Source organism: Pholcus phalangioides, unplaced genomic scaffold, assembly GCF_987345545.1.
Source record: "Pholcus phalangioides strain wild (caught in Gottingen) unplaced genomic scaffold, Ppha-v1.0 ptg000017l_1, whole genome shotgun sequence".
NCBI classification, from domain to species: Eukaryota; Metazoa; Arthropoda; class Arachnida; order Araneae; family Pholcidae; genus Pholcus; species Pholcus phalangioides.
Genome location: NW_028301610.1, coordinates 45,171,576 through 45,315,754, shown reverse-complemented (window position 1 = coordinate 45,315,754; position 144,179 = coordinate 45,171,576). Strand labels below are relative to the sequence as shown.

The following is a 144,179-nucleotide window of genomic DNA, read 5'->3' as shown; positions in this document are numbered from 1 at the left end:
ATTTCGAGTGTAGAGTAATCGGAATTTGCCATATACAATGAATCCCGCTTATAACGTTTTTCAAAAAACCATCATGTAAAAACGTTTAAAATGCTTTAATCTGGAAATCTCGATGAGTGTTAGAAATGGTTGGGTGTACACGAAAATGAGTCATTCCAAGCGGGAAAACGTTCTAACAGGGAGCGTTATGAGCGGGATTTTCTGTATAAGTGCAGAGAATGTATAAATTATAAAATTCGTAGAACTTCTTGTGAATTTACTCTCTCGTACATATTATTTTAATAAAAGATTCTGCGTGTATATATATATCGTAAATTCAGTTTAGCCGACGTATTGCTCGAAGGCCTTTAAATTTGAGGAATTTCCTTTAAATGAAAAATAAATAAATATATTTTCTTAGAGCAATATACAATATAGAAAAAAGAGAAAGAGAGAGATATTTCTTTGAGGAATTCCAAATATAACGACCAATTTCAAGGACAGCGTCCACCGAAAGAGAAAAAAATGCTTTGTGCGTTATTGAGCGGCGGTGATTCGAAAAGGAGTTGAAGCCGAACCAAATGCTTCTTTCAGCCGTTGGAATCCCTCAATTTCGTCGGGACGTTGAAAACGTTCTCTCTTATAACACTGCATTTATTTTATTTTTTTTTCAAGCAATTTATTTTTTACTGCTTTTCGACCATCTTCCAATTTCGTTTCCAATTTCTTTTTTCTCTTTTTTCCTTCTTTATTTTTATATATTACACACAACATCATTTATTGTGTGAGCGCTATATTGCTTTGAATTTTTGGAATGTCTTGGCGATTTTTATGATCATCTCTGTACTTGTCGTAATAATGCTCCGACGTATAAACATGCAGATTGCGGAACGAGAAAATGATTTATAGAAGAGATATATAATTCTCCCCCCCCCCCGCTCCAGGTTTTATAGAGTTTCACGCATAATAGAAGATAAAATATGTATTATAATTTTTATAATACATTATTTATTGAAATTCTTGTGTATTAAAATATTTGTTTATACGGAAAACTTGACAATTAAAAAAAAATATACGGACTTCTAACAGAATCAATATGATTTAATGATGTAATGATACGGTTTTGAAAATGCAGTTTTTGTAAATTTTTTAAGAGTTTACTTCGATTTGAAATTTAATAACACGTTTTCGATCTTTTTTGGTAAATGTGTAGTTAATTTAAAAACTCCCGGTGTCACAATTTTGGTAGGCCTACTGACTGAATCCTGGCATGGAGAAGCACTTGATATAGCTTTTATATATAATGTCTTGGTGTAACAATATGAACCCTTATTGTACCTGAAATGACTGAAGCCAGAATATAACAAATTATGGACTTCGCAAATGTGGTGTTTGAAATTTTATTTTGCGAAAATTTTTATTTTCCTGTTAAATATAATGAGATTAATGCATAATATAGATAAGAAATATGCTTGAAAGCATATAATGACGATTTTATAAAACTTTACTCACTTAGGCCGGGATTGCACTATAAAAGTTTCATAAAAGTTCATTTATAAAACTTCAAAAATTTAACCAATAAAGTTATCGGTTACATTCGGGCAAATGCAACCGATTACTTTATTGGTTACATTTTCAAGTTTTATAAATGAACTTTCATGAAACTTTTATAGTGTAATCCCGGCCTTAGAAAAGAAGCTTTTATACACTTGAAAATATGAATAGCTCGTTAGCTTACTTAATGTTACAAACTCACGTATGAAATTATATGAAATTTTTGTTATTGTTTGATGGCTATTATTGTTTTCGGTAAAAAAATTATTCCATCAATCTAAATGTGATTGCGTTGCAACACGCCCACATAAATCAATTTTTTTTCTATCATCTTATCGGTGATTCCATCGGCGTTTACGTTGCATTTTCTTGGAGTTATGCTCTGCATCAATATTTGAAGGCCTGCATATAGAATTTGCGACTACGTGCGGAACGTGAAAAAACTGGGAATAGGTTACTTCTTGAAATCTATAAAAGTCGAAAAATTATTATTATAGGGCTACCCATATCTAGGAAAAAAATCGTGAACCTAAAATTTGAACTTCAATAACGGTAAACTTTTTTTGAAGGATACATTTTTTGAATGTAGTGAAACCTCGATATAACAAAACTCTGTGGACCAAGAAAAATGCATCGTTATGGAGGAATTATCGTTACATCGAGAGATGGGAACTTGACATTAGACTGTAGACATTTCCGAATAAGTTTTGAAACAAATATAGTTATGGAGAGATTTATCGTTAGGTCGGTATATCCAAGATCGTTGTAGTGAAGTTTTGCTGTATTTTGAAGGGATAACTGATACATTGCGTACGTAAAAATTCTTTACAGACTTACTCAAAGCCTAAATATTATTTTTGCTTTATCAGTTTAAAAAACTAAAGTTCAATGGAGTTAAAAAATTCACATTTATTTTACACAAAAGATTTACTTTCCATCCTGACAAAAAACAACGTTTAAAATACCAATAAAACAGCATGAGTATTGCATAAAAAGTTAGTTAAGTATCCTATTAAAATTTTGATTTTCGTTAAATATACACAAAATGTAATCAAGTATAACCAATACTATAGAATAATGTAAATGACCAAAATCATAAAAATTACACAAATCTCAATAAAAAAATGAATTTAGCAGAATCACTATAAAAAATGCAAACATTTTGAAGAATGGCTTGGGGTTGTATGTGTAGTATGCACACCCTTCTTGTTTTTCAAATCGTATCATGGTAATTTCCTTGATGTTTGGTGCTGATAATTCAATGGCGATGATATTTCAGAAACATCTGTTTTATTTATACATTTGGTTTCCATTTCCCCGAAGAAACTAGAAAAAACAAATATAATTTTATTAGATTGAATGCAATAGATAAATATATTAATAATCATCAACATATGATTGATTAGATATAATAGTAGTAGCCAATAGTGAGTATTTAACCAGAATTATTCCAGGCCCAAATTCATTTTTTTCGATTCAGTTCCAAATTCATTCTTTTGACAATTCTAAGTTGTGGTGTCATAAGGAATTTTTCCCTAACAGGGTTGTTAATAAATGGAATAGCTTACTCCCGGCGGTAGTAAATTCTAAATTGACGTGTTTAAAAAGAAATACGATATACATGTTGGGGTAAATCGAGAAGCTATCCATACTTAGAATAAGACAACCATAAGTATTTTTTATAGGCTACTTTTCATTTTTGAAATATATGACATCCATATTTGTGTTGTGGCCCTATATTTGTATTTGTAATAAACGAATTCTCATCGCATAGGCTACTTATAACGGCTATTAGAATGATGTGCCACCTTCTCGTCTAGATCTAGAAACATTGTTTGTCCCACACCTGTGTTCCTTATTCTTCGACCAAGAAAAAAAGTTGTTCCTTACCTACGATATTACCGACCTCTTCCAGATTTTGCTTACATGCAAATTCTTTGCCGAGCAAAGAAATGAATTCTTAAAAAACTTGATTGACCGTGGATCAGACAGAAGTAACTTTTCTCTCATTCTTAACTCTCCCACGTATGAAATGAAGTCTGTGTGTGTGTGGTGTAATAGTCTATTTAAATACATAAAATACATCCCAAAAATTAGACATTTTATTGACCTTATCGATTAAACTGGCTGTTTTCTAGGCCAACAATCTCTGGATCGAATAATTTATGTACTATATTCACGGTTCATGTTCCCACATAAAATTATCCATATACTGTTTGTATCTAACAGTACAAATCGGCAGTTTGATTTGAGTTTTTGAATATACGAATTTTTAATTACTAATTACTGGTATGGTGTGTAGAGAATATTATAATAGGCTACTGCGTTATGTCTGGAATCACGATGAACAAAAGTATTTTTCTTAACATTATTACATAATAGTTTTTGATTGTTCCAAAGCTGAGAATTTTTCCCCCGCTTAGTAGGACTAATTTTCGTGGACTCGACTCTGTCTCATTGAGATTCCCCATTCAAATTGAGGTTTATCCATTCATTTTCCCGCTTACAACGTTTTCTAACGTGGGATCTACTAAATTTCCTTTTTGTGCATTCACACAATATTCTGAAGGCAAAAAAATGTGTCAATGCATCCCATTCTTCCCATAGCTAAGAGGTTGGTGCTCACTTCACGTGATCCTGGTATTTTATGGAAAGTTTACCATTCTTCCGTCAGAGGGCAGTACGTTATAGGGTTGATACTTTGCCTTCCTGATGTATGCCCCACATTTATTCAATAAGTCCGCCATACAATAAGGAACAGCAGACTGCTATTGCAACTATGCATAATCGTTGAAAACGCCTATCCATCGTTTTCGCTCCTCCCACAGAGAGTCATGGCCTCCGTTGATTGGCCATTTTTTCGGCATGAGCTATCGAATGTTAATATATGTGGAAAAGGCGGAGCTTTATCTCGCCGCTAGATAGCAGCACCTACATAGAAACTACATATTATTTTTGAACTAGTTTGTTATGGGAGTGTATTTTGCAATTTTTAAATCAATCTAATTGAGGTCTAATTTTTGAAGGAAATTTGGGCCTTTGCACTAGATAGATCAATAATTTTCAAAATCCGCAATGATGAAAAAAATCATACTTCGTAATTTTAATCGAAAACAATTTTTTTCCAGCAACAAAATACGTTTTTCAGACTTGGTTTTATCGGGTTACTATTAACGACATCAATACCAATATTCAAAAATAAATTTGAAGCTGTAATTTGCAATTAAAATTTTGCATTGCTGTGAAAACACTTTTTTTTTCATGAGAAATGCTGTAATAAATTTTCGAAATTTCTCTAAGTATGTGTTCGCTATTCATATGAACAGCGTGATTAAAAAATATGTATCTACCGTGTATTGAAAAATTAAGAAAATTTTTTGTGTTTTTCATTAATATTATGTTGATGAAAATTCGTATAATAATGTTTTATTCCCATGATCAGATTATAATTTTTGCTCTATTATTATGCGAATGACACTAATGATAGAAACCGATTTTCTTAAAAAACTAATTTTAATTACTCATTTAGTAGAACCATATTGAAATTTTCTTTGAGCGCTAATATGAAAAAATAGCACTATTTTATTTATTTTTCTTTGTAAATATATTTTCTCATGGTAATATTTCACGGTATTTTTCAAATAAATATTGTTTCTCCCTCAAACTGCATTTTCCACTTGCAGATACTTGTGCTGCCATCTATATGTTACAAACATAACCATAATCCAACTTGGTGGGAAGTTGATCTTTTTATACTGTCAGTGCCAATATTTTGATAGCACTGAAGAAAAACTTGTTTGTGATGCATGAAATATTATAAATTAACAATTTTTTTATGTATTATAACAATACGACATTATCTACGTTACGATTGAAGTTGCGTATGGTTTCGCTCGAAAAATTTCTCAAAAATATTACGAATTTTTCTTGGTCTAAAATTTCTTTTTATAATATATTTTTTACGATACTTATACGAAAACCTAGAAAAATGGACATAAAAATTTTCTTTTTATTCTCATTGATATGTGAATTTATTGGTTCATAACTTTCTACTTTGATAGATAAATTTATAGCTAAAAATTTAATAAATTCATTTCAGCTGCTTTCAGCATTTTATTCTCTCTAACATACTGTGTTCTATCTGCACGTTTTTTTAGCAATAAATATAAACCAGTTATGATGCTAATAATGTATGATCACTAATAATCTTTCAAAAATAAAATATGCATCATTTATAACGTCACATTTCACCGAATTGGAAAATTAACGAAGCATTTATTATTATTATTATTGAAAAACATATTTATTCATAGAAAATATGTTTTATAATATAAGTTGACATGCAGATGGATGTGAGCACCTGTACATACAAAAATGCAAAGCAAATCATATTTTACGAAATAAGTTTTTCTTATTCGAAAATTTTGAGAATTTTCTTCAATTTTATGAATTCTATAATTCGCAGAAATGTTAATGTACAATGTGCGAAGTCTGCGCACCTCACAAGCCGATAGTCTCATTCTCGGCCAGTTCGTGAATTGGCTAATGTTCGAAATCTGGCAAAAATATGTCGAGACTTAATGCAATTTCCTTAACATTTGTACAGTAGTAGGATTAATAGAAGGGTTCGGCTAGTATGAAACTATTCCGCTAGAGGGCGTATTCGTACCGTTGTTATTCAAGTGGAAATCAAGGTATACAATATATCCATAGTTCGATTCCCTGATCTCTCAGCAACCGCTACATTATTCTCGCCATGCTGTTGAAACAGACATATGCGTACCAATTTATAATACACTTGTACCAACCATTGTAGCTTTTGGGCAAGGACACACGTGAGGACTCATAAAAATAAGACATGAATATTAAAAAAAAAAAAAAAAGGAATACACACAATCAATAAAATGAAGCATGCGTGTATACATTTAGTGAGAATATTTCACGCTTTTAAGGCTTGAAAGGCTAAATTTCACGGTTGTATTTATGGTTTCCACTTTTGCATATCCCTTAAGAAATCAACCGAAGTGCACCCTTAAAAAGAACAGCCAATTTTCGTTGATGGATTCGCCTTCCTACCTGCAATATCGAAAAATGCAGCATTCCTCCGATCCTTTTTACGGAATATGCCGCTGTCTTACGATCATACAGTTGCGGCAACAACTCGTGAATTTCACTTTAGTGCCGATATTTTTCGATATTTTCATATATCCGCGTCCTTAGAGGAAAATTTCGTACCTTTTAAAACATTCCATCGCATCTTTTTTCTCTTTCTTTTTTTTTTCCTCTCCTTTATATGTCTAGCATTTTTTTTTTAAGTTGGATGGATTTTCTTTTTTGCATGAGCGCCAATGTCACGTATTTTCCAAAATACGTTGCAGAGATAGCCCTTTTTTTTACAGCTTATGCATTTTGAGAGTATCTCGTTCTATATCTCAACGGCTTTTCTGGGTATTTGGTTTCTTACTCGATAGGAACCGGTTTTAAAAGGCGAGAGATAATGTGGCATTCTTTTCTACCTACAGAGTCCGGCATTTTTGGTCCAGTTATATCGAAAAAAAACAACATTTCTCAAAAAGCAAATGAATTCACTGATTAGATTCGTTTCAAGAAGGCCAGAGAAAGTTCAAACGCATAAAAAGCTCTTTATAAAAAAAAATAGCGCATTGAGATTAAATTTTCGCTGTTTTCACTTAATTTATAGCCCCACAGACTGACTTTGAATGGTGAAACTAGATAAATTTCTCGAAAATTCTCTTCAAGAGAAGCTTTCTAACTAATGTACGAGAAGTCTTTATCGTTGATTCATAGCGTATCATTGAAATTATATGGTTTTAGGTAACGTCTTCTCTAGATTTGAGACACTACTCGTCTTTTCGCTTTATTACGAAACACAATTCTCACACAAACACGGAGAAACTTTTGAGGGGAAATTTACCTTAAATTTACCTTCATGAGGAATCCCCTGATTTTTAGGGCTTAAAATTTGGAAAAAAAATTGAAATTGTTGAAATAAGGCAATTACAAGCTACAAATCAGCATCATTGTTGATTTGATGTAGATAATATTTAATACAATGATTATAGAAATTCACTTTCATCCGCTCCAGCAGGAATTACTTTATTAATTTATTCACAAATACTGAAGAATGTTAGTCTACGAATTCTGTTGTAATTCTTGACGTTCAAAACAGTTTTTTGAACTCATTTGGCATGTCCAGATCAGGATTACATATGAACATAACATTTGATCATGAATGAATAATTATTTTATTCTGATATGACATTTTTTGGCTTATACGACGCATGAACGTAATCGACTCAAATCCAACATATTTGTGAAGTAAAACACAAGTTCCACATAATTTTTCTATTTTTTGTATCATATAAACAGATAATTAGTGTGAAAACTGCTTGATAAATTCTCAAAAGTTTTCCCTCTAAAAATGTTGCTTCAAAAAGTTTCTTTAACAGTGAAATGCAATATAATTAGTAGTGCATTTGAATGTACAGTCGACGCTCGTTAAAACGATCTTCATAGTTCAAAGGAAAACTGACGTTATATTGGATTTTCGTTGTATCAATAATTTATTAATGATACAACGAATGAAATTTAGCTTCTCAAGAAAATTTTGTATTTGGACGAAATAAAAAGTTATAGGTAGGCTTACTGCTTATTTTGTCATATTGCGACGAAAATGTATCAGATTTGAAAATTATAATAAAAAAATATTGAATTAAAGTTCAAAAGTGTAATAAGTTAAACTCAGTTGAGGACGAATTTAGTTAATTGCTTTGTAAAAAATGATCGAACAGAGCTGAATTCGGACGTTGTAATGGATTGAATGGTATTTTCGGGTCGTTGCATTGGATTGAAAACAACATGACATGAATAGGAAAAAATATAATCCCTGTAACGCAGAGTCCTTATAACGAGGGTGACTGTATTCAGAGACGCCGACATAAAGAAAACATTAGGAGGACTTAAAAAGTTGTTAGTCATCCCGTATATACGGGACTTGAGCGCGTACGCAGGAGAGGCAGGATGCATTGCATTGTTTATCAGAAATTATTGGAGGGGGGGGGGGCTCAAATGGCTTCAGTCCCTAGGTACCGACGTCTATGACTGTATTAGGATAATGTAAATATCGTGGAATTTGTGTTTTCTGTGAAACAAAAATTAACTAATAGGCTAAGGGCAGTATTCACCGACATGGTTTAAACTATAGTCACAATTTTTTGATAAGAGATCGACACGGATTGGTTAAATTCAGGTTTTTAACCAATCTATGTTGATCTCTTATCCAAAAATTATGACTACAGTTTAAACCATGTCGGTGAATACGGCCCTAAAGCAGCGGTTCTTAACCGGTGCTCGAGGAAAATAAAAAAAAATCAGTAAATTTGCAAAATATAAATCAGTAGGCCTACGGGGCTCCGCCATAGAAATTATGTATCAAAAAGGGTCCCACGAGTAAAAAAATGTTGAAAATCGTTGGTACAGTACAGTGGCAAGGCTTGTTTCTTGCATCAGCAAACGGGACACATGCCCAGAGCCCACAAATTTTAACGCTAGCCCCCCAAATTAGCAACCTTTTGTATTTTAGGCACAGTCCCCACCTCTCTCTCTGCGTACACTTCTTCCTCAACAATATTTTTACTAGAGGCTCCGAAAATTCATATTTGCTCAAGGGCCCCGAACTTATGAGAAACATCCCCTGTACAGTGAATCCCGCTAATAACGTTTTTCAAAAAAAAAACTGTCATGAAAAAACATCGCAAGCGGGAAAACGCCTTAAACAGGAAATTTCAATGAGTAGGCCTATCAGGCTACTAAGAGTTGGGACCACGAAAATGAATCGTACTAAATGGGAACGTTATAAGCGTGATATACTGTATCCATCTGTCTTAAGCCGATGATTTTCATAGTAAAGTAGTTATCAAAAATATCAAAGAGAAAACGTGGTTTGAAAGGCCACCATGGAACTATAACATATAATCATGAAATTTTAATGTTTTTTCACAGAAAAATGGAAAAGAAAAAATCATTCTCAGTCATTTACACAAAAGTATCACCATTGAAGACTCCTTACAACGAAAATGTCACAACTCGAAACCACTTAAATTTAGTTTATAAGGCAGGTTACTCAGCTTGCATTAAACTGCGCTTATACGTTACTTAATTGCTTGTTTATTGCGGTATCAGTTAGGTTTATGGCAGCTAAAACGGCGAGGTGCTTCTAATAAAATAGTAGTAAACCCTTTTCCGCTCGAGTTGCACATTCTTCCTCTTTTTCCCTCGTTCTCCTTCTCCTCTTTCCCTCATTCCCGCACACACCAAATTTCACCTACTATTTCAGAGTTTTCTCTTTCCCGCATCCAAGATGGCGACCAGCATATTTTTTCATTCCTTTTTTTGCACTGAACGAAAAAAAAGAAATACAATAAAAATAATAAATAAATAAATAAATAAAAAGAAGCATGTCCAAGTGCTTGACCCTTTCCCACCACTTTCCCACCGCGCGTTCGAATGTTTATATACATATCCACGTTTGTGCCGCAGATTTACGGGTGCTGGAATTGCTGTGAAGTACCCGCAGCGTCTGTTTATTGTCTAGCGAGCTGTCAAAATCCCTGTTCCGAAGAAAATGGGCCGTTACGATGACGGGGCGCCATCTTGCCTACCGCCGACCTATCAGCGTTTGAGGATTCTCTGGCGGCAGCATAAATTTTAATTGCTTTAGGACGGCACAAATGGGAGTGAAGCCTCACAAATTATGTTCTTCATTTCCCCCCCATTTTTAAATATGCATTTTTCCCCTCCTTGTAACTAAAATGTAAAAAAAAGTAAAATGTTATTCGTTTCGATTTAGGATTTCTCATTCATCACTATAATTTTGATTGTTTTATAACATGATTATATTATAACCAGGATCCAATAAGCATCGTTACCAACCAGCCCGGATGTTGTTGACATTTGCATTTTTTTTGCATTTTTGCTATTTTTTCCTCTGTTAGGGCATTTTTTTTGGCATTTTCACGATACTTTTTCATTTTTTAGATTTTTTTTTTGACAATGGGAAAGATTGAAAAAATTATATAAATACTGATTTTGCATTGAGCGTCATCGAAAGAATATGCTTGAATGTCTTGGGGGAAATAAAAACAAATAAATTGCCCTCATATATGTATCACTATAATTTTAATTATTTAAGAACATGGTTATTGTAGCTAACTATATAATGGTGGTAATTATACTTAATAATAATTATATAATTATATGCAGTTGATATATTGGATGAAGAATGTACGGAATGTTGTGTGGTTATTAAAAAAAGAAATTTAAATGGTACCTGGTTAAGTATTTTATCGCAATTTCATGTCTCACTTTTTGTTTTCTTAATAAGATTTTCATAATCATTGAAGTCATCTAGTTATTGAAAAAATATATTCAAGAATTTAATAGGCCTAGTCATAGAAGTGTAAAAATTATCTAGTTATTGAAAAATTAATCATTATATTAATCAATGAACGCTTCAAGACCAATTATCATAAAAGCCTAGTGGTTATCTAGTTATTGAAGAATTATTCACGATTGGTAATAATTAGAGAAGACTAATAATTATCTACCTATGGAGGAATTAATCAAGAATGCAATAATTACGGAAGAGTCCTGTAGTTATCTAGTTATTTATAAATTGTTCAAGAATATGACAGTCATAGAAGCCTTAATAATCATCTATTATTGAACAATTAAGCATGGATTTAATAATCATAAAAGTCTAATTATTGAAAAATACCTAGCTACTGAAAAATGATTCAAGAATGCAATAATCATGGAAGCCCAATAATTATCCAGTATTTAAAAATTATTCAAGAATATCAACTGTAATTGCTTTAGGACGTCACAAATGAGAGTGAAGCCTCACAAATTATGTTCTTCATTTCCCCCTATTTTAAATTCATTAATTTTTTCCTTGTAACTAAAATATAAAAAAAAATGTTATTCGTTTCGATATAGGATCTCTCTCTCTCATCACTATAATTTTAATTATTTTAGAATATGATTATTATAACTAATTATAAAATGGGTGATAATTATACTTTTCATGATAGTTGTATAATTAGCTGCAGTTGCAATATTGGATGAAAACTGTATGGAATGGTGGTTACCAAAAAAAAAATTTTAAATGGTATCTTGTTAAATATTTTATCACAACTTCATGTTTATAATCATTGAAGTCATCTAGTTATTGAAAAAAAGTATTCAAGAATGTAGTAGGCCTAATCATATAGAAGTGTAAAAATTTATCAAGAATGTAATAATCAATAAACGTTTCAAGACTAATAATCATAGAAGCCTAGTAATTATATAGTTACTGACGAAATATTCAAGAACATAATAATCAAGAAGTCAAATAATTATCTAATTATTGAAGAATTGCTCACGAATGTAATTATCATAGAAGGCTGATAATTCTCTAATTATTGAAAAATTAATGAAAATGTAAAAATCACACACATATATATATATAATAATATTATATAGTTATTGAAGAACTATACTTAAGAATGAAGTGATCATAGAAGTCTAGTAGTTATCTAGTTATTGAACAATTAATCAAGAATGTAATAATCATAAAAGTCTAATTACTGAAAAGTAGGCTAACTAGCTACTGAAAAATGATTCAAGAGTGCAATAATCATGGAAGCCCAATAATTATTCGGTTATTAAAAAATTGTTCAAGAATGTGAACTCTAATTCTGTAATAGCTTTTTTTTTTTAGGACGGCACAAATGCGAATGAAGCCCCACAAATTATGTTCTGCATATATATATATATTTCCCCCTCTATTTTATAAAATTATAAAAATTCCTTCCTTTTTTTTCCGTATAACTAAATTTCTTAAAGAATAATGTCGTTCGTTTCAATATAGGATTTCTCTCTCATCACTACAATTTTGATTATTTTATAACATGATTATTATAACCAGGATCCAATTAGCACCATTACCAGCCAGCCCGGATGTTGTTGACATTTTAATTTTTCTGATATTTTTCCACTGTTAGGGTAATTTTTGTGAGTTTTGTGGCATTTTTTTGGCATTTTCATAATATCTTTTCACTTTCCAAATTTTTTGATAATGGAAAGGAATAAGAAAATTATATGAATACTGATTGTGTGTGTGTGTGTGTGTGTGCACATTGAGCACTTATGGAAACATGGGCTTGAGTTCCTTGGAAAATAAAATAAGAAATGTTTTTTGGTTGCCTGACCATAGGGCGTACACAGAATTTTCTCGTACAAATTTCTCGTAAAAAAAAAAATTTACGCACATGATTTTGATGCTGTCGAACGTTTTCTTTCGACATTCGAACATAACCGGCTTTTCAAGAGAACTGTTTCATTATTTTGATATAATTTTTTTTTTTCAATTTTTACGGCATTTTTTTTGAGCAATTTGATACAGTAATTTTTCAAAATTTTTTAGGCATCCGGGTCTTGATTATAACTAGCTATACACAGTCGATCCCGCCTATAATGTTCCCAGTGGAATTCTATCACTGTATTGTAGAATATGATTATTTTAAATAATTATATAATGAATTAGTTATCTGCTGAGTAATGTTCAATGAATGTGCAGGATTTTTGCTACGAAAAATGCATCTTGTTAATATCAAGAAATCATGTTAATAATCATGTTTTGCAATTTTGGTTTTGGAACAAGAGAAAGAATTTCGTAATCATAGATGTGTATCATCTACTTATTGAAAAGTTATTCAAGAATGTATTCAAGTCAAATAATTCTCTTATTGTTGAAAAATTATTCAAGAATGTAATAATCGCAGATGTCTAATAATTCTCTAGTTATTGAAAGATTATTGAAGAATGCAGTAGCCTAATAAAAGCTGGCTAAAAATGATCTAGTTATTAAAAAATTATTCATCATGCAAATCTAATAATTACCTGGTTATAAAAATATAATTCGAGAATGTAATAATCAAAGAAATCCAATAGTTATCAAGTTATCGAGGAATTCTGAATAATTTCGAGAGCTCTTGTAAAAGCCTATTAGTTATCTAGCTATTTAAAAATATTCAAGAATGGAAGGAATGAATGGAAGGAATGAATGGCAAGAATGAATGGCAAGAATCACGGAAGCTCAGTAACTATCGAGTTAATTAAAAATTATTCAAGAATCTGAACTTTAATTGCTTTAGTATGGGAGATATAGGAGTGAAGCCTCTCATCAATTATTTTCTTCATTTTCCCCATTATTATATAAATTTATAATCCCCATTATTATAAATTGATTAATTTTTTTACTTGTAACTAAATTGCAAGAAAATATTTTTCATTTAGATATATGGGATTTCTTTCCCGTCACTGGAATTAATCATTTCAGAACATGATTATTATAACCAATTACATAATTAAGTAATTATCTGATGTAGTAATATGTATTCGCTGGGTGAAGAACGTGTGAAATGTTCAACACTAAAGAAAATTAAACATTGAATCATGTTTTGACACTTTAGTTTTCGGAACAAGAATTTCATAATCACTGAAGTCATCTAGTTATTGAGAAATTATTCTGAAATGCAATAATTATAGAAGTCTAATAGCCTACTTATCGAGTTGTTGAAAAGTTATTCATCATGGAGGTCTGATAATTATCTGGGAAATGAAAAAATATTCAAGAATGTAATAATCGTAGATGCCTATTAGTTATATAGTTATTATAGTTATTTTTTGGAATTCTTGAAATGATGTTTAAAGCATTTGTAGAAGCCTAATAGTTGTCTAATTATTGAAAAATAAGTCAAAAATGTAAAAATCATGGAATATTATTACATATTATACAATACTTATATATTATATCATAGTGGTTATCTAAATGTTGAAGGAATATTCAATAATATAACAATCAGGGAAGCCCTATAATAATAATAATAATAACACTAACAATAATAATAATAATAATAATAATAATAATAATAATAATAATTCTTTTGATCATTACGTATTCCCAACAGATCTTTACGATCTCTCCAAGGAATTTGTTAGTCTTAGTAGACATCCATGCCCGAACCTGCTGAGTCAGAAGCTAGCTCCCTAACCACTGGATTGCCAGGCGACAAGTTCTAGCAATTAAAAAATTATTCAAGAATTTAACAATCATAGAAGCCTAACACTTATCCAATTATTGTAAAATTGTTCGAGAATGTAATATTCAAAAAACCCTAATAATTATTGTTATTATGCAAAAGTTGTTCAAGAATGTGACAATCAGGGCCAAATGATTATCTATTACTGAACAATTAATCTAGAATGCAATAATCATAAATGTATAATTATTGAAGGATATCTAGTTATTAAAAAATTATTCACAACAATGTGAACTGTAATTGCTTTAGGACGGCACAAATGGGAGTGAAGCCTCAAAACTAATGTATTCTTCGCCCCCCTCAATTTAAAGTCAGTTATTTTTCCCTATAGCTAAATTGTAAAAAAAAATATGTATATATATATATTTTTATTTATTTATTTATTTCCATACATTTATATACATTTATTTATTTTATATTTTTGTTTGCTTTTGCATGTACTACCACCTCTTAAGGTTTTTCCCATCTTTTTGAATCTCCCTGTATATATATAATTCATTTCAATATAGGATTTCTCTCTTATGACTGAAATTTTAATTACTGTATTTCAGTATATGGCTATTAAAAATAATTATATGATAAATTAATTATCTGCAGTAGTTATATTCACCGGATGAAGAATGTGTAGAATGTTTCCTACTAAAAAGAAATTGAAAATGATATATTTTTTTTGTTGAATAATTTTATCATGTTTTGCATTTTTGTTTTCAAAATAAGAATGTAATAGTCATAGAAGCCTAATAATTATCTAGTTATTGAAAAATTATTTATCATAGAAGTCTAATAACTATCTAGTTATTAAAAATCATTCAAGAATGTACTAATTGTGGAAGTATAATAATTACCTAGTTATTAAAAAATTATTCAAGAATGCAATAATGATAGAAATCTTATAATTATTAAAAATAGTTATTTATTTAGTCATTAAATAATATTTAAAAATTTAATAATTGTGATAATCATTGAAGTTGAAAAATTATCTAATTGTGGAAAAATTACTAACAAATGTGTAGTAATGATAGAAGTCTAATAATTATCAATTTATCGAAAAATTACTCAAGAATGCATTAATCAAGAACGTAGCCAAAGTATAATCTAGAATAATAATTATAAAAAAATTATTAATTCCTCCTTTATATATTTTTGTTGCCTACTAAATAATTTTAATGCTCTTATCTTACCTGTTTGATAGACCTACCCTTAATTTTTATATAATCTATCATTAAAGTTTCAATTAGGCTACTTCAACTATCTCATTATTATTGATTATAACTATTATGAACAATTACATCTAATAGTATTGTCTATTTCTTTCATTTCTTTCACAACACTAAATAAATAACGTGCTACCCTAAATTAATTAGAAAATAGAATCTAATTACATATTGACCTATAAACGATTTTCCGCCTTTTTGTTTTAAACAAGGATATGACGTTCGAATAATCAATTTTCTGAAATTGAATTTTGATTGAAATTGATTTTCTGAAAATCTAAAATTTTTTCACTGAAATTTCAATGAATTCAATTATGACTATTTTGAAACAGTTATATGATGAATGAATCATCTGCAGTAGGCCAACTCACTTCTTTTATACTCGCAAGAATATGTGGGAATACTGTCACATTAATGTTAAATTGATTATTACTTCACCAATTTTTGATGTTTTCCAGAAAAAAAATGGAATATAATTATTGAATTCCAATAATTATCTGTTATTAAAAATGAAGTTTAATTAGTCATATTTATGTATTTCTTAAATAAAAACTGAAGTAATTAATTTTCTTTGTAATTCTAATTTTTTTCAGGTTTATGAAAAAATTGTGATTTTAAATATTTTTTATAAATCGAGTGGAATAAATAATTTAGTGGCAATAAAATGGATTATCTCTTATTGGATTACCCATGGATTAGGACAAACCATGTGAGTAATTATTATTTTTTTTTGTATGTAATATTGTATAAAAATATATTTTTTTAATGATAGAAATGTCATTTTAAAATTGTCTCTCTCAATGAAAATTTATTTAACAAGGTCAGTTTTCTTAGTGTTTATGGCCAGTGAAAATTTTCCAATTTTTCAGTATGTGGTAAGCAAAGACATTATAAAAATGGGATTTTTAAATTTTAATTTTGCTTTATGAGGAATTTTTAGTGCGTAATTTTTTTTAGTATGTGGAGAAAAGGGATATTATAAAAAGGGGTAATTTCAGATTTTCATTTTTCGATTTATGAGGTATTTTCAGTGAGTATTTTTCAATTTTTTGGTGTGTGGAAAGCAACGATATCATAAAAATGGGAATTTTAAATTTTATATCTTGGGATTTATCAAGAATTTTCAGTAAGCAATTTTCAATGTTTTTAGTAGGGTATGTGGAAAAAAAGGATATTATAGAAATGGGATTTTTAAATTTTAATTTTACGATTTATGAGGAGTTTTCGGTGAGAATTTTTTTTCAATTTTTTAGTATGTTTGAAGCAAGAATGTTTTTTTGCGATTTAAGAGTAATTTTAAGTAAACATTTTGCAATTTTGATATTTCGAAAGCGAGGAAATTATATAAAAATTAGATTTTTAAATTTTTGATTTATGAAGAATTTTCACATAGAAGACTATTCTTTTTTCTGACTCACTCAAAAATTATGAATCACGTTCCATATTAGTCACTGGATATTTATGGTCTATCTATCGTGAGTTCCAATTATAGATCATCAATAATATCTTGATAGGTGCTGCCCTCTTTATCGAATAAAAAAAGAGGAGGAGGAAATATATATATATATATATATATATATATAAAAGGGAAAAAGAGGACAATAAAATCCCTTTTTTTTTCAGAAAAACATTCCTAGAAGATAAGTGTTTCGGTATCCGTTGTACGAGAGCAGAATAAAATCGATCGATAGAATATTCGGAAAAGTATCACATTGCTTTTGTTGCATTTCGATATTATGTATGAAAGGCACGTGTAAAAATAACTTTTCACTGCGCAATAACATTGTTTTACCAAACTTTTATCAAACAAATGGTGTTTTACTGTAAGTTATGCAATCATACAATTCAGATTTTCAAACGAAGCTCTGCAACAAATGCAGTTGACGTAAATGGCAATAATACTGGCTATGTATGATTTTTTTCTGTTATTGATTATGATCAATAATTAAAAATTTTTCTGAATTTATAAGAATTACGGACATTAATTTGTTTAAATCAATTACGAAAATTACAGAGGCTCTGCAACAGCCGCGTTACGTGATTATGAGCTGCGCAAAACCGGTTTTGGAGAGGTGGTTACTCAAAATCGACCATTGAAATAGCTCGCTCTGTTCTAGCCGCACGTCAAAACCGGTATTTCCGAGGGTGGAAGCTGCGTAGCATTGCGGGTGTGAATCCGGCTTGACGTTTCAGCTTACGGTCAACCTATGATGGTTATGAGACTTTTCCACGGAACCCATAGAAAATGAAAAACTGAATATTTCTGTAGTATGGATATTCATTTTATTGCACCAGGAAAATTCCATAGCTTTTGATACTGTGGAATTGCAAAATGGCTCCCGTGAAGCCCTTAGGGTTCGGCTGGACACAAGCTGGAAACTTTGTCGTTCAATGTGAAGTCAGCGTGTTGTCTAATGCAGGGATTTCCTAACCTTTTACGTTCGTGGTTCCTTTGGTAACGAGATTAGAATTTTCAATACACTCGTATGCAAAATTAAGACAATTAGCACATTATGTGGAATTTCTGAAAAACTAATGGAAAGATTTTAATGAAATTTGGTACGAATACACAGTTATGACAGAGAAAGAGATGTACTATACAAAAGTCATAGTACGCACGCATGATTGTCAGCAAAGCTCATTATTGCAGGAATGTCCAGAATCCATGTTGCGAGATCGAATCGAAAATGAGTCTAATATGGGGTGTAGTCCCCTCTCACAGTCAGACAGGTCGCACAGCGCGACGGCATAATGGACACGAGGCAGGTGAGGAGTCCCTGAGGCAATCGGTCCCATTCCTGCAGCAACGCAGTTTTCAGCTCCGGTATGGTTCTCAGAGGGGGATGGTGAGGTGCAATGCATTCACCGTGTTTGGGATGCCCTCCTAAGAGCGTCCCAGACATGTTCTGTAGGGTTTAGGTCAGGAGATTTCGCTGGCCAATCCATACGCTGAATATTCTCACTTTACAGATAATCGTTGACCAGGCGAGCCCGATGTGGACGAGTGTTGTCGTCCATGAACAGGAACCGAGGGCCAACTGAACCCCTGAAAAGTCAAACATAGGGCTCCAAGATCTCCTCTCTATACCTCCGAGCAGTCAGGGACCCTCTGTGAAACACATGGAGAGATGTGCGGCCGTCCAACATGATGCCTGCCCATAGCATGACACTTCCAATACCATAGTGGTCCATTTCCCTGATGTGGGAGGGATGGTATCGAGTCTCAGGCTCTCTCCAGATGAAGGTACGTCGAGAATCAGTGTTCAGGCTGAATCTCGACTCATCTATAAAGAGAACGGTGCTCCACTGAAGTCTAGTCCAGGGCTGATGTTGTCCGAACCATGCTAAACGCGCTGTCTTGTGTTGTGTGCTGCAGTGAGCGGGGCGCAAACAACGGGTCTTCTGGCATAAAGTCCTCTCTTATGAAACCTTCGGGCAACAGTAAACCGTGAAACTCGACTTCCAGTGGCAGCATGCAGCTCGCGTGAGAGCTGTGATGCTGTAGCATTCCTGTGGAGCCTTGGTGAAAGTGCCAAATAACGATCCTCATTGGTCATCGTGGCTCTTCGACGACCTTGTCCAGGTCTTCTCGATATGGATCCAGTGTCCTGAAACTGTTTCCACAAATTGCAGACGACACTGGGCGAGTTCGAGTAGCTACGAGTTCTGTAGCAACCTGCACTTGTGATTGCGCTGCCTTCAATCTACCGATGATTCTCCATCTCATTTCGTCATCCATACGTTTGTGGCCACTCATTTTACCTGACAGTTTATAAAATTTACCCAACTCTTGCGAAAAACACAGCAAATGTCGCTGAGGAGTACAAGTATACGAATCGCGGAAAACGCCTCGTGCGCTTATCACATCCTCGTGGTCACAGCTCCGCCAACACGCACGTGTACGCTTACGTATTCGACACTGAATGAATGAACGCCAGGGTCTCCGCCACCAGACTTATCCCGAGTCTGGAACAAAGTGAGTGCACCTAACAGTCTGAGTGTGTAGCTAGTGTTGTGTATGATATTTCAGTGCTGCCATCTATACTTCAAATTGTGAGTGAAGTGTAATGAATGAATATTTGTAACGTTGTAGGTCTGTTGCTCTCTGTGGCGAGACTTTTTAACGGGGAGATCGGCTCGCCTTGAAGTTGGGAACCACAGAAAACCAACTTCAGCCGACCACTACTGTGGCGCCGGTGGGGTTCGAACCCGGATCCTCGCATCGCGAGTCCGTCACCATGACCACTCAACCACCACAGCGGCCGTATTCGACACTGAATATTTGCATACTTCTTCGGACCTACCTTTGGTTTAGTAGTTTTTGTGAAAATAGACACAATGTGCAAATTCTCTTAATTTTGCAAACGAGTATATCTCGCGGCACTCCGGTCTTATCTCCAAGATTTTCAGTGGCACCCTGAAATAACGTGGCACACTGTTCCGGAATCCTAATTTTCACATATACCACCGAGAACTTTAAACTCCGTTTATGTGGGATTAGTGTTGTATTTTTATTTCATTCAATCATTTTTATTGGACCATGGTAATTTTCTGTGCTCGACCGGTGCCAGCAGTGTATAGCCGATTCCGAACGGGAACGTTCTACAATTTTTTTCCTTCATGTCTCTAGCCTAGGGGTTGGTGCATTAACCATTCATAAGGGGAAGGGGTGAATACTTCCTGTGGGTGGTAGCAAGGTGTCTTTACAGTCATCTTGGCATCATTTTTCTTGTACTACTTTCTTTGTTTCAAACCGAGCACAACTCAGGTCTACCCTATCGCCATGGTAAATTTACTACCTAGTGAGTTGTGCCGGAAGTGTGTGTGTACCTAACAGTCTGAGTGCATATATCTGATTTTTCAGTGCTGCCATCTATATTTCAGAAGTGAAGTGTAAATATTTTCACCGTTTGTAGTCCTGTTGTTCTCTGTGGCGAGACTTTTTAACGGGGAGATCGGCTCACATTCACACCTCGAAGTTGGGATGGGTACAGTAAACATTCAAGCGCCATTTCCCAAGTTCTTTTTTCCCCCAAGAATGTTCACATTCATGTTTCTGACATAAGGGAGACGATATATACAAACGCTGAGAAGTCTTGAGCAGGTACTCCTAGAAACACAAGGGGGACTTGCATGGCGCAACTCTTGAAATGAGCGTACCTTATGAAATTCGTGAGAGACGAGCGTAGGCCTACTCCATGAAATGCATACAAAGCGAGAGCATATCCACGAATACGTGGAAGGCTTGAGAAAGTACCCCTAAAAATTCGAGAGTGACTCGAGTCAATGCCATCTATAGCTACAGGAGTTAAAGGAGTAGTTGTAGTTATAGCAGGTGTTACTTGAGTAGGTACTACTGTGGGGAAATGAGCAACTATGAGCAACTTTTTCAGCCACCTCGTTGGGCATTTTGTCTGTTGTGGCCTTTGTATTTGTATTGTATTTATAAATGTGCGTACTCATAAAATGCACAGGAAGTAGGCCCGTAGCCAGAAATTTCGTTCGGAGGGGGACCACTTGCATTTCGGGGGGGGGGGACCAAAGTGGATTTGGTAATTTTTTCCCCCTTTTTCAGGCATTTTCTCACATTTCGGGGGGATCAGAACACCAAGTCCCCCTCTCGCTATGGCCTTGATAGGAAGCTTGTGTGTATTCATAAAATGTCTAGGAAGCTTGAGCAACCCTTTGTATATTGTGCTATAACTAACGTTTTGCAATACAATAAAACCCCCTCTAAACGGTTACCCCTCTTTTACGGCCAAAAAAATATTTCCCGAGCCCATTGGAAGTATGCATTTCACCCCTCGGTCACCACTTCTTTACGGACGGATTTATTTGTCCCGCCGTTGTCCTCAAAAGAGGGGTTTTACTGTATTTGTTTCGCGTAGGCCTACCCCCCTCCTCCACTCCAAGAAAACGGTAGCACAGGTTGGAAACCAATGAGTTATTTTACCGTACTACACTCAGAAATGAATTATTTACCTCGTCTTATTTACCTTTCATACATTACTTTCGCCCATGTACATTCATACCACGAATCAAAATAGCTCTGAAATAAATGAAAACAGTTGTTATAACCTTTAATATTTTATCATGTAATGCAACTTGATCGATATCTCAATTATTGAATGGATATAACCCGATAAATCCGAGCCTGGATGATTTTGTTTTTGTGTGAATCGATTGTATTGCATGTAATATTGAGCGTTTGTTCAGCCACACGGAGAAATGTCTGAAAGGATTCAGAATTGGCGCGTATTATCAATAAATAATAGTAATACCATCTTTCGTAATCTCGTGCCTAATAGACGGTAACATCAAACCAATCAGATAACGATAAGCATCGCTGAGCTTCTGTAAGCTCATACTTGGAAAATAACAAGAGCTACCTTTGAGCTATCTTGCTATGTGTGATTCATATCCGAGATGTTTAAAGATTATATGTTGAATTCACTGTAGCATTCATGCATGTCACAATGTGAAGTGTCGTGATTGGACTGTGCAAAAAGAGAAATTACGTCGAGCTTTGTGATACTAATATTTATGGCGAATATGTAATTTTACACTCATGTGGTATATAATCGTGTTTCTCAACCTTTTTTCGCCCATGGCACCCTTTGGACAATATTTTGTTCCCGTGGCACCCCGTATAATGAAGGGCCTCCCCTACTCTTCATCCAAAAGCGAGACCCTTTCTACTTATCGAGTTGAATTTAGTCAAAACAAAATTTATAATAAACGAAAATGTTATAAATGCGATCGATTTTATTCGAGAATCGATTCATTTTTTATGGGCAGTGTATTATACAGGGTGCATAGCAAACAGGGTGTACGACATTTTACTGACGAACCGTTGATCCTAGAGGCATACTTCTAGTTAGAAAAAGTTTTCAAATAACGTGTAGTACTTAGATATGTCATTCATGTTGTAAGGGGTTGTATAGTTATTGAAATATAAAATTAAACACTTTATGCCGTCTCCGCTTGCCCAAAAGCACAATTAGAAAGTTGTTGCTCGGTCTCTCCTGATGTGTGCCAACTAACAAAACTCCACTGAGCATCTTTTTCCAGTCACCTCGTTGGGGATTTTGCCTTGTGGCATTTGTGTTTGTATTTCTGTTTGATCTTTGGAATCCTGGGCCAAGCACGGATCTAGAAGGTGGGTGATCATTCCTCTCAAGAGCCAAATTATATGGGAAAAATAGATCTGTGTGTAAAATACGGAATGATCCAACGAGAGATAGAACCTACACAATAAATCAAATCTCCAGACACATCATCCTGGGTCCACGCCTACCCTGGGCTAGAGTTTTGAGAGTTTCTTTCTTGTGGGGGTTTTATGCAGTTCCGCCTCAACATCATGGTCCAAAGTCAAAGTGATGTTCTTGGGGTCCCCCTACTCGGCTGGAAATAACAGCTTACATTCGAAAATCATGGTGTCAGATCTCATCACGCAAGGTCCAATATGAGGTACCGGGCTATGGCAGCAGCTCCTAGAGATAGAAGGCCTCTGCAGTCTGCTTGTAACGTGAATAAGTAGTTCATTTTCCCTCAGAATATTCAGGGAAAAAAATTCCTTGCTCGTGCCAGTATCATCGTTGTGAAGAAAAGAAATGATCGGGTTAAGAATTGGCGATTTCTATGCCCCACATCCAATCACTAATCGGTATTTGTGAGCCAATCAGGAAGATTCTACGCCAAAATAAGAAGAAACGAAATAGGATGCCGTGTTTCAAAATGTGGCAAACTTGCTAGGTAGTCTGAATGACGTTTATGGCAAACAGTGCAGAGGCCTTCTATCTCTAGGAGGTGCTGGCTATGGGCCCATGGGTTGAGATGGTCCTGGTTCTATAGACAGGTCTGATGGATTGTCAAAGTAGTCACATTTTTCGCAACATATTCCACTTGGAAGCTTTATTTCTTCACAGCTCTCTGTGGCTCCCCTTCACCACTTGTCGTATTTCCTTTTTCATTTGATTTTTACCTGTGACCCTTTTAGAATATCCTAGGTCCACTGGTATAATATTATCTCTAAAATACACCATCTATCCATACTTATATTGAAGACAAGACAACCATAATTTGTTATGGTTATAATTTCCTGAAAATTATAACCATTTTTAGTTTGTGCATGAAAAATGATTTTTTTGGGTTGGTAAAAGGTAAATTTGTATTTGACATCCATATTTTTATGGGCATTTTTTTAAGCCACCGCGTTGGGCAGTTTGCCTGTTGTGGACTTTGTATTTGTACGGAACAGAAAAATATATTCTACTTTGATACACAGTCAAACAAGGTTATAAAGACTTCGGTTATATCAAGTTTTAAGGGTTTTAATGCCTTTCAACGTGGTCAAAAAACTGGGCTGTAGTAGAGAGAACACACACACACAAGTCCGATTGTACATGACATGGCCTAGGTACATATGATATGTTTATCAACATAATATTTTACATGTATTTCCAATACCTATATTTTTGCAAACTTTTACAAACATTAAGAAAAAATATAATGATGAAAATAGCCTGACACACACACACACACACACATATATATATAAATTCAAAATAAAGAAAAATGTTCAGTTCATCAAATGAAGCAATCTTTAATTGAGTCAGTCAAATCAGTCTTTAATTCAAAATTAAAAAAATGAAATAATCTTTGAAATAGCCTACTTCATTTACAAAAAAAAATTTTGAATAATTTTAAAAAAAGTACTTGATTCATAAAAAAATTAAATAATTTAAAAACTAAATTTCTTTTATGTATAAAGTATTTATGAATGAATTTCGAATATTCAGCCCCCTCGTTGGACAGTTTGTCTGTTGTGGCTTTTGTGTTTGTATCTTGTCCCATTTGATGAACTGAAGTTTTTTCTGTATTTTTGATTAAATTTTTATTTGATTACAACATTCATTTTAAGTCTCGGCCAAACAATATTGTATAAATAAATAAATAAAATTTGTGTCATGATATTTTTTGATTCGCGCAAGGTGTTGGTATTGCATTTTTTTCCTCAATGTTTGAAAATTTGAAAAAAAAATATAAGTATTACAGATATTTGAAAAATTATGTGGCATAACATGTATAATCGAAGATATGTGTATTAAATTTGAAATAAATCAATGGCTAAATTATATATTTAATGGTATTTCTATTAAAGTACACTTTTTGAGGATTTTTGGCCATGTTAAAAGGTAAGAGGCCCCTGAATGAATGTCGCCTTGCCCCGTCATGGGATGATTACAAACAATTGGTACTTTTGCTGACAATTATTGTAACAATTTTTTTTGGCAGTAAATGGCGATGTCCCATGTTTAATGTATCAATTTCCAACATTTTTGTTTCCGATAAAATATGGTCACCCTGACCATAATTAAATTTCATTTCATGGATTTTATTTGACCGCATCTGATAAAATTTTTAATATTTAAAAGGTCTTGGAAAGACAACCTCGGCTCTAACGAAAACTTGGTTATAACGGCAAATATCTCGGAATCTTCTATGTCGTTACAAACGAGTTTGACCGTATTTCAAGAGTGTCATGGGTGAAAATCAAGTGGAAGGGGGAGCTATTACAGGTGGTTAAGAGTGGGTGGGTCTACATAAAGCTTTGAAAAAAATTCAGATGTAAAAAAATATAGCTTTTAGGTCGAATATATATATGGTGAGAAAAAGTATTATTATTTTTTTGAAATCCCCAGCAGTAGTAACCATAGAATCGGGGCCATCTTAAGCCCGTGGGTCTTATGTCCACAGGGGACCTACATGAGAAGATCTGGTATTATGATTTTAATGAGTAAATGTGTAAGCTGTTACTTCCAGCTGCATGGGGGCTCCAGAACGTCAGCCGGGGACCCATAATATTAGAATGTGTCCTGAGTAAAAATTCCACAAGAAGGAAACGCACTGAACTCTAGACAGGGGCCCGGAGATAAACTTTATCAATAAAATTTTTTGACTCTAAATTTACTCATAAAATATGAATTCAATAAACAGAAGGGAGTCTCGCTCCTGGACAAGACAGGGGGTGCACGAAATAAGAAATATATATGGTCTATGAGAGGGGGAATGGGATAAAAAATGTTAAAATATACACACGGGCTATACTGCATATTTTAGATACGCATTGTATATGTTACGGTTGGCGTACGCAAAGATTATAGTGTTATTTTGCAGGAAAAAACGTAACCCCCCCCCCCCCCGAAGAAAAAAAAAATTGAAACACCCCAAATTTTCTGCGTACGTCTATGGTTACGGTTATCTGGTAATCATCTTGGGAAGTTTGATAAATTTACCAATTTGATCGGTGAATATGCATAATACCCCCAAGCGTCATTGGTAAGTACTTGAAATTTATCGCATTTATCTGTGATTATGCATAATATGCTTGTATAATTAGTGAAATTGATGAATATGAAAAATTCCAAATGAGTCTAGTATGTGTGATGAATATAGTCCGACAACACCGATATACATAATGACAACAAATTTTACGATCGTACCCAGATATAATGATACAATACATGTGTGTGCATGAATTATCCTGTATAGTATATCATATAGTACAATTTATCATGCTTACCAACGACGCGACGCTTGGGTATTATGTATAATCACCGGTAAAAGTGGTAATTTTTTAGTACTTATTAAATTTACCAACCGCGCTTGGGTACAATGCATAATCATCAGTGAAAGTGATAAATTTATCAAACTTATCAAAATGCTCGGCGATTATTCATAATAACCGGTTATTATACTGAATTTATCACATTTACCGTAACATATACAAAAACGTTTTTTCTATCTGCAGATGACGTATTTGAATCGTAGTTCATAGCATTAGTTGTATTTCATAATCAGCAATCGGTTTTCATAGCAGTTCTTCTGTATAATTTCATATGTAGTTGAAATTTATTTTGGCTCGAAAATTTTGGGACTTCCAGACAGGGGCGGATCCGAAAGGGTGCAATCCAAACAGTGCATAAGAGCATCCTGGATCCCTTGGGCCAAGTGGTTTGTCTGAGGCCCTTCCTGGTAAATTTTTAGAAAATTTTAACTACATCTCATTTTTGCGAGGCCCCGGGCCATTCCCGGTAGGGCCCATGCGTTAAGGCGGCACTAGATCTGAGCGGGAGGGATCACTACCTTCGGGTTTTTTCCAATTTCTTCTGATGACGAAATTGTAGAATTATAAAAAAAATAACAATGTGCAACGTTGGTAGACTGCAGTGGTAATATTGTTATGATTTTTACAAAAATTGTACTAGTGGTCACATCTCTCGGTAGGAGTATGAAACGTTGTTTGTGTGAATTCTTTTGCAGTCCAGTAGATGGTATTTTTATCTCGCATCACATTTACTAATACTGAATAGAATGTCCTCCACACACATTGTTAGAGAACATTCTCACTGAATGATGGCTATAGCTGGCTATAATTTCTGCTGCTATAAATGGGGGTCCATGGCAGACACTAAGATTTCCGGGGTGTTCACGCCTAAAAGTATTTTGAAATCGCTGGTCAAAAACTCTCCTATATCTAATTTGATCCCGTAATTTTGCTCTTCCTGACTTTCCTTATAAACACATCCCGTTTTTCCTATGTTTACCGAAGCCTCTCTCTGTATACAGGTTGTTTATAAAGTTCCTGTACTCTGAATAGTTTTCTCAAAAACTACTCATCCGAACACAGCCAAATTTTCAAGATATGTTAATGAGACCATAGGAGAGAGATTTATGCAATAAAAAGAAAATTTCAATTTTTGATCAACAGGTGAAAAAGTGGCGTTTTTTATTGCATTTTACTTTTTCCCATTGTCCATGTAGCGTATATGCTAAGTTTCAATGGAATACGTCCACCAGAACAGGCGCTACATTGGTCTGAATAGTGTCTGTATACCTACGGACGCTACATTGTGGTCTCTGACCAGTGTCAGTATACTGAAACTACTCAGACCTCTGTTGCGTCCGTTCTGGTTGACGCATTCCATTGAAACTTGGTATATACGCTTTATGGGCCATGGAAAGAAGGAAAATGCAGTAAAAAAGCGCCACTTTTTCACCTGGTGATCAAAAATTGAAATATTTTTATTGCATATATCTCCCATGGTCTCATTAAGATATCCTGAAAATTTGGTTGTGTTCGGATGAGTAGTTTTTGAGAAAAGCTATTCCTGAGTATTTAATTTATACTCTTTACTGAAATCAGGAATGAAGATAATTTGTACACTTTAGAAATTATATTATAATACACATGAGATGATGTATAAATATAAATATTCACCACAGAGATATGTGCAATAGTCAACTTTTTCTTTGTAAATATATTTTAATTCATTACCAGCTTGCTGTAGCACTTTAATTTCCACCAAGAGCTAGCTGTTTATAAATCAATAATTGGCAACTTTTCTGACAATTGGCAACATTTTTGGTGATAATAGACTATGTCCCGTATTTATGATCCCATTTCTCGCGTTTTTCTAGATGAAATATCGCCATCTTAATCCATTTCCACCCAGTGTACACAGCGAGGATTTGGCTTTGTATAATATTTAAGCCTTGCAGCTAGATGTCGTATATTTTAGCATGTGTAAATGACAACCCTACTCAGAGATTGGCATCGAAAAAATTCTCGAGAAGCCGAATCTCTGGTTTAGAAATGAATTCTCTTGAATTTGGTATATTTTATTATCTCGTGGGTACTTTTGTTTTCCACCTTATATTATTGACATCACACATATTGTTATTTTCTTGCAAGTGATTCTTTTGTAACTGATTTATTTAGATTACAGTGTTTAATGTGAATAACTAACACAGTTCAATTTCGTTTCAATTTAACTTTTTTTTTCAAACATGTCGTCGTATTTTGCTGTCCTCAATTGAGGACACTTGTCGTCCAGTGTCATATTTTCTATTGATGTATTTAAAAAGTCTCTTGGAATATTTTTAATTGGTGTAATTTCAACAAAATATCCCAATATCGAAATGGAATTCGAAGCGCATCAAGTAGCCGGCATAAATGGATTAATTCAGTGGTTTTTCAACCAGTGGTCTAGATCCCCTTGGGGGTCCTTGGAGAGGTTTCAGGGGGTCCGTGAGCTTGTATGAGAAGACAATTAACTCATTTTTTTTACATTATTATATACTGAATATTATTCTCTAAAGGGGGTCTATGGCGTTCATCTTGTTGGCCCAAAGGATCCATGGAACACAAAAGGTTAAGTACCTCTGTAATGATAATGAAATTTCCACTTCATGTAAAGTATTTGATTTCTTCTGATTATATATTTTTTTTCATTTTTAAAATGTTTTGAAAAATGTTGACTTTTCGAGACTTTTTGTTGTAACGAAGAAATTTCACGGAATCTTTGGTGCCGTTATAACCGAGTTTGACTATAGTAATGAAGTATCAAAGAATAATGTTGAAAGACAATCCTATCCTCACATCTTTGAAGGCCCCGTTCCTGAAACTGACTCCATTTTTCGAATGGAAACCGTTGCTCCATATTTTTTCAAAAAAGATGGTCTGTGTGTTTGTTAGTTATATTGAATTTCTCTCTCGTTCCAACCAAACGCCGTGTGTATAGTCCATGAAAGTCTTCATATATCACGGATAGAGTCAGGTGAAAATTCCTGCAGAAATTTCCGTTTTGCAGGTGCATATTTCCGGATGAACTTGATGTGGCTATAAGATATCTTTGCCAATATACGAGCCCCCTAGCGGCCGCAAAAACCAACGAATTTGGATGAAATTCTTGATATAGGCGTTTCTCAAAGTATGTTCTCGAGCATGTGGAAAAAAACGAAACCCTAGCTCTCTTGTGATTACGAACACAACGAAAAAATTTCGAAAAATTCGAATGACAACACCCACTTTTTATGCATTGCAAAATGATCAGCGTATCAACAAAACATAAATGACGTTAAAACGCCACCTGTAGCACCATAAATGCAGTCACAAGAAGCAGACAAAGAAAGAAGATCTCACCAAGAGGTTGGTGCGCTAGACGCTCGGTCGGGGAATTTCTTCAAATCTGCGGATGTCCTCCGTGAGATCGAGCGTCTAGCGCACTGATCCCTTTGGCGAGGTCTTCTTTCTTTGTCTGTGCCAATTATGGTGCTACAGGTACTGTTCCAATGCCATTTATAAGTTTTCACTGCACCAATCACTCTGCAAAGTGGGTGTTGCCTTTTGAATTTTTCGAAATTTTGTTGCAACAATTGTAACCGTGTGAGAGGTAGTGTTTCGTTTCTCATCTCATCCTCTCGAGCTCTCTCTACCCTTATATATATAAACACCTACATCTCAAATTTAATTCGCATTCGTTGATTTTGCGGCTGCTAGGGCATCGTGTATCGGCAAAGTTATTTTATGACCAACTTGTAAATTGTGACGCCAGTCTAAAACAGAGGTCTTCGGCCTTTTTCTAGTCACGAGTACTGCCTGTACCTATCAGAAGAGCACCCTTACGGCGAGTTTAATATAGGAATGTATGAAATCAGGATGTCTCAATCCTTGAATGTTATTTGTACAAGGTGTTTAATTGGAAAGTTGATCAAGTGCCCGCGCGCACAAAATCGGTCACGAACATCGAGCACTTTGGGTGTTTCAGGGAGCACCGTGGTGCTCGCGAGCAACGGGTTGAAGATGCCTGGTCTATCTTCAATTTGCCTCCTGTAGGTCTCTTATCCATTTCATTTTTATCCCTGTCTTAACCCCTCCCCCCCCCTCCCCAGCGGTTATAAATGCGTGAAATCTGGGCACAAAGTAATGACAGATTTGTTCATACTTCTCCGATGATTTGGGGGGCTTTAAAATTTTGCCTCTGCTTGAACTAAATCGAATGAAGAACTACTTAAACTTGAGGTTCGCACTTGTTGTGCTATGTTCGTCATTGCATTTTTAGACTTCCAGTTTCTTTAAAAAATATATTTCTGTAAATATACGTGAAAAAGTTGTTATTTTTTCAATATTTGTTAATTCGAGATAAAGACGTAAAATTAGTGAGAATGTTCCTGAGATAATGGGTTAAAGTTGAAGTTTAAGCGTGTCGAACAATGAAAAATTAATTCCAGCTGACCGTACAATGGGTATCAAACTTTAAAGCGTGAGTGGAACCTAACAACAGAAATATACTCCATCACACATTAACCAATTTCTCTCTCCCTATGTAGAATGTAGATGGCAGCAACCGCTGAACGCTCAAGAGACAGACGCGCACAATTTAGTCAACTAAATAAAACCGAGCTCGTTTTCTCTCACCCATTATTTTATTTTTCTCGCACAAGTTTCATGAAAAGTGAACTTGTATTGTATTCACCACTTAATATATGATTAAATTTATCACTGTTCTTTAATTAAGACCAAATTACTATAAACATACATGCACCTCGTAAATTTCATAGGTGCTGCCATCTATCCTTTGAATGAGAAATCAACAAACTAGTGGATTTTTAAATGAGTGTAATTTTTACTAGCGCTATAGGCTGAGAATTAATTAAGATTCAAACTGGAAAATCGAAATTTTCAATCGATTCACTGTTTAATCGAATTCATAATTTGCATCAGTAACTGTGTAACATTTATTGATGCAACAAAAACTCTATTTTACTTATTTCCCAAATGTTAGTACAGTAAATATAAAAATGAAAACGAAAAGGTTTAAGAAGTTGAGTCTAATCACGGTAAACAATACAATAAGCTACACTATTTGTTGATTTCCTGGATTCTGTTTGCACACATTGCACCTGTTTACACATCTTGCTCTATTTTTGAGAAATAGTTAATTTAGGTAATTATCATGTAGTCAATTATGTTAATTAGTTACTTTTACTACTCGCTCGGTCATCGTTATTTATGTTTACTTACTACCCGTGTGTAAGTTTGTCTCAATGTTTATGCGCATAGAGACAAAGGAGGCACAAATTTTTCTTGCAATTTTCCCTTTTTTTTCCTGTCAATTTCTGACATTCTTTACATTTAATCTGCTTGTTTTTAAAAAAGTGATAATTTGTTGATAAAAAGTTATAGGCAGAAACATAATTTAAATGGCATAATCGGTTTGCAAATATATCAAGTAAATTGCCAAATTTTAGTAGAATTTTAACCGCACATTGTTCGGTTTTATTAATTCAACTAGAATTTTTATGGAATTGATAGATAATTCTGTAATTTATACAGTTCTTTACTGACAACAAATGGGTGATATATAGAATGTGCTCGTGAACGAACTGCCTTTTGCTTTCTGCTCGTTCATAGATTTCATGGCCAGATTCGCTTATTCCTAATTTAAACGCACGTTAGGAAGAGGGAAAGGCGAAGAGAAATAGAAGAGAAAAGAAGAAAGAAAAAAAAAAACAAATGGAAGAGTATAAAACAGTATAATAGATAAGTTGATAAGAATGTAGGTACGAAGTAGATTTCTCTTTGCACCCTCACCCTATCTGTTCTCTTTCACTCTTAAGAAAGATACATCATGTGTGGAAAAAAAAATCACTATCAGGGTATACAAAAAACCAAATAGAAAAACATTATAGTGAAGAAAGCTTCACAATGATGAGGAGAGAAGAAAGAAAACAGAGAGAACTTGTTTGAATTTATTCCCCTGGTATTTGGACGCAATATTACGTCCTTGATCGTAAAGTAATTAAAAAAGGTTGTCTCTGAACTAGATGCCAAAATAATTGTTGAGCTAAACAGTATTACAGTGAAACACATTTGCATTTATATGTCTTGCATTTATAGGAGACTTTGGACGCGGTTCATTCCTACACATTTTAATGTTGAAATATTTAATTTATGCGACGCATAGCGTCAATTATCCGACGTTTTATCACTTTGACTTGTACCAAATCTTCAAAAAACGTCACCATTTCTACCCATTAAATCTACGTATTTTTGTAGATTGTGAAAATATGTCATTGAAAAAGCTTTCCATGCATATTATCACAAAAAATCCATTAAAATTGAAAGGCGATTATTGACAGATAAGGAAATAAGCATTGAGAAAGCGTTTTATAGTACAGCACAATGCTTTGTTTTGACTAGCGAGCCTCAAGTCCGGTGTGTGGTGAAGTATCTACGTATGATAATTTTAGAATGAACTCTTACGCGGCAGTTCATTGCTCTTTCCTGAAAAATCAGCTGATGCGGTGCCCCCCCCCCCAAAAAAAAAACCGATTTAAATTGGGTTAAATGGGACAATATGTCTTTTTAGAATTATTTTTCCAGTTTCCACAGTGGTGGGTAGGAAAGTGCATTGAAAGCATTGGGTAGCACCGGTCTGTTAACACCAATCATTCACAGCATCGTTCAGAACTGTAAAAAAATGGATCAATGCATTATCGACTTTGCTTAGGCCGGGATTAAACTATAAAAGTTTTGTAAATGCGTTTTTTGATAAAACGTGAAAAATTCAACCAATAAAATCACTGGTTGCATTTGCTCGAATGCAACTGATGCGCCTATTGGTTGAATTTTTCAAACTTTATAAAATAACTTTTAGAAAACGTTTATAGTGTAATGTCGGCCTTAGATATAGAAATCAATCAGCAAAACAAACGTCGATACGAGTATTTTAAAGAAGTTTGAAAAATTACAGTTTTTCAATCTTGAAAGGATTGACTTAAGAGTATGCAAGAAAATTAAAAATGTGCAATTAAAACTTTTGAATTTTTCTGTATAATTTTCTTTGAAGCCTATGAATAGGTGTAATTTACAAGACGTTTCTGGTGCGCGATTTTTGCATTTATACGACGTTTTGACGCGGATTCTTGAACATCGTATAAACTGGGTTTAAATTTGATTATCTCATATCCCACATTTTATCAATTCCCATTTTAAGGCTCCTAATAAATAAATAAATATTTCCTAGGGCTGTCACTGGTTACACCAAAAATGTCTTACATTGGGTGATTGATAAAAATATTTTCTTTCCATTGAATAGTAAATATATTAAAAAATTTTTCTTAACCTATATTTGACCATCGTCCTATATGACCAATGGATATAACGCCACTACTATGTTTTTTCTTACCCGAGAAGCTTCAGAAATTCGATTAGCTGAAATACCACGATAATATCAACCACATAACGCTATCCTATAACCTAGGGGTTTCAACGTAAAACTTCTCACGAAACCCTTGATAAGTTATAAGGCTGTTCCGCGGAACCCTTGATGATAAATGAGGTTGTTCTTAAACAAATTTTTTGAACGTTTATCTAAAAAGAAGTGTGTCCCACTGCCGTCTCAACAGCATCATAGCTTGAGGGCAAAAGAGGGCTTGGACACCACTTCTTAATTTGCATATTTATTGTCATAAATCACTGTACCAGATCGTATCGTGGAAGCCCCCTACGTAACTGAGGTCCCCCGGACCATTCTGGGTGGGACTCATTTATCCAGATGGCCCTGGGTGTCCCGTAAAGTACACGTAAATTCTACAATTCATTCACTTCTTCTAGTGGAGTTTCTAGTGAGTAAATTCACTCACTTCTAGTGATGAAAAATTGCAAAGAAAACATAGTTTTTACAACATATAATTTTCTGATGAAACAAAAAATGACATTCATCAAATGACTTACATCAAAAAATGAACTTCTGGAGCTTTTGGTTTGAAAATTTGATGTGAAAAAATGTAATAATGTTTCCAAGTTGTTTAGTGGTCTGATTCTTTTTAAATGACATTATCTCGTTGAAATTCAAAATAAAAAACAGCTTTGCAAGTACCAGTAACAAGAATTTTTTTTGAAAGCTCTCCGATTTTTAAGGGTTCTGCAGAACACCAACTGGAAACCCATGTTATAACCTATTGTCACCGATAACCTATTGATAGCCATCCATAAATGAAAGCAGTAAATTGCAACACTCTGGTACATCTTCGTAAATTGCAATGCCCGCACGTACAAGGCTTCAAATTTTGAGCACTAAGAGACATCCAGGTGCTCTACAACAGTGTTTCTCAACTGCCGGGCCCTGGCATCAATGAAACCAGGCCATGAGTGGTTCACTGTTCGATTTTTACCCATTTATTTCACATTAACCATGTGTATGGGTGAGCCTTCCAATCACAAAAAATAGATATATCGGACCGCGATTTTCTAAAGGTTGAGAACCACTGCTCTACAACCATAGATACTCCCCCGCAACAGTGGTTCTCAAACTTCTGTCAACCGCGGCTCCCTTACTCAATTCATGGTTCGGCTACGGTTCCCAGGAATAGTTAGGTAGATATTTTCCAAATAAAATAACAACTTCAAAGCATGAATCGACACACAAATCATTATCTCCAGCTCGCCGCGACACCCCCGACAAAGGTTGGCGACGCCCCTAAGAGCCACGACGCACACTTTGAGAAACACTGCCCTACAAGGACAGAAAAGTTGACCTCATGACCATATAGCACCTTGAAAGTCGTACCACAAACACTTGAAGTGACCCTCAACCTGTTATTTAATAGGAAAAATATTTCTTCCGACCACTATATAGGCAGTTCTAATGTAATAAAACTTATTTCAATTTTTTTTTTTTACCCTCTATTTCCATGACTCCAACTACTAAAACTCTCCTATATTAAAAAAATAAATTCCTGATTGCCAGCATGAAAAAATAACGACCAGAAAACGACTCACAATTCGAAATTCCTATTATCACTTTTACGAGAACCATTATCGTGATAATTATCAACAATTACACGGGGAATATTTCTGATCTTAAAAAATATATATATATATAAAATAAAATAGTAAGGGGCCTCCTCCTTCGTATGAAATCCTGTGCCATCGCCAGTATAAAACTATGATAGCCATTTTTAATATTTCTAACGCTACCAAAAAGACGATAAACCGAGCTTAACACTGCCATAAAAATGTGAATGGCAAAAAAATATATATATAGTGGAATAATAATAATAATAAAAGTAGAAAAAAAGAGAATAACAACTATCACGGGGGACTTAAATTCCGGTTTTTGTAATTTTTTGTCTTGTTTTGCCTTTTTTTTTTTTTTAAGAGCAAAGAAAATGAACTGAAAAACACCTTTAAATCATTCGCATCATCTGACAATGTTCCGAAATTTGGTATTTCAGTTTTTTCTAATGAACAATATATATTGCTTCTTCTTACCACTTATTAGGCTTGTTTCATGGCTAGAAGTTTTCTTATACCTCATTTGAAGAAGAAAAGGAGGACTCCCTTTTCTTAGATCATTAACAATAATTTCTTGGAACTGATCGTTTTTCCACGTTTTTGCCGATGCGATTTTTATCCTAGATCGTCATGGACAGGCGAAAGTGCAATTAGAGATTTTTCCCGCTGTAATTTACGATTTTTTACGTCTTTTTCTTACGAAGTTTTGCTCGTAAATATCAAACTTCTCTCTTTTTTTCCTCTTTTTCTTACAGTTTTGTCCATATATTTATTTTCCGCACTCATTATTGTCATTTATTTTTAGCTCCAGTTTCTCTTTTACCAACGTAATAATTAGAGCTGGGAATAGATTAAAATTTTTAACTGGTTAATCAAATATTTTTAATCGATTAATCGACTAATTAACCGAATTTAACTCGATTATTTTTCGTAACTATATAATATTAATTGATGCTATAAAAATATGTTTTATTCATTTCACTCATCTATTCGCTAGATCAGCGTTTCTCAACCTTTCTGAACTAAAGGACCATTGGAATGTTTGAAACACTTTCACGGACCTCTTGTGTCCCGTATTACGGGACCTTTAATTATGGTTGTTCCGATTTTTCAATAATATTTATACAATAAATACTGAATTTTTAATATTTACTAAGGTTATTAATACAGACCGTTTTCATAATACATAAACTATATTATGACATTTATGAGAATAAATATTCATCTCACATATTTTTCAGATTCAGCGTTTTTCTCGCAATTTTGTTTTTCATTGGCGGCAGAGAAAAAAAACAACGTTTTCAAGTGCAATATTCGTTTAGATATTTGGATTCAAAAATCGGAGAAAAGTTGGGGGAAGACCACTATTAATGAGGGAAAGAAGCATTGTCCGTCAGCTTATGCTGTTCCTTCCCAACTTTTCTCCGAGATTTGTGAATTCAAATATCTCAGCGAATGTTGCACTTGGAAACGTGGAATTTTTTTGTTGGCTTCAGGAGAGACAAGGCAACAACTTTCTAATTCGTTGTTTTAGGAAAGGATGTCCATATAAAGCGTTAATTTCTTTAATTTATTTCTTCATGTATATGACCCCTCAAATAAATTACTTCATTTTAAGGAAATGCATGTCATTTGAAAATTTTTTGTAATTAAAAGTATACACCTCTCTAAAGTCAACTGTTGCAGAGATAGTCCTATGGACAAACAAATTGAATCACCCTGTATAGGAATAAATAAAAAAAAGGCTTCCCGCTCTTGAAGCAATTTAATATATTAACATATTTTGTCGAAAGCTGGAATTTCTTCACTTGGATCTCATCGTTTTTTTTTTAAAAATCGGTTATTTTAGGTTAGTCACTGATTTCGAAACCTCTTTCGATTATCAAGGAAACTGTTATTTTCCGGATATTATGCTGAGGTGAGCTCGGAAAGAAAATTCACCACGTCTCCGCCGGGACTCGAACCTAGGCCCTCTTGCATACCGGGCAAGCATGCCACCATCTACACCACTGGAGACACATGCTTGCCCGGTATGCAAGAGGGCCTGGGTTCGAGTCCCGGCGGAGACGTGATGACTTTTTCTTTCCGAGCTCACCTCAGCATAATATCCGGAAAATAACTGTTTCCTTGATATCTCTGGCTGAGAAAAAAGCCATCTATATCTCTCTAAACCGTCCCACCCGGGGGCCATTTCCTGAAGTTAAGAGAGGCTACTAATGCCTCTACTTCAGCGCCTCACGACACAGTGCGTGAAATTAGGAAGGCAGATTCATGTGTCTCCAGTGGTGTAGATGGTAGCATGCTTGTCCGGTATGCAAGAGGGCCTGGGTTCGAGTCCCGGCGGAGGCGTGATGACTTTTCTTTCCGAGCTCACCTCAGCATAATATCCGGAAAATAACTGTTTCCTTGATATCTCTGGCTGGGAAAAAAGCCATCTATATCTCTCTTTCGATTATGTTGTTACTTTTTCCATTGAAGCTACTCTCAAACGACCCTTGTGAAGAGAACTTCGAAAAATACCAAAATTACTGTTCATAGTAGAGACAATACATTTTGGTCTTGCTTTATATTTATTTCGCCATGCCGAAAAAGTTGATCAAAATATTAATTCAGAAATTTTCAAATATGGTCACATATCCTGTTATACAGTAGGCTATATAAATACATAAATCAAGATATTTAATCGGCATTTTTGACTGACGTTGTTGCATTTGAGCAATGCTTGGTTTAAAAAAAATTTTCAAATACTTTTCATTCAAATGTTTTTATGAAATGTGGATTATGAAGTGTGAATTTTTATGAAACATTTTTGGGAACTAAAAGGTCTAATGAGTGCCATAGTATTTTATAAAATTTGTGTGCAATGAAATGAGATCTTTTATGATTTTTCAAAAATGAAATTTTCAGAAATTTTATTCAGATTTTCTATCTGAAAATTTTTTTCCCTGAGCATGAACAGAAATAAATTTTTTAAAAATAGAAAAAAATAATTTTTCTCCAGTTTTTTTTGTGTTATAGTATGGCATTACACGAGGTTTCTCAAAATTATAATTATCAGTAATTTTGATTAAATTAATTCCTCATTAATAAGAAAATTAATAAATTTCATATTTACAGTAATTATGAAATTAATTAATTTCAAATTTACATTAATTACAAAGAAAACATGATAAATTTGACACACAATTTTTTGAAACTTCGAAAGTATATTATTTAAGTAACCAGTCATATATCAAAAAATTGTGCGTTTACGTCACGAATTGTAAGAGCAGTCAAAAATGGGTCAAATATAAATTTAGTTAAATTACAAACTTTTTATGAGTAAACCTTTAATTAATTAATTTAATGCATTTTTTTCAAAGTTAAAATTTAAAGTTAAGTTCAAAAATAAATTGTAAAAAATTTTTTAAAAATATTTTTAAAGATCAATTATAAATAAAAGTTCAAAAGTTACTCCGTGGTTCACCCCCCCATAAAAACGTATTGATTTTTTTTTACAAAAGCGGATGTGAATTGGTGTAATAGCTTATTTTAATTGAAAAAAAAACACATCAACACAGTAATTTCATTAATTAGACTGGATTTTTAATTAGATAAAGTGGTCAATTAAGGTTAAAATATAGTTTGCTTTGATTTTGATGCTATCAGCAAACAGATTAAAATCTTGCTTAGCGAAAAGTTGAATAGTTGCTTTCTTTTGAAATTCATTTTCCTTTAATTTATTGCGATTTTATGAAACACTGTACACGTAAAATTTCCATTTTCATTTGAACTCAAATTTTTTATGGCTCTCAAAAAATGACACCGCGAAGGAATCAACTCTTACAAGATAATTAATAATCGCACTTATATAGGCTTATTTGAAATAAGACTAATAGATACTCTTTCTAAAATACCAAAAGAATTAAGAAAAGAAATTGGTGTAATGGATTTTTTTCATCACTATGTTTTTGCCATGTATATTCAAATATATATACGGGACCTTGGGGTTAAAAACATGTTTAAATGATAATTTTACGTTTCTGTCTCCACAGGAAAAAATTTTTTTCAATGGGTCTTTATGAGAACGAATATTTAAAGCAATTTAGCATTTGTTGATTTGATTTTAGAAATTATATTGATCATCATATTTTAATTTTTTTACGTGTTATTGAGCATATAATTCTTCGTAAGCATCGGAATAGTGTTTTTAATGCTTTTTTATATGGAGGATTTTACGCCAAATGAGTGATAAAACCCCAAAAAGTGGAAGATGAATATTTCCGTAGTGTCCGCACGTCATCACCAATCGCTGTTGGCCAGCTTGAACGATTCATTCCAACATCTTTCGTATCATAACAAAAAAAAAAAATGTACATTTTCTTAAAAGAGGGAGACATGGCTGAGATGATGAAGATTGTTTGTTTATTGCCTTTATTATGTAGTTTTTTTTTCTCTCGAGAGGTGTTTTGGTTTTTCCTCGACATTTTCTCACCATCCACTCACTCTTCTCAATGCATGAATTGATTTCCATTGAATGTCCAAGCACCAGAGTTGCACACACAACAATGTACTCTCTCACACAAGGCAAGTTTCAGACAACAATAGCAGTATTTGCCCGACCCGGAACAGGTCTGTGGAATTATTGTTCACTCCCACTTTTAGTACCACCAGGGATAAATATGAAGTACCTACTCTTCACCATATATATGTCATAGAACTTTCTTTTTCACGAAAAAAAATTGGCTGAGGAATGTTATATTTTTCGATTACCATTTCCTGCTTCCTGAACTGATCTCTAACATAACCGATGAATTCATTGAAATACATTGATTCGTTGTTTGAATTCAGAATCAACTATAACTGACCTTGCTTGTTATAGAAGGTTGGGGGGAAAATGATATACGTAAATATGTTTAGGATGCATGGGAAATATAGTTATATATAGGTGTAATAAAATATTTGATATAATGCTTCTAGTAGCGACCTTGATAGAAATGATTACATGGTTCAAATGTCAAACAAGTTCACACTAGTAACAAGGATATATTTTATATTAGTAAATTTTATTATCATAGATATAATTTCATATTGAAATGAAAAAGTTTGTTTGTCTCAGGACGTTGAAATTTTTCGTGAGTGATAAATATTATAAGTAAAGGGATATCTGTATTGATGGAATTCTAAAAATAAATGTATTTTTAATCAATTTGTTTCGAAAAATTTTCTTTTCTACTAAATTTTAAAAAAATCTATTAATGTGAATGTAATTTTCAAAAATATGATTAATATTTCATCGAGAATCATTATTGTTGATTACACTGCTCAACAAAAGAAAAGAAAGTTTAGTGTTCTCAAGGAAGTTTCAACTGTTTTAATGTATATTTGGGCTGCTGATTTTTCAAAACTGGTGATACTTTTGCTGAATTGGCTCTAGTTTTCCAGAAATAATGCATATTCTCACTATTTCAATATAGTCGGAAGCCACTAATTTTATTTGTCGAATTTTCTATTTTTTTTCCTGTTTCATTCTATGCATTTATATCACCATCACACATCACTGGTCTATATATTTTGATATTAAGTTCGTTATTGAATTACATTTCGCACAGGTTCAGTGTGATTTTTATGATGCTTATGTATCACCATTGAAATTTAATTTTCACTTTATCTCAAGAACTGAATCTAATCTGACAAAACTAATGCCAGATTCGGATTCGGTGCCCCAAAAGTCACTGAAATATTCTCTGGGAGCAAAATAAGCGTTGAGCAGTGTTGTTGCTTTAAAAAATTTGATCATTAGTTATACATGAAATGAATAAATTCAATATGATTTAGCCATTTATCGATTAAGTTTTTGAAGGTCAATTAATAGAAAGACATTATTGGTTTTGAAGTTCATGATCCATTGCATTTTTTTGTATAGGTTACTGAATCGGCCTTTTAATTAATTTAAATTAGATTCATTCATGTATTTGAGAATTTAATTACCGTGGAAATCATAAAGTTGTTGAAAACTTATGAGAGAAATTGTTGTAGTAGTGACTTGTGTTGACGATTGTAGAATTAACTGGAAAATTATGATTTTTTTGGAATTGAGAAAATATTTCATTAGCTGATGATGACAGCGTCTATTTTTACGATGCATCAACTGTAGTTGTACAAAATTGTGTTCAGTAGGCTTACAGTTGTAGTTCTACTTACGTTACCCTGATTTACGTGATTTCGGAGTTCGCCATTTTCTGTGAAAAATTCTTGGTCCCTAAATTAAGCAAAATTCTTAAGCGTTGTGAGATTATAGCTGAGATGAGAAAAATATTTTAATTATATAACGTTATAATCAGAAAGGAATGTATTGTCCATTCAATCAGTAGGTTTATACCACATGTAGCCAAGCTGAACTAACTTTTTAGGTGCTAGAAGTAGAAACCAGGGAACCAGCGTAGGATTTCAACCTTGCTAGAAATTTTGGAAATCAATTTGAGCCTAATACTGTACATTTTGGTTAACAGCGATTTGTAGCAAGCAGCCCTTTGTTTCCACACTCTTTGGAAATTTTAGCAGTAATTATAGCAAATTGCATTTAAACCAATAAATTGTAATTTTTGGCAAAATTTAGTGACATCCCGTATTTAATATCGCAATTTCCTGCATTCTCTTCGATGGTGTATGGTGAACTTAAGTATGAAGGCATAATTTTATTTGAACCCGTATGGATATCACTAATATCAACTACAAAGGGTGAATAAATTTATCAAGTCTGCCGCGGACCATAGGTTGAGAAAAAATGGATTAAAGTGTTATCATGATGTTTTGGAGTAGTTTAAAAATTTAAATGACAATTTTTTAATAAAAGAAAGAAAAAAACCTGCTTTTTTTATTATACTTTTTTTTAAGAACGGTAGTGTTTTTCAGATGCCATAACATCTGATTTACATACTTCACAAATGCATTAAATACTGGTTGCAAAATTGCACCTCGATTTACGCGAATTCAACGTGCTTATTGTCGGTTTTTCCTATCGCGTAGCTTCGAGGTATTACTGTGTTAATTATTTCAATTACTGTATACGATAATGGTTTAGTTATTTAATCAATGCATATGAAAATAAGATGGAATAAAAAGTTTTTTTACTCGCATTTTTGTACATGCGGTTTGGAACGAGTTAGAAATTTTTTTAAATTATTGAATAGATCAAATTATTAAAAATATGCATTGTTGGTATACAAATGCTAGGTGAAATCCGTGTAAATTTGCGCAAAAATTTCTGCACCAAAAAGAATTCAAAGATTGCCTTGAAGATAGACTTACTCTAGACCAGTGGTTTTAAACTTAGGGCCATATGGCCCCCTGGTGGCCCTGGAATATTCTAAGGGGACCACGGGTGAAAATCAGATAGAAAGGGAGCCACGACAAGAGGTGAAGGGGGCCCACAACAGAGAGCTGTGAAGAAATAAACTTTTCAAGTGAAATATGGTGGGAAGAAATGTGATGTTCACAATTGAATCGGTTATTTCGAAAAGGGCTCAAATAGGTAAATTAGAATTTTTCAGAAGCCAAAAACTGAATACGGTCAAAGGTAATGAAGATAATAACATAATTTTTGATGGGATTATCTTGGACGTATTTTCTTATGCGTTTACCTAAAATTTATAATTTTACAAATTTTTCGGGGACCGAGATATAACCAAAAACATTTTTCCGAGATAGGTCCTTTTCGAAATGAACTGGTTGAAAAAATGGAAATAATGAATAAATAAATCGAGTAAAATTTTTTTATTTATAATAACAAACATTATTTTCATTGATAAACACACATTATTATTAGAAATATTTTTACAATTCAATTCAGCAGAGCTGTTCATACCACCAGTCACATCTTAACGGATGGGCCACGTGGATATGGTCCGTGGCCTTATTTCATAGGGGGCCCACATGATGAGGTCTGGTACTGTGATTTCCAGATGTAACTAACTGGAATGTTAACTAACTAAACTATGCAAGCTGCTACTTATACAGGATGTTCTGGGGTTTCAGAACATTTATTTGCTTGAGGTTCCATGATGTTGAGACGACCATGATTGAAACCTCCACGAGAAGGAAGCTTACTGAACTCAAATCCAGGGCAGGCGCGGATCCATGTCGATGTGTTGACGAGATAGTCCATTTATTGTATTGTTGAGTTGGATCGTCCCGTGTTTTACACAGACCTATTTTTCCCATATAATTCGGCTCTAGAGAGGATGATTTTCTTTATCCGTGTCTGGGGTCCAGAGTTACTGAGATGGATCTTATTAATTAAAATTTGTTTTTGTTCATTACAAATATATTTTTATGTTCAATTTAATAAGTAGAAAGGGTCTCGCTCTTGGATGAGAGTAAGGGGTCCTCGATACGACGAAAAGAAATATGGTCCATAGGGATCCATGGGCTGAAATACGTGGGAAACACACTGCTCTAGACCAGTAACTGAGGTAAATGAAGATAATACAGAAAAGAGAGGAAAATAAGTTTATTCAAAACTTCAAAAATAGTGTAAATTAAAACCATGAGAGAGAAAGAAATATAATATATCAATCAATAAAAATTTTATTAATATCCCAGTGATTTTTTTGAAATAAAAAATTCAATTTTCATATCTTTAGTTCACTGAATGGAAAAAATCTGACTCTTTTATTTTGAATTAAAAATTTCATTAATTCCTTTAAATTATTAAATGGATCAAGTTATCAGTCATTGCTCCTATAAATATATCGAAATAGTAGACGGTCTCTTTGAACCAAAATATTTTTTTTTTAAATAAAAATTTGACTTTTAATCTTTCAATGAATTTAATTGAAAGGTTAAAAAAACTCAATTGAAAATCTCATCAATTGGTAATTTTTTCAAAACAAAATTTCCGTTCCTTAAAATTCAAAACTTCCAATGCTTCTGTCCTATCAAAATTCCGAAAATTTTTTCTCAAATTGAAAAATTTAATTTTCATTCATTTAAATTCACTAAAGGAAAAAAAATGATTCAAATTTTAAATTTCGTTAATATCACAAATTTTTAAAATCAAACATAGTAAAATAAATCATCGAAATGAATTGATCATTCAAAATTTTTAATAAAAATAAAAATAATGATAATGAAAAAAAAATAATAACGATAATTAAAAAATATATATATATATATATATATTAATCAATTAAAAAATAAAATTAATGATCAGTTGAAATATGAAATTATAATGTAAATTTTAAAACTTTTTTATTCTATCGCCCCCTTCTTCAGAATTTTTCTCTCATCGTCCCCTAACTCAAGCCAACCCATAGGATCACATGTTATATAGCCCAGCGTTTCTCAACCTTTCTAAGCCCAAGGACAGTAAAATGTCTGAAACAATTCGACGGACCACTTGTATTCCATATTACGGGACATTCCGGTATTTTCAGTTGCGAGGAATTGCTTAATACATTTGTCCAGGTTATTCAACGATGCTATTTAAATTTGTAATGTTTACTAAAATCGTAAATAAATAGCGTTTTCATAATTATTATAATAACTATGGCTATAACTACACATATATTAATCGTACGTATATATATATCTGTCAGGTTCAACGTTTTTTTCCTCAATTTTTCAGTGATTTTAACTACAATAAGAGATTTTGCCGACTTATGACATCATTTTTGATCACAATTGTCTACGTCCCATATTTTACCGTATTTAAGATCCCAGTTACCTTTATTTTTCTTAGTGCAATATGGTCATCTATTTATCTGAATGCTTTTTTGTCAAATGCATTTTTCTTTACTGCGATTTGTAAGCACCGTTTATTTCCCCCACTTTTCACCCACACCCATTTTTGCAGTAATAAACATTTGTCATAAATTATATTTTTGTTTGCCCACAATCAATGATATCCCACCTTTAGGATCGTAATTTCCCGCATTTTCCTTGATGATGCATGGTGAACCTGAGTATGGAGGTACAATTTTTATTTGAACACATATGTGGATATCAGCAATATCAATTACAACAATTGAATAATATTTCATTCAGCTAGAATCGAATTATCCAGCCTGCGGACCACCTCTGGTCCTCGGACCATAGGTTGAGAAACGCTGTTATAGCCTATTCGTAGCTTCTATCGCCCCCTGGTCCACTCCACTGCCACCCCCCCCCCCAAGGGGCGATATTGACCAATTTGGGAAGCACTGATTTAAATGAAAAACAAGGGATTTCGAATTTTAATAATACCCTCTAATTTTTTTTTATGAATGTAATTATAATCAATTATAATGAATTATAATGAATTAATTATAAAATAATTAATATTTTTTTTAATCTTTGAAAATATGAAAAATTCAAGAAATGAGTAATGTATGATTTTTGATAGCGTTAATGTTGAATTATTTAATTTTTTGAAACAAAATTGTTTCCAATTGAATTTCAAATTATCAGTTTCGTTGAACTTTTTGTGGGGGGGGGAGGGGGTTGACAGAGCTCCAGCCGTGGGACCCGGGATGATTCTCATCATTTTTTTGTTTTTTCATACCATAAATTCACTATAAAGGGGCCAGTAAAAAGTCTGGTCTGGGGGCCCGCCATCCCAGCCTAGAGGCCCTGCTCCAGAATGTGGGGGCCATGGGGTGAATGAGACAGGGCACATATTCGGTTGGGGAGATTAACAGTTGGTGAGAAAATTTTGAAAAGAGGCAAAAATCAAATTAAAAAAAACTCATAAAAGTGACTAATTTACGAGGAATACACACTTACATCATATATCGTTAAAATAAATCACATTCAATAATTGACATTTTTAATAATAATATTTTTAAAAAAAGTATATTCTCAATATAATATTTTAGATCGAAATTCAATTTAAATTACTTTGAATGAAAAAAAAATTTAAATTTTAGCAATATATCGCTAATTTTTTGAATAAAAATATATTCTAAATTTTTAATTTCAAAAATATCTTCTAATTTTCTAAATGACAGTTTTAGAATTAGACAAAATATTCGAAAATATATTTCAAAAACAAGAAATAATGTGTGTTAAATAAATTTTTTAACCTTTTTTTATTTTTTTTAATCTTTAAAAATATGAAAAATCGGAAAAGAGTCAGTATGATTCATTGATAATGTTAATAATGGCTTTCAATTTCAAGTTGGTGGTTTTGTTGAATTTTTTGCCAATATAAAAATTCCCTAATATTTTTTAATATATATGTACAATAATAATTTTTAACACAAATTTTTAATAATTTTTTAAATATAAATTATTCATGATTTTTTAATATAAATTATTAATATTTTTTAATATAAATTATTAATATTTTTTAATATAAATTATTAATATTTTTAATATAAATTATTAATAATGTTTTTAAATCTTTACAAATATGAAAAATCGGAAATGAGTCTATATGATTTTTTGATAATGTTAATTATTGTTAAACTATTTGGTTTTTTATATTTCGAATTGACGGTTTCGCTGAATTTTTTCAAATATTAAAGTTTAATATTTTTAAATATGAAAATGTTTAATATTTTTTAATATAAATGTTAAATTTTTTTATTATAAATTTTTAATTTTTTAATATAAATTTTCAATTTTTTAATATAAATTTTTAATTTTCTAACATAAATTTTTAATTTTTTAATATAAGTTTTTAATTTTCTAACATAAATTTTTAATTTTTTTAAATATAAACGTTTAATGTTTTTTAATACATGCATGTTTAGTGATTTTTTTAATCTTTAAAAAATTAAAAATCGGAGAAATAAGTCATATGTATGATTTCTTGATAATATAAATGTTTGTAATTTTTTAAATATAAATGTTTGTAATTTTTTAAATATAAATGTTTGTAATTTTTTAAATATAAATGTTTGTAATTTTTTAAATATAAATGTTTGTAATTTTTTAAATATAAATGTTTGTAATTTTTTAAATATAAATGTTTGTAATTTTTTAAATATAAATGTTTGTAATTTTTTAAATATAAATGTTTGTAATTTTTTAAATATAAATGTTTGTAATTTTTTAAATATAAATGTTTGTAATTTTTTAAATATATAAATGTTTCATATTTTTTTCAAATATAAAATATTTAACAATTTTTTAATATAAATGTTTATTAATTTATTTTAATCTTTAAAAAACGAAAAATTCGAAAAAAAAGTCATTCATATGTATGATTTCTAGAAACAGAAATGTTTAATAATTTTTTAATGTTTAAAAATATGAAAAATCTTGAATGAGTCAGTAGGATTTCCCGATGATGTTAATTATTGTTTCAAATTGGCGGTTTCGCTGAATTTTTTTTCGAGGAGGGAAACCAGACAGGACACATGGTTGGAGGGGAGGCAAAGTTGAATATTTGGTGAGAAAACTTCGAAAAGAGGGAAAAAATGAAAAAAAAGAAAACACATAGAAGTGACTCTAAACTACGTGGAACACACACTCACACCAGGGCCCCCAAAAAGCTTCTTCTCTCTCTCACTCCTCTTCTTTCTCTATAGGGAGAAGTGAGAGAAAGAGAGAGAGAGAGTGGGGCAACCATACACGCCAAACTCGCGGCATTTGGAGCTTGCTAGCGGAAACGCAAAGTCATTGGACGCCTCGCAGCCACACGCTGGTAGCGTCCCTTGTTTATGCTGCACGCATTACAACGATTCCTTCAAGTTAAGTGTAAAAGTTAATACAACACAACGGGAGGACAACAACAACAACAAAATTATTATTAACAACTAGGTACAGCTGGAAATGTTCTGAGAAAATCAATGTCGATGGAGATCAAATATGTAGGCGGTGAGAATTCGGACCGCAGTTTGTAACCGAGATATTATTCATCGATATTATAGAATCATTATTAAAAAAATTGAGAGAGATATAGAAACAAAAAAAATGAGTTCGAACACGTTTATGGACAGTTTCCTGAATAGCAAGTACGCCAGTGACGCAGTATCCCCGGCCGCGGCATTACAAGGGTACAGCCATCAACATAGGATGTACCCTTATGGATCTCTGTCGCCTCAGTCGTCGGTCGCTGTATCCGGTACCTTGTACTACACGTCGAATGCGGCGGATCTGGCCAAGTCGTGCCGTTACAACTCGACGGGGGCTGGTAATGGCTTGGACATTTCTGGGTCGGGTTACGCGTTTAATCTACAGAACTGTGGAGTGGCCGGTCCGGGTTCGATGATGACCCCGGCTCAATTTCTCACGCACCCGGCCTCCGACTTAGCTTCGACATTGTCACCGTGCTCACAGCTTGGCTACAGGCAACTCGACCCTCTACCAGACGTTCCAAGGTATCCCTGGATGTCCATCGCCGGTAAGATGCTAATCTTTTTCACGTTTTCTTTTTGACTATGTATAGAAAATCTCGCTCTTTTCTTGCTCCTCCTGAATGTACTCTATTGTGAAGAAAAACCCAATTGTTCACGGACCCTGTCCAACGTAACAATACGCAAGGAATATGTCAATAGTAAGGGGGGTAGGAATTGACGCGAAGAGTTTCTACATAGGTGTTTATGATGCCTTTAGGCTCAGTTTCCCTCATCACTCTTTTCATTGGGGATCAATCCAGACTGAAAATTCACACCATACCTTAAGCATTACTTGAAAAGAATTTTTGTCCATCATAGAATTATTTTCCCTACATTTTCACATTGTTTAAAAAATATTTTGTCCTCATATTTTCACATTTTTAAAGAAATATTTTGTTCATCATTTCATAAATAATCTGTGAGAATACATTTATAGTCATTCTCACACTACAACCGATACTGATCTCTCAAATTATTGTATGCTATTATGTACATTATAAATTATCAAACTATTACAATTATAACAACAAAAATAAGATCTTATTAATTAAAGCAAATTGAAACCAATCTAACGAATTAATACATATAATTGAGATTTCAATTATTTTTTCCGAAATTTTCAATTCTATATTTTATAATGGATTAACGCTCTTACTGATGTTGGTAGGATTTCGTGTTGTATCAATTAATTTTAGTTATTCCCCTCACGTTAATTTATCTGCACGATAAAGAATATAAGATTATACAATTACAAAATCTGAAAATAATTCGTTATTTTAATCATCGCAAAATATTACATAATTTATGCTATAATTTTTTTCAAGGCTATTTAATCAGTTAATTTTTTTTTAAATTTTATTTGAACAGTTGATCAGTTTATTCAACATTAATTGTGTTGATCATACTATAATATTTACAGTTATCTCTTTTTGAAATGCTACAAATTCGTGAATAAATTTAGTAAAAAACTGAAAATATATGCCTATATAGCTTTTCATGTGAATAACATAAAATTATGATGTAGTTAAAAATTAATGAAAGTGAAGAAAAATATGTTAGAAGAAGCAAAGTTTATGAAGAATCAAGATTGAAGATTTAGACAAGACTGAAGAGAGAAATGAAGATAAGAAGATAATGAAGAAAGAAGATGTGAGAAGAAAAATACTGAGAAAATATATATTTTTTAAAAAATTTAACTTTTTGCGAGATTTTAACCACAATGAAACCAATTCCAAATTTACATAGTGAAATAACTATTAAACATTACTGATTTTTAATCTAATAATATCTATTAGAAAAAAAGTATTAATTAATAACTTACGATAAAAATATTTATACTATAAAAATCGAGTCATAATAATCATTTATTAATAGCAACAAATATATATATATAGACTTTCTAGGATTACTTAAAAATTTGAGTAATTTCAAATATATTTAAATTATCAGCAGATGAATGAATTTCCATCTTTAAGTTAGATTTATAAATACTTTACTTCAATTTTCTATGCTTCAATGTTCAATTATCCCATCATCAATACTAACAATTGCATGTTCAATAATGCACTAAATTATTATTAAAGATATCAGCACAATATTTTTTCAAAATTCTTAAAATTTATTACCAACGTTATTAATGATATAGGCTTACACACAAAATCCAGTAACAAATAGAACAGACATAGCATTTAATTGTGTGGTGTGAAAAATTATAAAACATATATATTTCTTAAAACTCTGATAATCCCTCATAGATTTTTATTATACCCAGAATGAGACCAACACATCAACACTTCAATCCACATTATAATTGCATCCAATCTCTATTTTTCCTTTAACAGTCGATTTGACGTACACCTGAAATAAAAATGGTGATTTCCTAATGCATGTAATAATCTAAATTCGGTATTTTTTAACGTTTTTATTGCTTTCTTTGGAGATTAAAATCACCCTTTGTTAGTATAAAATGATTCTGAGATGAACAAGGATACTTTCAACAGCTTCCAACAGTTTTATAGTTACAAATGCTTCCTTATGCTTAGATTTATGTGCGTTTTAGGGAAATATAGTAAACAATTTCGCTATTTTTATCAAAACCGATGCTTATCCTTTTGGGTTTTTAGACTTTTTCCACGTGATTCTTTACGTTCACATTTTCATTAAAATGTCAATTCATCATTAAATCATGCTCATGATTTTTAGTGAGCTCGGAATGAAAATTTCACTTATCATGAAGGCGACCTTGTAGTTCGAATGGGGTATAAAAATTTGAATTGAATCTACTTGGACCAAATATTACAAGATAAATTATTATCCGAAAATTATATAAATCAACGGAGCGCCTCCAAGAATTTGACAATTGTTAATGGGTTGTTGTAACAATTTCATGGACACAAGGAAAGCTATTCGGAGCGGCTAAGTGTTTATGATGAGGGAGAGATACTCTTAATGATTAGCTATCGCGGTTCCCTTTGGAGCGATCAACTTGGGGAACGAACTGATTTGCAAAAGGCCTCTATTTATGATGCCTCGCTTAGCTTTAAGCACTAAGGTATACAAAGTGCCTACTTACTTAGGATTATGCAAATCCTCCGTGTAGTTAATGGACTTTCAAAAGCCCGTATTTACAAGAGAAGGGTAGGCATTGAAGGAATCATCATTATTGGTATGATAATATAAAAAATTGTATTGGAAATAAGATAACAGGCCTGAGAAATGTACAATTTTTAGTTCCATCTATTAAGTTGATGTTAGTGCTTTATCATTGCGTGTGATCACGTCGAAACTCTTTGATGTTGTGTTAGTGGAGCCGTTGAGAATTTAATCATGATATATATTTGCGATAGCTCATAATCGTCACCATGATTTCGGTATCAAGATTATTCTCATTAATAATATTATTTGTGTTTTTCTTGAACGGAAATTAATTTCTTTTAGTGCATTTCTGCAAGGTAATGGTTTTTTTTTTTTATAAATTTTCCAATTGGGTATTTCTTCACTTTTTCAAACATGGTAATAGCATGCTCGATGAATGTCTTTAGTGAAATTTATCTCTAATAATTATATGCATGTGAAATAATTTTTTGTTGCATATCGCGGTCTTTAAGTTTATCTCTATCTCGTGTATAATAAGTCAACAGTTTTGATTTTAAAATCAATGTGTAAATAGGCTACAGATAATAGCATCAATAATCGAGTTTTTTTTCATGTATGCTTTAAAATATTTGGTAACAAGTATTAATAATAAGAAAATTTTATTTATGTATACATTTAATATTTTTGAATTTGAATTTTAGATAAACATTCAGTTAACGTAAATAATTTATCAAAAAAGAAACACGAGTAAAATTTCCCGTTTTTTCCCCTTACTAAAATATTCTTATGCATGTTCTCACTTTGTTGTTATTACTATTATTACTATTATTGAAATATATATATATTTTTTAAGTATCCTTCCCAATTGAAAAGACAGTTATTTGTGTAATGACAGAGAAAAAAAGAAAATATTCTCGGTGTTAAATGTTTTATATTTGTGATGGATACCATGTGTTTTGGATTTAATTCCCTATTTCTAGATTTAAGAAGCAAATTTTAATTAGCATAAAATTTTATGCAGGATGGACAGACTCTCTCCATGCCGGATACAGATCCTTAAGAAGTAGGTGCCTATCCACCTAATTATCATGATTTCTGTAATAATAGTAATAATGACATGATAATGTACAATACATAATTGTTTTTATACTAGCCATTGATTAAAGTTAGGAAGAGAGTTTTTAGGAAATGCTGCGTGTGGTTTTTCGGTTCGTATATCAATACAATGGAGATTTTCAAAGAACACCATAAGTATATACAACATATGCAGGATTCCCAAAGTTGATTTTAAAGTACCCAGTTTTATAATTACGAACAAATTCGATTATAATGACATCGGTTGTTACGACTACTCCCTTTTTAACGTAAATAAGCAGCGATCCCGACAAATAACTATAGACAGTTATATTAACAAACTTCGCTTTTAGCGTCAACGATGTGAAATGATCTCTTGGATATAATGACATATTTTTTAGCACTTCAATTTCAATTTTCTTCTACTTTTTTTTTCAAGAAACTTGGGATTAGAGCTGAAAACATTTCGGAAAAATATTAGACTTTCTCTGATAATAAAAACAGAATTCGTTTCATAATATTATCGATCATTGTTCAGTATCTATCCATTAGACATAGGAGCATTGTAAGAGTTCCTAGAAGCCATGGATCTTCATCGATTTCTTTACTATCTATAGAAAACTAAAACTACCGCTTCAGGAATCCTGAACTCTGTTCACTCAATGCAATGGTTATCCCTCCATGCTTTATCCTTTATTTGAAGGGACATATAGAATTCACTTCATAGCCTACTTTGAAAAATAGGCCTATGTCAAGAATAAAAAAAACTCATACTTGTTTTTAACATCGATCCCGATTTCAAATATGTTGTTTGAGTCTTTGTATACGACTTCTTTGTCCTGGGGATGGTACACGCTTTGTTCATGTAAGGGTAATGTTGACTATTTTATTATAGTTTTTGATTACGTATTTCCTATTAACATCCTAAAAATCTCAACCTCGGTTATAACGACAAAATTTCCCAGTCCCACACACAGTTGGTGTATTTCAAAAATTCCAGTGTGTATCGTAATCAGGACCGTCTTAACAGCACTATGAGCCCTCGGGCAAAGTAAAGTTCTGGACCCTACCTGATTGAAGTACCTGTCTATCAATTTTTATTCACAAAAATCTTGGTAATAAATCTCATTTCGATGAGGCCACTCTATGCAATTGGGGCTCTTGGGCCGTGCCTGGTTGCATTTTAAGACGGTCCTGGATAAGAATGAATACTTTAAACCAGGGGTTATCAAACTGTGCGCCGTGAAGTGATCACCCTGACAAAGATTTTTCGAAAATATTCTTTGTTACTGTTCCGGTGGAGCTCGCAGATAAGCATTGAATAGGAAACGGTCGCCGCGGGTGGAAAAAGTTTGAGAACCCCTATCTTAAATCATTTCTAACATCATGATCATAACTTGCGTACTGATATAAGCAATTCATACGTTAGATATTATATTAATTGCTATTTCAAATATAAAATATGTGCTGTAGACATTACCATCTAATTTATAGAAAAACTAATAAATGGGAGATAAATCGTGAATTTTTAGAATTCAGACTAACTTCACAATCGAATCATAATTCAAGCAATTTTCTGATGCATATATCAGCCAACAGATTCATTTATACAAATACAAATACAACGCCACAACAGGCAAAATGCCCAACGAGGTGGCTGAGAAAAAGATGCCCGTAACAAATATGGATGTCATATATTTAAAAAATACACAACCCAATTAAAAACTATAAACTAAACTAGTGAGACATACAGTATATTTTAGAATACCACATTTCTGTTTATAATTAATTAAGAAATGATGCGCATGAAAAATACAGACGAATGCATTGAGATTGCTGATTCAAAAAAAATCAGCCGTATAATAAACTGATTGTTGATAGTCGACATTCGATTTTGTGTCTGGAGTAGTCTTATTTTATTTATTCTGAATGATTATGCAAGTTGGTCAGTTTTATATTTTGATAATGGCTATTTTGTCGGTTTTCGATTCATTGACAGTCATATTATGTCCAAAGTCGTCATCTGAAATTTCATTATGAATAGAAATATATTCCATGTCTTGAATAATTTCTATGAAAAATTTCTCATAATTTCAACTTGCATACTAGTTTCAGAGACACATGGATTAAAAAAATTAAAATCTTGTCTTTATATGTATGATATTTTTCTCTTATGCCGTTCCGCTAATTCTATTTGTGCGTTCAAATGTTATTTTATATTGTCACTTTCAAAATTGGCTCTGAGAAATCAAATAACTTATCTATCTTTTTAAAAAATAAAAACAGCTATATCGTTTATAAATTGTGTGCTGAAGACATTTGCCGATAATACACGTTGCCCGTTTAATAATAGACCCTGTGTGCAGTTTAATTTACATAAAAATTCATAAATAACTGTGTGAAAGATATTTTTCTAACCGAGAGTCAATTCATAATCACAGCATTATTCAAGCAATATCCAGATTCATATACAAAATAATCAACAACATTTATCTAACAGATTTAGAATCTGAAGCCACAACTCAAATTGCGCAACAAGGTGGCTGGAAAAAGAACTAGAAAAAAGGCAAAAAATGTAGAATATTTCCAGAGGGGTATTTTAAAACGGCATCTTTTCATACATAATCGAGAAATTATACATATGAAGTACGATATAGGAGTGTATTGAGTCTGATTTAAAAAAAATCAACTGTATTTATATTTACATAATATAGCAATTTATTGATCATAATCGGCTTTCGAGTAGGCTATCTTACTTGAGTCTTGATGGTTATGCACAAGTTGGTCATTTTGTTACACTTTGATAATGGATTTTTGTCGGTGTTCGATTCATTGGCAGTCACATTATACATGTCGTAATATTTTTTTTCAGTGTAATCATCTGAAGTTTCATTATGAATATTCCATATCTTGAAGAATTTAAAACAATTCTCATAATCATAACTTGCATATTGGTTTGAGAGGCCGATTTTGGTCATGAATTGCGTGCCGAAGATATTTCTGATCATATTTTTTTCATAGAAAAATTCATGAACGTAAGGTAAAATGACATTTTTCAAACTGAGACTAAATTCATAATCACATCATTATTTAAGCAATATAAAGAGATTCATATACACAATAATTGATTCTAATAGATACTAATACAAAATCTGAAGCCACAACAGGCAAATTGTCGAAGAATGCGATTAAAAAAAAAGTATATTTCAGAGGAACAGGACCAGAAAACTAGGGGTGGGGGGGGGAACTGCCTCGTGTTGCAAAATTTAGAGGGTGGCAGTTTTATATAGGTGGGAACAAAGAACACCGTTATAAAATTTTCGAATTTCAAAGTTGTGGGGGCGACAAAATAATGTCCGTGCGGCTGAATCATGCCTTGCCCCGGGCGGGAAAAATCCTAGTTACGGCCTTGTTTAGGAATACTGCTGTATATATTCATTAATTTAGAAATGATACACATGAAGCAACATAGAGGCATATGTATTGAGTCTGATTTAAAAATAATCAGCTGGTCACATAATCGACATTCGATTTGTATGGAGTATTTTACTCGAGCCTAAATGGTTATGCAAGTTGGTAATTTTTCTACTTTGATAATGAACTTTTGTGGGTTTTCGATTCATTGTCAGCCACATTATAGAGAAATTATCACATTAATCGAGAGATGATGCGTGTATGAAGTAAGATATAATAAGACGGCCCTGGTTTGACGAAATTACTAATGCTCTTTTCAAAGTTATTTCGAGTGAAATAACGCAATTATGAGCAAAATATTTAATTGCTATATATATAAAAATGTTTACTTATACTTACGAGCTCGTAAGGTTAAAAAAAAGCCTGCACGTTTTTGAACAAGTCGAATCCGACAGTTATTATCGGGATGTACCATATAATGCGTTTATCTAATTTTACTCCGGTTTCTATGCTTTGCAAGTTAATCATTTTTCTACTTTGAATAATGGGTATTTTTGTCGGTTTCCGATCCGGTCGTAATAGTTTGTTTCACATACAAAGTCATCATCTGATATTTATTACATACACATTTTGAATATTTCCTAAAACATTTCTCATAATAACTTACTTGTTTGAGAGACCGCGATCTCGGTTATAAGTTGTGTGTGCTGCAGATACTGCTGATTATATTTCATAGGAAATCTCATAAATGTAAGATAAAATCAAAATATGTTTTAGAGAAATATTTAAAAATACTTTTTTGTATTGGGAGGGGGGGGGGTACAGGGGTGCATAGCTAACGACTCTCACCATAAATTACTGGCGAACCGCTGATCCAATAGGCATACTTCCAGTTGGAAAAAGTATCCAAATAACGTGTGAAACTCAGATACGTCCTTTATATTGCAGGGGTTTGTATAGTTATTAAAATAAAAAATAATAATAATAACTTTTTATACGGACACCCTGTCCTCAAAAACCGAATCATAAAGTTGATGCAATGTCTCTCCTGAGGCCAATAGAGCAAATTCCACGTTTCTAAGTGCACATTTGCAAAGATATTTGAATTCACAAACCGGAGAAAAGTTGGGAAAGAACAGCATGAATGAGGGAAAAAGAATTTTCCGTTAGTTTAATATATGATGTTTCCCCCCCCCCAACTTTTCTCCGAGTTTTGAATTCAATCATTTCGGCGAATGTCACACTTAGAAACGTGGAATTCTTTTTTGTTGACATCAAGAGAGACAGGGCAATAACATTCTAATTGAGTTTTTGAGCACAGGGTGTCCGTATAAAAAAAATTTAATTTTTTTCATTCATTTTAATAACTATACAGCCCCTTGCAATACGAATGACGTATCTGAGTTTCACACGTTATTTGGATACTTTTTTGAACTGGAAGTATGCCTCTAGGATCAACGAATCATGGTAATTTGCGATGCAAGCTGTTAGCTATGCACCCTGTATAATGGAGAAGTGATACACATGAATTAATGTAGAGGAATGTATTGATTGTCTGATTTAAAGAAAAAAAATCAGATTGATCATAATCGACATTAAATTTTGTGAAGTATTTTACTCGAGTCTAATTATGTGTGCATGGATCGATTATGCAAGTTAGTCATTTTCCAACTTTGATAATGGACTTTGTCAGTTTTCGATTCATTGTCAGTCACATTATAGATGTTTTAATATTTTGTTTCAAAATCGTTATCCTAAATTTCATTACGAATAAGAAAATATTTAACATCTTGAATAATTTCTAAAAAATTCTTGCATTTACTCTCGTAATTCCATACGCGACTTTTTTTTCTTTTAATGCTGTTCCGACAATTTTGTGTTTGTGCGTTGAAATGGAAACGTATATAGTGTCGACTTTTTTGAAATTGGTTCTGCCAAACTAAATAAATTATATACCTATCTAAAAAAAATTAAAATAGCTATATCGGTAATAAATTGTATACTGAATAGATTGTTGATACCTAATTAATAGAAAAATTCTCATAAATCAATGATCGTATTTTCCTAACTGAGAGTCCATTCATAACCACATCAACATTCAAGCAATATAAAGAGAGATTCTTATACTGTACAAAATAATTAATCACATCTAACAGATACAAATACAAAATCTGAAGCTACAACAGGTAAATTGAACAACAACGTGACTGGAAAAAAAATTAAGAAGAAAAGGCAAAGAATGTAGAATTTTTCAGAGGGGTATTTTTTAAAATATCATCTTTCAAATACAAATACAACACCACAACAGGCAAAATGCCCAACGAGGTGGCTGAGAAAAATTAGCCCATAACAAATATGGATGTCATATACTTCAAAATTACAGCAACCCTAATTAATAAAAAAACAATTACAAAAACTAGAAACAGTATATATACATGATAAAATATTATACAATACCCATAAAGAATACCTATGGCTGTCTTATCCTAAGTATGGATAGCTTCTCGATTCACCCCAACATATTTATCGTATTTCTTTTTAAACGTGTTTTCGTACATAATCGAGAAATGATACACATGAAGTAAGATATAGAAGGAATGTATTGAGTCTGATTTAAAAAAAAAAAAAAAGTCAGCTGAATGATCATAATCGGCATTCGACTTTTATGGAGTATTTTATTCGAGTCTTAATGATTATGCAAGTTGGTCATTTTTCTATTTTGATAATGGACTTTTGTCGGTTTTCGATTCATTGTCAGTCACATTATAGATGTCGTAATATTTTGTTTCAAAGTCATCATCTGAAATCGCGTTGTTTGAACAAACATAAAAGAACATCAAACAGCAGCTAAAAAATAAATAAATAAATAAAAAATAAAATAAATGGAAATGTGCACGAGGAAGTAACGCACGCTGCTTGAATGAATAAACCTCACACACACGAGCTATTTTTTTTACTTTATTTTTCTCCTCATTATATGTATGTATATATATATATTGCTAGCCTTGATCTTTTTTGGATTCTGATCACGATGCGACTAAAACCCCCGAAATGAAGTGAAATGATTTACAATGCAATAAAAAATTGTGTCTAATACCGCCTGAAGGATGTTCATTTCCTTAATACGCATTGTTTGAAATTTTCTATGAACTTGTTCGGAATACAATTTTCCTTATCAGCTACGACAGCGCCTACAAAACTTGCATAACAACAACTTGTTAGATTCATGCATGAAAAGGTAGTTTTCAATATCAATTGCCTTGTAGATGGTTTACTTGCAAATCCAAATTGGTCCGGACGTTCTAAAGAGAGTTTATTTCATTATATATCGCTATTTATTATTATTGTTAATAATTTGTATTTTTATCCATTTTTTTTTGTCTTGCGTTATATATAAATATCTGAATGATTAGCATTTTTTTTATTACGTTGGTGTAATGAATTCGTTGTTCGTGCTCTCGTATAATGGGTGGTTGGCTTGTGAGATAGTGTCTATGTTGCTTAATTCTTCAATTATGTGTTTTCCAATTATTTTGTGTGATCTAGTTTGAGTTGGAAAATATTTTTCTTATCTCTATCCGTTGAATGTGATGAAATTTGTTATTCTTTGTGAAATGTGCTGTTAGTTACAAGGACGAGTGGATATCCGGCTGTGCTAGATACGCCTTATCCGTCTTTTTCAAACACGAAAAATTACATTTTGCCTTTGTGTGGATGTAGCTTTCTGGTATCTGTAGCCGTTTGGATAGGTCTGGGTTCGAATTCCGGGAATGGAAGGGAAGAGTAACTATTCAGAGTCGGTTTTTAACTGGGATTATTTTCAGTATGCATCAGACGGCCCTGGTTTGACGAAATTACTAATGCTCTTTTCAAAGTTATTTCGAGTGAAATAACGCAATTATGAGCAAAATATTTAATTGCTATATATATAAAAATGTTTACTTATACTTACGAGCTCGTAAGGTTAAAAAAAAGCCTGCACGTTTTTGAACAAGTCGAATCCGACAGTTATTATCGGGATGTACCATATAATGCGTTTATCTTGCAAGTACAACCTCTTATTCTGCATTCTAATGTAGTTAACTGTGGCATGATAATTGGTTTTTTTACGAGCATTAATATTGTGGAGATAAGAAACATTAAAGACATCAACTATATTTTAAATGAAAAAGCTCTTTTTTCCAGATACGAGTAACTTCCACGAACGAACTTAACTCATAACTTGAGGTGTACCGCAGTATCATTTCAAAACAATATTTTCGGTTTTTTGCATTATTCAGTTATGAACTTACTACTTTGGGGTTGAGCTTTGCAATATATAATGAAAACCAGTATATCATCAATACATATACATACATTGGCGCACGCAAAGTGGGAGGGGGAGTTCTAACCCCCCTCAAGCCTAGATTAGTGTTATTTTGCCGGAAAAAACGTAAACCTCCCCCCTTGAGAAGAAAATTCTGCGTACGCCTATGTGTGTATATATATATATATATTATATATATAAGTATACTGATGAGACCTAATCGTATATTACATTATAGGCCTATAATGTAATATACAATTAGGTCATCAGTAATTCCGATCGAACAAATATTTTATAATTTCGGTTGATAAAATATAAGGAAGGAATCCAAAATTTTTATGCTCGCGGCACATTTGGAAAAGAGATTATGATTTCAGATATCTTATGGCAGCTTCGGTCTTGAAGCAGTTTGATGACATTATGAAATTCCACTATGCAGTAGGAATCAGTCTCAGATATTACAATACATGTACTTTCAATATACTTTAAGAAATTTTAAAGAAATTTTCAACACGTTTTTTTAGACATAATTTTTCTTTCACTGATTTACGCGTTAAAAATTTCTTTGAATTATTATATGAACCAGGGAAAGTTTCATATAATAATTTAGTTTCCTAAACGTTTCAGGTCAATCCTACGCTACAGTGTTAGGGAAGAAATGAAATATCAAGATGGGAATATTAATTTAATAATTTAAATATACATTATTAAAAAAGGCGAAAAATATGCATTGATGGCTATATCAATAAGTAAACATCATATAACGGTTTACTTCATTTTACCAAAAAATATGCAATCAAGAAATAATTTTCCATGTAAAGTAAATTGATTAAAATGCGATAGAATGGATAGAAAAAAATTACCAAAATAATAGAATTTCAATCATATTCGTATTCTATTTTTTTCGTAGGAAATATCAGGAATTTTAATAGTGTATCAGCCTATGTAAGAAATCTACACAATACAGATATTCCTATGAAGCAAATTAACATTAGTAATTAAGTTGAAAATAAATTTCATAATTATTTACAGTTTTAACTCACTAGAGCTATTCATAGTAAAACTTTTTTTACATAAGAAAACATATTCAATGTTTTATCGGCATAGATAGATACAATCTAACCAAATATTCACTATATTTTGCTTTTTAGTTTGAATATATTAAAACATGTTTTAATTATGGCATCGAAGTCCACGTCTATACAAATTCTTCCTATCTAATGCAATTCCTTAACTCAAGCCGGATCCTTTAGGGTTATTTTTTTTAATGCCCTCAAAGACAAGACGTTTGCGATGTTCTTTTAGTTTTAGCTGGCACCGCAGTATCGTATAAATTGCTTGTTGTTCAGTATGAGGACAACGTTATCCTTAAAAGTTTTTCTGTGTCTTAGATGCTCTCGAATAAAAGAAAAAGGGATAATATTGAGGCGCTAAATGGGACTGGCAATTCACGGCTAATTTAGTATACTGGCAAGGTAGGAGAAAAATACCAAAGTAGAAAATGTAGAGATGTTTATGAGCGTGACAGACTTTGTGAAGGTGCCAGCATTCTCTTTTTCCATTCCTTTTCTTTTTCAGCCTTATTATTATTATTATTACTATTTTTTTTATTCTTTTGACTGCTATGAGGCAGAGAGAAGTGAGGGTCTCGAGGGTGACGCCCCTCAGGTGCACAACATGAAGAACATGTTAAGAATCCTGTCAAGAGATAGAAAAGATGTGGCCTCTGTCTCTCTCTGAACTTTTCTTCTTTGGCTGTTCCTTTTACAAAATGTGTATCTCGGTTCATATCTAGTTATTTTTCAATATGATGTACTCGGTATTCGCAAAATGTATCGTTTGATTAAAGTTTTATTTCTCCTTATCGCTGGTGGACTAGGTAATTTGTTAGACAACATAATTCTAAATCAAGTCTATAGTCATAGATTCTTCTCTTTCCAAGAGGCCTAAATGAAATTATTAGACTGTTAGATGCACAAACTGGGAATGTGCTCTTTTCTGTGTTTTGTTCGTATTTTGTTGTATCACTATGTGGCTTACTCCAGTGTTTCTCAAAGTGTGCGTAGCGGCTCCTAGAGGTGTCATCAACCTTTGTTAGGGGTGTCGCGACGAGCTGTAAATATTGATGTGTGTTTGTGCCTTTATATGAATGTACAATATTTATACTCAACTATTCTGTGGACCATAAATAGGGCACAAGAGCCGTGAGTGACAAACGTTTGAGAACCACTGGCCTACTCGAATGCGCTAGAAAGACCGGACTACAATTAGAGCTGACTGAGAATGACTAAAAAGTAGCCTAATACGAGTATTCAGATTTTTTTAGCTCATCCAACAGTATAGGCCTACTATTTCGTGATTTTCAAATTGTATGCTATGCAATTGGTCAAAGAGGCCAAGAGAAAATTAATTACAGTGTGATATTTCCCAGCTAGCAGCTCGTGGCAATTAAAACTGCAAATGAAGTGTCTTAACATTGTGTTGGGTATTGAGGGTCTTGAGAATGATGCCCCTCGGGTGCACAACATGGAGAACACGTTAAGAATCCTGTCAAGAGAGGAAAAAGCTGTGGTCTTTCTTTGAATTTTTCTTCTGTCTCTGTTCTTTTTATCATATGTGTACCTCGGTTCATATCTAGTTATTTTTCAATATGATGTACTGGTGTTCGCAAAATGTATCGTTTGATTAAGGTTTTATTTCTCCTCATCGCTAGTAGACAAGGTAATTTGTATATATAAAGGGAACATATTTTTCTAAATCAATTCTATAGTCATAGATTCTTCTCTTTCCTAGAGGCCTAAATGAAGTTGTTAGATTTTTAGATCCGATCGGGAATGTGCTCTTTCTGTTTCTTGTTCGCATTCTGTTGCATCACGATATGTAGGCCTATTAAAATGCACCAAGAAAGCCAGTACTGCAATTTAAGCTGATTGAGAATGACTAAAAGGTACCCTAAGTACGAATATTCAAATTTTTTTACCTCACGAAATAGTACAGGCCTACTGTTTCGTGATTTCTAAATTGTATGCCGTGAAATCGGTCAGGAGTGCCAGTTAAAATTATATTAAAAGTTAATGATAGAGTAGTAATTCCCAGTGAGTGTCTCACGGCAATTAAAGCTGCCGGTGAAGTATCTCAAAATTGTGTTGCGTGCTACGAACGCAAAAATTATGGGAAACCTTCGTTAGTCAAAATTTTAGTACTGTAATTTTGAAATTTCTTTTTAGATCTGAGTTGAAATTGTTACATATTATATCGGATCATTATGGTGATCTTCATTACTGGTCAAACCAAATTTCACGATGTACCTACTCTATTATTTATTCATAAAAACCGACACGATTCGATGAAAATAAAATTCAAATTTGAAGACAAATTACATTAAAGGAATGCAGGCGTTTATGGTCGGAATCATTATTAAAAGTTTCCTGCCGTTAGCCAGAGAAAACATTTAGTCTATGCCAACATGTAAGGTACAGACCTTCAATGGTGACGGTACCTATAGCCCGAAAGATTTTTACTGACTAATTATATTGCTGCATAAACAAAGTGAGATAAATTGTCAGTGTTTTATGAGGGGTACGACTTGCACTGCGGCTGCTATGTATGAGTGGAGATGATATTATTATAAACACAGTGTCTCTCTTAATATTTTTCCATCTACGGCCCCTTTGGACCACATTTCTTTCTCGGGGCCCCCTTTCTCATCCTTGGCGCACCCAAGAGTGAGACGCTTTCTAATTAATAAATTCATTTTTTTCGGTGAAGAAAAATTTTAGTATCATGTTGGTGTCCGGGCTCTTGGGATAGAGTTCCGTGAATTTCCCTCCTGTCTTAATCCCATGCAGGGCATTCTCAACGTCATGGGCGAAGTGATGCTCTGAGGGATCCACGTACCTCATTTACATAATTTATCCCGAAAATTATAGCGCCAGATTTCATCAGGTAGACCCTCTATGGGCATGATGTGTTATTTGCCAAGTTTTGCTGAATTCTCTAAAATCAGTCACACTTTCCCCCATCATATTTGGCTTGAAAGCTTCATTTCTTCATATATGAAATTTTTTAAGGCTCTCTACGGCCTAATTCAGCTTTTTTCAACCTATGGTTCACGGCGGACAACAGATGGACCAATTGTTAGAATTAAAAGCTGACAGAGAGATTGCTGAATTTAACAGCTATTGCAAATCACAGTAAACAAAAATGTATTTCACTAAAAAAACCAGTTGATTACATTCCATCGAGGAAAAATACGAAAAACTGAGGTCTGGAATACTGCAAAATAAAGAACATCGTCAATTATAGCCAAAAATGTGGTCATAAGTCAACAAAATTGCTGAAAAATCACCAATGCTGAGGTAAATTGGTCTATGATGAATCAAATGTAGTTCTTAGAAAAAAAAAAGTTAAAATATGACAAATATGTGAATGGATATTTCTAGTCACAATTACCAATATATCATAACGTAGTTCATAAAATATGAAAATTACCTTCATTTACAATCTTATAGACGGATACCTTAATTTGTTATCTTTATACTATCTTTCTTGTCACTTTTCTATAAAATGGCACTGGAGCAAACTTTAATATTTTTCGATGGAAAGTGTCTCAAAACGGTGAAAACAATAATAAATTTTCGACAACCTTTGTCATTGTCTATGAAAAAGTCATTTTTATGTAAAATTTGAAGGAATTCGAATTCATGTAATATTTGAAACACGATCGCAAAATATTGTATGAACGAAATTGTTTGTTTTTTTCCACAGTAACTAGTAACTAATGCATACAGTTTTGTGGTACGAAAACTTAAAGGATTGTATGGTATGCTCATAAGTTACATCCAGATCTGTTGATGTACGTGTGAATTTTTTGAAAGTTCATTTGGCATATCGTGTATTTGGCACTGCAATTAGACAAATGCATATGATAAACCTTGGATTTTAATTCATAATCTTAATAATACAGTCGATCCCGCTTATAATATTCGTATTTACAACGTTTTCTCGCTTGGTACGCCTTATTTTCGTGATCCCGACTCTAACAAATTCTCATTAAGATTTCTCATTTAAGCACTTTCCCACTTACAACGTGTTTTAATGGCGATTTTTTTTCAAAAACGTTATAAGCGGGATCCACCGTATATGGCAGAGTATCTTTTTTTCTAGTATACATTTTTGTGATGATTATATATAATCAATAGATTTTTATAAATCCGACTTCAAACTCAAGTAAAATGTCAAAACAGTATTCTTTGTAAAACACGTTTGAAATTATTATTCATAGATTAATTGATACACATCGAAACACTAAATTAAGCATAACTTCGGTTCTAAGCGTCATATAAACAAAACAGAGCCTATTTTGGAATTGCAAGAAATGGGACTTCCATAAAAAATAAAATCATATATTTTTTTTTACAAAATGACGTTTTAAAACGTAATCGGGGACCTTAAAATGAGCTTTGTTCAAAAAACGTGGCAATTATATAAAAAGATTGATTCAACCAAAGATACAGAAAAGTCTTGTGAAATACTGCTAGTGATTGTAAAAGGTTGAGAAACTCTGGCCTAATTGACTACTGCAATGGTTCCCCTTGCACTTGATTCTCACCTGCTTCCCCCCCCCCCTCCCGAAGCCCAACTACCCAGGCTGAGAACCAACTGTTATAACAGATAGATTCACCCACCTTGAAAAAATATATATATCTTCAAAATTCAAGTGAATGGCAGAGTAGATATATCGCTGCTTACACTGCAGACCCCCGTAATTTTTACTTGTTCCTCCTTTTCCTTCACTTGTAAGCTTGATATAGGTGAATGAGAACGAGACTGGAGGAGAGTTGGTACCAAGGAGACTAAAATGATGTCAAACCGCCTTTGCCAGAACGATACTCAATGAAGAATGAGGTATCTCCCAGAGAATGAAGCCCCGCCATTTCTGTCGAGAGCTTTCGCTCCATTTATAAAGCTCGGAGATAAGAAACTTTATCGGCTTAAGGGTGCTCTTGGTACATTTGCCCGATCTCGCATATAATTCCTGAGACTAGGTTGAGGGGAATGGAAAGGGAGGTAGAAGGAGATAAAAAAAACAAGAATGTCTCTCTTTCTGACAGAATATATGAACTTGATTCTACAACGAGGGAGAGAAGAGACCTTCATAGGGCTACACAAACTAGATTCCATACAAAAAAATATACATTGGAACCTCGTTTATACGACGTCCAGGAGGCCGCTTCTAAACGTCGTATAAATGTATAAGTCGCACAACTGAGAATTCTTAAAAAATCCCCTCCTCCCAAAAGACATACAAAATATTATAAATTTGAATGTGTTCAATTGCAGCTCCAATTCTTACAAAGAACACCGTTATAAAATTATCGAATTTTAAAGTTGCGGGGACGGCAAAAATCCTAGTTATGACCAAGCACCAACCTCTCGGTGAGTATAAAACGGCAAAAATGACGAACGCTGCCGTTCGGAAACGGCAGAAAAATTGTAGCTCCCGGTCTAATACCCTCCCTCGCGTTCAGAAAATGATCGCGGTGCGACAAAGATTATCGAAATTGATCGAGCTTGGGAAAATTTCTCATCTTGCACGCTCATCCTTTTGGCGTGTCCACTCCAAATGGTCGCCAGCTCAATGGCTATTTTCATGTATGTCAGCAATCGTCCTATAATTTATGACTTTTGGGGTGACAATATGCAAGAACTGTTTCAACAATGCGTTTTCACTAACTAAAAAAAATTGCGCCCATTCTGATGGGTGTAAATGACGTTTTTTTTTTTAAATTTGGATCCGAGTCGAAGTGAAAAAGTTGAATAATTGAGGTTTTACGTCAAATAAATGAATTATTTTAGCAATAAAACCTATAGGAACCAATTGCGACCGTGCCCAACGTCGTATAAATGTGAAAGTCGTATAACTGATTGGCGTATAAACGCGGGTTCTACTGTTATTTTACTTGGTACTTTTTCACTCGTTATCCATTTTTTTTAAAGAATAATTGCTGTGTTGTAAACTGCAAACTCGCTTCTCAAAAGAAATACAATAACATTTTTTATGAGCTTTGACGCACATTTCACAAAGGCATTTACTGTTTTAGTCGCTTTAGTCACATTTTACTAACACAGAAAATTCATTCCCATCTCGAATTTCTGTGTGTAATCAGAAGACACATGTTTGGTAACGTGGAGTGATCCAAGTACAATGATATTGCATTGTTTCATTTCTAAAAAAAAACCATTTGTTTGTCAGGTCCTTGCGAAAGTTTAGAGGAATATTTTTCAAAATCGTTTCACGTAAGACCACTTTAATGTAAACCATTGACGTTCGTATAAACTATTATTCCCATAATATATGACTTTATATTATTATTTTTTCATTTAAGGAGTATGTTTATAGAGTAAAACAAAACTTATTATTTATGAGAACATGAAAATACAAAGGAAAAGAAATTAAATATTCTAGAAGATTGCGACTTATATTGTAGATTGTTTATAACGTTTTTGAGGTTTCTCAAAAACCCAAAGAAAAACATAGAATTGTGGTCATCACCTGGCTGCTCGATTTCTTGTGAAATGTATATGTTATGGTAAATGTGTGAAAAATCGGTTATTATGCATATTTAGCAATCGTCTCGGTATTTTTAATAAATTTATCACTTTTACCGGCGAATATGCATAATTCCCAAGCGTCGTTGGTAATTTGGTTAATACTTCAAATTTATCACCTTTATCTGTGATTACGCATAATACCCTAGTGCAATTGGTGCATTTGATAAATATGAAAACAATTCCAAATGAGTCTAGTATGTGTGATGACTGCAGTCAAACCCCGATATGATGATAAATTTTACGATCGTACCCAGATATAATGATACACACACAATACATGTATCCATTATCATGTATAGTATATCATATAGTACGATTTAGCATGTTTACCAACGACTCCTACCATGTATAATCGCCGGTAAAAGTAATAAATTTAGGGAAACTTATAAAACTTACCAATGCTTGGCGATTATGCATACTAACTGGTCATTAGGTATAAAAACCTTATCTATCACACTTACCGTAACATATACATGTATATATTTTATGAAACTCTAGCATTTTTTCATATCCAAAAAACATTTGTTTGCCATGTTCTAGCGGAAGTGTAGAGGCATATTTTTCAAAATACCTTCATGTAGAATTGCGGTACAAACAGATACTTTAATGTAAACCTTTAACGTTCGTATAAACTATTATTCCCATAATGTGACTTTGACCATAACGTTAAACCAATCCTATCAAATTGGAAAGATTCCAAAATGTAACTCTCCCGTCACTTTCTCAATTAGAAATAAAGATATCAGAAAGGATATTCATATCGAAACAATTACACATTATGTCAAAAACTTGTTAGAAAGTTTCACCAACCATTGAATGAATCAGAATTTCAACATTTGAGGGGAAATCGCTCCCCATATCCCTGTACACAAAGACTCAGATTTGTTAGACCTAAAAATTTTCTTATGGGCATTAGACCTGACATAAAAAGATTATAATGTGTAAATAATTCATATATTCATTTAAATATTATTCATAATTTCATCATATTAGCATAATACTAGTGTTTCACATGTGAATATTCATCATGATAATATTTCAGGTGGTGGAGTATATATATTTTCTAATCGATCATATCTCATTTTCACAATATTTACAACATTATTCATCTTGATCTTCACATGATATATCATCTTCGCTCTTCTTATTTTATGTAACTTGTGATAATATTATACCTGGTATAAGATTAATGGTTCTTCCTCACCGTCTAACTTGATTTTACTGGAACCATTGTATTTTTCCAGTCCAAAAGGGACCAGAAAATTTAAAGTATTTTCCATTATTCCTTATTAGGTCATTTGCTTAGCGTACTAATGTTTTCGAATCGGCATAGATATATAGATATCTGCCATTAAGGTTTCAAGCGTTATTATTATTTTTATTTGAGGATTGTGTGTGTTTATAGAGTAAAACAAAACTTATTATATCTATGAAAACATGAAAATAGGAAAGAAAAGAAGTCAAATGTGTGTTCTAGAAGATTACGGTCTTTATCGTAGAATGTTTATAACGTTTTTTAGAGGTTCCTCAAAGACCGAAAGGAAAACATGGAAATTGTGGTACAAACCGATGTCTTCGATGTTCTGTTTACATTCTGACCTCAACGTTTGAAGTGAACAGACGTATTTTTTTCCGCTGAGCAACTGAGAGTTAATATTTGGTATCCAACCCAAGTGGGATCCTTGGTCAGCATGATTAGTGATTAATGATTATATATTTTTCTTCTGAAGACGACACCCACTATCGCATTAGGAGTTTTGTATTTTCCGTATATTATTCGTTCCGCCTTACTCGATGGTGATTTGTTAGTATTCTTGGGCAAAGTTTATCTACTCTTCCATACGTTTAGAGGTATATTTTTCAAAATCGTTTCACGTAGAACGCTTTAATGTAAACCATTGACGTCCGTATAAACTATTATTCCCATAATGTGACTTTATATTATTATTATTTTATTTAAGGAGTATGTTTAAAGAGTAAAACAAAACTTATTATATCTGTGACAACATGAAAATAGGAAGGAAAATATGTTTAAATATTCTAGGAGATTACGTTTCATATTGTAGAATGTTTATAACGTTTTTGAGGTTTCCCAAAGACCGAAAGAAAAACATGGAAATTGTGGTACAAACAGTCATTTTCGTCGTCACCCGGCTGCTCGATTTCTTGCGAAATGTATATGTTTTATGAAACTCTAAGCCAATTATAATACGCGCAGCAACTATTCTTTTTTCGTAAATCTAGTGCGTACGCCCGCTGTGTAAACGGAAACATGTACTTTCAACCGGCGCTTACGAGCAAACAGGTGACAGTCTTGTTCGCATCATGATGAATTGACTATATCTGTATAATCTCACGATGTACTTGCTCTTCCAAGTAATGGCTAAGCAAGGTTTATTTTGCTATTTTTTTGTTCAAATACCAATTTGAGAAACTTTTCTTGTTTTTTGATGGTAAAACAAACACTTGGAACGACATGTTGATATTATGTCGGGAGCATTAGAGTCGACGCAGGCAAATACAAGTGAATAAACCGAGTTTTCTTATTCAAACGATGACGGGAGAATCCTATAAACGGATTTTAGTTTCGACTGATGGCTAAAGTAATTTATCGCTACCGAAAACAACATGAGTGACAGTTGGGTTACGGTTAGGAAAACTCACTTCAGGGCCTGAAGAGTTCCGTGAGAGAGTGCGATTCTTAAATCCAAACTGGCACATGGAAAAGCATCCTATAGAGAAGATTAGGCCTACCGTATGATTCGAGTCGTTTTTGAGATAATAATCTAGCCCAGTAGATCTCAACATGGGACCACATGGACCCCCTTCATGAACCTGGGGTATTCTGGAGGCCCACGGGTGAAAATCAGATGAAATGGGAGCCACGACAAGTGGTGAAGAGGGCCACAGAGAATTGTGAAGAAATAAAGCTTTGAAGTGAAATATGGTGGGGCAAATATGTGATCACTCTTTCAGAATCCGGCAGAGCTGTCCATAGAGCCACAACAGGGCCACCTTAACCCTTGGGCCAGGGCCGTAACTGGGATTTTTGCCGCCCGGACAAATTTAAAATTCGATAATTTTATAATGGTGTTCTTTGTTTCCACCTAAAATTTGACACCCCCTAAATTTTGACAACCGGGTCAGTTGCCCTCCTGCTCCTCTCTAGTTCCGGCCCTGCGTTGGGCCCATGTGGGCATGATCCGGGGAGTCATACCTATAGGGCATTGGAGTACGCAAAGGGGGAGGATGGGGTTCTAACCCCCCCCCCCCTCCCCCGAGCCGGGATTATAGTGCTATTTGCAGGAAAAATTTTTCAACAAAGTTTGTTTCATTCTATAATCTTTTTTATAAACTTTTTGTGATGCCACGTATGTTTCTGTACTTAAGAACCAATTTTTCCCGTATTTTTTTGAAGAAATATGTTGACCCTTAACGTGTTTTTTCGTGACATATAACTTTGTTTACCGTGATTCGTAGTGATCTAAAATTTTTGTCGAAATTTAGAATCCATAAAAAACAATTCCCCGTATTTAATTCTCGATCAAATATTGCTGCTACCTTAAGTAGATGAAGGCCTAATTTTTTCTTTAAACATATACGAATATATTACTCTATAGATTATTATTATAAGTTGCATACAATTGGATAATTTTTCATTCAATTAAAATAAAATTATTGTGCCTTCCTGCGGACCGCCTGTCCCAGCTTCACAGATCACCTCTGACTCGCGGACCATAGGTTTAGAAACACAGATCTAGTACAATTGGTGCTTCAAGTTTTAAGTTTTATTCGTACCTGAAAGTTAGTGTGTGTCATGAATTTTAAAATAAATTTTTATGTTAAAAAAAAATTTAAGTACTTTTTCATTCACATTTCACATCCCTACTACTCCAAAAGAAATCAAGTCACAGTAAAGTAAGCTATGGTATTAACAGTACTCAATATACTGTCCAAAACAGCGGTTAGCGGTTGACGTTCAAAACGCCAAGCTTTCGTGAATTGAATGCTCTCTATAGTATGTTTGAAATTCGCAAGTTGAATATTTGCATTCAAATTGAAGCATTTGCAGTGTTTTTTCAATACGGAATAGTCGCTAATCGAGACACTCTTAGCTCGAGTTACTGTAGAACGGGGCTACGTTGCACTGTTTTTGAGAATTTATTGGAAAAACTCATTATATATATATATATATATTAGAGTTAAGTTATTAAGACAATATTTTGGAACAATGTCGAAATAATTAAAATTTATTGTTACCACAATTGAGGGAAACTGATAGGAGATGGATTTTTTTTGTCTTCAATGGAAAAAATGATCAAAAAAATTCACAAAATTGCAACTCATCTCATTTAATACATGAAAAAAAAACCATCTAATATGGAAGAAATTTCGTATTATTTTGTTAACAAACAATAGACCCAAATAAGGTTATTAATGTTAATTGCTCGAGCCTAAAACAAAGTAAAAAAAAACTACTTTGGGGTCGCTTTACACCAGTGTTTCTCAACCTGGGGCCATATGGTCCCCCTGCGGTCCTGAGATACTTCGAGGGGGCCGCGGGTGAAAATCGAGTTGAAGGATAGTCATGACAGACTGCTAAGGGGGCCATAAGGAGCTGTGAAAAAAATCAGATGTAAAGAAATGGAGCTTCAAGTGAAATATGGAGGGGAAAAGTGTGACTTCTTTTTCAGAATGAAGCAGAGCTGCCCACCGAGCCAGGGCCGTCTCAACACATGCGCCCTAACGGACACAGCCGGGTCTTTGAGTGCGTAGGAGGGTCCCACGATAATGAGATTTGACACTATTTTTTTTTTTCGAGAATAAGTATGTAAATTTGTATGCAGGTAGGCTACTCCCAATCAAGGGGGGGGGAACTGATGCTGCTAGACCATGCATCTTAACAGATGGGTCCATCTAGGCATGGGCCCTGAGCCTCATGTCAATTGTGGGGCCCTAGATGAAGAGACCTGGTACCATGATGTAGAGAGTAAGTTTATACGCAAGCTACTGCTTCTCCAGCAAATTAAGGGGGCACCGGAACACCTTTTTTTGTCCGAGGGCCTAGGGTGTTTAGATGTTTAGACGACACTGCGTAGAACCCCCCCCCCCCTTACAAAAACCCTCACTGAATCGAATTACTCATGAAATTTTTCTTCAATACTAATTTGCTCAAAAAAAAAAATCAATTGGATAAGTAAGAAGGGTCTCGTCCCTTGATGAAGGGGGTAGGAAAGCTCTGAATAGGAGGGGGGCCCCGAGAAAATAATATGGTGTAAAGGGGGTGGGTCATGAGCGAAAAAAGGTTAAGTGTTTTATACGACTTTTCAGGGGATGCAAAGTAGCCCAAGAATGTATGCCAGCGCCTATGTTTTCAGCTATCGGATTGGACTTAGGAACGCTCTGGAAAGAAGCGCTAGTTAAAGGTCCAGTATGAACAAAGAACTGCAGTCGAATCCCTTTATAACGAACTTCAAGAGAACGTAGATATCTCTTCGTTTCTATGTAAACTTATCTGTGGGATTAGAAAAGTGTTCGTTAAAACGAGATTTTCACTATAACGGTATTCGTTAAAACGAGATTCGACTGTATTTGGGGTTGCTGGTACACCGTCTCTTGGTCCATATCAGTTTTTCTCTCTTGTTGTGTTGTACCTGAACACTGCAAGTCTGAATTTTAGGATGTAATAATAGTGCTGTAGATCAGATTAATCAATTATTATAATACAGTTGAATCTCGTTTTAACGAATGTCGTTATAGCAAAAATCTCGCGTTTTAACGAACATTTTTCTAATCCCCCAGATACGTTTACATAGGAACAATGCAAAAACCTGGAATTCCTTTATAACGAAGGCATTTCTCCGGTCTCTTGGAGTTCGTTATAACGGGATTCGACTGTATTACCAAAATATAATCATATATTTCTTAATATAATCATATATTTCTTAATATAATCAGATATTTCTTAATATAATCATATATTTCTTAATATAATCATATATTTCTTAATATAATCATATATTTCTTAATATAATCAGATATTTCTTAATATAATCAGATATTTCTTAATATAATCAGATATTTCTTAATATAATCATATATTTCTTAATATAATCACTTATATAACTGTCGTAATCGGTTACAGAATGGATTGACATTTCACATGCTATATACGTAGATAGCAAATTTTAGTTGGTTTTTTTTCCAGAAATAAAACTACCACTCCCAATAACGGCCACCTCCCCATAGCGGCTACATTTTCACGGTCCCGTTAGTGGCCGTTGTTGGGAGATTTTATTGTATTTGAATAGATTTAATGAATAAAACGAAAGACATGATAAAACAGCCTACTGAGTTATGATACTACAGAAAATAGCCATTCTTTTATCGCATCTCATAAATTTAATACACATTGCGTTAAAACGATGATTTTTCTGCACAAAAAAAAAAAATTGTCATTACGAAAATTTTTTAATGCAAAAAAAAGTCAAATGTTGCCGCGTGTTAAAAAATTCAATATCGAAATTCGAATAGAGAGAGATAGAGAACGTTGTTATATAACTATCTGTGATAATAAATAAATTCTCGGGTAAACAATTTCTACAAAATACTACACAATAATAAAAAAAACACTGTCGGGTGATAATGTGATTATTTTTAACCCGTTGTGTCCCTTTTACATAAAGAACGAAGGTTATAAATTGTATAGAAATTACTATATATCGGCGGTTCTCTTTGGAACCGGAATTTTTAAAAATAGGTTCGCGGCTCGTTTCCTTGGCTACACTCTAGTGTGTCATTTAAATATTAATGGACTTCTTTAGCCAGTGTTCCGGACACCGTGTACCCTATTATCCGCCCTACAGCGATGAATATTAATCAAGTGCAAAGTGGAATTGGAGCACTCGCAGGCAAAACTTACATAAAAATTATTTCCTTTTTATCCTCTCTCTCTCCTTCCTCTTCTCCTTACTATTCTCCTTTCCTTTCAGCTCGTCCATTCTATGAGTTGCCATAATATCATTCGTTAAAGCTAACTGGGCTAATAAGGAATTCATAATGAATTAAAGACAAGAATTTTTACAAAAGTGGAGGGTGTCCGAATAACTTATCGAGGGAGAAGGAAGCATATTTTCATTGCAACATAAATTGATACGGCTCGTAATTAGTTGTTAATTTGTTTTTCAATTCAATAGTATGAGTTCATTGACCGAATATATAGGATATTTATTATATTTGGTTGGGAATGAGAGAAATTAATAAAATATTATTACTACATTGAAAATATAGAATAGGGCTCACATTTTGTGTATTTTATGTATGAAAATTAGAAAAAAGTAAATGTTTAAATTTTGGTGAAAATATATCGTATAGGTCACAAACTAAAATAGAAAAATTGAGATGATAAAAAATATAGATCTAGAAGAATTATATATGCACATCAAGTTAAAGCGGCATTGCTTTTATAATACCAAAAGTTGAATAATGTCAAGGACGTGCAAGTATTCATAACCGGACCTTAATCCAGGGGTATTTCAGTGTCTGAAGTAGGTAAGCAGGCAATTGACAAGGAAAAAAAGTCCCGAAAGCCACTACAAATGCGTTTTATGATCATTCCTAAATCAAATATAAGTGTCTGACAAAATTTCGAAAAATATGGGTATTCTAGCATTTTGTAAAAATTTAAAACAAAATTTAACCCTCTATGGTCCAGTATATATTTGAATAAACATGGTAAATACATGGTAGAAAAACCCATTATACATGCCAATTTATTTTCTCATTTTTTTAGTGTCATTCCAGTACAAAATACGGCTATATAAGTACAATACTGTTTTATTTAAAGAGTTGATTCGTTTTTGTTGTCATTTTTTTGGGAGCTGTTGAAATTTATGTGTTCAATGATTTATAAAATATCGTATCAAATTGAGAGAATTGGAAATAAAATTCACACACACAAGAGGAAACGACATTTAGATTTGATAAGACCGGCATTACACTATAGAAATTTTAGAAAAGTTCTCTCATAGAACTTGAAAAATGCAAACAATGAGCGTTTCTGTTACATTGGATCGAATGTAACCAGCAGGCTTACGGATTGATTTTTCCAAGTTTTGTAAAAGGTATTTTATCAAACGTTTATAGTGTAATCGTGGCCTAAGCGAGATTCCATCTGTTTATAGATAACTTTAAAATGAAGGAAAACTATATTTCACCCTTAATTAGCTTTTTTAGCTAATTAAAAATCCACTGTAATTAATTACGTTATTATATTGAGTCATTTTTTCAATATGCTAAAAGAGCACCAATTTAACATCCGTTTTTGTAAAAAGAAAATTCAATACGTTACATTGGGAGTAAACTATAGAGAAGGTTAATCTTAAAAATAGTTAAATAAAATATTTCAGAAAAATATTATTAAAAAAATCGTATGCCATGAAAAATTTTTGATTAGTCATTTTAATACGTGTAATTGAGAAATAAAGTGGGCATATAAAAATGCAATGACACTTGTTACGGTTTTACGAAGTAATTACCATTTTATTTATTTTTTTTCAGCAGCTAGTAGTTTTTAGTTTTGTTGCAAAATAATTTCCAGTCCAAATAATTTTCAGTAGGTTAATTAATGGTTTTAGAAAAAGTATCTACAAAAAGATTAAATGGCAAAATCGATGAGTTTCGTTCTTATCCGAGAGAGCGATTGTTATGTCCATTTCAAGCCCGAGTTTTATTTCTTTAGATTTATTTTAAAAATTACGTCTTTTTTAGCACTCCTCACTTGCTGCATTTTCAGTTCGTTCAACGAATGCATAAGATATCTATTATATTTAGTGGTCCGTTGATGTGGAACGAAATTAATAGAATAGAAATTGATAAAATACTAATTATATTGAAAAAATAAAGAATAGGGCTCTATTTTGTGTAATTTATGTATAAAAATTATTAAAAAAGTAATTTTTTAATAAAAATATATCGTATAGGTCGCAGACTAAAAAAAAATGAGATGATAATTACATCTAGTAGAATTATATTCGCCCGCTCCAAGCAGAGCGCATTCTTTATACGTACTAAGTACTAGAAAAAGTTAAAAAATGTCAAGCATGCGCAAGTCTTCATAACCGGACCTTAATCCATTAGAATTTATCTTCTGGGGCGGGGGGGGGGGCACTTGGTGTTTGATAGGATTCCACGAGAGCTTTTCTGGTGTAACACAAAATCTAAAGCAGGTAATTGAAGCAAAAAAAAGCAAAAAATATCTAGTGTCCCTAAAAAAATGCGTTTTCTGTTCATTTCTAAAAACAAGTATAAATTTCTCACAGAATTTCAAACTATATGAATATTCTAGCATTTTATGAGAATTTAAAAAAAAACATTCAATCTCAAAAATAGTTAGATACAGTATTTCACAGAGAAAATAGTTATTAATAGAATTGTGTATGAAATTTTTGATTAATCATTTTAATAGGCGTAATTGAGAAATAAAACCGGAGGAGAAAAAATGCAAATGACACTTGTCACGGTTTTACCAAGTAATTAAAATTTTATTATTATATTTTTTCAGCAGCTAATATGTTTTATTTTTGTTGAAAAATAATTTTTAAGAGTCGTAGTGAGATTTCCCGGAGGTTAATTAATGGTTTTAGGAAAAGTATCTAATGGAGATTAAATCGGTGAGGTTCATTCTTATCCGAGAGAGTGACCGTTATGTCCATTTCAAAAGACCGAGTTTTATTTTTATTTTTAGATTTCATAAAAAATGGGCTTTTAGCATTTTTAACTTCTTAGTAATTCGTCTTTTGGGGGTATTTGATGGTGGCTCCACGAGAGCTTTTCCGGGGTATATACCCAGTATCTAAAGCATATATATATATTCAGAATGTCACAAAAAAGCGTTTCCTGCTTATTACTAAACCGAGTATAAATTTCTGACAAGATTTCAAAAAATTGAATTAAAATTAATTGAAAAAAAGCTTCTAGAGTGACACTAAAAAATGTGTTTTCTTTTCATTCTTGAATCGAGCGTTAATGTCTGACAAGGATAGAAATATGAATATTCTACCATTTTGTGAAAATTTAAAAAAATTTTAACGTCAAAACAGTTAAATATAGTATTTCAGAAAATAAATATTAAAAAAATTATGTGAAGAAACAATTTTAATTAATCATTTTAATAGGTATAGTTGAGAAATAAAATGGAAAAAGAATTCCAATGATACTTGTTACGGTTTTATGAAGTAATTACCATTTTATTATTATTTTTTTCAGCAGCTAATAGTTTTCAATTTTGCTGAAAAAGAATTTTTAAGAGTCCAAATGATTTCCCGGAGGTTAATTAATGGTCTTAGGAGAAGTATCTACAAGAGGATTAGATGGCGAAATCGGTGAGGTTTCGTTCTTATACGAGAGAACGATCCCGTTAAGTCCATTTCAAAAGACCGAGTTTTATTTCTTTAGATTTCGTAAAAAATGGGCTTTCAGCATTTTTTAGTTCTTTATGAATTCGTTTTTTTTGGAGGACACATGGCATTTGAGGGGGCTCCAGGAGAGCTTTTCTGGGGTACCACAGTATCTAAAGCAGGTAATTGAAATAATAATATAATTCTATTGTCTCTTTATAAATGCGTCTCCTGTTCGCCCCTAAACCGAGTATAAATTTCTGACAAGATTTGAAAAAATAAGAATATTCTAGCATTTTGTGAAAATTAAAAAAAAAAAATTAATATTAAAAATAGTTAAATACGGTATTTCAGAAAATGAGTGATAAAAAAATTATGTGTATAACAATTTTTTTAATTAATCGTTTTAGTAGGTGTAGCCTATATAATTGAGAAAAAATAGGAGTGCTAAAAAAAAAATGTCAATGGCACTTGTTACGGTTTTACGAAGTAATTACCATTTTATTTATTTATTTTTTCGGCAGAGCTAATAGTTTTTAGCTTTGTTGAAAAAAGAATTTTTAAGAGTCTAAATGATTTCCCGGAGGTTAATTAATGGTCTTAGGAAAAGTATCTACAAGAAGATTAAATGGCAAAATCGGTGATGTTTCGTTCTTATCCGAGAGAGCGATCGTTATGTCCATTTCAAGACCGATTTTTATTTCTTTAGATTTCGTTAAAAAAAGGGTTTTTTTTTTAAAAAATTCCTCTCTTGTTGCCTGGTCGCCATTTTCTTGGCGTGCTCTTTTGCTTGGGGTAAGTCTAGCCACGCTTAACGACCGATATCGATTCTTATTTTTGCTCCGGCAAAAGGATCCCTTTAGTATAAGCGGATCCGTTCGCTTTTAATATCTTATAGATATGTGAGGGGCGTTTTGAACGATGCCTCTTTTTCTCTCACAACCCTCGCTGAATTTCGAATATTCCCCATCAGCTATTTGGCTCCGAAACCTCCCACTCCAAATTTTTATTATTTTTTCCTTTTTTTTTGGTGCAGGGTGGGATATGACTTTACGAGCTGTTGTTTATCATTTGTAAGCGGAGTTTTTACTAGGAGGGAGCCAAAAAAAAAAAGGAAAACTAAGCAAAAAAGGATGGTTTGAATGATATTTTCGGGTCGGAATTGCTTCGCTATTGATTTTTGGAACGTTATTCTAAGAGAGAATTTCCATTTCTGTGTGTGTGTGTGTGTGTGTTTTATTACTGGTGCTGCTGGTGATGTTTGGAGTGAAAAAAAAGCAAAAATAATAAAAATAGAATAATGGATCGTGAGCTTAATACTTCAAATTCTAAAAGAAATGGCCGTTATATATACTCTGGATATGAATGCAAAATATGTTATAGAATATTACTATCAAAAAAAATATATTACAATTTGTTAAATTTGAATTTAGAGTCAATATAAATGATGATGCATAAAATATGTCCCAAATAATCGTATTTGAAGATTTAAAAGGTGATTGTTACGGCTGAATTATATTAATAGTTATCAATATTATTTTAACTACTTCAATTTATCCACTAATCCACGTTTTCTTAAGTAACTATAATTATTTATATTTTACATATATTTGAATTTTGTCTGGTTTATGGATGTTCAACTGTGAACGTTCTTATTACATTTTAAGATTATAGATTGATATTTATAAATCTGTATAAATGATTGAATTTGATTCATTTTTATACAACATCGAAAATCGTTCACCAATACTTCGATTTAACAAAAATAGGTTGAACCTCCAATTGCAGTGGCCAATTCTCTGCATGAGCATCTACTGCAACAACACCGTGAATGACCATGACAGACCAATCGGCAAATAAATATTTGGTGTTATCGGAAAGAACGTTCCTTTTGATTGAAGGGTTAAGAAAGATGAGGACTAAAAAACAGGTTAATAGTTACTATAAGGTTTCTTTTAGCGTGATTACTGAGCAAAGGTACAAAATTCTTTGAGTCATATCAGGGAAAAACACCTGTTCAGATCCGATTCGTAATTTTTTGAATTACATTCACACGGCAACGGATCTAGAAATAGAATAAATTTTATGAGCACGTTTAAGGTAGGTTGGTCGTGGTATTTAAAAATTTTGGATGGTCTTGATTTTTCAGGTAAGTTTCAAAATGAAAAAAAATGAAAATTCTAGAAAAATATAAGAGAAAATGGGGCGTAATAACCAAATGCCTGTTTGAATTTTGAACATTTCAAAACTATACACCTCTAAAATTTCTTGATTTACACGAATTAAGTCCGATAACTACAAATTTATGTCACAATATTCAGAAATTTGGATTCTACCTGAGGCATAAAAGTTGTATGTACATTTTGTTTTCTGCATTTATTTACGAGTATGGTGGATTGTTTGAGTTTTAGAGGTAAATTTTTGGGACTTTTTTAAGCCTAGTAGGTCTTATATCCACTATGGAAATAATTGGTAAGATTCATATTCATACTTTAACTCTTGTTAGAGTATTTTTCTTTCAGTTATCTGTTTGATGCATAGTTCTGTAATTCTGCGATTCATCATTTTAATGCATCTTGGAAATGGGCAGGAAGTTATTATTGTTATTATTTTTTCAATAGTTATATCTCAAGTACACATTCATTCTCTATATGGCGAAACAATGAACGTGATTTTATATACGTATATATATATCAATTTTGTCAACTGTTTAGCTTGTTGAATACAAAAGGTAATGCTTTCAGAATTTGTCGGTGATCACGTATCTCATGCGTACGTTATGGACAATAACAATGAATACGAAACAGTCGTTTGTGTCAAGCACAAAACGTTGCTGTCATTTTTCAGGTGCGGACATTCTTTTTTTTGTGTTCATATTTGGTCTGGTCTTTCTGTCACTGCATCGTTTCTAACAATAAAAGTAAAAAACTGCTCGTATAAATCGTGAAATAAGCGTTTTTTCCACGTACAAATCCATTTTTGTGGTTATTTCCTCCATTTCATGAATAAATAAATATTATATTCGTATAGTCAACAAAATAATAGCTTCGATTATCTCTATGTTTGTCTTTATTAATTTCTATCTAAATAAAATTATTAATTTCTCCTAATTTTGTTATAAATCGTTAAGGCTAATGAACTTACATGCGAAATCTAATATAATGATGTTTCGGGGTTTTTTAGCTCGACGGCTTTTTAGAATTTCTCAATGTTTTGGAATTTTTAAAAAAGGATTAGGACTTTCATCATTGCTGTATGGAATATTTGGGGCTTGGGTAAAAACTATTCCGAACAATTTAAGGGGCCTCCTACCTTTTAACACGGTGAAAAACTATGCTCTAGCAAAAATATCATTAAAAATATTTAACCATCGATTTATTTCAAATTTGGCATGCATCTACTTGATTGTATATGCTATCCCATGCTAGTAGAAAATTTTACAAAATTCTAATACTATATATTATTTTCCAAATTTCCAAAAAAAAAAAAAAATTAACATGCTTGCGAGCATGATGAATTAGCATGACATCAATGTAATTGAATAAAAATTGATTCAAAATAAAGGAAACTCTTCTGTTTATGAAATGGCGAAAAGGATTTGTGATCCATTTATAAATACTTGGATTTAATTTTTCTGGAATTTTAAAACTTAAAATTTTAAAAAGTAAAGAAGACACCCCATCCCCTTAAGTCATCTTCAGGAATTCTGGGATTAATCCCTTTAATGTGAAGATAACTAGGGAAGAGAGGGGTAATGAGTTCTTGGTTACTGTCTTAGAGATACTATAAGGATTAAAAAAAAAAATACCTGTACATACATTGATCCATTATTGATGATTATAAGGTGAGTTAGATCAAATTTTTAAGTTTTCAAGTGAAGTCAAGAAGTGATGGGAAGTGATATTATGAAGAGGTCAAAAATTATAAGTGGGTATAATATTCATCTTATAGATATAGTCATTGGGACAAAAAACACACACATCCCTCGATTTACGCGATTCCGCTATAACGCGGCTTTTGGGAACTACAACCTGTAAAATACGCCTTGCAGTTCAACTTTAATCTTGGAAATGGGCTTGCAAATTGATCATATAACATAGTTAAATCCTTCTACGACGAAATGCGTCGGATTTGATGATGTAACAGAGACAAATACGATAAGAATTTAACACACAAGATCTCCCTAATGAATAACACATTGACTATGCCATGAGAAATTTAATCGAAAAAAGCGGTTCCAGTGAAAATAGAATTTTCATATTTGCGAGAAATATGTGGAATTCTCTGGCTTCGTTACTAAAGTTTTCATAAGGAGACGAAAAATGCGCTGCTTGTCAGCTGAATCTCGACTGTTTCATTAAAAACAGTTATCAGTCTATCATACCAAGCTCTTCAGGAAAGAAAACGTCCACACTAGAATCAATCCGAAATAGTGAAGACAGACAAAGTAGTAACTTAATTCATTCATATTGCCCAAATTCATGAGATTTATATATTCATATGTTTGAATAATTAATTCATTAAAAAGTTTCTTTGCTGTCGGGTAAAATTTTTTTAATATAAAGAATGTGAAATAATTTTTTCCCACGTGTTTTCATAGTTTAGAACGATCAGATAATAATCACGTTTTCAGAAACAAACGGAAAAAAAGCGATGATAGATCGCTGTACGTTCCGTTAAGTGAAAATATCTCGTAATTAACACTTAGAATTCATGTCATTGAAAGCATTAGTGGTTAGTTGGGTTATTAGAGTGGAGGTTTTGACCTTAAAGAGTGTTTGAATATTGTGTATACACACACAAAGAAAAACTTTTTGTTTCAAAAATTCTACTCAGGTTTATTTCAAGTCGGTAATGACTAGCGTATCCTGAAAATAGGCTGCAAAAGACATTTTTTTTGTATTCGACGAATTATCCGAAATGCATTTCGTAGATAAAATCCCCCATTACGTGACTGCAACGAAGTGTAAAATTGTGTTCGTAGGATGTAGCACGTACATTTCGATCTTGTACTGTACATTTTTTTACGCTTCAAGGTAAGCTATCCAGCGGCTTATCTTTGCAATCTTGTTTTTTTTTTTTGTTTTGCTCTTTTGCTTTCTAAATTCTCTAGAATATTATTCAAGGCTATTTGCACGTGTGATCATCACATCTCGTGTGCGTTATCTTATTTTCTAAATTAAGGTCAGAGTATCTTCAATACTGCATATCTCTCAGAGAAAGTATCGGAATTTTTGTGACACTACTTTTGGGTGCTACCCGTGCTAAAACTTATGACAAAACATTGATTTGTTCTGGGGTCCTAAGAATGACTACATCAATAAATATACCCATAACCTATAAAATTCTTTCGATCATAACATATAAGTATACACGTCACTCGTTTTCCTGTTTATACCTTCAGAATTTTTATATTGAAAACAATTGATTTTGAAACGATTTTCAAAATGTCCCCTCAAATATTTTCCTCCCAATAACTTGGAAACTTTTACCATGGTTTTTATATAAATTCAACTTTGAACATGCACCTTCAAGAATTTTTTTTTTCTTGAGAGGGCTGGCAGTAAAATAAAAATTGAATATAAATTTTTTTTTTGGAATTTTTTCTCTAGAGAAGTTTTTTAAATAGATATAAGAAAAATATTCTTGAAATTTTTCTGTGTAACGCATAACAATTCACAGAATTATTTTGAGGAATCTGACTATTTTCCTTGTCACTTTTTCATAAAATGGTACTAGAGTGAACATTAATAAAATTTTTTGATAAAAAATATCTCAAAATGGTAAAAACAATAATATAAATTTTAGACTACCTATGTCATTTTTTCATGATAGAGTCATTTTTATGTCAAATTTTAAGCAAATATTCGAACACGGTAATATTCGACACATGTAATATTCGAAACACAGATTGCAAAAAATTCTATGAATGAAATATTTTGTTGTTTTCGCAGTACATTTAGCTAGTGATAATGCAGGTTAAGAACCAAAATTTAAAAGATTGTGTGTCATTCTCTCATAAGTTACACCCAAATCTGTTGATGTTTGTGTGATTTTTTTTTGAAATTTCATTCCACATATCATGTATAAAACGTTAATCAAATATATGTTATATAGACTTTCGATTTTTTGGATTCTCATAACCTTCACAATATATTGCAGAATATCATATTGAAATTTCGTAATGATAAAATGAATAGATTTTTAGAAATCATGTTTCAAACTCAAGTAAATTGTCAAGAACAACATTCTTCGTAGAAACGCGTTTAAAGTTTTATTCACGGATTATTTGTACGTAAAAACGCAACACTGATGTGGACGTAACTTCTGTTCTAAGCGTCATATAAACAAAACTGGCCTTCTTTTAAAAATAAAATTTAGGAAACAAAATCGACATTTTTTACTTTCAAAATGACATTTTAAACGTTGTCGGATTCCTTTAAATAATATGAATAATTTTTAATGAATTATCTTACCTTTTTTTATACTGTTAACATGTATCCAATCGAATAATCCAAATACGTACAAAAATATGGCACGTGAACGATATGAACACACACTCATTACATGTCACCACCATAGAAAATTGATCTTTCAGAAGATTCATATAAAATAGGATAGATGTCAGTGTGACAAGTCAATTCTGGACCCTAGGGTGTGGGTCATAGGTCAAAAACGAAAGGGGACGATAAATTAGGGGGTCACTATAGGAAGCGTTACAGCCTTTCATAGGCATAAAGGGGGCAGGGTCTTGTTAAGTTATTCGGAGATGAAGGCGGGAGTTGTATATAATGTGTAATTTTTCCATGGGGTGGACATTAGGTAAGGATTCTTATTTCACTGGCCAATGAGAGAGAATCTATTAATTCCCGAGGGTTTATTACTGAATTTATACAATTCTTAGAAAACTAAAATATAGTAACCTATAGTCCTATTTATCGGAGTATAAAAGACACTATTTTTTTGCATTGAAAATTGCTTCTAAAAAAGCAAATACGGATTTGTTGTGATTTTCTCGAATTTTGGTTAGTTTAATATTAAAAAAAATTAATTAACATTAGAACATATTTACGAGGAATATTTCACGCCTGCTCATTCCATGATATCAATAAAATATGTGTGTTTAAGTATTTCTAATATAATTTCAAAATTTAATGTGTTACACCATTAAAGTCAAATTAATTAACCACTTTCATGGGTTTCATTCCTTTCAAGATGGTTAAAAAGCCTCAAAAAATATGCTCTAGTATAAATGTAATTAAAAATACTATAGTTAACCACTGATTTATTTAGGCTGTGTTATATATATTTTCGATTGTATATGCTGTGCTATACCAATGCAATGTTTTACATGTCTTCAGTTTATTTGTTTTGCTGATTTTAAAACATTGAAGAAAAAAAAAAAATCACTAACCCTTGAACGCATGATAAAAATTAAGGAAACTATTCAGTTCATAAAATGGGGCTTAAAATTTAGGATCCATTCATAAATATTTGATTTACATAAAAAAATTAGTTTCCTTAGTTTTTAAAAATTTGAATTTTAAATTTAATTATAAATAATATTTAGTCAATGAAATCTCAATCCAAATTTTTGCCTCGTTTTATGAACTCTGAACAGTTTTCTTTATATGAATAAATTTTTATTCTATACATTGGTATCAAGTTATTTCATCATGCGCGCAGGTTGTTAATAGTGCACACACGTGCATTCTGTTTATAATGTTTGAAAATTTGCAAAAAAAAAATAAGCATTGGAGACATGTAAAACATTGTATTTTGACATAGCATAACATAACATAAATATGTGCGAAAAATGTGTGTTGAAAGTTTGAAGTATTATGAATCAATGGTTAAATAATATTTTGAATGGTATTTCTACTACATTAGTTTTTTAGGCCCGCGACCATGTTAAAAGTTATGAGAAGGAAGGCATGGTAACATAATGAAGGCAAGGTGATATTTAACCCTCTATGGTCCCGTGTATATTTGAATATACATGGCAAATACATGGTCAACAAATCCACTATATCAATTAATTTGCTCAACTTTTACGTCATTTCAGTACAAAAGGCTACGTAAGTACAATAGTTTTTCATCAAGAAAGAGTTGATTCCCTGTCGTTGTCACTTTTGAGAGCTGCTGCAATTTTTATGTGTTTAAAAATTTATAAAACCATACCAAATTGAGGGGATTGGAAATAAAATTGAACGTAAAACTATGCACCTTTGCAAAGCAAGATTTTTTCTGTTTATAGATAACATTAAAAAAGGCAAATGTACATTTTACTCTTAATCAACCATTTTATCTAATTAAAACATCTATAATGAATAAAATTGCCGTACTTATGTATTATTTAAATTAAAAATATGCTAATAGCACCACATTATTTTTGTAAGGAAAAAAAATTTCAATACCTTTCTATGGGGTTGAAACATAAAGGGTTGAGAAATTTTAAAACTGTTCATCAATGATTATGAATATAATTAGATTAATGTAGTTATGATTTTATACCGTTGATGGGTCTTCATTGTTTGATGTCCATTGCACATGTCTGATTTCTGAGGTAATTCCTGTAATAGAAAATGATACTTTGAGTATTTATGTTAGCTTTTTATTAGGTAAAAACAGATGTTAATTATTTAATGTGAATGATTAGTGGGTATTAATAAATATATATAAGTATTGAAAGCGTTCAAGGAAATAGAAGCGATTTATATATTGATATATGGAGGGCCTGATGCGAAAAGAAGCAGCAGCGATACAGGAAGTGAAATAATTACCATTCGCTGAAATTAAATATGACTAGTCTCTTTGAGTTTCCATATATGATAAGACTTAATGATGGCTTGACCTCTTGATGACGGTATCCTCTCTTTCTCGGTTATAGCTCATTCATTCTCCGTGAATTATAGCGCTCATTATTATAATCATAATTTCATAACGGTCGTTTCCGCCCTAATTATTCGCATTAATATCGAAAGTTACGAGAATTATCTGAATTAGTCCCTTCAAAAAATATCATTTTATGGTCCATGGTTAAGGTCGTTTTTCTTCGTCACTCTGTGTCTTAACTCGATTGCCCTCCGTCTTTTTTACACGTGCCATTCGAATGTTTTGTTGATTTGATGTTAGATGTCTGACTCAGTATCACTCTGCAAACGTCACCATTGATGTCATCGAGACGTCTGATTATTCAATGAATCAATAAGAATCACTGGAAGCTTGCGATATCCGTAAGAAATTAATACTCTAGGGTCCCGTGTATATTCGAATATGCATGGCAAATACATGGTCAAAAATTGGACGTGGTCATCTCATACCCATTCCTTCTGAATGTTTATGGTATTTTAGAAAGTAGGTACATCTTTTAGTGCCATTTCAGTACAAAAAAAATACGGCTATACAATTATATAAACATTTTTAATCTCCAAAGAGTTGATTCCTTATTGGCGTCATTTTTTGAGAGCTGGTGAAATTTTACATGCTATGAGATTTATAAAATTGCACAAAATTGAGAGGGCTGGAGATAAAATTCAAGGTAAAAACTAATCAACTTTGAGAATCAAGATTTCATCTGTTTATAGATTACATTAAAATAAAAGCAAAATATCCAGGTTGATTCCATAATTCTCTCTTTCCGTCTTTTACTGACGAACCGTTGATTCTAGAAGCATACTTCTAATTAGAAAAAGTATCCAAATAATGTGTAGAACTCAGATACATCATTTATGTCGCAAGGGGTTGTATAGCTATTAAAATAGAAAATTAACTTTTTATACGGACACGACTGTCCTCAAAAACCCAATCAGAAAAACGTCCCTGTGTAAGCACTCTGGGATTATTCAGCCTCCCACCTTTCCGTGACTAAACAATGAATTGTTATGGTAAAATTTGAATATATTTTGCAAAAAATAAAATATATATATATATATATAAAGAAATTATAATTATCAATAATTAATTGATAAACAATCATTAATCATCAAGTAATTATTAATTAATTTCAAAAATTTAGAGCTCACTCACTCTGAGAGTTTTATGCCATAATGCTCAGGACTATCAGTCAGATTAAAAAAAACAACTTTCATCTTTAAATAGCGAATTTATATTCTAAGGTTTTACCCCTCGACCAATACTGATAAAATTCAGAAAATTGTAATAAATTATTCTCTTAGTGATTTAAAGTGGAAACTGGTCAGTAAGAATTCTGTTCAAGATTTGATTTTTTTTGAAGACATACCAACTGATAACACGATTAGAAAGAATGCCCAAAATTAATGAGAATTACGATCATTCACATTACGGTCGTTTCATTTTTCACTAATCGGTGCCTAGGCGGGTCACTAAAATGTGTCATCAGTGAGTCACCAATCACCAGCGGACCGCGGGTTGGAAACCCCTACTATAGAAAGTTAATTGCCTTATGTGTGGATGAATATGGCTGAATACATTGACCCAAGTCATTTTTTTTTCAAAAAATAATTGGTCTTTCGTGGTGTCACCACTATCAAATCATAAAAATTATTATTAAATTTTATTTATTGGAAAAAAAACAATATTTATTTAAAAAAATCAGTTTTGGAATTGCAAAAGTTAGAGCCTATTTGATTTTTTTTATTGAAAAACCAAAGGATGAAAGAAAGAACAGCCAAACAAACAACAAGAAACAACAAACTCCTTCCAGAATATTACTCGGACGATTTAGTAGACGGTCCCCCTTTTTTCGGAATTACAGGCATAGCGCCTTGCAAGTGTTCATCAGTGTGGGCTGGCCACATGCATAGCACTATGCTCTCATTACTAGCCTGAGACCATCAGAGGCCATCTTCTCCAGCCATTTCACCTCCAGAAAGAGAGATAGAGAGTGGAGATGATGCGGAGGAGGGTGAAGAAGATTCTTAGTCCAAGGGAAGGAAGGGACATAGAAGTAAGAAAAGGAGATAGTACTCTACTGTAGTAGAGAGTGAGAGTGAATGGATGCACATCTCCTGCCCGGTTTTCCGTGGGCTTAGAATATTCTAGCAGGTTTCCTCCTGGCACTTTTCGTTCTTTTGGTGCATTTCATGTCTCCTTCGGGATAAGAAAAAAAAAATAAGAATGTTTTTTTTTTTCCTTTTCCCTAGTCGCCATGTTTTTTCACCAACCTTACTATCTGATTTCTTTATATTCCGTATCTTTTCACCCAAAATTCTCCAGCTCCATACTCTTTCAGCCTCTTGATGTTCCTGTTCCCAACATCGATCCACATTCTGAGCATTTGCTCTTTGAAATAAAATGGGCAAAAACGGGGAAAAACTCTCAAAGCACACACGTTAAGATTTTGCTTTCGTATCGGTTCATTTTTTGTTTTTGAGACACGTTATATCACAAAATGCTCTGTTATTTTAATACTAATCAACATGTTAACCCTTAATTACATAGGTTCGCATGCGTGCAAAGAGGGTCCTTTAAACGTTCAATATTCAAAATTTTCAAGTATTGCAGTCAGTTTGGAGGTAAAAATCCAGAACCGCCTTTCCACATAAGGTGTGGTCTCATTCTTTCCATTTTATATTTTGATTTTTGACAGCTCTTTCGGAATTACAGGCATAGGTTTGTTGCAGAGCATATTTGGCTGTGATTTCACTAATTTGTCAACCCAGTTATGGTTCTATGTATATTTGAATATACGCGGTACATACTGTATACAACGCTGGTAATCAAAACCCTCTAAGGGGGTTTCCTTTTATATACATATGGATGTGACCAACCAACTTCAGTTTAATGCTAATTTGGCTAAGTAAGAAAAATCGGATAAAATGACACTTTTCTCATGTGTAGTGTCACACCAATCTCCCTAGATACAAGTAACCACTACCATCATCCGAGACATTTAGTGTCTTCTTTGTGAAAGCATTCTCACTATGTGTCACCAAGGCACCAAGTTTCACGATTGGTGGCGTTTTTTTAGTTGTCCAATAAATCCCTTACTATATACGAGTGTAAGGTATCATCTTTTTCTGTTGCCCAAGAAATCTAGAGAGGACCCAACCACCTCTCTAATTCTAATTATTCATAATCAGTATCAAAGATTGGACCTTCCAACAGTTTTCTGATTTTTAGCCTTCCATCACTCAGTTTGAAAAATATTTCTTTTTGTCGGGAGCCCCCACAAAGTCTCAATTCGTGGGCCAGCTGTTGGTCACCCCTGCCTTAAGTGATCTGGGAAAGTGCTGCGGGCACTTAAGTGATGTAAAACTGCCCCGTGGGTCACTTGAGTGGTATGTAAATGTGCTGCGGGTCTCCTTAAGTAATTTGGAGCTGTGCCGGGGTCACTCAAGTGATCTAAGAATATGCCGCGGGTTCCTTAAGTTACCTGGAAATTTGCCGTGGGGCACTTAAGGGATGTGGGAACTGCACCGCAGATCACTTAAGGGATGTGGGAACTGCACCGCAGATCACTTAAGTAATGTGCCGCTTAGTTCATTTTTGCAAAATTATGGTTGAGGTCACGGGCCACATTTGACCCGCAGGCCATAGCTCAAGCATGTATGCTCTGAAGTCATGTTTTCGAAAATTAAGCGCAGTGATGAATGTCAAGAATACGCATCCAAAAAAAAACTTAAATGCCACAGATTATTATCTAAAGGCAAATTTCACAGCACTAGATATTTCTAATATAGCAAAGCTTTTTTACCCAAAATGTAAAATAAAATCTGTTTACTGTTTAATTCTCAATGCAAAGATAATTTTCTATCAAAAAATTTATGTTGGAAATTTTTACGAAACGATCATTGTTATGACGTGTGCGTTCATTTGTGTGGATTCATTCCTCTAGGGTTTGAAGTTATCATGCGATTATTATCACAAAAAATGTGTGCGTGCGATGTTCATATTTTATTTTTTTTTCTATATTTTCATTTCAAAATTATATATATATACGCATAAAAAAACTTGTTCCCTTTGGTTCGCTCCGTTGATTCTGAAGCCTCTCGAACTGTCACCAAAATTTATGTTCTTCCATATATATATTTCTGTATATAATTTTTTTTTTTTGCCTTACCTACCTCATCATCTTGGTCGTATATTCCTCTCTCCCTCATGGTAGTACACTTCTCATTGGTGGACTTTATAGTCATTTTATGGAATGTGTATGACTTTCATGTGTAGGTAGTTATGCAAAAAGTGGTGGTCGGGGTGAGAATAGCCGTTTTTATTGCGTTTTTCCCAGCATGACTACCTGCCTTTACGGCCCCGTTAATTGCAGCTCTAGGAATATGGCCGAAAAGATATGTATTTTTTAGCGGTTTCATGATAACGTAATGGATTTAAGCGTTATACTTTCATATATTCATGTCTTTGAGATCATACTGGAATCTTTTTTTTTTTTCCTCCCTCTGTTTTTTTGAATATACGTTCAAAGGCGTGAAGACTTCCCACGCTTTTATGGAATAGTTGGTAATGTTAACAAATTTCAATGATGTGATCCACTAAGTCGTAATTTTGACGGGAAAGATTGTCTCTGAGGAAAAATACATCATACTTTGCTTTTTTTATATTTCTGTCAGGAAATTTCTGACATCTCACAACAGTCACTGTAATGCCAAATTTGAATGTTTTTTTTTTGTTTTGTTTTTGTTTTTAACCGGATGGGGGAATTGAACTTGTCACGCGCCGCCTCTAGCATACAAAAAAGTCTGTTTTCTTTTATCTATATTTTACGTGTTTTTGAATAGAATAAATGATATGCTGCGTGTTTTTTAGCGTATGGTTTCATGCATGTCATGTCAAATATTATGCTTGTCAATGTCTTACTTTTACTTGTGCGTATATGGGAATTGTCGTTGTTTTAGTATCTTCCATTACAGCCGATTTTTTTTTTTTGCGATATACATTTTTTGCATTATGCAATCTACATTTTTTGTGATATCGTAATCTAAATCCTTGACACGTGTATTGTAATTGAAAATGGTAAGAAAGTTTGAATTTTAACTATCAATTGCGTGTACTTCCTCATTAATACTTATATAGTACACCTATATGCATGAAGATTTATAGATACTAATAAAACTGCTTGCTACAACTTGCAATTTTTATCGTAAAAAGAAATGCGTATTTTGAAAGCTCCAACAGATAATTCTGAATAAAAATATGAACATTTATCGGAGGAAAATTAATCGTAAAAGTAAGAAACTTTATTGAGTAGGCATACGGTAACTTGTTGGCACTGTACCGGCTTCTACTCTTGTCAAATCGGCATATCGGAAATGCTCATCACTTTAACTACCGTAATCCCAGGATTGAGAAAATCTTGAGAAATATTATATAATCGCTGATGTATGAAATTTTAGCAATACAATTTCATGGGGATACAGTCCTTTTATCCCTGGTGATATACAAGAAAAGAAGGCAAAGAATGGAGGGGTGATGTTTTGCGCAAATGCTCCAAATTCCTCATGATCGCAAATGACACCGTGCGCCTGTCTATGCACTTTTAACCTTATAAAACTTGAATGTTTCCAGAAAGATAACCATCCGGACTCGTTAAGGGTGTTTTAGCGCGGTTAGAAACTAGCAAAAAATGCTTTAGTAGAAATAAAGTACTAGTTATCGCATAATACGTATTGTATAGTACAGTAACAGTATTGATATACAGAGTGTACATAGAGTTCTGAAGAGCTATTTACAACAGTAAGTATTCATCAGAAAATTATGAAATTTTTGAAATATCTTTACGAAGGGATTGTGAAAGTTTTTGAAGGCCTTTAACAATTTAACTCTAGCATAGTAGAAATCCCTAAACTTCCTTTAAAATGCCGTATCTTTCTTTTTTTTTTATGAATGTGAGGCTTTCTTCCGATTTTTAGCAGGTGCAAAGTGAGAAAAATGGGAAAATGTGTTCCACAGAAATCAGTATCACAAAAAATATCTGGGTTTGTCGTTGCCAAAATAAAAGGTTCTTAAGAAGGCGAGATATCTCGTCAATGCCGGTGAGAGAATTAAAGACTGAAAATCTCTGCAAAGCTTTCAGTGTGAAATCATGGTGTTTTTACAAGTTTCATTAGCAAAACACGTTCTTGTCAATTCAACGTCATACTCTTTAGTGAAACAAATAACATGTAAATAGTTCTGCTGGAGATGTTTTGATACTCTGCTATATGGAGCTTGACATGTTTGGTCACATGTTTGTTAAAAAATAGCACGTGCATTATAATATGCATAGAAAAACTCTCTCATGTGAACTTGATTTTTTTTTGCTTTATTTCTTTCCCTTCATGAAGACGTTTCTGCAAAAGTTCTAGCTTTGACGGATAGACAGGCTATAGACAGCTCAGAACAGGAAAAATTTAATTAATGTATATATTTCGGATTTGGTTCATATGTCTTTACATATCTGTGCCACACCATATCAACTTAAATAATTCCGTATCTTTACTATTTATTTACTTTTGGATTATTTACAATTATGATATTTCTTTGATGATATCATTTATTATGCAATATTGGATAATACGTTACGGGAGATGAAATTATTCAATTTCTTAAAGCAAATATAGATATTCAAAAACAATACCGATTTCAGAACCCATCAGTGGTAAAATATAATTTTGCTATTCTTGTATTTCTACTAGAGCATAATTTTTGGATTCTCTGATCAGGTTGAAAGGTATGAGATTCTTTTAAGGCTATGCCAATACTGCATGATGTACAGTCGATCCCAACTATAACGTACCCATTTGGAACGTTTTCCCGCTTAATAAGACTTATTTTAGTGGTCCCAACTCTAACTTCATTAGGATTTTCCGTTTAAAGCGTATTCTCACTTACAACTTTTTTTTCAGGACATTTTTTGAAAACCTAATAGGCGGGATCCACTGAATATATGGTAATACGTACATATACATAGCTTTTCTCATCTCTAAAAAAAACTCACGTTTCTGCGAAGTTTTAGCATTATAGTCTAATTTTTAATTACAACAACGAATCTCCTAATCTTATTTATTACAATTTTTTATATCTATATTGTAGTAAAATGTTTTTTATTCATATTTAAACTCTTGTAAACTGTTTATAATTTAAACTTATTTATTTATAGCTGAGATTAATACATGTACTCATATACAAATTTACGGTAACAGGTGTAAAGTTATTGGAAATATTGGGAGGACTACGCAATATTGACGAGGGGCATTATGGAGATGGTAGTAAATATATATATTGGGGGGGGGGGGTTGTAGGCGAATACAAGTTTACGCCTATGCACGACGATTGCAAACACTCAATAAAACAATAGAGGTTGATAATCATTAAAATATTTGTGATAGAATTATGGGGCCGCATTCCACTAATTAAACGTAGAAAGAGTAAAGATACTTCAACTCTTAGCCAGTGAAGTTGAGGTTTGCAATATTCTTGAAAACTCCAAATAGCTGCCCAAAGTAGTGTCTGAGGGTGTCATTGAAAGTCCATACTGGGGATCGAAGTACCGCCGCAATCTCTCGTAGACTCTCGGCGAGGTTTTGATCTTGTCCACAGCAATAACGATTTCGCAGCGAGATCAACCATTGAGTCTACAAGTGTCTCGGACACCACGGTTTTCATGTTCCCTAGAAAAAATCCAGTAAATTTTTGAAAGATTGTATAGTCATCCTATATTTACACAAACACAAAATGAATTTAACCTTAGGTATGTTGATGTCACTGCGTTATAAAAATGATTCTAAATAAAATTTACCTTTTTTAGAAAAAAACATACATAGTAATTTTTATAAAGAAATACCTTTTGCTTAATAGTGAGATACATGAAAGCCAACGATTATATAGCTCAAAATACGAAAATATGACACCAAAGAGCTGTTTCGAGGCTAATATAGTCCCTTCATCAGTGGTAGAATGTCTGTTATAGCGCAGACTACTCGCTTGAACAAAACACGTGGTTGATGTAACTACAGTAATATAGTAATTCTTTGATTGGCATTCATCAGTTTCCATTAGAATAAGAGATGGAACAAGTTTTATTGTTTTAAAGAATTTTTCATGTAATAATGATATAATACTTGTGAATGACAAAACGTAACTAACCATCTACTACATAGATTTCCAACTGATATTCCGTGGAACCCTAGTGTTCCGTGAAAGCTTTTTTGGGGTTCGGTAGAATCAAAAGTTTGGAAGCCCTTGAAAATCGTAAAACCCGGAGAGAAAAGTAACTTCCTTGTTGATACTACTGAAGCTATTCCTTATTGGGAATTTTTAGCATGTTTAAAAATTTTAGTTTTTTTTATTGAATTTTTTAAAAAAAGAAATCGAAGTTGGTTTCAACGGTATGCGTCGGATAATACGTCATAAATGTTATTTTCCGGTTTCATAAGAAATTATTGGTCATAAAAAGATGGTTTTTTGGAAACTTTATCCGCTATATAGGAGTGTTGATTCTTGAACCACAGAACTTACGTGAACACCCAAAGCCGTCTCAATGCATCCCAACCGAGCGCGGCCGAGGAGCCTTAGCTGCATCGGGGCCCCCCACAATAACGAGATATGGTAATATAATTTAAGAGAAGTATGCAAATCAGGAGGTTGCGCCTTCGCCACCGCCCCAGCATATTATTTTGCCCATGGTCTTATGGTGGAGTTAAGGCAGCCTTGGGGACACCCTGTGTATCAGAGAAATAATCAAAATTGGTTTGGGTTCCGTCAAACAGCCTCAAAACCATCAAGCGTTCCGCAGAACAGCGGAAAATCATTGAGGGTTCCGCGAGAGCTTCAACGTTGGAAACCTCTGCTCTAGGGTGCAATTGATCTTCCACATTCATAACAGATAAATTTTTAAACATTTTTTTAAACATAAGCCAGACTAGTGTATATCGTCTCCCTTTATTGTTAACTATTGTTAGCTGTTTTTGTGCCTTTTTGTTGCGTATACACTTTTATAACAGCTTTAAATGAAATAATTAAATATTTACTTTACAAGTTATTCGACAGATTTAAATACACTTTTTCAGGGTGATATTTTTCGTTTGTAAAGTTTTCACTGAATAACAAAAATAATCACATACCAGCTGAGAATGACTGCACTAAAATGATAGGTCACTCTATACGGTTCTCTAGTCCTGGGAGGTTGGTCCCTGTACATGCCTACAATTCACTGAATTCCAAAGAACTACTGAAATTTATTGGATATACAAGGCTTAAAATAGTTTCCGTTAATTTTTTAAAGCGAAACCTCCCTTGCTTTTGAAATCCTTCTCCTACTTTTATTTGTGAAGAAAAATATTGATATTTTGGTGAAAGAACAGAACACAGAAAAAAAGTAATAAATTTCCACAACCCTATGAAAAATATAGAAACCAGATGTCGAAGGCTCTGAAAAACCAGCCGAATCCATATTCTATATATATAGAATGGTATAATTACTTCATTAAAGTAAGAAAACATTAGGGAGCATCGTCCAATACAGAATTGAGCATATTATAGAAATTCGTTCGCCTACTCTTGTGAGAAAAACAGAAGATTTAGAAAATTTAAAGAAATTGTGGAATTAAAATAAGCTGATAAATGTGGCATGTATATGTTAGGGTCAATGTGATGAATTCGGTGATTATGCATGATTGCCGACCATTTTGGTGAAGTTGGTAAATTTTGTTCACATATTCCGAATTCATCAAATTTACCGGTTATTAAGTATAACCAAAATCATATTGGTAAACGTGATAAATCTTCAATGAAATTATTCAAATTTACTGGAAGTGTGCTTAAACTTCAGTCTATAGTGATGAATTCGATCGGTAATGGTGGTTTCGTTTGAACATGTTGATAAAACCAACATTTAAAGGCTGATAATAATTTGCACGATTTTATCTTCTTTTGAACTTGTTTTAATTTAATTTAATTTTTATGGAAAAATGCGTGTGGTATACGTATCATGTTCGGGCATAACTAATAAACTGATTAAATGAAGGAAAGAGAGAGGTGATAGTTTTTTTACATATTTGTAAAGCTTATCAACTTCATTTGGGAATTATGTACAATCGCCAGTAAAAAAATAATAAATGTAGTGAAATTTATTGAACTTACTGAGACGATTAGTGATTATACATAGTTACCAATTTATCACATTTTCCGTAACATATAAATGGCATGTGGCCCTACTCTACGGTAATAGGTTTACAAAAGTCGTGGGGAGATGGTAATCTTGTGTAAATGTTTCATAATTCAATTACTTTGCTCTAATTAGTATTTACAGAATATATATGTATAAGCAACAAGCATGTTTATTCATTGTATTATTTTACCTATCTTCAATTTTATTTGAAAGCGCCATGCTCTCATCTAAGAAATGCATTCAACCAATGCAACCAAACTCGTTACTAGCCTTATTTATTTATTTGTACAATAATGTTGGCCGAGGGCTATGAGGCCTATACGTGAGAATGCGATTGATAGTGACAGAAGTAAGGTTTTACACTTTTCGAAAATATAAAAGGCGTGGGTGAATCAATGACAGCGGAGGGGAGCATGTTCCAGTTAACTATGGTTTGCGATCACCAGTTATTAACCTGCTGAGAGGTATTGACGAGACATCTCGCCCCTTTAGAAGATTCTCATTTTAGCATTGACGAGTCAAGATATTTTGAGTGTAGTAGATTTCGCTCAATAGAAAATCTATACCCCTTACTTTGCACCTGTTGAAAATCAAAATAAAACAAACTTCATTAAAAAAGATATGGTATTTTGTAGAGGGTCCAGTGATTTCTAATATGCTACGGAAAGGGTTAAATTAAAATAATTAAAATACGGTATCTTCACTTAATTCCCTGACAAGTTCGTGGATTAAAACTCTCGTTTTATAGCACAAGGATAGAAGAGTTTCTACTATATTTCTATATAATACTGTGTATATTAAACACGTTACTATACATTAGGGCTGGTTCGATTAATCAATTAATCGGGCCAGTTAATCGATCAATTGTTAATCGCAGTTAGAAATTTTAGCTGAGTTTAATTGACTCGATCAATTCGATTAAAATTCGCTTAAAATTTTTATTAAAAGTTTGTGAATTAACTTGATTTTTGCTTGAAAAAACCCATTAGATATCTTCCATAAATCATGTTTTTATTCAATCACATTTTGGATAAGTAACCATATTTAAAAATATTTGAATCAATATTTTGATCAAATTCGATTCAACGAAAACTGATGATTTCAATTTCAAATTTAATTTGGAGTTTTAGAAGACAAGACCAAATTTATTGTCTCCACTATAAACTACTTTTTCGTATTCTTGGAAGCATCAGCTCCTCACAAGTACCATTGGCATTGACGTATTTATATGGTACACTCGTATTTTCAACACTACAGTGTTTATGAACATATTTTTTAATAAAAAATTGTATGTGATTAGGCATACACTATGAAAGTTCTTTTACAAAAATTGACAATGCCAACAATAAGCGCATTGGTTACATTCTAGGGAATGCAACTGATATGATTATTGGTTGTTTTTTCAAGTTTCATAAAAGGACTTTTATGAAACTTTTATAGTAAAGTATAATCCCGGCCTAATAAAAATGTATGTTAATACTAGTTTTAAATTTTCCTCTTTGACGTCCACATAATTCAATAAACACATTGCAGAAATAGCGCTTCGGTAACAGTGACTATAGTCAGTCAGATCTTACTCTATATTTTGTTCTGTTAGGCCGGGACTACACTATAAAAGTTTGATAAAATACCTTTCACAAAACTTGAAAAAAAAAACAACCAGTTAGAGCATCTGTTACATTTGCTCGAATGTAACCGCGATGCGCTTATTGGCTGCATTTTTCAAGTTTTATAAAATAACTTTCCTAAAACTTTTATAGTGTAGTTTCTGTGTCCCTTTGAGGAATTACGATAATTTAGAAAATTAATTCAATGACTGAAATACATACTTTGATTTGAGATTTGGAAGGGGCTTGACAATTTTTTTTTCTACTATCTAAAACGAAGATGAGAGGAAAAAATTGAATTTCCCAAATTATTATTGCATTGAAATTTCTTAAAACATTATTGTTTGTGATTGCCAAGCAATTGGTAATCAAGCGATTAGATTAAGACATTTTAACCATAAAGATAAATATGCTGCATATATGTTAATTATTTGTATTTGAGGTGTTACTCAATTTCAAGTCAGAAATTTCCTTAGAAAATAATGTAATATAGCATCAAATTAAAAAAAAATGTTTTATTAATCTGAGTTTTAAAAACATCACATTGACATGAAATGTGCATGTTTTCTTGTTCTAATGATTACACAGTCAAACTCGGCTAACCAATTTTGTCGTTGTAACCAAGTTGATGGACCATTTTGACGAGAAATATAATTAAAGGTTTTCAAATACTTTTTGCAGGTTTTTATTTACTTATAATTAGGATAATCAATTTTATCGAGAAAAATACGGGAAATTGGGATAATTAATACGAGGGCATCATCGATTATCGTCAAACATGTAGCCAAATGATGACGAAATTACCAAATATGTTTTATAAATAACTCTTATCAAGGAAAGAAAAATGCCAGAGTAAGTCTGTTAAAATGTATTTCCCAGAAAAAAACGGAACTTGAAAAATATGTGAATGATATATTTATAGTCATATTCATTATAACGCAATTTATAAATTATGAAATGGTTATCATTCCTAATTCTAGTAAAAATTTTCTTACTTGGGAAGAGTCTGTTTCCGTCATTGAAACGGAAACAAAGCGAAAAATTTGTCGTTATATCCGAGGTGGTTGCTTTTCATCGACGTTCTAAGTAACCATAGGTATGCACCCCTGACCCAGCCGTAAGGCCATACAGGTTAGTTGTTGAACAGACGTCGCCATCCTGCTCGGCATAAAGCCGACAGGCGAGACGGAAATGATTCCCGAGTCGAGAGCCGGCGAGAGTCTGGTTCGAGTGGGATCTTCGACGTTATACAGTAAGGTTCATTAAGTTAATCAGTCCAGACCGACAATAATTGACGTTATAGCCGAGTAGTCGTTACAACCGACGTCGTTATAACTGAATTTGACTGTTTCTCAATTTTCTTGTAGTTTTCTATGCTGTATAGTTTCAACCTCACAAAAAAAATTTTGAACCATAAATGATAACTGAAAGAAAATAAATATAATCTGACATGAGATATATAGATGACATAAAATTCTAAATAACCAAATATATTTTTCCAAGTGGCTGGGAATGTCATCAGTGATGATATTTGTTAATTATAATATTTGTCAGGGCTAGACAAATCTCCGAAATGTACATGCCTAAATAACTATTTAAGGGTCTCACATATCTTTTAACATGGTAAAAGCTGTGCTAGTATAAATATCATTAAAAATACTATATAACCGTTGATTCATTTCAAGTTTTTTACACATATTTTTGATTTTATATGCTATATTATGCGAATATAAAATTTTACGTATCTCTAATACTTGTTGTTTTACAAATTTTCAAAAAATACATTAAAAACAGCTTACGCGCATAACATAGCATGACATCAATGTAATTGAATAAAAATTGATTCAAAATATATAAAAAAAATGGTTTCTTTTTTATGAAATGAATCGAAAGATCGATATTTTATTGACTCAATCTTTTCCGAAATTAAATTATAAATATACATTTTTTTTGAATTTTTAAATTTAAAATTTAATTTAGAGTAAGATTAAGTGCATCAAATTTCAGTCTTTTGCTTCATTTCAAGAACTGAATAATTTTCTTTATTTAGAACCAGTTTTTATTTAATTACATTGATGCCACGTTAATTTATCTTGTGCGCAAGCTATTTTTAATGCACTTTTTTGAAAATTTGCGAAAAATCAAGTATTAGAGATTTGTGAAATTTTATACTAGCATATATATGATGCACATACAATCGAAAATATGTACGGAAATTTTGAAATAAATCAGTGATTAAATAGTATTTTTAATAATATTTCTAATATAGCATAGTTTTCCACCAGTTAAAATGTACGAGACCCCTTAATATGCTAGAGTCGGGCGCAGGTGGTTGAAAGAAATGCCTACAGGGGGTACTTGGGGGTTCCTTCCCCCGAAATGTGAGAAAATGACTGAAAAAAGGGGAAAAATGGCCAAATGTATTGTTTCATCACTTTGGTTCCCCCCCCCCCTCCCCCGAAATGCAAGTGGTTCCCCTCTAAACGAAATTTCTGGTTACAGGCCTAGGCTCTATGATTTGGATCATGTGTAGATTATTTTGGATTGTTTTGAACGATGTGGTAGTCTAATTGACGAAATTCATACCGCGGGGGTTTTTCCGGAAATGGAATCGAAAAATTCGGGAATTGTATGTGTGCTGGCCAAAGATTGAAATAATTTTGAAAAATTATTTATATTTATTTGATGTTAGCCGTGAATGTTATGTGGTGTCTTGAAAATTAAAACAAAAATGAACTGTCATAATTTGGTTGCTGTATTTTTGGAAATATATGACATCCATATTTGTTATGGGCATCTTTTTCGCAGCCACCTCGTTGGGCATCTTGCCTGTTGTGGCGTTGTATTTGTATATAATTCAATGCCATATGCTGACTCATCAGTCTTAAGTCTTCGGTTGTTGATGAAGATGACACTTCGATAATAATTCTACATTGAAATCGACCCGTTAATTACTTCGCTTGATTTGATTAGTATATTACGGTCATAACGGTATATTTACGGTCATGAGAGAAATATACCTTCGATTCACCAATGAAAAAACCCATATGCTGTATCTGTTTAGCAGTGTAGTTGCAGTAGGACAACATTGCAAGTTTGCAAGTATTAGCGCTGCCACGTGTTCGTATAAAATGACTTGACAAACAACCGGTGCTTGAGTCTATTTTGACAAAAAATCGTTCACGTTGAAATTTATAACTTGAAATCTGTATGCGTGGTGCCTTCTATTAAATTTTTTTCAGCTATAAATAAGTGCATGATACTGACATGTCCTTCTAACATTCATCCACGTGTTACTACAGTCCCACTATAAAATGATAAAATTAGTTCTAAACGATGTTTTTCAAATTGAAATCTACAGTTGATGTGGATCTTGTAAATTTTGGCCACAACATGAAGTCAAGGCCAACCGGCTTTTCAAAAGCCTGTGATTTTTTTTTGTACGTATTTCTCTCAAACTTATCCGACTCGGAGATGTTTTAAAGACTTTGATATCTATAAATAATATTTAATCTTAATATTTGACACATAAGACCGAAAAACAATTTTGTATACGGGTGAGAAATTTTGTGAAGTAGGCCTAATAAAGGTAGAATGTTTTTTTTTCTTTTTAACTTGATCTCAGATACGTAATGGACTTTAATAATATAAATTTTAATAATAGTGCTATATAATTTCATGGTGTGACCCATTTTCTCTGTGAGGTAGTGTATAATTATTTGATAAATGCATACAACATACTTTATAAAAATATGAAGACTTAACCCCCCATACATCGTTTTCAACATGAATAAAATTTTCAGCACTATGGCAATTAGTGTGATACATCTATACTGCATTGATATTTTTTTAAACAAATAATGCAACGAGGAAATATAAAATAGAGTATGATTGATAGAAAAATTGACTTAAATAAATAATTGACTTGTGCGCCCGTTTTCCGTGCTAAATATGTGGAAAAATGATCTTGGTTTCTTTGAAAATCTTCTCTAATCAACTTTCCTGAAAGTACAGTAAAAAATTTCTTGTCAATGTAAATTGTTTGTTACAAATTAATGTGACAAACAATATGAAACAAAACGAATTTGCTAAAATTTAGTAAATTCTCTCAAGAATGAGAAGAAAAAATCGGAAGCTTCTCTCTCTCACAACAAACTGTTGAAATATTTTCTTTTTTTTGTGCGAAATATTTCAAGCACAAACATGAGTTTAGTAAGTGTAAAGAAATATTCATTGTTTGAACATATATTTATGAAACACGGCTCAAAGCTTCCCGATTATCTTACGGCAGGATTTAACTATTTTAATCATGAACAGTTAGCTCTCTTTAATCTTATAATATTTTTCATGTGAATAAAAATATGTTTAAAAACATATAAAACGGATATTTTGGAAAATCAATTTTTAAAGGGTGTCATGATCCCCTAAATTCGATTTTTCAGAAATTACTTGGAAAATACTTCATTTTATAGAAATAAAACGCAAAAAAATTCAGTTTTAACACACACACACACTGAAAAATCGAGAAGAAAAGATTAATTAAAGTGTAAATGAAAACAAAGAAAATGCATTTTAAACGCAATTTTCTTAGATTGCAGCTGTTGAGCTTGTTTATAAGATTCAAAACAAAGTCACCGCATCTCTCAAATTGTGTAGGAATATTTATACGACACATGTCAGTAAAATGAACGTGAAATATGGATATCTGATCATTCGTTAGAGAATTTTATGAGTTTTAATAGTGTGAAAAAAAGGATAAATTTCAAAAATCTATATATTATAAATTCAACATTAAAAAAAAAAAATTCCAATCGATGATATTGGAAAATCAGAGGTTCATTTTACTAACACATGTCGAATGAACATTCTTACAAAATCACAGAATTTTTATTACAGTAGTTTTTTTTTAAATCTTAAAAGCTGATGAGCTGCAAAAAACTTCAGAAATTTTGTTTGAGAAAAGCACGATCAAAGTTTGTTTATGGAATAATTTCACACTGTCATTCATTATATGTTTCTTCCTTTTAATTTTAAAGAACCGATTGATTCTCAACTTCTTCCATTTGATTTGCAATTGAATGAAAAAATTTTCAAAGCACTTTTGAAAAATCGGCATTTTGAAAAGCCTCAAAGTTCATGACAACCCTTAATCTTAGAGATACATTACGCAAGTTTGAATTTTTTAAATTTTATCTAAAGAACGTTCCTACAGTTTTCTTGTGATTCATTAAGAAATTTTAAAAATAGCTTTATGCAATTATTAAAACCACTTTAAATGAAATAATTAAGTATTTATATTTTACAAGATTTTTAAATGTGCCTTTTAAGGTAATATTTTTCGTTTGTAAAGTGTTCACTGGAAAACAATAACAGTTGCATGCTAACTGGGAACATTGAGTACATCAATGCGACGTCACGACATACTTTACCCCTGAAGTTGATTTTTCAAAAATGACTAAAACATATTTCGTTCAATTGCAAATCAAATGCGAAGGATTTCGTGTCACACACAGTCAATCATTTTTTTCTTTCAAAATAAAAGAAAGAAGTAAATATAGTGTTAATGCATATTATAGTAAATATACAGGGTGAATCTGACGCATTCTGCCAAACGAAAGGAGGGGATAGACGAGCCCAAGTGGATCACGAAACAATCTACCAACTCAGTCCTATCTTGAAACATTTTCGAGTTATGGGTGGATAGTATACTTTTAAAAAACTGCGTTACAAAAGTCTGAAAAATCCCGGATTTGTGAAGTTGAATTGGTGTCGCGTCTTATAGCATTTTTTCCAAATGTGTGCGTACAGGTCTTTCAGAAACTTCACAAATTTTTGTTTTTCAGACTTGACGCATTTTTTTTTCCATTATGTATTATCCTCCATAAGTCGAAAACGGTTTGAGATAGGACACGGTTGGTAGGGTGTTTCATGATCCACTTGGGGTCTTCTATCACCCCCTTTCGTTTGGGTCGAATAGGTCGGATTCATACTGTATACAAGAAAAAACACTTTGATCGCGATTTTCTAAGACTAGTTTCTGCGCTCATTCGTATAATTAAAAAAACAAAAAACACTGCACCAAAAATTCTGAAATTTTGCCGAGATTTTTATTCGATGCATGTTAGTAAAATGAATCTCCGATTTTAGAAATTGATTAATGGGAAGTACTTTTTTTGCAGTGATGAATTAAAGTTTTTGAAATTTAACATTTATATATATTTCAGGCTTTAAAAATTCATAAAATTCTATGGAATCGTCAGATGTCTAAGTTCGTGATTTTTACTAACACATGTTGAAGAAAAATTTCTGTAAAAAAACTACCAATAACCACTTTTTTGAATTTATGATGCAGTAGTTTTTTTTAAACTTACAAATGAGCTCAAAAACTGCAATCTAAGAAAATTGGTTTCAAAGTGTTTTTCCTGTATGCATTTACACTCTACATGTATGCATTCATTACTACTTCTTTCTTTTACTTCAAAAGAACCAGTTAACCGATTAACACTCGACTTTTTGCATATGATTTGTAATTAAATGAAATATGTTTTAACGTCATTTTTGAAAAATTGGTGTTTTGAAGCCTCACTCCTTAATCGCTTGACTCCCAGAACATACATTCAGATCCGTCCTCTCATTCAGTTTTATTATTGAGTGACCAGGACGACCCGCTCCTTTTATAGTAATGCATGAGTGTTTAAACTTGATAAGTCGGTGATATTCAATTCGAATAACACAGTCCTGGTCGGGAAGTCGCCCTGGAAAAAGGTCCTAAACAAAACACTTGTGAAATAAAACCGTCTAACGAATTGGTACATGTTGGAATGTGTGTGCGTGTATGTGTTGTGAACCTAACGTGAAGTTTGTTTCCGAACGAATATAAAGCCTTCTGAACAAAATAAAGCCTGGGAGTTGATACTCAGTTTTCATAAAATAAACATTTTCTTTAAATTCCAATTTATGTTATCTGTTTAATATGTGTGTGCTTTACTAACCTAAAAATTCACGATTTCTTTTTTGAATTTCCCGCCTTGCGTACAGGTCCGAATGGTTGCCCTCGGCGTCGTGGGCGGCAGACATACACTCGTTTCCAGACCCTGGAGTTGGAGAAAGAATTCCATTTCAACCATTACCTAACCAGGCGACGGAGGATCGAGATAGCTCACGCACTTTGCTTGACTGAACGCCAAATCAAGATCTGGTTCCAGAACCGTCGAATGAAGTTGAAGAAAGAGTTAAGAGCCGTCAAAGAGATCAACGAGCAAGCTAGGTTGGAAGCTAAGTTAAAAGACCAAGACAGCAAAGACCGTAAGGGTACGACTTCTTCTTGCTCTACGTCAGAAAAGAAAGAATCTTCCTCATCCAAGGATCTTATCGACAAGTCGAAGCGAGATGGTCTGGAAGGGCTCGACCTCGGACCAAGAAGAGATGGTCTTCGAGATGACGACGACTCCAATAATTCCACCAACACAAACGTCAGCACCACTTCCGTTGGAGACATCGTGGACCATAGTCCACCAGATGTTAGGATGCCTGCCAGGCCTTTAGTTCCAAGTTCGGATGAAGCGAGTCTCCCGTAAGAAAATCCAAGGTTAAGAAAGATTTAATAAAAAAAAAAAAATGAAGAAATGGAAATGGTATGGTAAAGGGTCTAGGAATGTTTAGCAAATCCTTTATACGTCTGCTGCGATCTTGATATTGATCTTGTTACGTTTTTTTTTATCGCCACTTGTAAATTTGGATGTGAATATTCATTTAAAATTTGAATACAATTCGATTTTTGTTATATGCATGGAGAATTGCTTAACGTGTAAACTGAGAAAAAATTGCATTTTCAAAAAGAAGAAAACAGACAGGTCACACATCATAATACCAATATTCTTCGATTTTTAGCGTTGTTAAATTCAATTTCAAGTATAACCGAATATGTGTTGAATAATCATGCCAGGTAATTGATTAATATCTGTAAAATGAAATAATCTACGAACCTGATGTCGAACTTCAAAAGCGTTTGCAATTTCCTATAACTGAAGCTTTCAATTTAAATTTGAAACAAAACTTTGTAAAATATATGTACGTCTATATTTTTACATATCTCTAGAGCCTTCAACATAAAAACAATTTTCAATATTAATTCATATACTCTAGTCTTTTCTATAATTTTTTGAATGCTTAATAGAAAAAATAATTTCATTTAGACGTGACCATCTGGACTAATTTAGTTCTTGGATCAAAATTTGATTCCGTGATGTTTCTATTTATAAGAAAATTTTAAAAAATGAGGAGGTATAATTAGTTGATACATGTTTATATGTTTATGCTGACCAATCATTTCTTTGCAAAATATTAGTTTTCAATTTATATGTATATTTTTTCTCCTTTTTTTCGATGTTATCAATGTTAATTCGAAATTTGAATTTATTATTATGCATTCTTGTTAATGGAAGATTGAAAAATAGTTTTTGGTGCCTTCAAATAGATGCAATATTTTAATGTATATACGGTCTTTTTGTAACATATTGACCGTGTATATATGACAGTGATGTTTTTTAGTTTTGATTCCAAGTTTATTGTTGCTTTACACCAATGACTACAGTTGATTAATTAGTGTTGAATTTTTACTATTAAAATTTCCTTATTATGTAGCATTCAATAGTAGGCATTCTTCCTGGGCTTAGAATTTATGAATACGTGTACATTTTTCACCGTAAAATTTTGTGGACCACAAATTTTCCATCTTTTATCCTATAAAGAGTGTATCCAAATGCAATACAAAACAGAAAAAAAAATGTTTTTGAAAAATTAATTTCTAGCATATTCTTATCTATTGTATAGTGGAAAAAAAAATATTTTTATCATGTGAAACACAGTTATATGATTAATCAGTTTCTATTGAACAAATTCAAGTGGCGTTTATTCTATTATTATTATTTAAAAAAATTGCAAACCGTGTTTTACGTGTGTCTGTGTGTTTGTGTGTGTATGTAACCGAAGAACAATATAACAATCATTTTACTTATGAATTGCTGTACTATTGTATCCATGATGTCAAGTAATGTCTCGAACGATAATTTCAGGTGAATAAAATGAGAAAAAAAAAATTAAATTAAAATGCTTCTCTTGTAGAGGGGAAAACAAAAAAAAGAGGCCATATGCAGCCATTTAGCAACCTATTGTAAGCAATCTGTGCTGATTATAATACGTAATGTGCATCCAATTCAAATACGTTCTTCAAAACAGAAATCATACGTACACGTGCTTTAAAACAGTGTTGTTTTGTGAATAAGTGGAAACGTTTATCATGGACCAAAAAAAAATAATTAAAAACGTATCCTTCAGATGATCAATCTGTTCTGCTGAATCTTCATAGAAAAAAAGTGACGTTCTATATATATATTTCTCTATGTATCTCATTTTCAAGTGCCGACAACAAAAATAAAATGAAAAATATTTATGAATTTCGATTTTTTTTAAAAAAAACAATGGATTTTATGTTCTTGAGAAACGTGCTGAGGAATGATTAAAAAACAAATATTAAAGGCAGCAGCATTTTCGTTGGAAAATTATTGTATTGAATATCGGGCACTGTGTGAGTAGACTTACTTGCTCGGTGTGAGAGATTCTTTGTGAATGAACTGGATGAAGAGGTGATAGTGTCCAATTTTCGACGTATCCTAGAAATTCGTACAACTTCTCAAGGAAGCAACAAAATAAAAAAAAAATTATAAAAAAAACTCTATAAAAAGGTACGAAAAATTAAACACGCACCCCCTTATAACAAGTGTTACTGCAACATTTGATGGACGATTCTTCGAGGGATTTGATGGAATCGATTTCCCCAAGGATCGTTCTACTATCATACGTATTTATTCTGCCACATACGTCAGTCATTAGTGTTGTTGGTCGAAATAACATTTTATCACACATTATACGACTATTATTATTATTATTATTATTATATAAATATATATATATAATCTTTTACAATGTTTTTCCCGTGGCTTTGGCATGCAATATAACGGCGGGAATCGCCGCTTTGTTGTTGAGTCGAGAAAAAAAAAATGTTAAATTCTTGTGTGTAGTGTGCATTTGTAAAAGCTTGTTTTTTTTAATTGTTCGGGTCCTTTGTTAATTATGATTAATTATGATGTGCGCCATTTTTCACAAGCTTTTTCCTGTAGATAAATTGTGATCCACCTTCACTATTTTTTTTAACTCTGTGGGGGTGGTATGAGCCATGGTGGTATAGCCATCACTGCATACGTTCCATTCTGTTTCGGCATCGAGATTATTGTGGATTGAAACTGTATCATAAAAAAAATCAAATCATTAATAGGAACTGTGTTATCAGGAGTTTGAAATTTTCATAAAGATATTAATTTATATAAAAGAAACATTGTGTGTGTGTGAATAGAATTTTACGCTCACCTGAAATTCTGTAATACATAATATTTTCGTATAGAAATACCACCTTGAAGTATTTTGAATCTATCCCAAATAGAACATAGCAGTGAGAAAACATGATGAGATATAGTTCATACGATAAACATCTAACTCACAAAAATTTCATTTAACTTCAAAACTTAATTAATGGTTTTCCAGATTGAAAAACAAATATATTTTTTTAAATCATTATAAGGATACAGTTTGTATAATTTACATACCATGCAATGCAGTTTCCATTAACCAACTATGCAAAGTTTTTTCATAAATAATACACGACGCACAACTGATAAAACACAAATTAGCAATAAGATTTACTTTTCTTTTGTTAATTATCTGCTAAGAAATGTGCCATATACAGTTTCTTCACTTTGTTATTTGCACTTGTTTGTCTCACGTTTTGTTTGCTCTCTTGGCCCTAAAAATATTGAACAAAATTAAATAGTAACTACGAAAAATGTATTAAATCACTTCATGGAATAGATTTTTAACACAAAGTATGTGAAAAAAAAATTCAAGAAAATAACTTTACCCATAAAAGGCTGCCAGTTAGAGGTAAGACTTCATCATCTTATACAAGAAACCCTCAACTCAGAAATTTTTAACCTATTGGTTGCGACCCAAACTTGGGTCCCAGGGGTTCCTGAGGTGGGTTGCATAAATCCACTTAAATCCGGTTCTAAATTAATTTGTCACACCACTGGTATCAATGGCGTCTTACCGATTTCGGTATCCTTGGCTCGGACCCAAACATTTTGAGGGCTTTTTGAGCCATGATTTTATGTGCAGTATTTTTTGGGGAAAGATCGGCATCCAACATGCATGACTAACAACACAGGAAATGCTGATTTATCAGTATAAAAACATGAGTAAATTAAATATTAATGGAAATTCCCACATGATGAGAATTTTAAATGAAAGAACATAATTCTGGAAATAACGAAAAATTGTTATAGAATTAATGGAAAATAATTAGAAATTTGTGAGAAAAAAATTCCCGAATTTATGAAGGAAATAAATTCAGAATTAGTAGAATGTTTTGATAATTTGGGGTCCCCCTTGTTTGATTCGTGTCCCAAGGTGCAAGCCCTGCTGGTCCACTTGTTGAGACGTCATGAACTAGTTTCACTTATTTTGAAAACCGAACAATTTGTTAATCAGAAATATTTAAACAGAATTTTTGATTAAAATTGAACGATGATTTGATCATGTTGGATTTTGGATCGTAGCCGAAAAGCTTAAGAGCCCTTGCCTTAACTGAACAATATCTGGGGTCATCTTGGAACATCCAATAATTCTTACAAACCTGATGATAATTACGATATAAACTAGTCTATAGGTCTACTGTTTATAAATGTAGTTAGAAATAAATTATTTCAAAGTAAATTAATATTACTTTTAATAAATATATCTTCCAGGATATATACCTGAAAAATGAGAAATACAGTGAAAATAATTGAAAAATGTGTGTTTAAAACTTTAAAATATGAGTGTATGCAATTTTCTGAAGCCGAAACAGAATGTTATGATACTTGTCTGTAGTAATAGTTGTTCGAACTGCTTTTCATGCCAGTGATATGTAGTATTACATCCTGATCTAAAACAATATACGTGGTATACGCTAGTACTTGAGGCTTCAAGTCGTGTGTGACTGTGGTCTAATAAATATATGACACGCTCTAAAGTAGTTTGGCTCGTTATTTCATTGTTAATTTTTTTTTCTTTTTTTTTGGTCTTCAAAATTATTATAAAATTAAATATTAACACTATTTTTTTTCTGTATCTACACGAATTTACTAAAAAAAACACCAGCTATTTCCAAGAAATTCCATGCTATTTTTTATGAGATAGCAGAAAAAACACCAAGTGTCTCCTCGAGAAGAATGTTTTATTTGTTTCTAAACTATTCTTGTTTCGAAAGTTGTTTCTTTCTTAGTTTTTTTTTATCTTTTTCTTTTTTTACCATCATTTCTATTTCCTTCTTGAAAACGTCGTTTCTTGGAGAATCTTTATATATAAATTTTTTTTCTCTCAAGTCGAGGTGCTGTAAAACTCTTGAAAAAAGGAAAGAAAAAACAACCGGAAAAACTGATACAGGAGAAGGAGTTTGAAGAATCTCGTATCCTTGAGAAAATGTTACTTGACTGCCATTCAATTTCCAAAGATAATAGATAAGAAATACGGAATAGATCATTCTGAATCGCAATTGCTTTGCGAAAACGAATGAAGTAACGGCACGAAAGTTGCGATTATGGATCGTAATTTGGAATTTACGTCTCCATGTAGCCCTTTTTTTATTCTTTATTAATAGAAAACACGCGATTTCTCGTTGGATTCTTATCGTCCATTTAATTCCTCTTCTTATAGATCCTGTATTTTTTCGTTTATATAACGACTGTCACTAAAAATATATTAACGAAATAATTTACTGAAACAGCTCTTCAAGAAACTTTTTCTCGAAACAAGTTAACTTTTCTCAATAATGTTTCTTGAACTTTTCACAAATTAATATAGAAATATCCTATGGATAGCGGTGCTGAAAAATATGCATTATTTAAATATATTCATACATTTTTTTTACGATTGGTACGTGTATATGGTGTTTTTGATTACATCATCGATCTCTGAAACACCAGAGAAACACTCTCATGCCGCACGCACAGGTATAGATCAAGTGAAGTAGTTAATTGGAATTGTAATAGTTTGTGCACGTGTGTGTGTAAGAAAGGTTGAAGTAGGTTATTTTTTATTTTTTTAAAGTCGAAAAAATTAATGTCCTTGAGTCAAACATCGCCACAATCAATGGCTTTGTGGGACGAAGGAGCCTTCCCATTTCACGGTTCTGACGTCACCGTGGTTTTTCACATTGGTGACTTCGGAAATTTACTCTAGTTAGTCTCGGGGTCTTTTGTGGATGGTTCATCCTCTAGGGATGGAGTTCACTGTCTCTCAGGTACAGAAATATGGAAGACAGCGTAAATTTTCATACAGATTCTAAGAAAGTTTTTCATGTAGTCAATCAATAATGGAAGCTCCAAGTCACTTCTTATGTCTCTTAAACTATGGAAATTTATTTCGTAAACTATTTTTGTCACTTTAAATACATTTCGCATATCATAATTGGTACTATAAATAATAATATGCAGGGTGTACATGATTAAAGTCCACCTATTCAGCTCTGTCTACAGCCATAAGAATTCGTTAGAAAGTTTTGGAACTTCAGAAACACTTTAATGAAATTTGACGAAAAAAAATTGAGAACAACAAAATCAGTTTGGATATTTTCCATAGAAGGTGTTTTATATGCAAGTTAATCTTTTGCAAACATGGGACTAAACTGCTCAAGCTTTATGGCAAGGTATCTAAACATCTAAAGCAGAACATTTTCGATCCGCATTGCTTCACTACAGAGAGTGATGTTGAGATGAAAAGTTGCTTTTTACGCTTAGGTCGTCGTTGGTTTGAATTTGTCGACAACGTTTCTTCAACGCCAGTGAATGACATCATAAGGAGAAAATACTTTGAAGAAACGTTGAGGACAAACTCAAACTAACGACAACATTCGTGCCCAAGAAGCCACTCTCCACCTGACATTGGCTTCGAAAAAACTTGTAAGTTACATATAGAGTGATGGTGGGTTTATAGAAGGACGTGCTTTGCTGGTAAAACTATTTTACGAATACGTTAATTCTAATACACCAAAAAACTATGCAGAAATTTTCGATCTTCAAAGCGGATTAAAAAATTTTCCATTTCTTCTTTAACACGTTCCTAAAATTTGATAGTTTTCTGATGGGTAGTTAAGGCTTTAGAGAGTTAGTGAGAGTTATGAGTAGTTAATGCTCGGATCAAGCTAACTTCAATTAACTTAATTTTCCCGCGTAATAATCCGCAGCGGCATTTAATCCGCTTGTAAAAATTACATTAATCTACAATGAAATATTAAAGAATATAGAAGATTGTATTTTGCAATACGCTATCTATAAATCTTTAAAAAATTATTTTTAAATATTAATTTTTTGAACATTTATTTCTGCTCCACCCTCTGAGAAAAACAAGGTTCAGTATTAAGACGCAGAAATACAATCAGCACTGAGAAAAAAAATCCTCTGTTTTTTACGTATGAAATCCTCGGAAAAAAATTACGAAATGTACACCCTGTACCAGGGCTGAACAAATCCCAGGCGCAAGGTCACTATGGTGACTAAAACATTGGTATTGGTACCTAAAATTTTCTTTGTGTAGTTACTAAATTACAGGTTAAGAGCAGCATAAAATGTATAGAATTTATAGCAGCATATCTGCCAACATGAAACGGGGTCATTATGCACTAAAAAGTAAAAAGAATCATTATTTGAACATTTTTTCTTCGGGTAAAAAATTTTTTCTGGCACCTAAAATATTTTTCTGGTGCCTAGATTTTTTTTCGATTTGTCGAGTTCTGCCAAGTAAATATTCCAGTTTTTGAAAGATTTAGGAACTTCAAAAATACCTAAAGACTATTTTTACGGCACTTTTACAAAGAGGTTCCAAAAGTTCGATTCTTATGGGGAAGAGGGGAAACAGAACTATCCGATGCTTAGGCCTATTATTTCAATGTAATTTTTTGTTTGGTTTTAATGCAGTTTACTTGATGATTTTTGAAACAGTGAGGTTTGTAGAAGAATGTTGGCTTTCTCACTATTGGTATATAAAAATATAATGTTGATTTCAGACTAAAGAGCAGTGTTCGGGAGATAAGAAATTAACCATAATCATTTGCAGTAGATTTGTGGTGACTGAAGTAGGCCCATAAGCGTACGCAGGAGGGGGTCCTCTTGAGCCGAGATAATGGTGTATTTTTGCGGTAAAAAAAAAAACTTTGGAAGAAAAAAAAAAGCTGAACCCCCCTCCCATCGAAAACCCTGCGTACGCTACTGAATGGGCTTATAGTCCATTCTATTTCATAAGACTGTCCAGAAATAACCGGGAATTACCTACCGCAAATGTGGCCTTCTGAACCATGGCTCTTCGGCGCGGATCGTATAACTCCACTATTTTTTAAAATATCTGAAAATTTTGGAGTAACCTACCGTTTTAATCGAATACAAGTTTCATAACTAATAAGGTTTAAAGTACAGGACTATACACAAAATTTTATGAAGATTAGTCAGTGTCTGGATTTGTATTGAGAGGATGCAGATAAGTGATAAATTTTTTTTGTACATGTATATCCATACGTTAGACCCATACATTTAATCACCTGTATAAAATAAATTAAACCGGTGTTTCTTAATATTGTTAATATCGTCGCTGGTTGGGGGCGCTTGAATTCACCAGAGGTTGACAGAGCTACGGTTGAAATATGGAATCTTATAGGCTCACTTGAGTGGAGGATACTACAGAGGCTATACAACGGAGAGCATGGGATCCCGTGTCAAATCTTATAGGCATTCGAAAGAAAATACATTTATATGCTATCTTAATCAATTTCTTGTTGGTTTAAAATGCTTTTTGAAGGTTTGTAGCTAAAAATTTCTCTAGAAGAGATTCCGTGCCCTTTCTGAAACCCTGTATAGGCCTACTCTTCCGAAAGTCGATCCTGCGTACTCACCTGGGACACTGGGATCAGATCTGGGAATATTAATTTTTTATTATCAAATTATTATTTTTCTGAAAAATAAGCTTAGGGGACTGAATTATATTGTGAAACTAATCAAAAATTCACGGATTTTTTTCATGAGTATTTTGAACATAAAAAAATGTTTATAGATGCCTAATGAGTATGTATGGGAACAATCATAATACAAACGCGTAAATTGGCTAAACAATAATACTGATAGTATGATATAGAATACATGATAGATACATCACTTTTGTCTTGTGTACTGTATTTGTGTACCGTCAAAGAAAATATTGGTAGAAAAATTATGGACGAAATTTGAAGGTTATAACAAGCTTTATGATAAATCGATTGAATGTAGAAATAAATGTAACAAGGTTTTTGAAAATGATGAGAAGCTTCTAAATGGCACCAGATACTGCATTGGTTAATTTTATCTGAAAACAGAATGATTCTTTTTGCCACCAATAGTCAATGTTTTGCTTCTACAAAGAATGAATGAACGCCAGAACTTTGCCACTGGACTTATCCCGTTGCCGAGATCTCTTCCAGCCCGGCTTCGTGGTGGAGTCGTTTTGCTTCTACAGTTATCTGAAACATATTGATACAAAATAATAATTTTATTCAGTTAAAGTCAATAAAAAATGTGAATTTTCATAGTATCAATCATTAAAAATAACGACAGAAAAGAAAACTAAAACCGATAAACATTGATGTTCAGGCATATATTCACAGTTGCCATTTTGGTATAAATGAACTGGTTAAACGTCTTTCATCGTAAATGGCATTCCTACAATTTTCTCAAATGCAAATTACAACAGTAAACAAATCGAGAAATTAACGAGAAGGTCAACAACAAAACACGAAGTAAGGAGGAAAAAATATATACGCATACGCGTATGAAGGGTGTTCTGTAAGTGCTAATGTGGCCTTTATCTCATCAACCGTCCGTCTTAGCGGTATGACTCTAATTTAAAAAAATGCAAAAAGGCGTTAAAAATTACCCAGGTTTGAGAGTGAGAATACAGTGTGTCACAAAAGAAAAAAATCTAAATTTTTATACTGTCTCCTTTTGTCTTCTAACTTACAACTAGAAAGTTATTGATCTGTCTCTCCTGAAGCCAACAAAAAATATCTAAGATTCTAAGTGAAATATTCGTCAAGATATTTGAATTCAAAGTCAGGGGAAAGTCATGTAAGAACAGCAAAAACTAACAAATACAAATACAACGCCACAACAGGCAAAACGCCTAACGAGGTGGCTGAGAAAAAGATGCCCATAACAAATATGGATGTCATATATTTCAAAAATACAGCAACCCAATTAAAAACACAATCACAAAAATTATAAACAATTTATATATAAATGATAAAATATTATACAATGCCCATAAAATGTATTTATGGTTGTCTTATTCTAAGTATGGAGAGCTTCTCGATTTACCCCAACATGTTTATCGTATTTCTTTTTAAACGTGTCAATTGTGTTCGAATTTACCACCTCCGGGGGTAAACTATTCCATTTATTAACAACTCTATTAGAGAAAAATTCCCTGCGACACCATAACCTCGCATTGTCCCTTACCAACCAATACTGGTGTCCCCTTGTAAAAGCAGTCGATTGGCGGTGTACTAAAAGTTCATGGTCCATCCTATCCACCCCATTGAAAATTTTGAACACTTCAATCCTATCTCCTCGACACCTGCGTTCATCCAATGTGAACATATTCAAAAAATGAAGTCTCTCTTCATAACTCAAGCCCCGTGTGCCAATAAGGACACGCGTAGCTCTTCTCTGCACCCCTTCAAACAAGTCTATGTCCCTCTGTAGGTATGGTCTCCAAAACCTTACAGCATACTCCAGTCCAGGACGAGCTAAGCCTCGAAAAAGCGGAAGAATGACTTTAGGAGCACATACAACGCTCCTTTCCCTCATTTATGCTGTCCTTTCCCAACTTTTCTCCGATTTTTGATTTCGAATATATTAGCGAATATTGCACTTAGAAACTTGGAATTATTTTTGTTGGCCTCAGAAGAGACAGGCCAACAATTTTTTTATTGAAAGTTAGAGGACAGGGGAACCGTGTAAAAATTTATATATTTTTATATTTTGTTATACACTGTATTTTCACTCTCAAAACTGGTACAGGTTAATTTTTTAACGCCTTTTGAGCATTTTTTTAAATTGAAATTAAATCTCTACGATTGACTGTTGATGAGATAAAGGCCTCAATAGCACTTACAGAACACCCTGTATGAAATAATCGTTCTTTAAATGGACATATGTGGTATTTCCTATTGTTTTAGCCATTGCGTAATGAAATTTTTTACTCAGATGTGTTCATACATTCTTCCAAATTCCATCAAATATTCTAATTTTCATATACGAATAGTGAAAATGGACTCTTAACGGTAACCCCACAGATGCCGCAATCGCTGTTTTCTGTGGCTAAATAAAAATTTCCCGGGGGGAAAAAACCTAATTTAAGTATTGATTTCAAACCCCTGCTTGACGGTCACCCTCGGATACGGACATATCGAATCATGGAATCGATTATCAATCTTCATATGTAAAAGGATTTGTGAAAATAATGCAAACTTCTAGGTGGCATCAGATACGCCTACTTGTTTAATTTTATCTGAGAACAGAATAATTCCTTGTGCCTTCTACAGCTATCTGAAACATATTGATACAGATAATAATAACTCTATTCAAATAATATCAATACAAAATACTAATATCGATGGTATTTAATCATACAAAATGAAATGTAATGACTGAAAAAGTAAATTAAAATCGATAAACCTTGATATCTGTACACATAAAATAACATGCCCTGACTGACTAATTCATTGACTGATTCATCATCATCGAGCCAAAACAACTGAAGCTATACATATGAAATTAGGCCAGTATAGTTGCATTTTATAAAAATGCAAAGATTCGCTAAAAAGAGGTTTTTCAAAATTCGACCCCTAAGGGGGTCATAAGGGGGTTTCAAAGGTTACATAGAGAAATCACGCCGAGCCTGAATCACGGAAGCTACAAATATGAAATTTAGTCAGTAGTTCTATTTTATGATCTAAAAACTCACTAAGGGGGAATTTTCAAATTTCAACCTCTAGGGGGGAAGGGGGTATAAGGCGGTTCAAGGGTTACATGCGGCAATCATGGTTGAGCCGAAACCACTGAAGCTATCAATATGGAATTTGGTCAGTACTACATTTTATAATAATCCCACTAAGACGGGATTTCTGAAAATTCAACCCCAAGGGGGAGGAAGTGGGGAGGGGGGGGGGCGGGAATCACGAGGTGTTAAAATATGAAATGGGGGGGGGGGGAATCATCGCAAAGTAATTTTCAAATTACCAAATCCACGCGCGCGAGGCCGCTGGTAACAGCTAGTTCAATCATATATTCACGGTGGCCGTGATAAATGAACGGGTTTGATGTTCTATAAACTCTTCTCTATTCACCCTAAATATTGTTGTATTTAATTTCCTCAAATGAAAATTGCACCTGTTAAGAAATGGTGGCATCCAGGTCCAACGAGAAGTTCAACAAGAAAACAGTCAGATACGGACATATCCGACACTCTTTCAACATTCATATTTTCCTAGGTTTTAAAACCCTTGTACGGACGCAAACATTCTTTGTTCGAATATTCCTCCTCCCGTAATTTTTCCTAATTCCTGTACGCAGAGGAGAACGCAAAATCAATCTTTGGAGGGGGCACAAAAAGCTTGGGGAGGGCCTACCAATTTTTTTCCCGAGAAATTTTGAGTTACCACCCTTCAAAAAGCATTTAAATCAACAAATGAAATTGCTTAAAATAACAAATAAAAAGGTATTTTATTTCGATATATTAATTTTTTATATATCCGAAATATCCATTTTTTTCTAATTTTTGTTCTGTTTGGGAGGGTACGGGGCCCCCTGTGCCCCCTTTTTACGCCTCTTGCCTGTACGCAAACAAAACACATTCCTCCTCCCGTAATTTCTCGTATGAATTTCCTGTAGTTAAGCAGTGGCCTATGTAGCTTTAGAAGTTATCAATAATTAGCATCTTGGGGCTGATTAAAAGACATGGCCATCAAAAACCAATAACACTTTTTTCTGACTTTTAGGAATTGTAATGAAATTTTAAGAAAAAATTTGTACGTTCTTATTTTCATTAAAGTTGAAATCATGTTTTCTCGAGCATAATGCCTATATATTTATTCAGTTAGCCTATTATTATAAGACTCTCAAAGAAAATTTGCACTGATAAAACTAAGCTTTTTAAATGTTAATATAGTCGATGCCGCTTAATGTGATCATACCTGGACTCGGTGTTTCTGATAACAATAACCGAAATGATAACTATAGCAAAAAGTCCCGTTCGCAAGTACGGTGACCATACATCCCGTTTGGTTAAACGTATAGTATAAACGGGTATATTGGTAAAACGGGACCTCTTTTTTTTTTCCTTTAAGCTAAAATTCTTCATTTTGTTATACGTTGGAATGGAACTGTCTAATGTATATCACAAATTACGATATTTTTTTAATGTACACAATACGTTTCATAGATCCCTTGATAAAGTCTCTCGGGAAAAGAAATGTGAATCTGGTTAACTGAAAGAAACTGATCAAGAACTGAAGGAAAGCGCTTTTTTCCCGTCATGCATTTGTCTTCACTATATGTACATACGACATTATCTACATCGGAAATGTTTCTCAACAAGGTGAGGAGGAGAGAACACCTTCTATATATAACCTCCTACATAGTCTTATAGCCTGGTAACGATAACATACAAGAAAAAAAATTAAGTTTGATTAAACCTTAGCTTCAGAATGCGCAAAATGCGCAAAACTTTCGATGGGAAAAAAATAACATTATCCGAAGTCTCGATAACTATAAGCGAATTTTCCGCATTTTGTAATATTGGATCGTTCCGAACAAAAGTGATTTGTTCTAATACCCGAATGATAACATTATCCGTGATTCTAATAAGAGACGACGGCTGTATTTCATCAGCTCTTGAATGAAAGTAACGTGTGGTTCAAGACACTCACATAACACGGGCACGCTCCATTCCGTCATTCATTTCTTTGGGTTAGAATTCCTATATAGACAAAAATATTTTTTGTTCTAATATTCCTCAGCACAAAATTTAATCAGTACAAAAATGTGAACTTTGATTGTATCAATGATAAAAAACGACGAAAGAAAAGAAAACCAAAACCAATAAACATTAATATTCAAGGTGGCCATTTTGGTATAAACAAACGGGTTAAACGTCCTTTCACCCTAAATGGCGTTGTTGTTACGATTTTCTCAAATGTAAATTGCAACTGTAAAGAAATGGCAGCGCATACAGGTCCAACGAGAAGGTCAACAACAAAACAGCGCACGAAATAAAGAGTAAAAAAATATACATATATATACGTATATAATAATCGTTCTTTAAATGGACATAATAAACGATTGTATTTCCTATTTCTTTAGCCATTGCGTGATGTTCTAGCTTCGATTCCAGTCGCCTCTTATTATTGCAGGTTATTAAAATTTATAACCATCCTGGAGGAATCACATGCAAGCTGTCATCGCTACAGGAAACAGCCCGAGAGAGAAGAAGAAAAAAAATTATAATAATAAAAAGAAAAAGGCAGGTCCACACCAGGACAGTTGGTATAATTTACGACAATTATTATCCTGGCCAGTTTGACAGTAAAGCAACCACCATTTCGGCTCCAAGAAACAGCCCTTATATGCCATTGTAGACGCGCGGCAAGGGGACATAAATTTCAACTAAATACTTTCTAATAACGGTTTTCGATTCGGTTAATGGCAAATGAGTTATTGCGTCTCGCGAATATTGAAGAGAAAATTGCAATTATTAGCTGCTTTTGACGTTTTTGTTTCGTTTGTTATTAGTATTTTATTATTTTGTGTTTCGAGCGTGTTTAGTTCTACTCATTTGTTTTCGGTGTCACTTTGTATTGTGGCCAATTTTCTTAAAATAATAAAAAAAATTCGTAAATTACATTCAGAAATTTGAATTACGACGCCGAAAATTCTTCTATTACGCTTGTTGTTTTTTTACATGCATGTTGAGTTCTTGCGTGACAATGTTTTTTGACCACTATTTCTATACCATTTGAATGTTGGGGAGAGAAAAAATACAATTCCGGAATTGTTAGGATTAGCTCTGTATCGAAAGAGGCCTATTATTATTATTTTTTCTCTCCCTTGCCGTCTTGAAGCCTGCATGTTCAATTTAGTTTTTGTATGTCTATATAGTTGATCAATCACATAATGCAAGGTGAAGATAATGGAAATAGACGATTTCAAATTTCTTTGCAAAAATAAATATTATCTCACACATTGTAGACGCGCGGCAAGAGGACATAAATTTCTACTAAATATTTTGTAATAACTGTTGTCGATTCGGTTAATGAGTTATTGCGTCTCGCGAATATATATTGAAGAGAAAATTGAAATTATTAGTACTTTTTTTGGCATTTGTTTCGTTTATTATTAGTATTTTTTATTATTTTTTTGTATTTCGAGTGTGTTTAGTTCTACTCTTCTTACTCAGTGTCACTTTGTATTGTGACCAATTTTCTTTAAAAAAATTCGTAATTGCGTTCAGAAATTTGAATTGCAACGCCAAAAAGTGATGCGCATTTCTTCTATTTCGGTTGTTGTTTTTTATTTGCATGCTGAGTTCTCGCGTAACCATGTTTTTTGGGCCATTATTTGTACATCATTTGAACGCTAAAAGGAGAATGTATACAATTTGGAGATAGGATTAGCTCTGTATCGAAAGTATTCCTATATAGAGTTATTCTAAATTCATGGGGCAAACTTTAAGTGGTGATATAAGACTCCTAAAAACGATCATTTTTGGTCATAGTATGTGTGGTCGAATCGCAATAGCAAAGGCGGTGGAGGGTGTTTCTAGAGAAAAAAAGTGCACAACAGCACTTCACCAAAAACCACACATCTTTCTGACGGATTTGCTGTAATAAGTGTAATCTACCATTCGAGGTTGCAGGGTGTGAAAATTGTCAGCTGCTTGACGTGTTATTATTCTTTTTTATTTTATATTTCGAGCTTGTTTAGTTCTACTATTCTTTTCAAGTGCTACTTTGTATTGCGGCCGAATTTCGTTGAAAATTTTAATTACGACGCCGAAAAGAAAGTGCTGTGCATTTCTTCTATTGCCGTTATAACGACAATCTTTCCTGTGATTGTGAGCTGTCGTTATAACGGACGACTACTGTATTTCTATATCATTTGAAGGTTAGATGGAAAGAAAATGCAATTTCGAGATTGTCAGGATTAGCCGTGTATCGAAAGTAGGCCTATATTATTATTATTTTTTTCATTCCGTTGTGGTCTTTAATTTTGCACGGTCGATTTAGTTTTTGCATATCCATTTTGTTGATCAATCACACTTAATGCAAAGTGGAGATAATATATGGAAGTAGAGACGATTTCAAAATTTATGTAAAAATATATATTACCTGATGCGTGTGAGGGCAGTTACTGAACTGGTCCTGTTTGGACTCCTATTGCCGTGCTGTCCTTATCAGACGTTTGGCCAAACACCGTCTTGACAATTTTGGGAGCCTCTTTTAGCTCCAATTTTATATATTTTATGGGCAGGGGAACGGCATCCAAAAATTCATACATCACAGAATTGCTGAAAAATATCCATAAAAAATATAAGCGTACAAGTAAATTAACCCGAAAAGTTAATGAAAATTTTGAATTGATGAAAGAAATATTTCCAAAACTATTGAAAATAAGATCTTATACAAGAAATAATATGTAAGAACTAATGACAGAGTTTAGATTTTATGAATCAAAAATATCGAAATATGTGAAAGAAACAATTCCAGCACGTATAAAAATTCAGTATCCATTGAAAGAAATACCTCCAGAATTCACGAAAATCCAGAACTGATGAAAGAAATAATTTTAGAATTGGTGAAAAAGCCTTCAATAAATAATTTTGGGACACCAGTTGCATTCGGGGCTTTCGGTCTGTTTGACCCACAACTGGAAACAAAAATGCATTTAGTCACTCATGCAAACATCTATTTTTGTAAACATCTATTTTTGTGCCATGCTTTTGATGAAAATTTTTATAATTCCCCATGATTTTGGATGAACAAAGGGTGAATCTATCAGACCAGACAAGGCCTCGTTCTCAATCCCTTCCGAGATATAAGTCCCTTACCCGTGTGGGTTAAATGGTGAATCTGGCACCCTGGGTATCAAATTTACCTTCCTTTTTCTCTTGTTATGACTCCACGGCCGTGTGCCTCTCTGCGAGACAAATAAGTTCTTCTAATATAAATGTTTACATAATTTTAAAGCGCAGACAGCTAGTTGTTACAAAAAATTGTATCGATGTGTATTTTTTCATTTCTGTTACCGTGAGTGCGGAGCCTCCCAAAAAGTAAGTTCGATGGGGCCGCCCCTATTATTCACTCCTAAGGGGGGTGCTCGGCACTATAAAACCTCATCGGATTTCATGATGAATCTCGGTATATTCATTACACCATAGGTACTCGTTTTGGTGGTCCTCAAGTTATAGGGTAGGCTTACACACGAGTATAGCATATAAGGTAACCCTGATTAGATCGTTTTTCCACTGAAATGACCCCCCTTCCCCCGTATATTTTGACTATAGATTTGGAATGTCATTTTCGTCAGCAGTTAAGGTATTCATATTTTATATTTTAACAGTGAGCAACGTTCATATATGTTTGGCTTCACGGGCGACAGGTTGAACATATATGCGTAAGATATTCCTGCAATAAATAAAATAAAATTTTGAATACTAGGCAATTTTCAGAGATTACATGATTTTATGGTGTGGATTATATTCTGGTTTTAGCCTTGGAAAGCTTTTCTTCAAAAATCTCACTCTTCAAAGCCCGTAGGCTTACTGTCAACTCTTTGAATAGCAAGTCTTCCTGTCAACTCTTTGAATAGCAAGTCTTCCTGCTTTACAGGAACGACAAAGTTTACAGACCAACCACTGTTTTCATGTAAGATAGAGTACCTTCTGACATTGGGCGACAAGTCTAGCAATTGTTTCTCGTGCCAACTTTGACGAGGATCGTGCCATATCCAGAGTTTTTCAAGGTGCCTGGATATTTACACGTGCCTCCTCAATCAACTGGATTTAAATCCCTGTTATTTCTTGTTGTGGAGATTCCTAAAAGATCATGCTTATAGAAGAGTTATTAGAATTCTCCATGAGCTGATAGTCAACATTATATGCCATGTTGCTGAAATACCTCGACATTTTACTCACTCTAACATGGAGAACACTAAACAGTCTTTCTCAAAGTGTGCGTCGCAGCTCCTGGGTGATCACGACAAGCTGAAAATATTGATTTGTGTACCTATTTATGCTTTGTAGTGGTTCTCTCTTTTGTAAGGGGAAATATCTACTAAAGTTTAGTAACTAAACTATTTTGGGGAGCCGCAGACGTACCCCGCGCGAATCGGGTAAGGGAGCCGCGTGTGACAGTAGTTTCAGAAACACTGCACTAAAATATGCTTTCGACACGGGATTGATGTTAATGAAGTGATACGCGCGGTGTACACATTCTGTGAATAGATGAAATTTAATATCTCTGACCGATTTTTTGTCTTTCTTTAGTAGTTGTAGTTCATTCTGGTAGTCAGACTTTCAACTCTTAACTGCAGAAATTTCTTTCACATGGTCTGTATAATGTATATAGCGAGTTACATCAAAATCCGATGGATAGAAAGGGTTCTAGAGCAGTCTGAATGGGTAAAATTTATTTATAACCATCCTGTGTGTGTGTATGAAAATTAAATGTGCGCACAGTGCAAATTAAAAAAAGAAAAAAAAGAGCAAATTATTAAATTTTCCATGCACAAACACGGATCTTTAAATCACTATTGGGTGAACAGAATATTGTAGAGAACACAAAACGAGCCTACGAAATATTCTTACAGTCGATTTGGATGCAGTAAAAGCTGACGTTATGTAAATTTAGTTTATGGGACTTGATTTATATATATGATAACCCATCATATATCCATCGTGAAAATGAGATGAAATTATGCATCAGGTTTTGGAGACGGAGTTTATAAGCCCACCCTGTCGAACAATCAGTAAGACACACCTTCTAATATTTTATTTCATATATCTACACAACATTAAGCGTGAAAAGTTATCATCCACTGTATGATTTCCTTTATTCAGAATGTATGAATGCGAATGGATCAGTTAGAATGCTTAAGTCATCTCACACACATATATCCTGGCATAGCATTTTCGTATAAATTTACCACCTAAAAAGAACGACGTCTTTTTTTTGTGCTGTTTTCGTTTTCGTTGCCAGTTCTGGCAATCAAATTGAATTCTCTGCAACGCCACGCGTAATTTATTATTAGAACTCAAACTGCATTCTAATTTGGATTCGGTTAATATATGAGTGTATAAGTTATTTTGTTCTGTGTCTCTCCTGCTGATTGTGTATTGGATACATATAGAAATATACTTGAAGGGTTCTTTTTAAAATACTAAGCAATACGTGATGTTGAGGTCGCCCACGGTAAAGGGGTACGCCTTTGAAAGATGACTCTTTTCGTTTCGATCCTCTGCAGGGAAGGTAAATGAATCATTTTGTCGTGGGTGTGACGTTCTCTTTCAGAAGATGGTCTGCTGTACCGAACGAACATCAGGTAAGTTACGACCGTTTACACGATCTTCTAGAAGAGGATTGCCCATATGTTGAAGACATTCAATGCCCTCGCTTTATCCGTTAATATTATGCGTAGGGAATTAGGAACCCCCACCTGAGTGGCGATGAACAATCGCCTGTTATGGTAGAGAAGCACTAAAACTATTGCTTTGAGCTTTTCGACGTTGAAAGATGTGGCAAATCATAAATGCATAGACCTATACAGAAGCATTTCTCAACCTATGGTCCACTGAATAGAGCTGGTCGGCAGGCAGACTTCCAATTGAACGAAAATTTATTCAATTGTGAAATTGGTATTAGTAATATCCTCTTGGGCTCAGTTGAAAAACTAGATCCTCATACTTCATAAGAATTCGTTATTGCTTTTAGAATTAATTTCAGAATTGTTGAAAGAAATTATGTTTCACAGTTGATCAAAATTTGTAATTAATTAAAGAAATAATTTCATAATTATTTTTAGAAATAATTGGAGCTTTAAGAAATAAATAATTTCATAATTTCGTGAAAGTCATTTCATTATTCGTAAAAGTAATTTCATTATTCGCAAAAGTAATTTCATTATTCATAAAAAGTAAGTTCATTATTCGTAGAAGTAATTGAAGACGTGGGTGCAAGAACCAGACAGCTCCACTTTTTTCCAATTTCCACTTTTTCATTTATTCCTATAAAGTAAAAAATCAATTGGTGCAAGAATCATACAGCTCCAAGCAATAGCTGTAGAGATATAAAGGAAAAGGATCTGCACTAGTGTCCCATACGGCGCAAAAAAAACAAAAAAAGCTCCAGGATCTTCTTGTTTTGGCACCACCTTGTTTCAACGTTTGGTCGCTTGGTGGCAACGCTTTTCACGTCGCATCAGCCAGTCGTTGTTGTCCAGTGATGGTGATGTTAATGATGATTTCTTAGCACATTTTTAATCAAGTCAATGAACAGTGTAATAATAATAATTGTTGCTTTTAAGTGATTTTGGTAAAGAACTTTTTAAAATAAGTGGACAATATTTCATGGTCATCTTAAAATCTTTCTCTAGATTTTTTTCTGTAAACTTATTACAAGTTACTTCTTGTAACCACACAGTTTTAATGTGTTAATAAAGAGTTTTTGGGTATCTACTCTAAGATATTATTTGTAAGCCTGACCTCAAAATTCGTGTTGGGTGGAAAAAACTACAGACACAGCTCCATTCTTTCTTTCTCTATAACAAAAACAAAAGGCAAAAGGATAAAAAGTAAAACCGGTCTGTGATAGAGGAAGATATTAATGTTCTACCCGAAAGTGATACGTTTTGAAAAACGTTAAGTATTTTTCAAAGTGTTGTTTGTACGTCCTGAAATATTTAGAAAACTGGAGCTGTCTAGTTCTTGCACCCACGCCTTCAATTTCATAATTCGCGAAAGAGATTTCATATAATTCGTGAAAGTAATTTCAAAATTACGTGATAGGACATAGACTACTGTATGAGGGAAATAAAGAGAATTGGTGAAAAAAAATAATTTCAGAAGTAGGCCTTTGTGAAAATTCATAGTAAGTCAAATATTTTCAGAATAAAATAAATGATATATATCATATTGTAATCCGACCGATATATATCATATGATATATATCATTATGTAAATAACATATATACACAATATTTCACGAAGAAATGTACGAAAATTGCCAATCCAATACATGTTATATACAGAATATCGCTAATTATCGCCAAAACATATTCAATGATATAAATTCTCAATGAAATTGCTAATTATTGCTAAAATTAAGAGATACTGCAAATCGCATTAAAAAAATATGTTTCGCGAAAAAAAACTTTAAAACCTGGTAATCGCATTTCATTGAGGAAAATGCAAAAAATTAGGGTATTTTTTTAAATACGGCAAAATACACGACATTACCAATTGTCACCAAAAAATTGCTATAAGATAATAAATCTCGTTATTTCGGAAATTGCTGAAAAATCACCGATGCGAGCGAAAGGGCCACAGGAAATCGTAGTAAATTGCAGTTGAAATGCAGTTCCCTGTAAAGGTTGATTTATAACAAATATATGAGTCATAAAATAGTTTACAAGTTATGGAAATTATCTGCAGTTTAGTAAAGATAACAGATTTAAATGAGAAAAAAAAAAAACTCTAAGCCATAACATGCTCAACCCATGTCCCGCTGAGCAAATGTGGCCCACGACAAATAACCAAACCACTCAAGTGGGCTACGAAAGTTTATAAAATCACTCAAGTGACCCGTCGCACATTTGCAGATTACTTCAGTGACTCGCTGCACATTTCCAGATCATTTAAGGTGCCAACGGTCGATATTCAGATCTCTATAGTGATCCCAAGCATATTTCCAAATCACTTGAATGACCTGCCGCACACCTGCAGTTGGTCGTTGCAGATTATTTGTCAAGTCACTGACGGCACATTTACAGATCATTCGAGTAGCCCGCGGCACTCTTCTAGATAACTTTAGAGGCTCACAGCCTACTAAAAGATCACTTAAGCGGCCCGTGACATAACAGCTCACTGAGTGGGCTACTGCATTAGTATAGATCATTTATGTGATACTTGGCGCATTTCAAGATAACTTAAATTGACTATGACGAATTTCCAGATGACAAGTGGCCCGCGGCACACTTTCAAATCACCTGAAAGGCCCGAGGCACATTTCCAAATAATTCAAGTGGCCTTCACTTCCTAAAGAGTCGAGCACCCTTGCTCTACGCCATACATTCCCAAATTTTTCGTTCCATTGCCCCCTTCTTCAAAAAATTTTCTTCTCATCACCGCCCCCGAACTCAAGTCATATACATACCATAGGATCCCATACCAAACCCTAAGCTTCTACTGCCCCCCTGAACCCTTCCATCGCCCTCCCCCACAGAGGGTGATATTGCCCACTTTGGGAAACACTGCTCTACGCCATAAGTATGTTTTTGCTAACCGCACCTTTTTTTATGTCAATTGGTTGTGATTTGTTATTAATTTTTAAAATGTGCCCACACACACACACACACACACACAGGACTTTTCGTTCATCCTGTAATTTTCGTCAAAAAAAACCGTTTTAAAAACCTCAAACACGGATGCTACAACACCTCGGTTATAACGACAAAATTTTGCGGAATCTTATAAGCGTCGTTATAAGCGAATTTGACTTTATTTATTCATTTGATTTTTCTTCTCTCTTTTCAGGCATGCAAGTTGGCAATTCCAACTAAGAAGAAGAAGTGATTCAACTAATTTCAACCGTACTAGCCGTGCTTTGGATTGTATCTTGAATAGGTCATTGAAACTCCATCAAAAATGGAAGAATCGAACCGACCGACGACGTAGAGAAGAGAAAGCGCCGTCTCGAATGCAATGCAGGAAAAACGGCTTATCAAATAGCCAAAAATAAGACAGAAAAAGGGGTAACTTGGAGAAGAGGCGCTATAGATTGGCAACTCGCTCTCATCACGGTATTCCTTTCACAAGATCTTGCCACGGATCGTCGACGTTCTTGTCCGGATTGTGATAAACATCGTCCTGATGGCCTGTACGGCGACACGAAGCCCCTCGTCAACGACTATTTTGTTGGCTGATGTACGAGGGATGAGAGTGTCGCACCACTCACACCAACCCGTTCCAATCTTCAGTGTATCTTCCACCCGGAATTGGGTAGAAGGTGATTCCGACATCTAAAAGACTTTTCTATGCCTCTCTGAAGTCTCTGATAAATAGCTTATTTTCTTATTTTTTTTTTCCTCGGGTGCTAGTCTTTAAGAAAGTCATCCATTGAGAGCCAATGTCATAGACTCCGGTCGATAAGTGTATCGTTTATTGTTTGATGGAATCGTTGAAAAATTGGGTCTGCCGTTATCTCTTCACATTTAGTCATTTCTTTAAAAGGAAAAAGAAACAGACACAATTTGCATATAAAGACTGCTTTCTATACAGTTATCATGATCTAGTAGCGAACATCGAATAGTTGTGAAATCAATATGTATAAATAGTGACTGTAAACGTCTGAAAAAAGAAGAGGACGGCTTTTCTCTCAGTCGAAGATATTAAGGAAACATATTTTCTGGGTATTATGCCGAAGTGAACTCGGAATAAAAGTCATTTGGTGTCCGTCAGGACTCGAACCCAGGTCCTCTTGCAAATGTATGCTTGCACCAGTTTGCAAGAGGGCCTGGGCTAGAGAATCCTGGCGGAGACCAGAGATGACATTTTTTTTTCGAATTCAACTCGGTATAATGTCCAGAAAATATCTGTTTTCTTGAGAGTCGTTGTTTGTTATCGGTGATGATTGTAATACAGTCCAACTCGGTTATAACGTCAACAATTGGCAGACCAAACTTATTCCTATAAATCATAAAGAATACTATTAATAGACCTCACTTATAAAGTCGATAAAAAGGCAACGTACTCGGATATTGAAATGAATGAATCGTTAAATAATATTTTTAATGATATTTCTACTAGAACATAGTTTTTGACCATGTTGAAAGATATAAGAAGACCCTTTAAGACCTTTCCCCAAGAAATTCCGAAAATTAGAAACCATCACATCAATCTGTCTGTTGTTTTATCGATACTTAACGATAATTCCAGTTTTTTTCCTCGATAAAATATGGTTACCCTAATAATAATGGAATGGCAACTTAATGCATAGTATTTGATTGCACATGTGATATAAATTTTTCACGAAAAAAGGTTGAAAAAACACACGTCGATATTACTCGGTTATATTATAACGACAAATTATTGCGGAATGTTAGATGTCGTTATAAACGAGTTTGACCGTGTTATTACGAAGCGTGTTATAGACATTTTTCTGTTATTAATTAGATATAAATAGTTCAATTTATATTAGTATTAATGTTTCAAAATGTTTTATTTTGTTTCTAATTCATGTACTTATCGTGAATAAATTGAAAATCTGTATATAAATATAACGTAAATAAATAATATATATTTGAACCTTGAAAATATTGACTCAATTCTTTTTAGCAATTTACAATAAATAAAATTTGTTAAAATTCCATTTCCTAATTCAAATCAGGGAAGATTCGAAGCATATACATAAAAGAAAAATGTTGTTTATTTTTATCATTGGTTACATTTCTGTACCTAAGTATACAGATCCATTTACACAGCATCTCTTCAACTCTGGACCAGATTCGAATTCAGAAAGTGGGTGATCATGCCCGGGTCCCCAACTTCTAAAGGGCCCCGAAAAACACAAACTTTACACTTTTTTCTAATTTAGGGGGCAAAATATTTTCTTTTGCGCTCGGGGTCCTGACCGACTTTAATCCGCCACTGGTCGGATTACAAGGGAAAAATAGGTCTGTGTAAAATAGGCCTACTGGACGTCCACACACAACGAACCTACACAATAAATCGACCAAACCGACACATTCACCTGTGTCTGCGACTACCCTGATCTAGAATTTAGCGACCTTCTCCTTCTTGTGGGGAGTTTTATACATGGCCGTCTCAATATCATTGTTTCTCGGGAAAAGTGATGTTCTGGGGCCTCATATTTGGCTGGAAGTAACATCTTACATATTAACATACTTGATGAATGATTTGAAAATCGTAGTGATAGATTTCATTGTGAAGGCCCCCTGAAGATATGAGGCCCGGGACATCTCCACACGATGGTCTTGGTTGGCATAAGCAAATACAGGCTCCTCGAACTGGGGGCGGGGGGGGGGGGGTCCGAATCACCTAGAGTGTGCATAGTAAACGGGGAGGATGTCTACGACCCTTTTCTGCCTATATTGATAATACAGTATTTTCACTGGGGGGGGGGGGGGGTCAGGCCCATAGCCAGAAATTTCGTTCGGGGTCCCCCCACTACGGCCTTGGGGGACGATAAGCCCCTTTCGCCCTCTCTCTGAATCCGCCTATGGGCCCGAGTTCTATGTACAGCTCTGCTGGATTTTGACAGTATTCACGTTTTTTCTGACCATATTTGGCCTGAAAGATCTATTTCTTTACACCTTTCTGTGGTCCAACTTCACCACTTCTCGTGGCTCCCCTTCCATCTGACTTTCACCCGTGGCCATAGGCACCGGAACTGCTGGTTGAGGCTGTTTAGGGCCACTGGCTGAGGCTTTTTTACCCCACCCCAACAATAATTAATGAATATACAATGCAAAGCACTCCACTCCCACTTCTGCATGAGGGCTCAAGTCTTTTAATACAGTATATACGAGACAACTGGAAACTTTCAGCCCCCTCGACGTTTTCTTCATTTCTGCTCCTCTGCCCGTGGCCCTCCTTGGAATGTCTCAGGACCACAAGGGGGCCATATGGCCCGAAGTCGAGAATCACCGTTGTATAAAACAGTGGATCCCGCTTATAAAAAACCCGTCGTGGAAAAATGTGAGGAAATGCTTCAAACTGAGAAAAAAAACGTCGTAGTCTTTATAATATATAACTATTCTCTTGCTAATATTTAGTAAGACTTCGGACCACTAACCTAAGTCGTAGTAAGAAAAAAAAAAAAAAAAACGTTCCAAGTGGGAACGTTCTAAGCGGGATCCACTGTGTATAACGTTAAGACTTGGTGTCTTTTGGCGACCGTGGCGGATACAGGTAGAAGACGGGAACGCTAATAAATTATTAGCTAGCCTCTCGATGTTAATGATGTCGGATACTGACTTTTCCAGCCTCTTTAAAATTCCGCCCGGAGTGATTTTCGCGCCCGTCGGCGATGTCTTTAGTATATCATGCATCGACGCTCCGACAAATCTCCCAGAAAAAAAAAATGGGATCTAAGGAAGTTGGTTTGTAAAATACTAGACCGGCCCCGCCCATTTCAACCAACCCACACACAATCCTTACCTACCTCCCGGCGGCGGGGGCGCCTTTTCGAAACGCTCCGAAGCACTTTTCCTAGAGAGAGAGAGAGAGAAACACACGCTCCTTTTTAAGCGACTTTTACCCCCCGTATTTTTCCCACCGGCCGACTACTACTACTGCTACCTCCTTTGAAGGCTTTTATAGGAACATTGCGATTAAAAATGTTCTGTAGCTCGGCAGTTTCTATTAGAATTCATGCCTCCTCGCCTTTTTGCGCACGAACCGACCCATAAGCGCACGAATTGCTGCACTAAAGTACCGGGGGGTATCAGCTCCAGCACTAACCACAGGAAAGCAATTTAGATTACCGGCCAAGCAAAATGGCGGCTGTTTCCGGCGTTTCGATGCCGTAATTAAAGTGGTAGGGTATGGATGGAATTTTGTTGGAGGCGCGGTTATATTATATTCCTCGTGTGTGTTGTGGGTGTGTGTGTGCGTGTGTGGCACGCGTGTGGGTCGTTTTTAGTTGCCAACACCACCCTCTGTCCCTTCTTCTTGCCAACAGCTTTTAAAACCGACAGGGTCTCCCAGAGTAATAAACGAGAAATTGCGAGGTGCTTTATCCTCCCTCTCTTTCGTTGGTAAAAGTTTTGAACTGCTGTTCGGAGATGAATTAAAAGACATTGGTATAATTTTTTATTTTTTGTTGTATTTTAGGCTTTTTCCACTGTTTTGAACCCTCCCTTTAGCAATTAGCTGATATAAACGTTCCTCCACAGCACTTTAGGGGACCCATACCGACCGAAACCGCACATCAGATATGACACACGCACGCAGAAAAAAGAAGGAAGGGTGGTTAGGTAATTAATATTTTGCGCAGCTCGTGATATGACGAATACATAATTAAACACACTTGCCGAAGCCACGGTATCCATAAATTTTATAGCGACTTGCATCACTTATTAACCGTACCATGTCGTTTGAATAGACGCAAATATAATTTGATGTCTTCCTATGGCATCTTAAAATATTACTTGAAATAATATATGAAAAAAATTGTGATTTAAATTCGTATCGAATATTTTTTATTGATTGGTTATTGAATTGGTAGGCAAGGTGTTTTGATAATATGGCCAATTTTCTATATTTTTCTATTTTCGAATGGTGCTCATATTTTGTACAGCTATACTATACATGTTTGGGACATGTAATCAAATTTATTTTGGTTATGGTTGCATAGTTTGGTGGTGGTTACCATGAAGACGCGTCAATGAAAAATTATTTCAACAGCTTTTCCAAAACCGACAGGGTCTCCCAGAGTAATAAAAGAGAAATTGCTAGGTGCTTTATATCCTCCCTCTTTTTCGTCGGTAAAATCTTTGAACTGCTGTTCGGAGATGAATTAAAAGACATTGGTATACTCTGTTGCCGAAGCCACGGTATCCATGAATTTTACTGGGACTCGCATCACTTATTAACCGTACCATGTCGTTTGAATAGACGCAAATATAATTTGATGTCTTCCAATAGAATCTTGAACTAGATCTGTGAAAAACTTTTGATTTAAATTTCTATCAAAAACTAAGTAAATTTTTTTTTATTGACTAGTTATTGAATTGGTAGGTAAAGTGCTGATATATTCAAACTTGGACAATTAATCTCCTTTATTTGGATGGTTATGGATGCTTAGTTTGGTTTTGGTTTACCATAAAGACGCGTCATTAAAAATTATCCTCTTACGCCCTTTTTGTTGTTCATATGTTGTGTAGTAATTTTTAGTTCTACTATATTTCTCAGTTTTAACTCTTTAATGTATAATTTTTTATGCTTTTTCGACTAAGAGTACGGTCTGTATGGTAGGCTTTTTTGTGTGAAGCAGGTTTATGATTTATAGTTTTTTTTCAAGACCCTGTTAGCTACATTCGTTGCGAATGAATGCGTGAATATAAACGGTATTCAGTACAAAAAGTTCATGTGTAATAAAGTTTTTCACCCCCCCCCCCTCCCCGTTATACTAATGCTAAAATCAGATTTACATTATTTTTTGCTTCTTTAGGCAAAGATTACATTATAAAAGTTTTATAAAAGAACTTAGATAATACTTTTACAGTGTAATCCCGAGATTAAATAGTATATTCTTCCAATTTCAGTTTCACTTGCGTAGTTTCAAAGTTACGAAGTTAATTACATTTTTGCAGTTTATTTTCAATTAGAACTTTGTTGATTCTATATTTTCAATTGAAAAGTTTTAGTAAAAAAGTCTATTGATCTGCTAGACTCAATTGAAGTCAGGAAGAAAATAACTTCATCGGTTACATTACCAACACTGTTTTTAAAATTGAATAATTGAATAATTCATATAGAAACGTAACGAACCCGGACTCGCAAGCGAGAGACCGGGGTTCGAGTCCCTGGGGGCAGTGGTAAATTTTCTTCCTTGTAATCTTCATCTCCACAAATAACCAGTCTTTCGATGAATCTTGAATTGAATAATTGTTCAATACCGAATACATTTCGTTCATATTAAAAACAACAGCGATATTACATCACATTGGGAAAGTGTTTCAGTTGATTTCCCGTTTTGAGAGAAAGACCTTCGATAATTTTTTCATGGTTTTAAAACATTCCAAGATATTTTTCAACATTAATAATTTTTTCGAATTTCTCAACAGGCGTCAGGAGAGATTTATAAAAGTTTTCATAACTGTACACGAAAGCTTTCTTCCGCGTAATGTTTTTCTCAATGCTTTTGCAATCAAAATATTTATTATAAATCAAATCTAACTTTAGGATAATGTCGGTATTAACCTGAGTATACATTTTTGCTCATCCGTAATCATCTCAATGTCAAAAAATGGTAAATATCAACTGAATAACCAGACTCATTAAAATCCTCTCTCCATTCCTCGTTGTTTATATTTAGAGAGAAATAAATATCCCATATGACCTTCATTTTGGTTAGTTTTAAGTAAATATAAACACTCTTGGCGATAAGCTGTAAGTTACTGGAGCGTCCATCGAAAGCTAAAGCTATATCATTCTGTCACCGAGGTAATCTCTCCAATCGATGGCGTTAACATTGCACCCCATTAAATAGATATGTCCCTTTAATACGCGGTAGTTGAGGTATTCCTTCGGTAATTTTTTCATAGTTTTAGAACATTGCAAGATATTTTTTACCATTAATATTTTTTCATAATCTCTCAAACCGGCGTCAGGAGAAATTTACAATTATTTTCGCAACCGTACCTGAAAGTTTTCTCCCGTGCCGTGTTTCTCTCAATATTACACTTTCGCAATCAAAATATTTATCAAAAACCAAATCAAGCTTTAGCAAAATGTCGGTGTTAATCTGCGTGTATATTTTCGCATCCGTAATCTCAATGACGACAAATGGAAAATATCAACTGAATGACCAGGCCATTTAATCCTCTCTCAATCTCTCGTTGTTTCTATTTACAGAGAAATATCCCACATGACCTTCATTTTGGTTAGTTTTAAGTAAATATAAACACTCTTGGCGATAAGCTGTATAAGTTGCTGGAGCGTCATCATTGAAAGCCAAAGCTATACCGTTCTGTCACCGAGGTAATCTCTCCAAGCGATGGCGTTAACCTTGCACCCCATTAAATAGAAATGTCCCTTTAATACGCGAAAGCATTCATTTTCCTGCTGCTGCTGCCACCGAAGCAGTTAAAACGTATTCGGTTATCTGGTAGACGTCCTTTATGAGGTCTTCATATCGTCTCTTGAGGACCAAGAAATTGCATCCTGATGGCAAAACCGAGGCCTCTCGGCTGTCATCAATTTAGATATCTGTAGATATCATCATCCCTGGCTCGTGCTCCAGCGTTTTAATAAAATACCACAATAGCCATAAATGTTTCGACACTGCTCTACCATTTCGTAAAGGATGCTATAAAAAAATACGAATTATGGAGGAAGAAACGGTGTCGAATATAACTTAGTGGATTAACGGGATGATAAAGTTATATAAGCAGCTTCTCAATCGATTTATATAGTACAATGGATCCTGCTTATAATGTTTCTAAAACAATCGTCATGAAAAAACGTAAGTTGGAAAACGCTTTAAATGGGAAAACTTAATGAGAATTAGTTGGAGTTGGGACTACGGAAATAAGTCGTATTAGCGGTTTCAAGTGGAACGTTCCAAGTGGGAACGTTATATCGACTGAATCTGTATATTTGTTGTAAAACGGAGCATCGTAAGTTTGGCTTATATTGTTTGTCGCTTTAGATATTGGCATTATCTGTTGGACTAAAGAAATATTAAAAAATGTGTAGACAATAAAGGCTCAATATGACTCAAATTTGGGAAAAAACTTTTCACATTTCAGTAAGAATATGTGCAAGTCATCGGGTCATTCCATAATGATGTTGATTTTTCTCTCAAGCAAAAAGCAAGGACAAAGACATGTGATAAACCATAATGATTAATTTGATTCAACATATTCCTTTACATTTAAAGAAAGCTGCATTATGGACAAATAAGAAACTCGTCCATGAAAAACCACTCGTTCTTTATGTTTCGAAGTGTTGTTTTCGGCGACAATGGTTCAAAATACTGCGATACAGACCAAACTGTTCGGGACTGTAAGTAAGTATGTGGGAAATTGTCACCTTCCAAATGACTCGAATAATTAGGGCACTGCTAATTTTCACATACTACTCCTAATACAATTTTTCAACACAACAAGCAATCAGTCAACTCTCACTAGAGAATTCGCCATGAATCTTTTACTTTATAAAAATTTGTTTTTATTTATTTATACTAATTATGTTGTGTGTTTTTGAATTATTCATCCTAATTTCCCAAGTTGGACACATAACCACGATCCTGAATATGGCGGTGATTGATCGGGTTAAAATGTATTGTCGCCAGGTCTTCATACAATAAGGATTACCTATAAATTAAAAAACGACGGACTCCGCACGTCGTTTTTCACCCAAATCACTCGTTTGTGCTATTATTGTCCCTGATGGAATTCATACAGCATAACATGGCACGTAGGTTCTTCCGACACTGCTATGTTCAAACTTGCTTCACCTCTATCCACTTTTAAACACCTTATTACTGGCCTTTATTCCGCTCACAAACACAAAACTGTTTTGTAGAGCGCTAATCTTGAAAACTTGGAGTAGTTAGTAATTCGTTCGTCAGACAGCATACTTTTCCCAGCCATGTGAAAAATGACATTGCTTACAGGATGACCTAATAAGTGTGAAATGAAAAGTCCGGAGCAGGTGAAATGCTCAGAGAAAACCGATGTTTCATGCATTTCTCTTAACCTTCTCCATAGTTACATGTTTTTTTCTCTTTTTCACCACTCCTCAAAAGAAAAAACGTCCTATGAAAGACTTGGAGGTATGGGGTCTATGCTAAGCTCCTGCTTCCCATTTGCGAACAGCCAAAAAAATCTCCCCTTACGCCAATGTTATTCAACTGACATTCCCATCCCCCCAACGAACACGAAACTCACCTGTTTTGACCATTTTTTTTTTTTTTTTTTTGCTTTTCAGGACGGATCTTACTTCGAACCCCATTCCAACAAGAGCTTTTGTGATTCACACACTCACATAGAGAGAGAGAGAGAGAGGAAAGGAAGGAAAAAACCTCAAATTCTAATAACAAGAGGTAATAAATAACAGAGCAAGGGTCTGTTGGATAGCGATTTCTTACTGCCAGGAATTGTAAGTAATGACGTTCTTGTGAATTACAACGACGAGCCACCTATTCTCGTTAGCAGGAAATTCCCAATCCCTAGGAGGAGCCTCCTCTTTTCTTGTTGTCCGTCTTATATAGCCATGTCAAGTCTTGGCATTAGCGGCAGTTCCTTTTCCTCCCTACTCTCCAAGTACCTGCCCTATACAACAAAAGCATGTTGTGTGTGTATATATATATATATATATTGATGTCTTCAGCAAGTTCTACGATGATATGTTTACCGATGGCAGGTAAGAACCTCATGCGCAAACAGCAAAGACTGACTGACTGACCGTGACCTCTTATAAGAAGGTTGGATTTCCTTCGGTGAATGTGAAGGAAACCGACTCTCTTTTGCACAACAGTTCATTAGAGATGTTTGATTGAGAGTCCTGTCCAAGTCTTCGACTTGGAAATGTCTGATTAGCATAACGGAACACCTATTGGAGTGTTTTTACCCGCCTTTCGGAAAGGTTTCATCTCTACGTGAGAGAGAGAGCTAGTTATTTTCTTTGGTTTCAAAAATTTAGACATGCCGCATGGTGATAGAGTTTAGGTGATTGGTATTTTGGTTTGGTATTTGAATAATGAACAGTGTGGTATTTGAATAATGAACAGTGTAGTATTTGAATAATGACCAGTGTGGTATTTGAATAATGAACAGTGTGGTATTTGAATAATGAACAGTGTGGTATTTGAATAATGAACAGTGTGGTATTTGAATAATGAACAGTGTGGTATTTGAATAATGAACAGTGTTGAGTTTGAATAGCGTATTAGGTATAATAAAACCCAGTGATATCCACATTTATGGCTCGCGGAATGTGTTGTTGTAACCGGTTGTGTCGGTGAAATAGAGTTCAATGCTTGAAGGACATCCATATTTTTATGGGCATCTTTTTATCAGCCACCTCGTTGGACATTTTGCCTGTTGTGGCGTTGTATTTGTATATTTGTATTTGTATAAGGTTATACTCGTATGAAATACCTTATCTCATGCTAATTATGGCTATAATGATAAAGTAGTTATAATGCAGAAATAGATTTTGGAGTATGCAGAGATGTGGAACACACATCTTTGAAATTTAAATTGATTAGACAAAATACAAGACGTATTTTGACATTGACTATTTCTTGTACGCTCTGTAGTGAAGTCCAGAAGCCTCTTCAAATAAAAGATACGATTCAAAGAGGTAATTGTTGCATAGCTAAGGATACCAACAGTCTCGTCTTGACGCATGGGCCCACGATCTGAGGACCTCAAGTACAGTGGGGGTCTTATAAAAATGAGATCTGGTTGAAAATTTCGAGAGGAGAGTGATCATGTAGATTGGTAGGCAGACATTTCTAGCCTCATAAAATCACTTTGACCGGAAGCCCATGACGCTCTTGAGACGGCCTTGGACACCAGGGCATGACTTTGATGCGAGGAGCCCCTGAACAAATTAATATTTCCCCCTATGATTGAGTTCAAAAATCTCTGGTTAATCAGTTAATATATATATTTTTTAAATTTTCGGGCCCCTATAATTATGAGGCAATGGGCAGCCCCTCGCTCATCTGGGGAAATGATTTTTTTCTTAACTGCTGTTTGAGACATTTCCTTCTCTATGCCGATCCATCTGAAAATTAAAACCAATTTATCAGAACTTTGATTAATCTAGTCTTGTGTAAATATGTTTTTATTTTATTATTCTTTTCTTTTGCATAATTATTGGTTGTGTACTTCTGCTTGAGTAGTATAAAAACCCCTGTATGTTTTTCTTTATACATACATTTCCCCCCACAATCCTGTCCCACTAATTTTTTTATTTTGTGCGTTAAAATGTGCCTGTATATTTCCACCTTTATAATTGGCTCCGCCAAATTAAATAGATCCTGATCCTGATTCGTATGGAAATAACACCCTGAAGTAAGCCTACTGATCCCTGGATAGAGAGATAGCCTAATTGTAGCCCCCTGAGGATAGTAAAAATTAAAAAATATATCTATATACATATCAATAGGTTACCACGGCTTCTGGTGACCGTACTAAAGTACCTATATGCGTGGATGGAAAAAGTATACAATATCAGATAATTTATGTGTGTGTGTGCAATGAATCCCCTTTTATTATTGTCTAGTTATCGATGGAAACCGCAACAAACATTTCATTAATTTTTAAAAGCTGCAATTCTGATAATTTCTCGGGAAACCATCACAAAAGGGCTAAAAAATTGTTGGATATATACTGCGGTAGTTTTCAGGAATTGTTTTAGTTAACAGAAATTAATTCGATGATTGTTAAATACATGGGTGGGAAACCAATTTTTTCCTACAGAAAAAGTATATTAAAGATAGGTGATTTCTTTTATTTATTTTTTTGAGGATTTTGAAAAGTGAAACATTTTTATGGAAACGCTAAATTTATCGGAATACAGTCAATTACCGGAATCATATGTGATACGTGACCAAGAAAGAAGCACGCGTGGAATATATGTGATGAGAATCGCCAAAATCTTTGGTATTCCTAAGGTGTTCTTTGATTATACTCTGCAAACCTGAATCTATGTTAGTAACTTGTCCAAGTTTAATACTCCATAGCACGCAAGTGTAGAACGAATTGGTGGTAAAAACGTCCAGGCAAACAGCTTGAAGCGGAAATCTCCCCCTCTTTGAAGATATCTATGACATGCATTAAGTATAGCTCCGGCTAGAGTTCCGAAACCTTCAATTTAATGTAACAGGGCGACAGGGAGAGAGAGAGAGAGAAAGGGAGATAGAATGAGAGAGAGCAAACTGATACACACTACAGCCTAAATTGCTATATATCCAGCCACCATTACGTCTGAACAACTTTTAATTTCCGAGCGTCGTTAACAGGAAACCTATTATAGAACCTCATTTTCTCAGCCTTTTAAATCAGGATCCGATCCCGATGGATTAGAGACGGGAGAAAGCGGTTTCGATCTTTGAGCACATCCATAGTTCGAACTTCCAGTCCAAGATTAAGCAGGGTAAACAAAGGATTAGAAGGAAGGATTCCACCAACTTTATGAACATAACCTTATAAAAGGTCACTGAAATACATTGATATACATATTGTGGTCAATACGAGCAGATAGGGTTAAAAATAGTTTTTAGTAAAATTTAGAAAGATGAGAATTTTTTTGATAGATTTTTTTCAGTATTTAGACTAAATTCAATCTTGGGTCTGAGATTTCCAATGTTGTTACAATTTGATTTTTACGGCAGCTGACTATGTCCAGAACGTCATTTTTGGAAGAAAATATCGATTTTTATTCTTTTTTTTTTGTTCTGTTTTTTTTATGAAAGCCTCATTTTTTGGTGTTTCCAAAACAGGTCCTGTTTTGCTTATATGACGCTTAGAAACGAAGTTACGTACACTTTAGTGTTGCGTTTTTGCATCAAGTAATTTGTGAATAAAAACTTGAAATGCGTTTTACGAAGAATACTATTTTTGACATTTTACTTGAGTTTAAAAACATGATTTCTAAAATTCTGTTGATTGCATCATTACAAAATTTTAATATGATATTTTGCCATATATTGTCAAGATTTTGTACTAAAATTTAAGGTCAATCACTTATATTTGTCTAATTACAGTAGGCATCTTTAACCCGTTGCTCCGAGCACTACGGTGCAGTACTCTATGCCCGTGTCTAATTTCGTGTTCGCGAGCACTTAACAAACCTCCCGATTAAACACCTTGTAAAAATTATATTGAAGGATTAAAATCATCCTGATTTCATGCATTAGAATGTCAAACTTGCCGTGAGGGTGCTCTTGTTTTGATTATGGGTACAGGCAGTGCTCGCGACTAGAAAAAGGTTGAAGACCTTTCAATTGCAGCGTTTTGTACACAATATGTAGAATAAAATTTCAAAAAATTCGTATACATCTCAGATTTGAGTACATCAACAGATTTGAGTGTAACTTATGAACATACCATACAATCCTTTAAATTTTAAAGGATTGTATGGTATCCAAACCTACACTATTACTATTCAAATTTGCTGTGAAAAAAACAAAACATTTCATTCACAGAATTTTTTGTAATCGTGTTTCGAATATTACATGAAATTTTCTTTATAGGTAATTAGGTAGTCCAAAATTTATTATTGTTTTAATTATTATGAGACACTTTCTATCAAAAAATGTTATTGAAGCTCACTCCGGTACCATTTCATAGAAAAGGGACTAGTCAGATACCTTAACAGAAAAATACTACGAACGTATAGCATCATTGGGGGCATGGCCCCCACAAGGGCAGGGCTGACAGGGCTCTAGCCCTTGGGCCAGTGCCAATTCTCATCAGTTTCTGGTTTTTCACGCTATAAATTAACTCTAGAAGGGCCCGTAGGCTCCTCAAAAGACCCCCCTCCGCCTAGGGACCGCGCTCTAGGATGTGGGGGGGGGGGCACGATTGAGGGGTACCATCAAGAAGCTTTCATTATATAAAATGTGCTTATTACTAATAATTTCCACGTAATATGTTTCATAGCCGCTGTATATTTCATCGATTCGATATAATTCGACGTATAAACGAAAACGTTTTCCGTTCCGTTATTCGAGCGAAGATCGCGAGATAGAAAAAAAAAAAAAGAACAGGGAGGGAGAGCGCAGTATAGTATTTGCATTCCATAAATTATTGACTTTATGAAGCTACGCTTTTCCGCGTCCTATTGTAAAATACGCCTTTATGACTAACGCATGCACGTAAACATGAAATACGACCGTGTTTTCGCGTAAACGGCATTCGAAGCGCCGTTTTTTCGAATGTCTGAAGAGAATGGCAATGGCGAAATATACAGTCGTCCTAATTGCGCGATTGTTGACCACTTGGACATTTTTTACGGTCACTAAGATTAGCTATAAAATTATAATGGGGCGGTTGCGCAAAATATCGCGAGATTTACCTTTCTCTCTCTCTTATCTTTTCTCTTTTGCCTCCAACTCCTCCTTTTTTGGCTCTTGGGTCATGAACTAAACACCTTATATGTGTGTATGCTAACAATTTTTTAATGCTTCAATTGTTTACGTGTCTGTTACAGACACATTATTAACCATTAGATGGAGTATATGTAGTTGTTAAATTTTTATAATAAAAGAAAAAGAAATCAAACCAAGTTCAATTCGGTCAAATAAGGATTTTATTACCTATCCGTGCGTTTGTTAGCGTTTCCTTACGAAATCGGTCTTCGAAAGTGTTTGCCACCTTCGGTAATTGATAGCATGCGTTCCCTGAATGTACAGGGTGTCCTTTAAGTGCTAATGCGGCCTTTATCTCATCAACCGTTCATCGCAGATGTATAGTTTAAATTGGAATTAGTTAAAATTGGAATATCATACCTCTATGACGAACGGTTGATGAGATAAAGGCTGCATTAGCACTTACAGGACACCCTGTATAGAACGCTTAAATTTATCACTAAATCTGAAGTTTATAGTAGCCTACTGCAGGGCAGGACAAATGTGAAGCGCCAGATCACCATGGCGACTAAAAATGGGTATTGACACCTAAAATTTTCTTTGTGCAGTTACTAAATTACAAGCTGAAAGCAGCACAAAATGTTTGGAATTTATAGCAGCATATTTGCCAACATGAAAGAGTGTCATTATGGTCTGTAAGAGTCACAAGAAGCATTACTTTGGACTCTTCGGGTAAAAATTTTTTTCGCACCTAAAAAAATTGCTCTGGTGCCTAGATGTTTTTGCGATTGGCTCAGCCCTGGCCAACAGTAAAGCTCTTCTCTTTCGGGACAATAAAAATTCATCCGTAAAAGAGAGGTGGCTGTAGAAAAGTAGGAATTGTTATCGAAGCCTTTAAAATAAAAATTATCATTTGGCCGTAAAAAAAATGGTGGCTGTTAAAAGGGGGTTACACTGTAATTATACGTTTTGGAAGTAAAGAACAGA

The 144,179-nt window shown here is 33.5% G+C and overlaps 1 protein-coding gene across 1 annotated transcript; it reads left to right on the top strand.

Annotated features, from left to right (window-relative positions):
• The first annotated feature begins 47,994 nt into the window (after nt 1-47,994).
• Nucleotides 47,995-111,070, top strand: LOC149073508 (uncharacterized). The gene is made up of 3 exons (XM_089246216.1): nt 47,995-48,867; nt 52,479-52,520; nt 105,995-111,070. The coding sequence occupies exons 1-3, from the start codon at nt 48,438-48,440 to the stop codon at nt 106,531-106,533; spliced, it is 1,011 nt and encodes a 336-aa protein (XP_089102342.1). The 5' UTR covers nt 47,995-48,437; the 3' UTR covers nt 106,534-111,070.
• The last annotated feature ends 33,109 nt before the right edge of the window (nt 111,071-144,179 follow it).

What these genes read in the sequence shown, in the direction of transcription:
- LOC149073508 (XM_089246216.1), top strand. Translation starts at nt 48,438, where the DNA reads ATGAGTTCGAACACGTTTATGGACAGTTTCCTGAATAGCAAGTACGCC. An exon ending in TCCCTGGATGTCCATCGCCG is followed by an intron (nt 48,868 to 52,478) that starts GTAAGATGCTAA and finishes AATTTTATGCAG; the next exon opens with GATGGACAGACTCTCTCCAT. An exon ending in CGGATACAGATCCTTAAGAA is followed by an intron (nt 52,521 to 105,994) that starts GTAGGTGCCTAT and finishes CCTTGCGTACAG; the next exon opens with GTCCGAATGGTTGCCCTCGG.